General features: G+C 35.8%; 16 protein-coding genes across 16 annotated transcripts in view; 7 read left to right on the top strand and 9 right to left on the bottom strand.

Annotated features, from left to right (window-relative positions):
• LOC122007308 overlaps nt 1–9,428 on the bottom strand; it is a 20,733-nt gene extending 11,305 nt beyond the window's left edge. Inside the window, exons 1-7 of the mRNA XM_042563150.1 lie at nt 9,029–9,428; nt 8,803–8,862; nt 8,620–8,712; nt 7,241–7,469; nt 5,890–5,996; nt 5,497–5,559; nt 5,100–5,200 (exon numbers count right to left, since the gene is read on the bottom strand). Coding sequence (XP_042419084.1) covers nt 5,100–5,200; nt 5,497–5,559; nt 5,890–5,996; nt 7,241–7,469; nt 8,620–8,712; nt 8,803–8,862; nt 9,029–9,277 — 902 coding nt within the window. The 5' untranslated portion in view covers nt 9,278–9,428. The remainder of the gene's footprint in view (nt 1–5,099; nt 5,201–5,496; nt 5,560–5,889; nt 5,997–7,240; nt 7,470–8,619; nt 8,713–8,802; nt 8,863–9,028) is intronic.
• A 1,232-nt stretch (nt 9,429–10,660) lies between these two features.
• LOC122007307 (protein NRT1/ PTR FAMILY 8.2-like) lies at nt 10,661–14,883 on the bottom strand. The gene is made up of 6 exons (XM_042563149.1): nt 14,686–14,883; nt 13,736–14,149; nt 12,754–12,887; nt 12,446–12,663; nt 11,821–12,371; nt 10,661–11,675 (listed from the first exon to the last, which is right to left on the bottom strand). The coding sequence occupies exons 3-6, from the start codon at nt 12,860–12,862 to the stop codon at nt 10,838–10,840; spliced, it is 1,716 nt and encodes a 571-aa protein (XP_042419083.1). The 5' UTR covers nt 12,863–12,887; nt 13,736–14,149; nt 14,686–14,883; the 3' UTR covers nt 10,661–10,837.
• Nucleotides 14,884–15,822: 939 nt separating this feature from the next.
• Nucleotides 15,823–18,284, bottom strand: LOC122007306 (monothiol glutaredoxin-S7, chloroplastic-like). The gene is made up of 3 exons (XM_042563148.1): nt 17,996–18,284; nt 17,572–17,841; nt 15,823–16,102 (listed from the first exon to the last, which is right to left on the bottom strand). Exons 1-3 carry the CDS (start codon nt 18,222–18,224, stop codon nt 16,047–16,049), a joined length of 555 nt encoding a protein of 184 aa, XP_042419082.1. The 5' UTR covers nt 18,225–18,284; the 3' UTR covers nt 15,823–16,046.
• A 2,268-nt stretch (nt 18,285–20,552) lies between these two features.
• LOC122007304 (probable protein phosphatase 2C 68) lies at nt 20,553–22,197 on the bottom strand. Its single transcript, XM_042563146.1, has 4 exons — nt 21,655–22,197; nt 21,218–21,565; nt 21,017–21,122; nt 20,553–20,935 (listed from the first exon to the last, which is right to left on the bottom strand). The coding sequence occupies exons 1-4, from the start codon at nt 22,180–22,182 to the stop codon at nt 20,625–20,627; spliced, it is 1,293 nt and encodes a 430-aa protein (XP_042419080.1). The 5' UTR covers nt 22,183–22,197; the 3' UTR covers nt 20,553–20,624.
• A 1,352-nt stretch (nt 22,198–23,549) lies between these two features.
• Nucleotides 23,550–26,593, bottom strand: LOC122007305 (tropinone reductase homolog At5g06060-like). Its single transcript, XM_042563147.1, has 6 exons — nt 26,418–26,593; nt 26,128–26,335; nt 25,221–25,437; nt 24,991–25,097; nt 23,790–23,970; nt 23,550–23,702 (listed from the first exon to the last, which is right to left on the bottom strand). Exons 1-6 carry the CDS (start codon nt 26,516–26,518, stop codon nt 23,632–23,634), a joined length of 885 nt encoding a protein of 294 aa, XP_042419081.1. The 5' UTR covers nt 26,519–26,593; the 3' UTR covers nt 23,550–23,631.
• A 6,096-nt stretch (nt 26,594–32,689) lies between these two features.
• Nucleotides 32,690–34,425, top strand: LOC122007301 (aspartic proteinase PCS1-like). Its single transcript, XM_042563145.1, has one exon. It carries the CDS (start codon nt 32,884–32,886, stop codon nt 34,201–34,203), a length of 1,320 nt encoding a protein of 439 aa, XP_042419079.1. The 5' UTR covers nt 32,690–32,883; the 3' UTR covers nt 34,204–34,425.
• Nucleotides 34,426–38,514: 4,089 nt separating this feature from the next.
• LOC122007299 (uncharacterized protein At5g02240-like) lies at nt 38,515–43,673 on the top strand. Its single transcript, XM_042563143.1, has 7 exons — nt 38,515–38,772; nt 40,721–40,992; nt 41,069–41,105; nt 41,318–41,415; nt 42,147–42,208; nt 43,127–43,250; nt 43,414–43,673. Exons 1-7 carry the CDS (start codon nt 38,568–38,570, stop codon nt 43,531–43,533), a joined length of 918 nt encoding a protein of 305 aa, XP_042419077.1. The 5' UTR covers nt 38,515–38,567; the 3' UTR covers nt 43,534–43,673.
• Nucleotides 43,674–48,512: 4,839 nt separating this feature from the next.
• LOC122004763 (protein spotted leaf 11-like) lies at nt 48,513–49,522 on the top strand. The gene is made up of 2 exons (XM_042559600.1): nt 48,513–48,668; nt 48,983–49,522. The coding sequence occupies exons 1-2, from the start codon at nt 48,513–48,515 to the stop codon at nt 49,520–49,522; spliced, it is 696 nt and encodes a 231-aa protein (XP_042415534.1).
• Nucleotides 49,523–51,951: 2,429 nt separating this feature from the next.
• Nucleotides 51,952–54,777, bottom strand: LOC122007300 (THO complex subunit 4B-like). The gene is made up of 5 exons (XM_042563144.1): nt 54,535–54,777; nt 54,303–54,452; nt 53,435–53,503; nt 53,165–53,349; nt 51,952–52,342 (listed from the first exon to the last, which is right to left on the bottom strand). The coding sequence occupies exons 1-5, from the start codon at nt 54,688–54,690 to the stop codon at nt 52,183–52,185; spliced, it is 720 nt and encodes a 239-aa protein (XP_042419078.1). The 5' UTR covers nt 54,691–54,777; the 3' UTR covers nt 51,952–52,182.
• A 940-nt stretch (nt 54,778–55,717) lies between these two features.
• Nucleotides 55,718–57,884, bottom strand: LOC122007298 (actin-depolymerizing factor 7-like). Its single transcript, XM_042563142.1, has 3 exons — nt 57,724–57,884; nt 56,188–56,453; nt 55,718–56,105 (listed from the first exon to the last, which is right to left on the bottom strand). Exons 1-3 carry the CDS (start codon nt 57,724–57,726, stop codon nt 55,955–55,957), a joined length of 420 nt encoding a protein of 139 aa, XP_042419076.1. The 5' UTR covers nt 57,727–57,884; the 3' UTR covers nt 55,718–55,954.
• An 834-nt stretch (nt 57,885–58,718) lies between these two features.
• On the bottom strand, nt 58,719–60,201 carry LOC122007297 (organelle RRM domain-containing protein 2, mitochondrial-like). The gene is made up of 3 exons (XM_042563141.1): nt 59,955–60,201; nt 59,295–59,363; nt 58,719–59,214 (listed from the first exon to the last, which is right to left on the bottom strand). Exons 1-3 carry the CDS (start codon nt 60,172–60,174, stop codon nt 58,979–58,981), a joined length of 525 nt encoding a protein of 174 aa, XP_042419075.1. The 5' UTR covers nt 60,175–60,201; the 3' UTR covers nt 58,719–58,978.
• A 150-nt stretch (nt 60,202–60,351) lies between these two features.
• Nucleotides 60,352–67,066, top strand: LOC122007296 (arginine biosynthesis bifunctional protein ArgJ, chloroplastic-like). The gene is made up of 17 exons (XM_042563140.1): nt 60,352–60,547; nt 60,624–60,734; nt 61,402–61,525; nt 61,671–61,744; nt 61,863–61,907; nt 62,020–62,070; nt 62,161–62,229; nt 62,366–62,424; nt 63,095–63,164; nt 63,284–63,364; nt 63,462–63,548; nt 63,707–63,829; nt 65,257–65,319; nt 65,542–65,619; nt 65,715–65,860; nt 66,314–66,384; nt 66,696–67,066. Exons 1-17 carry the CDS (start codon nt 60,485–60,487, stop codon nt 66,776–66,778), a joined length of 1,398 nt encoding a protein of 465 aa, XP_042419074.1. The 5' UTR covers nt 60,352–60,484; the 3' UTR covers nt 66,779–67,066.
• Nucleotides 67,067–69,309: 2,243 nt separating this feature from the next.
• Nucleotides 69,310–76,666, top strand: LOC122007293 (carotene epsilon-monooxygenase, chloroplastic-like). Its single transcript, XM_042563137.1, has 10 exons — nt 69,310–69,938; nt 70,532–70,828; nt 72,506–72,703; nt 73,258–73,359; nt 74,239–74,379; nt 74,448–74,555; nt 75,477–75,559; nt 75,699–75,861; nt 76,038–76,096; nt 76,479–76,666. The coding sequence occupies exons 1-10, from the start codon at nt 69,405–69,407 to the stop codon at nt 76,492–76,494; spliced, it is 1,701 nt and encodes a 566-aa protein (XP_042419071.1). The 5' UTR covers nt 69,310–69,404; the 3' UTR covers nt 76,495–76,666.
• Nucleotides 76,667–76,989: 323 nt separating this feature from the next.
• LOC122007294 (acyl-acyl carrier protein thioesterase ATL3, chloroplastic-like) lies at nt 76,990–80,265 on the top strand. The gene is made up of 5 exons (XM_042563138.1): nt 76,990–77,426; nt 78,542–78,642; nt 79,531–79,640; nt 79,777–79,872; nt 79,957–80,265. The coding sequence occupies exons 1-5, from the start codon at nt 77,191–77,193 to the stop codon at nt 80,068–80,070; spliced, it is 657 nt and encodes a 218-aa protein (XP_042419072.1). The 5' UTR covers nt 76,990–77,190; the 3' UTR covers nt 80,071–80,265.
• A 2,197-nt stretch (nt 80,266–82,462) lies between these two features.
• On the top strand, nt 82,463–83,714 carry LOC122007295 (acyl-acyl carrier protein thioesterase ATL4, chloroplastic-like). The gene is made up of 5 exons (XM_042563139.1): nt 82,463–82,755; nt 82,844–82,944; nt 83,045–83,154; nt 83,244–83,339; nt 83,423–83,714. Exons 1-5 carry the CDS (start codon nt 82,544–82,546, stop codon nt 83,531–83,533), a joined length of 630 nt encoding a protein of 209 aa, XP_042419073.1. The 5' UTR covers nt 82,463–82,543; the 3' UTR covers nt 83,534–83,714.
• Nucleotides 83,626–116,315, bottom strand: LOC122007292 (CCR4-NOT transcription complex subunit 1-like). The gene is made up of 51 exons (XM_042563136.1): nt 116,089–116,315; nt 115,308–115,602; nt 114,964–115,192; nt 114,532–114,871; nt 114,334–114,447; nt 114,137–114,265; nt 113,877–114,053; nt 113,600–113,791; nt 106,515–106,652; nt 106,309–106,434; nt 105,967–106,211; nt 103,760–103,863; nt 102,574–102,668; nt 102,266–102,502; nt 101,766–101,978; nt 101,503–101,587; nt 101,247–101,344; nt 100,928–101,073; nt 100,719–100,827; nt 100,492–100,638; nt 98,381–98,428; nt 98,158–98,286; nt 97,819–98,055; nt 97,546–97,728; nt 97,032–97,117; nt 96,837–96,942; nt 96,660–96,755; nt 96,270–96,422; nt 95,387–95,569; nt 95,065–95,303; nt 94,864–94,984; nt 94,664–94,786; nt 92,893–92,937; nt 92,709–92,786; nt 92,521–92,637; nt 91,878–92,004; nt 90,800–90,903; nt 90,602–90,724; nt 90,400–90,486; nt 88,979–89,125; nt 88,803–88,904; nt 88,632–88,679; nt 88,396–88,539; nt 88,214–88,275; nt 87,319–87,472; nt 87,033–87,224; nt 86,819–86,923; nt 86,513–86,644; nt 85,398–85,637; nt 84,106–84,210; nt 83,626–83,981 (listed from the first exon to the last, which is right to left on the bottom strand). Exons 1-51 carry the CDS (start codon nt 116,182–116,184, stop codon nt 83,847–83,849), a joined length of 7,266 nt encoding a protein of 2,421 aa, XP_042419070.1. The 5' UTR covers nt 116,185–116,315; the 3' UTR covers nt 83,626–83,846.
• Nucleotides 116,316–118,284: the final 1,969 nt, after the last annotated feature.

The following is a 118,284-nucleotide window of genomic DNA, read 5'->3' as shown; positions in this document are numbered from 1 at the left end:
CACATTTGACAGTAGATAACTTTCTGAATTAATCAATATACTATCACCTACATCCTAGTTTAATATTAGTCATTTGGATTGAATAAAAAAAATCAGATACGCCACAGTTAGGAATAGTCTCCACCAGTTTGATACTTGGAATTAACTCTCAATAACCTGAACAAAGGCAGACACAATTTAACTGAGTCTATGGAACTTAACTATTCTCATCGTTATTAAATGTTAATAATGGAGTATTATTGCAGGTTTAATCCTGAGTAGCTGAAACATAAGTCAGATAGTAGTGATTACTATCTTCCAAAATGCAAGTATAAGGGTGGTGTGTAGTTTAAGTGTAATAACCTTTCTTCAAGTTAGCCATGTGTTAAATCTACTTTTGATAACAAGTACTTATCATAACAAACAAAAACAAATGATCACATGCCATTTTGTAACATCTAAAACACTCATGCAGACAAATTAAATGGAATCTCATATGCCTTTATAAGCTAAAACCCCAATCAGTTGAAAGTAAGAATCATATTAATGTTGAATGCAAAAGACTAATTCTTATGAGCCATAACACGAACATACTTTCCAGAGAAGTTGCAGAACATCAGCATCAATTTTCCCAGGTACTTTGGTTGCAAAAATTCTAGCAATTTCAAGGAGTGTGACTGCCATATCTGGAGTTGCCTGGTAGGTCAAACCAAAATCAAGGTAAAAAGCTAGCATCTCATAATATAACACAAGAAGATCAGATATTCAACATCAGATTATGTTGAAGCATGCCAAAACATTGTGAGACAACATATGAGGATGATTTTGGAGCTGGCTTATGGATCTTTTCCCATCCTTGAGTTTTGTGTAGGGTGGTTAAACACTTAAACTAAGGTCCTCTTAACCTCTTATCATTTTAAGGAAATTTAGGATTGTAGTGCTAGTTTTCTGAAATTCTAATTTCGAAAATCATAACATAACATCACTTTCTGTTGTAACGTCCTACAATCTTAATGTCATGAAGTCATGAATTGGCCTGTTAAAAAGGACAATGACATTCAAAGAAATATTATGCCTGAGGAATATGGATTTCCAGAGAGAATCATGTTGAATAACCCAACTCAATATGCCTGAGGAAATTAACTACCACCAGTGAGTTGTCCTGTCTTGAGAATGTAGACACAGTTGCACTGACTTTCTCAACTACTAGCTAGGTTGACGGTTGGCACTTGGTGTGTGTGCCATGATGGAAGCATTGGGGAAGGATAGCAATGGGGTAAGCTGGGTTGGGAAATCAATTATCCACCTTTGTCATCATGAGAAGCAGAGACATGGTGATTTACAGCGGATACATATCCTATTCTTATCCATCGCGGCACAATAGAATGCAGCAGGATCAAGACGGGTGAGATGAATATGTAATGACACTAAATTACTAAAGACAACAAAGTGTTGAATAATCAACTTCTGTGCAAGTGAAGCAAAACAAGCCTAGGCAATATGGCGCATAAAGAACTGGCATTTTATCAAACTAATAAAAATTTTCAGGTATTGCATAGTGAAATTTCATTGTAAGGTTACTATTATATTGTGAAACTTAAAGCTTGCAAATGAAGTGTACAATGTAAGTGATTCCCAAAAAAACGCAAACAAGCACAAGTAATGGAGAGAAGAAAAAAGTACCTTAAACCGAGCATGTAAAGTAAGCAAGATATCATTTAATAATGCAGAAGGCCAGGCTGGGTCAGACAGCTCACATGCAATGATAGATTGCAATTCCTCCAGAGATTCGTGTGGGTTTTGCATCCATATTAGAGCTTTAATTACCATGGCACGAACATAAACACATTCGCATGCCACAGTTGTACGCACAACTTCCATTAGTGATGCTAACAAACTTGCAATAGTATCTACACTGCCTGCACCATTTGACACGGGTGTTGCCTTACGGGTCCCTGGAAGACAAGATTGTTAGCAATTTTTTGACAATGATGAATTGGTGGGCAAATGTTTAAATAAAATTTTAATTTGGAGATTTTAGGCTGACAAAAATTACCAGATGTAATGAAGGTTAGAGTTAATAATACGCACGTGTTGAGATATTATGACAGTACATAGTATGTAAGAGTTGACATTCAGATGTATAGAGAAGTTTCACTGGATCTAACACCTAATAGACTGGCCTTTATGAGCATACAAAGTTCATAGATGTCTTCTCCTGACCAGACAACCTTAATATCCATAATATCCTGAAAATACATAAACTCTCCAATCTCCTTTTTTAAGAAAGTGTTGATGAAGATAAATTTTCAAACATATGATTCTTGTGGTATCATCAACTGTAATAATAATATCACATACTTAAACAAGGAGAATTCACTTTGTAGACTAAGAGGCAACATGTAACACTAAATGAATGATGCAATTCTGCCAAGTTGAATAAGAACAAAACTAAATACAACAAAGTATGGTCTAAGAGACTACTTTGGTCCATACATAAACAATTAACATTTTCAATTAACATGCAAGAAAAGTACACCTTCTGCATGATCCCCATGGAAATCATGATATCTAGCTAATTCAAAGATTATTAAGGTATTGCTTATATGGTAAAAAAGGGGCAATTCTCCTCTCTTTCCTCATCCTCTGCATCTTCTCCCTCTTCTCTTCCCCTCTCTCACCACCCAACTGTGTCCTAGTCCATCAACAGTAAACTCGTAAACCCACTAATAGAATTGCCATCGTCCAATATGTGACCCTTTCCTTTCCCTAATTCTCCTCCTAGCCTCTTCAAAAGCAAAAGATGGAAGACTTAAGGCCTAACATAAAGTGAAGTGAGCACAATCCTTCTTATAAGTTTCATTCTTATCTCTTTTAGTTCCTCATCCTCAAGATTTATATGCTATAATATATGCAGAGATATGGTTGTCTTCTGAGAATAGTCATTGTCAGAGTTTATTATTCTTAATCTTTATATAGTCATAAAGTAGCCTTGGCACGAGTAAAAAATAAAAGAAATAAAGAATCAACATTCTGGAACAGTAATTCATCTTTGACAAAAATGTATGATTCAAGGAATAAAATAAATATTCTTCATCTATTTGATGTGTGAACAATTATATATAAACTACCCTCAGAGTGTGAACCACTATTAAGCTCTGAATCAACTGGATCAAGCCTCATTCCTTCATCAACATCATATACACCCAATGCAAATGCTGCTGCTCTGCTTTTTCCCATTTCCTGAACCACTCTTGCAGCAGCATGAAGCACTGGTCGAGAGAAACTCCGGAAAGAACTTTCTAATCTGAGTATCTTAACAAGAGAATGTTAGAATTCCATACCTGTAGCTTTCAAAATAACAGGAAAAATATAGAGATGAAAAAAGAAAAAACATGTAGACCTCCTCATGGAAAGTTTTATAAGAGGTTGAGGACGCTTTGCTTTAGAAGGTTTCTCAATATTTGCTTTTGCTGTAGGATTGTCTGAATCTTTTAGTTTAACTGAAGGTGCATCAGGCAACTTAAGAACTTCTCTGGTCAATCGAATCCATCCCGCTGCACGCTCTTCAGTTCTATAACATAAAAAGTATGAAGGGAACTTATGATTATACAAGAGAACGATAACTCAACAATGATAGATTTCACTATCCATTTTATTACAAGTTTAACTGTCACCTCTCTGTATTGTCAAATTTTCCCAAAACACATAGTATTGCCTCAAAACAAACTCTATCGCTGGGATCCAGAAGCAATTGATAAAGAAGTGAGCTGAATTGAGACGTTATATCAGGCCTCTCTGGATACAGATGATTAAACAAGGCATTTAACTGGAGTAAACAAATAAGAAAGAAAAATATTGCATATAGTGTTGATGAATATGCATACCATGAAGTGCACGGGCTCTAGATATTGTATGACACAACCTAGCAAGGGAAACCCGAGCAAGAACGTCATGCAAATGAAGTATGTCATGCAAGGCACCTACTCATCCAACAACAGATTCTTATTAGATAACATGAAAAACTAAATAGACAATCCCAATAACATCTTTCATCCATACGATTGCACAATGCATCACAAGAAGGTGCTGGATAAATGAATTCAAGTAAGAAAGAAATCTACATTTTTTTAGAAGCCCAATTTCAAGTTCCACACTCAACTATCTAAAAGGAAAAAAGAATACCAAAACATGGGCAACACTAGTGTTTACTGATACATCATAATTAATGGAATTGAAAATGATGCGATGGCATAATTTAGAAATACATAGCAAAGATAAGAAAGAGATAGAAGTGCACCTCCATGCTCAATGTGTTTTTCTGCACAAAAAGAGAAAATAAGTTAGTAGATAAATATTGTACTTACCGGTCTATATATTGGAACTATAAACATGGAAAAAGTCAATTAAAGTTAATAGACATATCACACTAGTTAACCTTTTCAAAGAACTGCACGAGAAAAAAAGCTATATTTTGTGAAATCACCAACGTAGATGTTATAGATCATATAAGACATAAACTGACCAAGAGCCATAGCAACAGAGTAAGGATCTTTTGTAGCGATATCAGAAATAAGCCCCAAGGCATGCCTTACAGCAACTGGATCAGAAAATTGAATCCTAAAAATCATTAGAGTAGAAAATGTTAAGAACCAGTGAACAACCAGTGTAGTGATAAATCTGTATACAATGTAAATTATTTAATGCAAGCTGACTGCCATTCATAACATTGTATCTGAGAAGCCAAGAAGGAGAAGAAAATCTCACTAGTTTCTGTAAATTTAGTTTTAATAAAACAAAATGGGAAAAAGAATAAAATTTGGCAACCACCAGGTTTGCACAACTAAACAAAGACTAAGGTAGAGGTTTAATATGCGAATGCCTAGAAGAAAGATGATTGACCAACCCATACTTCTGTAATAAGGAAATAACTAATTATAATTCAGATTACTGTGTGCGAAACAGTCAACAAGGCATAATATATTTTTTAAAAGAATTGTTTCTCAAATTGTAGGCGTTGCAATTTTTATTCTCCAAGGACTGATAAAAAAAAGTTAGGCAGTAATAGAATCATTGTATTCAAAAGATGATACACGTTCATAAGAGTTTGAACAACAGACCCTTGTATGGCACGATGGAGAAATGCTGGATTCCCAGGATCAAGAGGAAGTCTTCTTAGAGCACTAAGAGAAGCATATTGGAGATTGCTCCTAATATTAGACTGCAGATATAAGAAAAACATATTAATGTACACGCTAATCTCATTATCATGCCAAACTGAATCATGGTTTCGATCTAACTTTAAAACAATCTTGGTTTCAAGATGCAACTGAACTAACTTAATGATAGATAATAAAGGACTATACAAAGGAAAAAAGAGTTTCTAGTCTGAAAGGTAAAATTGGATTGTCATGACATCATAATCAACAAGTCATGGGTCATAGGCAGGCATTTGAGATTCAAGTGTTTAATGTAAATAGATTAAAGCATAGTACACATTTGTAAATGGGAAAGTACCTCCTTATCACCACCTTGCTTGCCAAATATGCCTCTTCGGCGCTTTTGCTTTGCATCTCCAACCTGAAATGTAGGGACATGTAAAATCCAATTTAATGTTGAAATAAATGTTCGATGAGATGATTCAACATAACAATGGATGGAGAAATAAAATTAGATATGAGAATGTTTAAGGATCAAGAGACAAAAGACTAAGAAGTCCGATGACTGGCATAGAAAAAAGAAATTCAACAGGGGGGAGCTGAAGAGAGGGACACACACACACACAAATAAAGATTAAAGCTTCTTTAGTGTTTGTGAGGGAGGTGCATAATTTTTCTCAGCAATTGAGGTGGCATTATCATTTCCAATGAATAGGTAATCAATTAGGGAAACAGGATAAACATCACAAACCTTTTCTAGAATGCCAAAAACAATCTCATATAACTTCTCCAAGATCTCAGAATTGCCTGTTGAAGCAGAAGTCAGAGCCTTCAGAGCTGCAAGCCTCCGAGAATGGACTGCAAAGCACCATTTAGTCAATCAAAAGTGTTTTGAATACACTATAGTGGCTATGATGTTAAATTTAATCTGTTGAAACTTAAATTTGATACACTAAAATAAACACTATAAGCTTCATGTGAAGTTTTTTGCACAATTAATTTGACAAGAAAAAATATAATATCACGCAAATTTGTCTTGCTATGGTGGAGATAATGTGTTGTTAAAGACGCTCTTCACCAAATTATCTAGACCACTTATGTTAGTAAGCTCTCATTAGTTTCAATTTCCATTTTCTGGAGTTAATGGGGAATCCTAGTTTAGTCCAAGATACTGAGCTAGGAGCTAAGGAAGAGGTTTATAAGCTTAGATGAGTGAGCAATTGTCAAATGGATAAGTCTTAAGTCAAAGAGATTGTGACACCCTAGTTTAATTCCATGTGGCCTAGTAAAGGGATTTAAAAATTTTGATATGGGTGGACTACTGTTAACTTGAACTCAAGCATTTTGGACAAGACAAATTCATGGGTTAGTTCTCATATTTAAGTGGACCGTGATAATTGTTAAAGCACCTTCAAGGTAATTGTCACAGTGAAGCCAAAATGTAAAATAACAGCTCTTTTAAAACTTCACACTGACCTTTGGTTCTTGAATTACTGCAGGAGAAAAAGCAAAACTCTTGATAAATTAATCAGCTTCACCTGATGACTCATTTGTGAAAATCCAATTCTCTTCACATAAAAATTAAGGATAGCACGTATGTTTATATTAATCTAAATATATGTTATATTTCTTCATATGTTTTCATAATTTTTCAGTTCAATAAAAAATAAACAGTTTACTCTTCCATAAATTATAAATGTGAAAATAAGACTGCTTTTTCTATATTTTCATACTTTGCATACAAGAAAATGTTTTCATATCAAATAATTTTTGGAGCAAGTAGAATATGTTAGAACAAGTAAAAAAATTTACAGAATCAGAAAGGAGAAAGAGAGAATTCACTGTGTTAAGGTAAACAGTACTGCTGGTGGTTTAAATATGTTACATGACTAAATAAAATAACCACTAATATTCAAAGATAATCATTTTCTAAAGCAAAAATTTTATCAATAAGAAGTTGTTTGAGTGAAGTAGGCAATGACAAATAATCATAAAAAAATGGCAAGAAACGAACCCAAGGAAATACAAGAAATAATTGCCTTAAACAATGACATGGAAAAATGGCATAATCTAACAGATAAACAAACTAAGACAATAGTTACATTCAACATCATCACTTGTGGCCTCAGCAGTAAGTTGATGGACTATTCGAGGTATCACATCTGCTCTTGTGACCCCTCCAACAGCATCAATATCAGCAAGTGCATCCCAATTGGGGGTCGGAATCCCTCCACCTGGACTTAAACCTTGTGCACCACTGTCAGACAAAATTCTGGCCAAATAATAGTACACGTAGCGTAGCACATTCCTATCTTCACACTGTTGATGAAGCTGAAAAAAGATAAAACAACATTAGTTAATTTGATATTGTCATTAGACTTTCACGTTGCACCTATCTATTAGCACCCCATGTACTATTCGATGAATAATTCTGATGTTCATATAGGAAACATAAGAACAGATGAAACATGAGAGCTTTGCTATAAGTAGATAGGTGTTCATATCGTTGCTTTTCCACCAAATTTTGATAGCCTTCTCTCCTTTTTTTGCAGTTAGCTTGTTCATTTTGCAAGCCAATATAACAGAAACGATGTGTTCCCTGTGCAAAAAACATTGCAGAAGGAAAAGGCGTGGAGAGAAAATCCTTTATATGAGGAAATTACTCCATCACTTACTTCTTCCCTATTTCCAGCCTTCCTATTTCTCTATCTGTCTTAGTTTATGAACCTCATAAGAAACATGGCCTAAGTGTCCTTTTCATGCACTTTATTTTAACTGTTATTCTTAACAATAAGGTCCATAAGATAGATACAAAAACTCAGGATACTTGATTGCAAAGAATATAACAGAATTTTTGGCGGGTATTTTGTAACCAACTACTAAAAGAAAACCAATGTGGTTTCTCTAAAAACTCAGAGTTATGTCATTTTTGTGAAAATCCTGGATCTTTATGCAACAATCAGCAGAAAGCAAGAAGAACCAACCAGTTCTGATTCTATGAGATTAAATAGAAGCCAAATAATTAAAATTTAGCTAGTAACTTAACAACTGGTTCAGTTTTGAAATGTTGAATAAAATCAATAATGATACAGCTGTTAAGGACTCTCCAACTTAGTCCCAACAACATTAAGCTATTGGTGTATATAATCCATGTTGCAAGCCACAACAGGTGAAAATGTCCAGCTAATTATGACGTTATTGCAGAAACTATTCTTCCTAAAATTTGCATTAACTAAAATACCACTATAAGAAGTATTTGTATCTTACAATCACTGGAAGAATATATAAAATGCAACGAAATTTTCCATGATAACAACCTTATTTTCACAGATCTTGGTTTTCATGTGTTGCATAATTAACTTGAGCATATTAGCAGGTTACAAAGAACCAAACAGAAGAAATGTGAACTTTGTGATCATATCTTCAAAGTTAGCAGAAAGTTATTGCTTCTACAACAAAATTCGCAGGCAAAGTGAAATACCATAAGAAGTGATGGAGCAACGGAAGGATCCACCGAGTTATAGACTGCAAGTTTTGGGAACACATGAAGCACGAGCTGCTTCTGGGAGCTTTTCTGCAACAAAAGAAAGGAGGCATGATTAGTCATTGCTCCACTTCCCAAGTAGTTTAAGGAGGATCATAATGCAATAAAGTTAACAGACACCTGATCCGATGTGGCAGCGAGTTCATGAATACTCCTCACCAACTGTGCATATGAGACTGACTGCTCAAATTCGAGTACGTCACCGAATTAGGCAATTTCAGACATTATACGAAGAGATCGAGAAAGATAAACGACGTAACGCGATTGACCAGGCAGGGTCGAGATTCGACTGCCAAAATAGGCAAACGTAAGGAAAGTGGGTAGATTCAAGGGGAAAGGGTCGGACCTTCTTCCTCTGCCGCTGCGGTATGACTTTGACGGGGTTGAGAGCCTTGGCGGCGGCGGCGATGGTATCGGTCTGGATCTGGGCCAGAGCGCCTCTCCTGGACTTCCGATCCGTGGTGGCCGGCTTGCCGAGAGTTGAGGGGGCAGCCGCAGGGGCGGGAATGGGGGCCGAGGGAGCCGCCGTCGCCGGATCGGAGGTGATGAGATCCATGAGCGTGGTCCCGGACGACTCGTGGCCAGGGGCGGCCATGGCGTTGGAGTAACAGTTAGGGTTCGATCCGGCGAACGGAGACGCCGAAGATCGCCAAAACCTTAGCTCAGTCGCCGAAGAGGAGAACGCGAGCAACCGGACGGCCGACGCGCGGCGATCTGCTCCCTTCTAAATTAAATAGAAGGCCCAAATCCAACAACCCTGTAGTTATTATTTTTATTTTTATTTTCAAAATCTCATTTCAAATTTGTCAAATTTCTAATACCCCCTATAATTCCCCCAAAATTTTCAGTATTCTTTTTTTAACCCTTGTAATTTATTTTTTAAAATAAAATATCATTTCAAAATAATGGAAACATCCTATCATTTTTTAAAACTCCTTTAACTAGTCAAACATGTCTATCAGCTCTTCAGTCCAACTAGTTTGGGAAGTGAACACTTGACCTCACGAGATAAATATTGGGGTTGTAAGATTATAAATATAGTTTCACATTAAAAATATATAGGAAAGATCATAAATTTATAAGAAAAAAATATTTTCATTGGCAAGAGACCTTTTGAATAGAGCTCAAGAGCAAAATCAGGAGGGCTTAGGCTCAAAGTGGACAATATCATACCTTTTATAGGAGTCATAGCTATGATCCAAGATTGAATCATGTGGGTGACAACCTTAAACAAAATAGGGGAAGTCCTGAGTAGATCAAGAGTAACCCGATGCTTGAGTTTTTGGAATCATCCCTAGAACAAAATTATTAATAGGGTTGTAAATGAACCAAGCGTTCGTGAACAAATTTGGGAGCTTGTTTATGTTCGTTCAATATACATAAGATTAATTAAACAAACAAGCTTGAATAGTTCGTTAAGCTAAACAAACAAGCTTGAACACATATGAGTTCAACTCGTTAACGTTCGTGAACAACGTTCGTGAACAACGTTCGTGAACAACGTTCACGAACCATATTTATTAATAAAACTCTTTTTAATATGCTAAATAAATAATAAAAGCTCCGGTAGAAGTGCAACAGTCGTCGGTAGAGGTCGTAGGATAATTTTATCAATTTATAATAATACGAATTACATTGCTTATAAAAAGAATGGGCATCAAACAAAAAAATATAATCACCTTTGTAATCAAAGATTTCATACATTACATTACCAAACGTAGTAATGTAATCAAAATTATATTACATAGTGCTAGTCACTATTCTAAAGACTAGTAACTACTATAATTTATCTCTTTTGTGTTGGCTTGGCTTGTTTACCGCCCTAACCATGCATTAGGGCGTGGAGATATCTAGTTCGACAAATGAAGCCACCGAGTGAACTCTTGAGCATGCAACATATCGAATAGATCTTCACCCAAAATGCCACTGCAAAAATAAAAGATCAAGATCTTTCATTCTCGCAATGATCCAGCAACAACAAGATTCAGGTACCGAAATTGCTTATCTAACTTCAGCTAGCAACTTGAACAAATTTACACAAGCTTAAGAAAATAGAAAGAAGTAGTCTCCAGAATAAGAAAACATGGAAAGAAATGAACACGCACTTCGATCTCGTTTACTCCAGCTCAAGTTCCTAGGCATTATTATAATTGAATCAAACTAGCACGACCTCGTCATCTGTTGTCTTCTTGTAGGTGTACCACTTTGCGATAAGGAGGTATACCGCAAAATTCACCAAGGAGAGGATTGCCAACAGCCAGAAGAAGTAATCGAGGTGGCCTCTGTTGAGATTCTCCGGAATCCATCCAAATTTCCCATCCTTGGTCGTGATTTTTGTGACTAATATGACAAGCACGGTACTCAAGTAATTGCCGAGCGCCACGGTGGTGAGCGCAAGCGCGGAGCACAAGCTCCTCATGGCGTCAGGTGCCTGATCATAGAAGAACTCCAGTTGTCCGACCGATTTGAAAACCTCAGCTGCGCCCACGATGAAGTACTGAGGGACCTGCCAGAATATCGATATCGGAATGTAGCCATCAGAGTCATACATGTCATGACTTGCAACAACGCGGAGTCTCACAACTTCGAGAATGCCTGCAGCGATCATGGAGAAGACGGAGATGAGGAGCCCTATGCCCATCCGAGTTAAGTGAGTGAAGCCCCGCTGGTTGCCGGTGAACTCGCGAGCAACTGGCACGATGATGCGGTCGTAGACGGGAACCCAGATGATCACGCTGATACAATCAAAAATGGAGAGCGACGCTGCAGGGAGCTTGAAGTTGGGGCCGATGTGGGGGTCTAGAGTGTTGCCTTGGAGTACAAACATAGTTCCCATCTGGCTATAGACCGCCGAGAACACTATGCCGCTTGCCCATATCGGAAGAAGCCTCAGTATACTCTTCAACTCCTCGACTTGGGTGACAGTGCAGAGTCTCCAGGAGCTGAAACGGTCCTTGTCGTCTTGAGTGAGGACTGCAGCCTTATCTAAGAACCTAAACGAAACTAAAGTAAAATTATCGTTGAATAAAGTTTGCAACCAATTCATGAGTAGACTTGTTCATAATCTGTTCAGGGATTGATTACTATCGTGTCTGTTTAGTTATTCACAGCATTAACAAAGAGTTGGTGTGAACTTACTTAAATCCATCGGTAGATTCAAGCTTACGGCTACCTTGTATCACAGATTCCTTTTCAGGGACTTCGAATAGAAGAGACTTGTCAGCAGCTACCTTTGATCCAGATTTTCTCAAGGATGCAACAACAACCTGAAGAATCCGAGTGATCGGGCTTCCTCCAGGTTTCTGATGCCTGTACAATTGAGTGCCTGAGAAGAAGGTCACAACTGCGATCGCCATTGCCACCGTCGGTACGCCAAAGCCCCAACCCCATCCTACATTGTTTTGTATGTAGACTAGCACAGAAGAAGCAATTAAAGCACCAACGTTGATGGAGAAGTAAAACCAATTGAAGAAGGAGGTCTTGTTTTTCTTTTCTGATCCATCCGATTCATCAAATTGGTCGGCCCCGAAAGAAGAAACGCAAGGCTTGATTCCTCCGGTGCCCAAAGCGATGAGGTAAAGCGATAGAAAGACCATTCCTTTTTGAAAATTTGTTGGATGACAAACACCGTCATGGCAAGTAGGTTTGAGACCTTCCACAGATGCTGTCATGGTTAAAAGAGTCATGCCCTGTGAACACAAACAACATTAGTCCAAAAACATAATTAGAATATGAATGAGACAGGTGACAAAAAGGATCTTACGGTGATGTAAACTATCATGAAAGTAAAGATTGTCCAATATCTTCCCAAATAGGCATCGGCCAGGAAAGCCCCAAGCAGTGGTGTAGCATAGCATGTGCCGGACCAGTTAGTGATATTATTTGCAGCTTCAGCATTCCCTTGGTTGAGACGATCTTTCATAAAGTTAACTAAATTTGTGCTCATCCCATAATAGGCTAACCTTTCGCAGCATTCATTCACTGTGAAGAGAAGTTCAATTTAAATGGATGCATAAAACCAGAAAAAAAAAAACATGATATGCAGCTAACTATTAGGTCCCTCGAGCGTACCAAGAATATAAGGGCAAGCTTTCCAGTTGCCGGTGTTCTTTTTCAAAGCCGGCTTGCCATGGATATCAGTCGTCCCATCTTTTGTGTACCTATCATCAGTTCCATCCATATCTCCAGCAATCTCAAGATGCAAGCTGAAGTGTTAAAATGATAGTAAATAGATGGCACAAACAATTCTCACTTACTTTTGATCATTGAAGGAAAGTATAAATAAAGAAGATTGCAAATGACATCAAGAGAATAGTGCATAAGCTCATAAAAACAGGGAAATTTATTAGGAAGATATGTTCAAGGTTTCTATCAATGCTCATCAAACAAATCAGGTCATCACAGACCTGAAAAGAGCCAGGAAAAGGTTGTGAGCTCAAAAAGCATGTCTAATCAAACAGTTAAAGCTTGCCATTCTTGCAAAGTTCCCTGGCTCTCCTCAATTGATTCACTTGGACTCATTTCACTGCTCACACTAAACCCTAAACTCCAAATCCTAAACCCCAAACATTTTCATTCATTAATCAAGGGCTGCTATAGAGCAGGACATGCAGGTTGAATTGTTAGCTGTTCATGGGTAAAGATGGTATAAACAACATATCAAAAAATAGGAAATTTTCACTGCAAATCTATCACCAAATGCAGAAGCCTTCCTCTAAGGTATACACTACAGGATATCTCAAAAAGCAATGCGGAATTTTCAAGGACTGCAAGAAGATTGTATAAATAAGGACTGCAAGAAGATGAAAGGGCAGGACATGCAGGTTGAATTGTTAGCTGTTCATGCTAAAGATTGTATAAACAACACAAGTTCTTGATAAAAAATAGGGAACTTTCACTGCAAATCTATCCCTAAATGTAGAAGCTTTCCTCTTGGGTATACACTACCGAACATCTCAAAAGCAATGCGGAATAAAAACTCCAGATCTTCGACGACAAATCGAATAACAAAGAGATCAGAAAGAGATAAAGGAAGCCTCGATTGGTGGCTTACCAGGCGAAGATTCAGAAGCCTCCCACTGCGCTCTGAATCGGGCGGGATGATATAGAAGGATAGAGTTTCGCCAGTGGGTTGGAGGAGGCGATCGAGAGCGCATTAGCTGTCAAGATACCAAGTTTATCCTCCGGAAATAAATCGACGAACCAGGAGTAGCAAAATGCACCCGCAGCAACAGCTCAGATTCTATAACGAGGTCGTTTCGCGCGCTTCCGCCGCCGAATCTGGAGATTTTGGCAGTAAATAAAGAGCCAAAGGGGGAAGATCCTTTGGCGAGCATGTAGCGGGAGCGATTGCAGAGCCAGCTTGAATATTTCTTCGAATCCGGACGAATTCCTGGAATGCGAGGATTTAAAGCGGTATAAATTCTCCAATTGAATCGGGAATCGGGTTTCTCAACGAAGATGATTCCTACAAAATAAGAAATGTTTTTGTTTCTTGATAAAATAGATTTAAAAGATTCGACAATAAATTCCAAGATTCAAAACTAATCATGGACCAAAAATTTTTTTTAAAAAAATATATAGTAAAAAAGAACAGTTTGTTTTTTTTTTAAAATATATATAAATATAAAAGGACCCTCAATTATTTTAAATTAAATTTTAAAAAATTAATTTAATCACAATCACTGTTATAAAATATAGCAACCGATTTAGTTTGTATTAACTATAACAATGCTAAAATAATAATATATTTGTGATAAAAAATATAATAGGATATTCTTTTGTTATTTTTTTCAAATTATTATAATGAAAATAAAAAGTCATTTATATTTTTCCAAATAATTATTGTTAAAATAGAAATCTGAATTAGAGAGTTTTCTGTAGCATGTTGGATATTTGCTAAATTTAATTTATTTTACTCCAAAGGATTCAAAATGCCTTTCTATTTTATGGACATCCATTCATCCTGCTAAGTGATTAATCTTAGAAGTCATATCAAAATACCTTGCCATTATGCAAAGGTCACATGCTGACCACACGATTGACCTCACATAGGGTAAAAGAAGATTTGTTTGTCCATAACGTCCTTGTCAATCTGTTCATAAGTCAACACAGAAGAGATAAATTACGGATAACTACTAACCATTAATACAGATGACTAAGGTACAAAGGAAGACAGCTTGGAAGCATCGAGTTTTGACCCCAAAACTTCATATAGTAACACTTCATATCTCAAATAAGTTACCTCAACTATATGTAAATAGATAAATTAAAAAATCAAATAAGTTACCAAATAAAAAGATATTTTCATTGACAATCGAATTCTACTAATATCATTGCTCATTATGTTTTGGTCCTGTAGAACGTCTTTATAAAAAAAATAATAATCTCAATTAATTTTATTGACTATTTCTAGGATGACCGATCATGTTCCATGAAAATTTTTTACTGTCCACCAGGATAAATCGAAAAGCGCACGTGACGACTAGTCCAAAAATCTAGTATTCTTTAATTACACCATCCATTTAAAGAAATAAATTCCTATAAATATACTCTACTGAAAATTTAAATTGTAAATATCTAAAAAATAATATGAATATCCTATCATAGTATAATCCTAGGGATAATAAAATGCCTCTCTAGAGTTTTATGATCGTTGTAATTTCATAAATTTATTGACTTTAAAAATTTGCATGCGATTAATTTTTTAAATCAGGAAATAGCACATTTCAAATATTTTAAAATTTCAAACAAAATATTTCTAGAAAGTGAATAAAATTTAGAGGTAAACTAAAATTTTCTATTTAAAATCACACGACTCGAAGAACCTATGTTTATAACATCATCTCAAATATCGAAGAACTTATCTTCGTAAGATCGTATCAAATATCGAGTCCTTAATCTCGCAGTCATGGCTAACTTGATAAAGCACTTGCCCAAACACAACTCATAGAAGCATAAGACGATGATAAATTCATTTTTCACCTTTCGAAATGACTATACCATGTCGACCTATTTAGAGTCTATGGATGAGTAAATACCTTGCTAGGAGACCAAACTTGTCGAAAGCAAATTGACATATCGCTATCTTTTGAGTCTGTATCGAACAGATTCACCATATCCTGCAGAACAAATATCTCATACAAACCAAATATAGTGTTTTTCGTATAGCTCACTGCTTTATGATTGTCACATAGAACACACAATTGTAATAGATACAAACATAAAATGATCCGGTAAACTGATGTTACATTAAGACAAGTAATACTCGACGATGACAAAGAAATATTCATTTTTTAGAGACAAAACCTAAACTCAAGCGCAAAACAGGGTATGATATGTATCTTTAACTTGATAGACAGACATCAAGATTGCAAAGCTTTCTCTAATACCTCTTGAAGTTGCCCGACCTTGTAAGATTCTGTTACAGGAGGTGCCAAAATATTAGCAACTAAAAGAGAGAGAGAGAGCCTATAAAAGTTTGAAGATGAATTCAGTATGTTGAAGTGGGGTTGAAATTTAATTTAACGCACCCCGAAATGGCGATTCACTTGTGACGACACTCGGGCGAACCACCGAATGTCTAATGATGCGACTATCCTTAGGAGCTTTCTAGTTTTAATACACTCTCTTGTCCTTAACTAGGGTAAAGTCAACTAATGTTCATTTTGTTCTACAATGATTACTAACATATGAAGACATATAAATTTAATGTAGCAAAGACGAGAATTCTAAGATGGAGATATATGGAGTTGCCAGAAATGATAAAACAAAAAAGGTTCTAGTATTTGAAAATTATCATGTGCAACTTTAATAGATAATAAAATGAAGGAAAAAAACAAAGATGGTATGAACATCTTCAAAATAAGAGAAGAGTTGAATTGCCATGTTTAGAACTACATAAGATAAAATTCTTTCAATCGCAAATAGGAGAGGCAAACCATCAGTATAAAACTATGATATCGGTTCCACAAAAAGGATCCATTGTTTCAAATTGTGTAGCTCAGCCAGTCTTCACTATGAAATTCTAAAACAATTACTAACATATAACAACATATAAATTTAATGCACCAAAGACAAGAATTCTAAGATGGAGATATATGGAATTGCAAAAAATGATAAAACTTTAGGTTCTAGTATTTGAAAATTATCATGTGCAACTTCAATAGATAATAAAATGAAAAAAACAAATGGTATGAACATGTTTAAAATAAGAGAAGAGTTGAATTACCTTGTTTAGAACTAGATAAGATAAAATTCTTCCAATCCCAAATAGGAGAGACAAACCATAAGCACAAAACTATGATATTGGTTCCACAACAAGGATCCATTGTTTCAAATTGTGTGGCACAACCAGTCTTCACTACTACATTCTTAAATGATTACTAACATATGATAACATATAAATTTAATGTAGCAAAGACGAGAATTATAAAATGGAGATAAATGTAGTCGCAAAAAATGATAAAACAAAAAGGTTCTAGTATTAGAAAATTATCATGTGCAACTTTAATAGATAATAAAATGAAAAAAAATGGTATGAACATCTACAAAATAAGAGAAGAATTGAATTGCCATGTTTAGAACTAGATAAGATAAAATTCTTTCAATCCCAAATAAGAGAGACAAACCATCAGTACAAAGCTCTAATCTCGGTTCCACGACAAGGATACATTGTCTCAAATTGTGTAGCTCAACCAGTCATCACTACTAAATTCTAAAAGAATGTAACTTCCTAATTCTTTGTTTATAATGAATGATCTCTTAATTGATTAGTGTGATCACTAAACTGTCTGACTATCCCTTAAATGTGTTTATAATACGATCATGGTAAGAATTTTATTCACTCTGAAATCAACAAGTTCTCAAGTTCATTGAATCGAGTCTTACCGACGACGATCTCGCAGCCACCAAAGAACTCTCCGTCGATGTAGAGTTGGGGAAAAGTAGGCCAATTTGAGTACTCCTTCATTCCCTGGCGTAGCACTTCGTTCTCAAGTATGTTCAGCGCCTCAAAAGGCACGTTTAGGGAGTTCAACACCTGCACCACAGTGTCGGAGAAGCCACACTGAGGGAATTCTTTGGTTCCCTTCATAAAGAGCACCACCTTTTGCGATTGCACAACCTTATCGATTGTCGATTTCAGCTCCGGACTCAAAGCTGAGGCAGAATCAATCGGAAAAAAAATGTAATCTCAAAAATAGGAACAGAACATACTCGAACCCTAATTCGATCTGAAAAAAAAAACGGGGGAGAATGAAGAAGAAGATGTACGATCGGCGGAGAAGAGGAGATCGTAGGAGAGGGATCTTACCGGAGGAGCACCTAACGGAGAGAGACGGACCCGGGGCCTTCGGCCTCATCCACCGCCGCTGGGCGATCAGAGTGAAGTCGCTCCGATTGTGCGGGAGACGGCGAGTGACCGAGAGGGAACTCGTGACTGCGTAGGATGACTGGAAAGGAAGAGAGCCGAGGAAGGAATTGGGAGGAGTAGGAGGGAATACGGCGGCGGAAGCGACGGCAGCGGCGGTCAGCGAGGCCATCGTCGTTGAAACGGCGTAGGAGAGACGTAGTCGAGGGAAGACTGGAGCAACACATGGTAGTTAAATAAACAGTAAATTACATTGTGAACCTCAGAATTTGCTTGCTCGTGTAATTTACCAGCCAAAATTTAAATAAATTACAGATTTTTTTTTTATTAAGCCTCTGTCAGAGTATCTTTTTATCCCTCGTTACTTCCCACAGAAATTTTTTTATTAACTATCAAATAAATCTGAAAAATAAACGAGACCAGACCACTTAATACATTCAGAGGATGATCCTCTCATACTTAAATTACGGATCAAAAGATAATATATTTTGTTTTTCATTAATGAACCTTATCTCACCCCATCCAAACAGAGGGTAAGTGCCAGAGTATCTTTTTATCCCTCGTTACTTCCCACAGAAATTTTTTTATTAACTATCAAATAAATCTGAAAAATAAACGAGACCAGACCACTTAATACATTCAGAGGATGATCCTCTCATACGTAAATTACGGATCAAAAGATGATATATTTTGTTTAGATTTTTAATTTAGATAGATTCTATCTATTCAAAAATAAAATTTATCCAAATCAAGAGTCTTCATGTAAGGAGTCATCCTTTTATCCACAATTTATGAATCAGCCACCCTGATGATTCAAATGGCATAAGTATTTAGGACATCTTGGAGGTTTTTAAAGAGTTTTATAAAAACAAAGGCTTAAGAAAAATTTTTTAATCATTATTATAGATGTAAAATTTGAAATTTATAATTTAACAATTATAGTGAATTTTCAAACCTGTTATTTAATTCAAAATTAATAATAATATGGATGATGTCTGTAATTAATGATGTAAAAAAATTGATAAGGTAGGGTAAAAAAAATATCAATAGATTTTTTTTAATATGATATTAAAAAGACATATTAAAGTCTATAAATTCTGATAAAGTTCAGAGGATCTCCAAGGTGAAATTTGTAAAAAGATTAGTGAAATGAAGAAGTTTTTTTTTTAAAAAAAAAACTCTAATAGGTAAAATTTGAGATTTATAATTTAACGGTGATAATTTTCAAATATGTTCTTTTAACCCAATTAACAGTAAGACCAATAATTAATGATTATTAAAAAAATAATAATAATAAATCTAAAAAAAATTATAGGAATTTTTTTAATTATAAAAAATAATAAATTTTTGTTTTTTGTTTTTTTTATGTGAAGGGGTATATTAAACGCTATAAAAGATAAACACCTTTAACGGAGATTCCCTAACCGAGTGTGAGAATCAAACGTTCAAATTCAAGTCCGTTAATTTCCATCGCATCCAACAGCAGGTAAATTACGGATTGAACCTCCTAACTCGCGTGACAGGACACGTGCCAACTCGCAAATCGCGTCTCAGCTCGCGTGCTCGTGTGGCTAACGCAATGGCCGGCGCCTTCCACTCGATCACCACCAATGCCTTCGCCTTCCCGTCTCCGGTGAGGACTTGGAGGAATCCCAACAGCTCCCTCCACATCCTCTTGCCAATCACCCTTCCCACACCGCCTTCGAGGAATCCCACCTCCGCCTTCAGTGCCTCGCTCATCGCCAACGCCGGATTCCGGAAACGGAGCCGCCGATCGACACCGACGCCCCCCGACCCACACCCCACTCTCCGAGGCCAGAGAAAGAAATCCGCTGAAACCACCAACGCTCCAGCCCCCAACCACGATAACGCGGAGGCGTGCCCCAAAGAAAAACACGAGGGGAAGAACACACAGCCGCCAGGGAGGAAGACGAAGAGGCGTACTATGACGACAATATCGACTTCCCCTACGAGTCTCCGCCGCTGATCTGCGGCTTCGGCGCGGCGAGGAGAGAGAGTTCGTGCCGACGGTGCTCGTCTCGGAGCGCCAGATGCACCCGGCCCAGTACTCTACCTGGAAGCAGCACCAGTGGGATCCGCCCGAATTCGCCAGGGTGCCGGGCGCCCCGCTCTCCAACGTCGCCATCTCACCCGTGCGCCTCCGCGGCCTTTAACTTCAGCGACGATCGGGTCCACCGCAGGAACTTGGAGAAGGTTCCGACGCGCCCTGAACCCTGAACGCGAGATACGATCCAGGAGGCGTGTAGTCAAAGTTGACCTCATCGAGGCGTCGAGATCGGAGACAATTCCTCCTTGGACGAAGAACACTTTGAGAAGAAGGGAAACGTGGAGCTGATGATAATTTTTGTCGAGGAAACAATCGAAAAGGGATTACAGTTATGCTGCTGCCATTACAAGAAGTTGGCAGGCAGAATCGGATTCTTGGCAGAAAAAAGGGAAAGAAATTACAGAAAATATGATCGAAAAATCGAGATCGAGCAAAGAAAATCTCATATCACATGATCTTCATTTGGATATTTAGGCAGTTAAATGATACATAAAGAGAAGAAATCTAGTTACATGTTGATTCTTGTAGCGATTTCGCTGGCTTTCTCAGGTCGACGACGACGACAGTGACGTTGTCAGCGCTGTGCCTTGCGAGCGCCAGCTTTGCCAGCAGCGTTGCCGCATCTGAGCACGCTTTGTCGCTGTTCAGCGCCTTCGCCCGGTCGAAGCACGTGCGGACCACGTCGCAGGCCATCTCGTTGGTCATCACGTCCCACAGTCCGTCGCTGCCGAGGAGGAGGAACTCGTCCGCTTCGCTCCGCTCCGTCACCGTCACCTCCGGCTCCGACGTCACGTAGGGCTTTAAATAGCCGTCGCCTGTCCACATCGAAGAAAAAGGTTTAATTTTTGAGGATGGGTGAGAAGATTGAGGTTCGCCGGACAGCTGGCGAAGCTTACCTATGGCTCGAGACATGGCGAGCACGCCGAGAACTCGAGCGCCTTGCCAGTAGATAACGCGGCCGCCGGCAGCCTCGATCCGGCTGAGCTCATCCGGCCTGTCTGGCTGCAAGAACCAGAAAGAAGGGAAAAAGATTCAGTCGCCGATACAGAGAATTTAATCTGCAGAGGATGCTACGATTTCCTGTGGCTTATCGTTACCTTGTGATCGGAGGAGAGCGGGATAGGTGCGCCGCCGCGGCAAAGAACGGCGCGCGAGTCACCGCAGTTGGCCACAACGATATTTGAAAGCCCCACGACAGCGACGACGGCAGTAGACCCGACAGTGTCGCATTTCAAGGTCTGGAGCTCGCAGCGGCAGCGAGGGTTCGCCCGGCTGGAGCCGACGCCAGCGGCTTCGAGTCGCCGCGCGACCGCCAACGAATCCATAAGCGAGAAGCTCCGCTTCATCAACCCCGCCCACGCTTCCGGGGGTGGCGATCCGGGTCCCAGCCTCAACATCTCCTCTTCCACCAGTTCGTGCATCCGATCTCGGCACAGACCGGCCACCTTCGAACAGAAACATCAGATCGGTAAGCCCTAAATTTCTCAGACGGAAAAGAAAAACACAAGCACATAGAATAAGCGATGGATCTCACATGGGAGCAGCCATGGCCATCGTAGACGCCGAAGAAATGGTGAGTCGGCCCCGTCCGATCAAAATCAGGGCGGACGGAGAAGGCGTCCTCCATATCTCTACTCCGTCCGCAAATCGACACCACCCCGAACGCCGGCCGCTCGATCCCCATGCGCGGTGGCTCTAAACTCAGTCTCGTCTCCCCCACCGCCACCTCCCCAGAGCAACTCAACCGCCGCCTCTTTCGCCCCGCTTCCGCAGCCTGATCCCCGGCATCGGCGACGAGCCTGAACCGTCGAATCCCCATCCGGCGCCGCCTCTCAAGGCGCGATACGGCCTCGCGGGAGGCCACCGACGCCTCCTTCGCCACCTCGGCCACCGCCACGTCGCAGCAGATCTCCGCCATCTCCAGATCCAGAGCTACAGAGGAGCCGGGAGAAAACTGGACACGGCGACGCCTCATAAATGGAGAGGGAGGGGCAAGGCGGGCAACAGAAAGACCCTGCCGCGGGCAGATGACTCGACGATGCCCCTGCCCGCGCGTCGCCATCGCCCGCCCGGGGACCGCCATGACTCGACGAGGTACAGTTGTTGTCGACGTCAGCAGAGGCGCCGCTCATCGTGACCGTCCACCACTCAGGACGCGTGGCGCCCGCCACGAAAATCGTATCTTATCGTATCTCCCGTACAAAATTTCATTCTGCCCCACATTCTATCACCGATTTCTAGTTACTCCACAAAATTTCTGAATACACAGCTTAGTCCTGGATCTGCCACGCAAAATATCACGTTTCGACCAGTAATACTATAATATTTGAAACAAACAGGGCGAGTAGAAAAAAGTCACTAAAATCCTAGGAGGGCCCAAGTGAAGTTTTGTCAATCATTCCCCTTTATCTATGCGATTAATTCCCGTGTTCTCCACGACGGCCACGTGCCGGAGAAAACAGGCGACACCGGAAGCAGTCGCCGTAGAGTGGTTTTCTTAGCGTTGGAGGCTTCCAATCAGGGATACCTTACGTGTTCCACCGCAGGCATTTTAAAATATCTTAAATAATATCGAAATATTTTAATAATAATATTTTAACAAAAATTAAATTGTTAAGGAAATATATTTTTAAAATGTGCTATGAGGCGTGCGTGGAAAGGAAGCTGCGAAGAAGGTTTGGAGCCACGTGTCTGACATGGCGGTCACTCAGACGTGATTAGTGAGCTTGGAATGGTACGTGTTTAGCTGGCACAGCATTTAATTAATCGATTGATTAATCAAACTCCTAAAGCCGTGGGCGTGTCAGCATGGATGACTGGTTGACTGGCTAAAAGTCCAGTATGGGCTTAGTGCGGGGTATGTGTCATTAATGCAGGTCAACAAACCTTAAATATTGACTAGATGACATAATTAAAAAGGGGCACCTGTCGTTAAGCTGACTACACAAAATGGATACATAAATTTAAAATATTATTTTACAATATAATATAATAAACATTATACACAAAATAATAATTTTAAATAGATAAAAATTAAGAGGGCGTTTGATTTAGGGGAATAGGAGTGGGGATTGAGAATGGGAATCATTGATTGTCATTGTTAATGTTTGGATTATAGGAATAGGAATACAAATAAGGAAATGAATCCTTGAAATTGGGTAATAAATCATATAAAAATTAAAACTAAAATCCGTTTAAAATATATATTTATTTATTTATTTATTTATACAAATTATCACATCATCAATCATTCATCGAGTTAATCCTCACCCGTCTACTTTGACCATTTCCAAGTCCAACTAAAATATTGGTTGAGCTACCGGTTCACTGGTTCTTCTGAATATGATGGTAAAAAATAAATATTCTCATTCCACACTACAATGATTCTCATTCCGATTCCTATTCCTAGGAAAGAACCAAAACGCTCCCTAAAACAAGATCCGTTTAAAATATATATATGTGTACGAATTATGACATCATCAATCATGCATCGAGTTAATCATGAACCCGTCTACTTTGACCGGTTCAAGTCCAACCAAAATATTGGTTGAGCTACCGGTTCACTGATTCTTCTTAACAGGCCTGACGAATGGAAGAGTTAAATAGTTCGATTCAAATAAGAAAGGAACTGAGACGCAATTAAAAAGATCGAAGTCAATCGTCAGTGACCTGTGTACAAAGCGCCGTTCACGGTCATGCCTCCGTCGACGGATATTATCTGCCCAGTTATGAATGAAGCGGCAGGCAGGCAGAGGTAAGCCACCAGGGATGAAACTTCCTCCGGCTCTCCGACTCGTCCCAGTGGCGTTCGATCGACTATCCTTTGGACGAAATCTTTGTCGGCGAGAAGCTGCAAAGAAAAGAAGAAGAGGTCAGGTTGTCAGTGGTGCCCTGGCGAGAATATCGTTACAAACTTCAAAATGAATACCAAATGATAGGCAAACGTATTCACTGCACTGGTGAATAACTTATCGTGTCTACCAAACTGTATATAAGGCAGTAAATGAAGTTGAGGTCACTAACAAAGATTGTGAACTATTATTGAACAATATTATAAACTCACAAAATCAAATTCACTAACCAACTAAACGAGTTTAAAAATATATATGTTTCAAACAATGAAGCAAATTTGAATTAGGAGATTGATAATATTTAAATGAACAATACTTAAACTTGAACAACCATTTCAATGACTTGATTCATTTCAGATACGATTTGACTTAGCTCAATTACCTTATCAAATAAACTTGAATAATATAGTAATAGAATGGGCAAGAGCAGAATACTAAGTAGGAATAACGGGTAAAGAATAAACATTATTTGGATGTAGCATCCAGGGTATGAATAGGTAAAACAAAAAATTCACGGATACCCTACTAATTGCCTCTTACTAATCAGGATTCAATGCATTTAGTACATGTCTCCCTTGCCCTCTAACCCATTGCATGCACAAGGAGCACAGTAATAACTGATCCATTATAACATCGATTATCCCAAAGGGGAACATGGAAGGGGTTAAAAACGGATATCTTAACAATCACACAACTTAAATAGAAAATGTATCCCTCATTTTTCTTTTCTTTGGGGAGCCTTGTGTACTCATGAAGTGAACGAGCCATTCATGAGAATACAGTGGCAATAGTGTCTTTCATACTCTAGTACTCTTTACTTTGAAAACAATACAGTTAAACAAGCTACAACACTGATGAGGTACGTAAAGGAAGAGCAAGGAACTCGAGGTTTTCATATGCATCCAATTATACTAATTCTGACTAGTGCTCAAAATCAAATGTAGTAGAAGTATCAACGAAGCTAATTTGGAACATCTTCAAAGCACAATAACTGGAAATATGATAAGATAAGAACTTACATGTTCCACCATTGAAGTCTTGATGTACCATGGTGCAACAGCATTGACTCTAATGTTATCTTTTGCCCACTCACAGGCCAAGTTTTTTGTAATTTGATTTATTGCACCTAACAGAAACATAGAAACATAGTGATACAAAAATCCTCTAAGATATAAAAATAAACTTTGTTCTGTCACAGATGGGAATAATGGATCCATAGAAGTATCCACCATTGTTAACAAAGCATTACCTTTGGTTGCTGCATAAATGGAGCCAGTATTTATCGCTACCACCCCACCAACAGAGGAAATGAACACTATACTTCCTACTCCAGATGCTTTAAGAAGAGGATGTGCAATTTGGCAAAGATGGTAAGCTGAGTCAAGGTTTGTAGCCATGATCAATGAGAATTCCTCTGCACTATAGTCAACCGTTGGATTCCTTACATTTGTTCCAGCATTGTTTACCTTTATATTTAAAAATCAAGCTCTAAATTTCCGGTTTAGAGAATGCAGTAAGAGTATAACAAAACTAGGATGAAGCCTGACACATCCAAATTATCAAGAATACTCCTGTTTTATATTTCGGATATCACATCTCAGTATTATCACGTGACATGGTATGTTTCAGTAGTTATTTTCCCAATAGCAAGCATGTATCACAGTTTAATATGGTGTGGTGTTACAGTTTAGTGCGACAAAGTGTCAAAATTATTAATATGTCACGATTTTTTGTTTAGTACTTTACCAACAATGACTAGTACTACGGTTTCATGTAAATAGGTTATATAGTTCAATGTTATAGGTGTCATGATTTACTGATTGGTGTTTTGATAAGAGTGACCAAATGCCAAAGTTTTATATAACCGAGTGTGATGATTCATGATTCAGCATTACCAAATGCCACATTTTGTTGTTTAGTGTTTTACAATGTAGTTCAGTATTAAATGCATTATCAGCTCACAGCTGTTACGGTTTAGTGTAATCAAGTATCATGTCTCCCTAGATACTACAGTTTTATACAAAATCTCTATGCTTTCACCAAGGGTTTCATCCTAATTTTGTTCGCAATGAAATAGATATTATTCGTGTGTTACTGATAAACCCTAATTTCCCATTTAGGAATGCACTAGAAATTGGGACGTTACAGGCACTTACAAGAATGTTGAGCTTCCCGTCGAAGGCAGCAGAGACGTCCCGGATCAAACGCTCTCTCTGCTCCCTGACGGAGAGATCGCAGACGGAACCAGTGACGCGGAACCCTAGGGCCGCCCATTTGCTCAAGCACTGGGCGAGCTCGTTCTCCTTGCGGGAGCAAGTGTACACCGACGCCCCCAATCTCGCCAATTCCTCCACCACGGCGTGCCTTTTGGACCGAGCGTGAGTCAGGAAGTGGAAAAGAGGGAGGTATGCGACTAGGAAGAGAAGAAGGAGAGGAGGAGACGCACCCGATGCCTCTGGTTCCTCCAGTGACGAGAGCTATGGTGCCTTGGAGAGTCCATCTCGCCGCCGCAAGGCTAGCGCCGGCGCCGCCCGTCACTTCTGCCATCGCTAGGTCGACGGCTGTGGCTCTCTGCTTTCGCTTCTGTAGCGAACGGGCCGACCGCCGCCCCGGTAACAGCCACAACCCGGTCGGCCCATTTTCGTATCAGGACGAGACAGACTGGACCGGGTCCGGTTCAGCCCAAGTTCAGGCGCGCTTTATTTTTTTTCTATAAAAATATATTTTAAATGTTTAAAAATTCACAAAAATAGGAAAATAAAAACATATGATCAATTTTATAAACAAAAATATATATTTTTAGGTTGGACCATAGAAAACTTAACATCATGCCCTAGGGACCGAGTGATGCCTAGCTCAACCCACAGATTGAATCACTCTTGTTCAACTCAGCCCATGAGCTAGGTCAACTCAACATGACCTAAATTTTAATAGGTCATTCCTAGCTCGACTCAAACTACTACATTGTTTAAGATTTAGGGGACGGAATGAATATTTCCTTAGAATTATGATACTTTTAAGGAGCAAAGTGAAAAAGTTTCATGAGAAGCTACTCTTCTACTACACTCAATAATTTTGATCATGAAAGTTGCAAAGCTATCACTAGGGAAACACAAACAACACACTATACGACTCCTTAAAAATAAACTTCCTCTCCGCTTCTTTTACGAGTCCAACCACCAACAACCTACCCACCATATCACTCAAGAACCATGATTCTTGAACGATATACTTGGACATATCAACAAATATTTAACATGATTCTTATGAAACGACACCTAAATTAATCACCACGTTGATTATCAACACCATGACAATCCCATAACACGATACAATTTGACTAAAAATAATTAATTCACAAGATAAATTACTATTTACAAAAAAAGATAAAAATATATATAATATAAATCACATTGGGGGATAGTACAATGTCACATGTAAAGGAATACTCTAACTTTGTCATCACTTTGTCACGTGCACTCTTTTAAGTTTAGGGCAACTTTTATTTTAATTTAAATTATTAAAAAATAAAAATTACATCATTGAAACTTTTCACTTTACACACTTACTAATATTGTATCGAATAAAATTATGTTTATTTAATTTTTATAAACATGATTTAATAGGAAGAAGAAGCAAAGTCTAAAGTTTGGATAAAGTTCTTGTCCTTTCACTTCAAAAGCTTGAATGATTTGTATGTTTCTCTACGTGGATGCAATGCGTTCACATGTCCACCGAAATGACTTGCCTCTTCACCTACTGGCCATTCGATCCAATCGCTTGACCTAAACATCGAAAGTCAAACCGACTCCATCAAACTAACTATATATTCTCTCATTTACATTTACGTAAATTTAAAATTTTTATTCCCCTGACTATAGTGCAACCCTAACCTATCTAAATTATTATCTAGATATTCATGATTCAATTTTCAACTATATTAAATTTATAGGAATTTTTTTTTCAAATAAAATATATAACTAAAAGATACTGGACTCCTCAGCTGTTCACTCTTTTATCCTTTTATAAAATTGATCTATTTTTAGTTATAGATAACTTATCATTTTATATCTTAATAATTATCTTACTATTACATTTTCACTCTAATAAAAGGAAGGTCGATCGATGAAATTTTCGCCAATTCAGAATTGCTTTAATGAGATTAAAATTTTCAGTATCACTAAGTATAGTCATTATTGAGAATGATTAGTGTAGTTAATCTCTCTTTCGAATAGAAACAAAGGTGTAATAATTGACATCACTTGGCGTTTTCCTTGTGGTCTTAATCCCCATTTAATTGGATGTTTCCACAAAGAGACAGCTGCAATACATTTGGTGTATCTATCTCTCAATTTAGAGAGCTTCCATTCTACTGTTTTAAATGAGGGACGTAGGGTGAGTAAACACCGAACGATACGCGGAGAGGAAACGAAAGGAGGACACATTCTTTCGTTACTAGAGGCCCGATTTCGATGTTTGTTCCGAATCTTTTCAGTTATCCAATGATCTATCATCTGGAATAAACAATATCTTAAGAGTTTTCAAAAACAAGGTTGAGCTAAGGTGTAGATAAAAATCAAACATAAGGTGAGATAGTAGAGGAATCTCGAATCGACTTCAATTGTCATAAGGTGGCCTTTCTTTCTTCACAAGATGTCGATGATGATAATTTAACATACTCAAACATTGCATGTGGACCCAACTAGGGTTTAGCACGAGTCATGCTAGTTTCACTCCTCGAAATCCATTAAAGACAAAGGCACACTTACTCTTCTTGTTGTTCTTTAGTGCTGGACTGCACTCGATTTGACTAGTTCAAATTGATTAAACCGATTAAATTACGAATTAAAGGTCGACCTAATCCAACAAAAGTATCCTTTATAGAAAATCATAGCTAAGGGGCAACTAATGATGTTCCTAACTCGAAATTTGAACATTAAATTTTCATTTAATTTGGGCACAATAAATAAATTAATAGGTGCCATATTCAAATACGGGTCTCTATGTTCATACTATGATGTTACATGATGATTTAAATTCTATTAAATGATTACTATTTGAACACGATTGAATATTCTCTTCTAATTTTTATTCTTTATCGTATACAATAAATTGACTTTAAAGTAGATGATCATGTCTGAAATATATGAGTCAAATGAAGATCGGATGAATTATTATTGGTATTAATGGAGAGGCGATTAGGATACTTTTCACGTATGCATCTACAGGAACGAACCCCCACATGGTACTGACGGACGACGATGATTGAACTTGTGGTATCTGAGTTCTGCGCATATTCAGACAAACACACAGAACGCCAGCAACTAAGGAAAAAGTCCCCGAAGCAAGTCTTCCGACGCTTAAGTTGGGTATTTTTTTCCAGAAGAATAATGTACGAAGAAGAAAGAAGAGTAGAAGACAAGTGCGAATGTGTGAGAGAGCGTACTTACGCAAGGGAGAGGACCTCACTTTTTATATGGCAGTCCTTTGGAGTCTGACTGGTACAGGGAATATCGGGTGTCAGGACCTGTCTGGTGATGGAGGACATGTGGCAACCTTTTGTAAGCTGGAAGAAGGTTCTATTCGCAGATGACCGCAGACCGTTGGAATATTTCTTGGCATACAACAGTTATTCTCTAATAGGTGGTTATGATTCCCTGACCTTGTTGTTGTGTAACACCTTCTGTCTTGACCGGGTATGAATAGGGGAAGTTTGAGATGGTCGAGAATTGCCCTACTGGGAGGACCATGCCTGAATATAACCGAGCTATGGAAACCCAACCAGCCGGAGCAGGTCAGGCATCCCCCGGCTGCCCACCATGTCTCAGACCTGGGTGTCTCAGATCTGGGTCCTGGTCTGTAAGAACCCGATCGGGAATCATGTCGCTTATGCCGTTAGACGATTCTATACCGCTTCTTTCCCTGTCGACTGTCAATTCACACTGACTTCTAACTGTCACATCCTTTAACTTCTGATTGTCATGTCCCCTTGACTTCTGATTGTCACGTTCTATTGACTTCTGACTGTCACGTCCCCTTGAGTTTTGACTGTCTGACTTTATCAAATCCTACTATTATACACCGTATTCGTAGATAAAAATATCAAATTTAAATAAATAAAATACGTGGATACACGTGAATACCTAATATATAACAATTCAAAACTTATCCAAATTCAATTATCAAATTTTAAAACAGAAAATTAACATTTTTACTAAAATACTTAAGTTCTGCCCGGTAGATGAATTGGGAGAAGACCGTCTACTTTCAAAATTAATTGGGCAAAGGATAGTGTTAGCTTAACTAGACTTTAGTCGAAGATTTTTTTAATTTATTTTATTTTTATATGTAATTGTTTAGAGTTTCATCTGATCAATTCTAAATCGCCAAATCAAATTCCGATCAGTTCAAAATCTTTTTTTATGTGTAATTTCTATCACTGTTCTATCCCTCCTAAAGTCTTCAAACCAAATTTTATGAAATACCTGATTAGATTATAATTCCCGGCTCCACTATTGTTTGAGGTAAAATAATTTTGATCAAGATTATTTTAGGATAGTGTACAATAGTATAATTTAATCCAATCTATTCTAAAGTGGTATAACTTTAGTTAAATTAAATTATGATCGGAATGTTGTTTTTATATTTTTTTTACAAGAATAATGCCTATTTAACTATATAATAATTAAGGGGTGATTTAAAAATATATATATATTTTTATAATATTTAAATCTGAATTAAAAATAGAATAAATACAAAAAATTGTATAAAATACAAACTACAGGTTTTCAACTCAATGAAGTCTAATTTGGACACCAGCTATTATTAGAATATACTCTTCATGCTCCCTGACCTAACACAGAATCTGATTCTATCGAAATGATAATATTAATAATAAAATAAGAATTTATTTTGTCTCTCAAAAAATAGATATACAATTTATAAAAAATATTTAGCACGTGAAAAACCATAATAAATAGTTTTCTTTTATCGTCCAACAATTTCTAAAGTATCTCCTTCGTTCGCAAAGCTTTTATTCACAAGCAATTTTTATCTATTGTATTATCCGCTTCAACTTTAAGTCCTTTTCCTTTATGTTTGACATATTTTTCTTTTCTTTTCCTTTTTCAAAATGTCTCTTTTTATTTGACTGATCCTCTCACATTTGTTTCTCTCAGGAACGTATGAAATTATTGAGTATTCTACTTTCAAGTATAATTTACTGGATTAATAGGTAAATCATATTTTATTATTCAAAATATATTATTTTGTAATTATAGTGAGTAATGATGTCTCTTTTCTTTCATTCTTCTTTTTGGTTACCGGGTATGATTAATATTACCTGTATGAGAATCAAGATGGTAAAAGGTGAATATGTTTATCTTAGTATCCTTGCTAATTCATCCCAGAATCAACACAGAGAAGATAAATCATGGATAATTACTAACCTTTGGAATAGTGACTAACACATAAGAAAGACATTTACTTTGACTTTGTTAAGATTTAAATCCTAGACTTCATGATGATAACACCTCAGATGTTAACCATTAGATTATCTAAGAGGACATCCTTTTGAGGATCAAGGTAAGAAATAAACAAGAGTGTGGGAGTTTAAATAAAAGAGGAAGATAAAAATAAAGTAGTGTTTATAAATGTCTATGAACAAGAGTGTGGGAGTTTAAATAAAAGAGGAAGATAAAAATAAAGTAGTGTTTATAAATGTTTATAAAATTATACCTTCATTGACCGCCAAAGAGGATCCATATTGGTGGCCATGTTAGCCCGAGTCAGGCCATTTGGACAGTTCAACAAGTGAGGTATAACCCTCGATCCACCGCATGAATGAATCTCTCCATTTGCTTGTGAGTCTATAGTGAGTAAATAATATTTTTTTACATCAGGTATTCTAACTTAAGTCATTTAATCCTGGGATCACCGGTCTAATTTTATAATTTTTTTATCTATTAATTTACTAAAAATTAGAACTTGAGATCCATATACGTTTAAAAAAACGGAGAAGATATAAAAAAAAAACTAACAAGTTCAGGGGCGGATCTAAGGGGGGTGGCATCGATAGTCGCTCCTCCTTACTAACGGTGCAACTTATAATATTATGGGATTCCATTGATAAAGATGAATAATATCATCTCTTGTTTTGTGTAAAAATTAATTACGCTTAGCTCATATCGTGATCATCCTTCCATACTTAAATTTCTGGATCCGTCACTGAAAACGATCTCACCGCTTTACCATCGTCCAGACATTTTGAAGACATTTATAGTTAAAGGTTAGTGTTATTTGTAACAGCGATAATTAAAAACAGTAAAAGGAAATTTATATTTTATGGTTTTTTTGTAATACTATCCCATATCAATTTTTATAATAGTGATCATTATTTCGCTGCTATATCTTATTGAAAAAAAAAATGCAGAATTCATTTCATAGTATAACGGGAAAGTACTCGGATCGTTTTCAATAAATCAAAACTCATTTCTAATCGGATTTGATAGGGGCCCGATATTGAATTTTCACCCTTATTTTTCATCAAAAATCTATTTATTTATTTTTTCCTCTAAAATTGTAAGAACTGAAGAGCAACACAACACAACACTAAACTAAACTCTCGATTTACTCCTGTAATTATTATTATTATTTTTTATGGAAGCAAAATGGACCATTAATTCCTGCGGTGGAAAGATCATATTTATCGCCACAGAAATCAGAACGCAATAATTCCACAAACGATGGAAAGCCAATCACATCGCCACTGTCTCTGATCATCACACGGAAACTTCACAACTGCTTCTTCGTCCTCGCCCTCTTACTCTCCACCAACTTCGACCTCCTCCTCCTCCTCCTTCTTCCGATTCCGTCACAATCCGAAGTTTTTGATCCGAATTTAAGCAATCGCCATGGACGCCTCTGTTTCGAGCTCCCCTCTTCCTGTTCTATTACTGCTGCTGCTGCTTCTTCTTCTTCATGGCTTCTCTGTCGGGGGAGCTTCCGTTAATGGCGGAAATGCGGCGCCTTTTTCGCTCGTGCTGCCGCTTAGAGCCCAAAAGGCGTTGCCTTTATCGTCGGCGAACAAGCTCCTGTTCCGCCACAACGTCAGCCTCACGGTGGCGCTAGCCGTCGGGACGCCTTCGCAGAACGTGACCATGGTGCTCGACACCGGCAGCGAGCTCTCGTGGATTCTCTGCAACGCCAGTGAGGGGGCGAGGTTCGAGCCCAGCCGCTCAGCCTCGTACTCCGCCGTTCGCTGCGAGTCCTCCACTTGCCGCGACCGCGGGCGCGACCTCCCGATGCCGCCCGTGTGCGACGCCGGCGCCTGCCGCGTGTACCTCTCCTATGCCGACGCGTCCACCGCTGAGGGCGCGCTCGCCACCGACGTCTTCCGGGTGGGCCGCTCCGGCCCGACGCCCACCGTGTTCGGTTGCGTAAGCTCCGCTTACTCCTCCGCGGCCGCCGGCGATTCGGACGCCGCCGGGATCCTCGGCATGAACAGGGGATCCCTCTCCTTCGTGACCCAGAGCGCGATTCGCCGGTTCTCCTACTGCATCCCCGACCGCGAAACCGCCGGCGTGCTCCTCCTCGGCGCGGCGGCGCCGCCTCCCTTCTTCCTCCCGCAGCTCAACTACACTCCCCTGGTCCAAATCTCCCTCCCCCTGCCGTACTTCGACCGCGTCGCCTACTCCGTCCAACTCGACGGCATCCGCGTCGGCGGCGCGCTGCTCCCGATCCCCAAATCGGTCCTGGTGCCGGACCACACCGGCGCCGGGCAGACGGTGGTGGACTCCGGCAGCCAGTTCACGTTCCTGCTCGCCCCGGCCTACGAGGCGCTGAAGGCGGAGTTCTTGCGGCAGACGCGGGGGAGGCTGACGCCGCTCGGTGAGCCGGACTTCGTGTTCCAAGGGGCGATGGACACGTGCTTCCGGCTGAAGTCGATGGCGCCGCCGCCACGAGGGCTTCCAGGCGTGGCGCTGCTGCTGCAGGGCGGGGCGGAGGTGACGGTGGAAGGGGAGCGGATGTTGTACCGCGCGGAGGGGGAGACACGCGGCGGCGACGCCGTCTGGTGCCTCTCGTTCGGCAACTCCGACCTGGTGCCGATGTCCGCTTACGTCATCGGGCACCACCATCAACAGAACGTTTGGGTCGAGTACGACCTGGAGAACCGCCGGGTCGGGTTCGCGCCCGCCCAGTGCGACCAGGCGAGCCGAATCCTCGGCGTCTGATGAGCAATTCAGTCTGTTGGATTCGAATCAATTTGATGAGACCGTAGTCGAATTGACTCGATGTCCCAACCTCCTTCTTGATGTTGTCAATAGTGTACAGGTCAAAGTGGACTTATCGTTTTGTATAGGTCGATGAAAATCCAAGGACCAAACGGATGTTAAAATAGGTTCTATGTTTTGTCACAAGGAAGATCGTATGAATCATTATATGTCATGCTCAAATGATACTTATACTTAGTTTAGAATGGATTAATCTCACTTCCAGATTTATCCTATCGATGGAAAATTTTCATGAGATTGACCTATTTCAATAATAATAATAATAATAATCAAATTTTATTAGGTTGAATACTATAGATTATTCATTGAACAATTTTACAAAGTCTGCGAACCTCAATTTTGTTTTCATTCGGATTTGGATCAACATCGGCACCTTTAAATAAAAATTTAAATTGGTTGCAATATCATGATGATAGAATTTGACAATACAATAATATAATTTCTTTAATATTTTTTATTTATTTATATTATTTGATTAAAAAAAAGTTTGGTCAAGTTCGGGTCCACCCCTCTCACCAACCTCAATTGTCATGGACCATCCCGATTCATGTCCCGCTCTCCGTGCATAATATATATATATATATATATAATTTTAAAATTTTAAAATAATAGATAAATCTCAATTGTAGAGTAATAGACAACTCAACTATTGCTTAAGGAAAAGTTAGATCCTTTCTCGATATTTTTCAGGGCTGCAACAACAACAACAATAATAATTAAGTCTTTTCTCATTAGGTGGGGTCGGTTATATAAATTTTTTTACGTCATTGACCTCTATCTCCTATTATATCATCATTTATATTTAAATAAATTTTATCTTATTTTATTGTTACTAACCAAGTCTTTTTTGGTCTTCCTCTTCCTCGTTTGATATGCATGTTTATCGTATTTTCACATCGCCTAACTGGAGCATTTATTGGTCGTCTAAGTATATATCTGTACCATCTTAAACGTGTCTCTCGGAGTTTTTCCTCAATAGATACAACTCCGACTTTCTCTCTAATACTCTCATTTCTTATTTTGTCCATCCTCATATGTCCACACATCCATCTTAACATCCTCATCTCCGCAACTCTCATCTTCTGCTCATTTGCTTGAGTCATAGCCCAACATTCAGCTCTATATAACATAGCAAGTCTAACTACGATTTTATAGAACTTACTTTTAAGTTTAAGAGGTACTTTACGATCACATAAAACACTCGATGCTCCCCTCCATTTCATCTATCCTGCTTGTATTCTATGTAAGACATCTCTCTCAATCACTCTATCGTTTTGCAAAAATAATCCTAAATATTTAAATCTCTTGATTCAGGGCAACTTGTCCTCTCCTATCTTAACAATAGTTTCATTACTTTTAATATTACTAAACTTAAATTCCATAAGCTTAAACCTTTCCCTTCTAGTATTTTCCTCCAAGATTCTAATTTAGCATTTACTTTTTCACGTGTATTATCTACTAAAATAATATCATCTGTAAACAACATGTACCACGATACTGTATCTTGAATGTGCGTAGTGAGTTTGCCCATAATTAGTGTAAAAATATAGGGACTTAGAGCTGATCCTTGATGTAACTCTATCTTTATTGGAAATATTTCAGTTACTCCGCCTGAAATCTTTACTCTGATCGTTACATCCTCATACATATCCTTAATTAGTTTAATATATGTTATGCTAACACCTCTGTTTTATAAAATTCTCCATATAATTTCTCTTGCGACTATATTATAAGCTTTTTCTAAGTCATTGAATACCATGTGTAGATCTTGTTTTTGCTCCCGATATTTTTCAATTAATTATCTAAGAAGATGTATAGCTTGTATTGTTGACTTTCCAAGCATGAATCCAAATTGATTTTCTGTGATTTTCTTCCTTAATCTTTTTTTTATTACTTTTTCCTAAAGTTTCATAGTATGACTCATTAGTTTAATACCCCTATAGTTTGCACAATTTTGTACGTCTCCCTTATTCTTATATAAGGGAACTATAGTGCTTATCCTCCATTGATTAGGCATTTTTTTCGTTTTCAATATCATGTTAAATAATTTTGTAAGTCATTCAATACCTTGTTTCTCTAAGCACTTCTATACTTCTATCGGAATATCGTCTGGTTCAACGACTTTTCTATTGTGCATCTTATTCAAAGTTTGTTTTACTTTTGAAGTTTGAATTCTACGATAAAAATTAAAATTTCTATGCTCATTTGACCTACTTAAATTACCTAAGTTAAGTTGATCACTTAAACCTTCATTAAAAAGTTGATGAAGATACCTCTTCCACCGCTCTTTTATTTCTCCATCATTTATTAATATCCTATTACATTCATCTTTAATACATTTTATTTGGCTAAGGTCTCTTGTTTTTCTTTCTACCACTTTAGCTATTATATAGATGTTTCTTTTCCCTTTTTTTTAATCCAATTTTTGATATAATCGTTCAAAATTTTCATTTTTTGTTTCACTCACTATTTTCTTAGCTATTGTATATTTTTTCTAAGTTTTCATTGTTCTTACAAATATATAATTCCTTATAAGCTATTCGTTTTCCCTTCACTTTCTCATTCCACCATCAAGATTCTTTACTTAATGGTACAAGTCCCTTTGACTCATCGAGTACACTATTTTCAACTTTGATACCATCTTATCCTATGTTGTATTAGAGTTATCGTATATTTCACCTAATGCTTGTACTTCTACCTTTTTCTTAAATATATGTTGCTTTCCATCTTTTAACTTCCACCACTTAATTTTAGAAATTGTATATATTTTCATTCTATTGATACTATGTTTGAGGCGTATATCCAATACTACTACCTTATGTTGGGTAGTTAAACTTTCTCCAGAGATGACTTTGCAATCTTTATAAATCTTTTTATCTTTCTTCCTAACCATAAGAAAGTCAATTTGCGATTTATTATTCCCACTTTTGAATGTGAGTAAATGTTCTTCTCTTTTTTTTTTTTAAAAACGTATTAGTTAATATAAGGTCATATGCTATCGCAAAATATAATATAGTTTTTTCCTTTCTCATTCTCGTTCCAAACTCATAACTACTATATACTCTCTCATATTCCTTATTTTTCACTACGACATGCCCATTTAGATCACCTCCTATTAAAATAATTTTATTTGGTGAAATCTTTTGTAATATTTCATCTAAATCCTCCCAAAATCTTAATTTGGTAGCTTCATATAATCCTACCTGTGGTGCATATACGCTAATTATGTTCATAATTTTTTCGCACTATTATCTTAAGGGCTATAATTCTATCCCCTTTTCTAACTAGTCCTACAATTTCATCCTTTAACAAACTATCTACAATAATACTCACTCAATTTCTTGTTTTACTCTTTTCAGTGTACCATAATTTAAAACCTGAGTTCTCTATTATCTTTGCCTTCTCGCTTGTTCATTTCGTCTTTTGTATATACAAAATATTAATTATTCTCTTAATCATCATATCTACTACCTTCATTGATCTATCCGTAAGAATTCCTATGTTCCAAATCTTAGATTATTAGTGTTTTTATCATATTTGTTCTTATTCAATCTATGGTGTGAGAATTCTTGCCTATTATATTTAACACTACACCTAAGTTTTCATGGAGATGTAGCGGTCCTTGCTGAGATATTACAGTCGGACCCTGTAACGCGAACTCTTGTATATTTAGCACTACACCCGAATTTTGGAGATGTAGCGGTCCTTGTCGAGACGTTACAGTCGGACCCTGCAACGCGTTCTTTTCGGGAAACAATCTAACATTTACACAATAATGAATCCATTCATTGAATATTTGTTATAGTTTTGACACTGACGGACAACTTAATACAACTCTCCTCTTTTATCTGAATTTAGGACCGACCATATTTAGCATTACATCCGATATCTTTCAAGGCGATGCGATATTTAAATATAACATATTACTACATGAAATCTTCCTCGTATTGGTTAACAGGATTTAATTTTTAAATGAGCTATTTCCAAATCAAGTTTGAGCTGTTTTATTATTTAATTTGATTACGAAAAAAAGCTCGAACATAAGAATTCAAACTGGAATTGAACTCGAGCCTTGGGAAAAAAATCAATTGGACGGAACCTCTTATTAATGATTATTCTTTTTAAATAAAAATGTGTATAAAGTCGAAGACAAAAAATAAAATTAATAATAATTTTAAAACCTTTTAAAAAATCGCACTAAATTCAATTGTGATTTTTTTATAAAAAAAATCGTGTATAAATTCGGACTCATTTCGCGCCTGTCGCAGTACAAGCAGATAAGGTGGGGTTGCGGCCGCTCTCTCATGGCGATGGCGATGGCGATGCCGATGCGCGTCTCCTTCCCTGCCAGCGCATCTTCCGGCTTTGCCAAGATCTCTCAAGATCCAGCTTCCTTCTCGCTCTCCCGCTTCCCCAGAGCTTCGACCGCGAGGAGGCGAACCTGGATCGTGGCAGTGGCCGACGGGTCCATCCTCTCCGTCCTCGTCACCGGCGCCGGTGGAAGAACAGGTGCCTCGAAAATCACTTAGTCCACTCGCGCCACCCTACTTGAGCTCCGATTTCACCTTAATTTTGCTCCGTCGTGTTTCAATCGATCGTAATGAAGGCGGGAATACGACTGATCTATCACTAGGGTTTGGGGACCTTGGTTAGAGAGTAATGATGGGCGTCACTATTGGATCAGACTTGTCAGTGGCTTTCGTAAGGAACTGTCTTGCTTGCTAGGTGTGCATACGAGAGAAGACGGGAATGTAGCTGGGTTGGACACGTACACTGGATCTGGGAAGAAGTATTAAACGAAATTGACCCATCTGAAGCCTTATCTTTGTTATTGGCACCGCAGATAGTAATTAGGGGAGGACATGGATTGAGACTGGCAATGCAATTTGCGCTTGACTTGTGTCAGTCAACAAGGGATTGAACGAGTGGCTAATGGAGTTTCCCAAGTATACGAGTTTGTAAAAAGGGAATTTAATATTACAATCTGTTTTAGGTGCTATACAACTTCAATTGGTGGGTTTTAAAGTTCCGATTCCATTGGTGCTGAATTGTTTCTCTTTTCTTTCCCCGTTATTATTCTAGCTAGTGATTCAGTGACAAATGGTCTTTCTGGGAAGCTCTCTATGCCTTCCACTGGTTGCTCTGCACGTATATTATAGGTCCCGTTATACTACCTAAAGCAGTTAGTATGTGGTCACATCTCTTATTTGTTTTACAATCTTACATATTCCTCCGTGACACCAATTTTCAGGATTGAATATCGACTTATATACCAAATGTTTACTATGGCTCTCTGTGCGTTGTTGAATACATAAGATAGAAGCAGCCCCTGATCATTCAAGGATGAACAGTGGAACTCAAAATTACTTGATAATAGCTTTTCTAGGATATCTAATTACCCAAAATAGCTTTAGTTTACTCATATGGTCTTGTTCCTCAAAATTTTTTGGTAACCCTTCACTTTGGCCTCAACTCATGTCTTGCACTACTGATGTGAACCCAACGAGAAAGATATCTCAAGAACCCACAACGAATTGAAGACAGAAAGAAGGAAGGTCTAAGATGATAAGATGGATGAAAAGAAACCTTGACCCAATGCTTAGGAAAGCACGAACCTTGGTATAGAAGATGGAAGACACCACAACCTTGGGATTGAGGTTGATAAGTCTTTGAACGCCACAAGGAGATGCCTTGATAAGTTCTAGTTCAATGAAGAACCAACAAGCGAAAGCCTCACCGTGCTTTAGATTGAAAAATATGTCAAAGATACATATGTGGCCGTCACCCCCCTTATTTATATCTATAGGGTGACCAAAAAACCCTAAAAGGTCAAAAGAAAACCCATTTAATAAAGGCCTATATAGACTACTTAGCCATTTTAAATTTATGGCATTATTACAACCCAAATAAAGGTAGAAATTGAGTCCAAATTGAGTCTACATATCCATACTGCATAGATATGAGACTTAAATGCTAATTCATCTCATCTAAGGCTTGAATTAAGTTGACTAAGCCGGATGACTTGCTCTTGGTCAAACCTTTTTCAATGATAGCTTTGGCCTTCACATCTTCAATTAGCACATTAAGTGCTTCCTTCCTCTTTTTAGCCTTAGCCCTTGTAATTGGGCCTCCATTGATGCATAATGGATCATCATTAATATCTAGAGTGGGTTGAGCATGATCCATATCATAAGCTTGTTGCACAACTTGTTGTTCTCCTTCTTTTACTCCATCAACTACTTACCATACAACTCGCTTTGCAAAGTTCAATGAACTGGAACTAACAAGAGTGTCCATGCGTTGGCTGGATGTAAATATGTTACGTAAGATAGGAATTTTTGCTAGTGCATCATATATGAGTATGCAGACATACTGGCGTCTTTTATATTGCAACATTAAGTATTATAAACCTATTCTAACACCACATATTTTGTTTTTTGTTTATTGAAAAACTTAGGCCAAATTCTTTACAAGAAGCTGAAGGAAAGACCAGAACAGTTTGTTGCTAGAGGCTTAGTTAGGACAGCAGAGAGCAAAGAGAAAATAGGCGGTGCTGATGATGTTTTTATAGGTGATATAAGGAATGTAGATAGCATCCTTCCTGCTGTTGAAGGTATAGATGCACTCATCATTCTCACGAGTGCTGTGCCAAAGATGAAACCAGGATTTGACCCAACCAAAGGTGAACCACCTGAGTTTTATTTCGAAGACGGATTAAATCCTGAGCAGGTAGCAATTAAGTCGTAACATATATTTCCAATTTCATCTTTGCTTTCCTTACCTAATGATGTATATCGCTATTTAGGTTGATTGGATTGGTCAAAAGAATCAAATTGATGCTGGTAAATCACTGTGTTCCCTCCTCTCTCAATACTCACATGTATTTGTCCTGTGTGCATTACTCTTGGTCATTTTGATCATGTTCCTCTCCCTTGAGCTACATCATTCTTTATTAAGGACATTTTGCTGAATAGAGGATGACTTGGTTTCTGAATGTTGCTCATTTGTTGCTATCCCATTTTGTCTTGATTATCTAAACCTTGTAATTCTGCAGCTAAAGCTGTCGGTGTTAAGCAAATAGTTTTGGTTGGTTCCATGGGTGGAACAAACATCAATAATCCACTGAACAACATTGGGAATGGAAACATACTAGTAAGCAGTTCTATCCGGTGGCAGTTGTTCTTTTCTATAGTTCCTCAGCATTGACCATGTAAGATTATTCTAGAAGGAATTTTATTTGGTGGCTTTATAAATCATCTCACTTCTGGACTAGAAAAAGCAGATATAATAGATCTCATATGAAAGTAAAGGATTGATCTAGTGGATAATTAGTGATGTTTTATCTATCTGGCTAATATACTGCCAATCTATAGTTTTAGATCCAAGGATAGAAACTGTTATCAGGTTGTTCCTATTGCTCCAATGCTACTTAAATTATGATTTATAAACACTCGAAATATTGTTCTCATTAAAATTGATCCTTTTTTTAGCAGACTCCTATATTGCCTCATTCCATATTGACTTGTTAGAGCATCCACACCAGCTTCCCTATCCAAAATGCATAATTTAGGGTAAAAAAGTTACTTTATTAAATTTGGATATCCATTTTTCAAAATATCATATATCAGCTTCCCTATTTCTTCTCTCTCCTCTATAATGTTTAGGGAATGGAATCAATTCCCTAAATTTAGAGAAGTACTGTTCATAAATGCATAATTTAGGGAATGGATAGGGTAGCTGATGCAAAGATTTTTTACCTACCCTATCTAAAATTTAAGATAAAATATTTAAATAGGGTATCTGATGCAGATGCTCTTACAATTTCTTGCCACTTTACAGGAAAAAAGCTTTTTTTTAATCAATTTTCACTTTTAACCTTCCAGGTATGGAAGCGGAAAGCTGAACAATATTTAGCAGATTCCGGGATACCATATACAATTATAAGGTATGATCTCTGAATCTGCAGCAAAAAACATATACATGTGTTGCATCTTTTCTAGCATAAAAGAATGTCTTTGTCATGCTTGACGGTCGGACCTCATCAATATGCTCAATAATTAGCACTCTCTTTTAGAATCACATTCTAGGCTACGCTATAGGATTGCATGACCTTAGGGTTCAGTACATCTGTAGCTATTTAGATCATTGAGGCTGTGTTTTGTTAGAGCGATATAAAATAAGATTGAAAATGAAGAGAAGATAAAAGGAAAGAGAGCACCTTCAGGGACAAAGAGGATCAGAGGGAGATGATTGCAACAATAGTGCAAAGATTCACAAAGCCTTGACTGGAGGTGGAGATGCTCCATTGAGTTAGGGGGTCATTAATGTGCACTATGCTACTCAGACTTGGAAACCATTTCTAAAATTCTTTACACCATCTATAAAACATCAAATGTCTATTCGGAGTTTTAGTGTTCGAGTGTCGGCATATCGGGAGTCCATGTATCAGTGTATAAACAAGGTTGTTTTCTGGTTAATTTTGCTGGATTGCTTAGGGAGAAATGACAAAAGTTTAGTTTTCCTCTTCTTTTCTTCACTAGTTTTTTCCCCCTTCTTTTTTCCTTTTCTCCTATGAAAGATAACCTCGGATGGAATGAGTGATCAGGGTAACTCATGCTTATCCAAGCTGTAAGATTGATGGGATCATAAATCCGACCCAATTGCAATGCAAACCATGTAGAGAGGCTTATATGGATTGACTTGTACCATTCCTAAATAGGATCTATATTCTGTGATTCCAAGAGCATTCTGTGATAAGTTTTACAAGCAAGATCTTTCACTTAAAGATCTTTCCAAGAGCATTCAGCAAGATCTCAAAGTATACTAGTGTATTTCTTCCAAATAATATCTTAATCTGAAACAGGGCTGGAGGTTTACAGGACAAAGACGGGGGCCTGAGAGAACTGCTCGTCGGAAAGGATGATGAGCTTCTCAAGACAGAAACTAGGACAATCGCAAGAGCTGATGTAGCAGAGGTTTGCATCCAGGTATGTATAACTGAAATCATGGAGGAAAATATAGACGTGTAATGTGTTTGCCATGATGCATATTTACAAATATTTATACAATCTAACCTGATTACATATTCACAAAGTAGTTTAACAGACACTTATAAAATGTAAACCTGAAGATTTCCTTTTTCATGCACAGGCTCTTCAGTTTGAAGAGTCCAAGTTTAAGGCACTTGATCTGGCATCAAAACCAGAGGGCACAGGTTCGCCCACTACTGATTTCAAGGCACTATTCTCGCAAATTACATCTCGTTTCTGATGTCACATCTAGGGCAAGTTGCTAAATTTTTTTGCTTTTGCTTGAGTTCACATTGACAATAGCTTGACGATACCATTTACTTTCCGTGTTGTTATGTGGCCATCTAATTTGCATAAGTGCTGCTAAATTTGCTTTCTTCATGTTGTGATCATCGCATTTGCTATATCTTCATGAATATATATATATATTTTTTTTGTAGTACTGTGTGACCATAGTATTTGTTAAGCTCCACCATCATCCCATTGTTTGGCACTAACCTAATATGTTGACCTACAATTGTGCTAAATTTTTAGCTTATGGATATTCTTAAGCATTGTTTGATGGGGATGGCAATAGATGCCCTTATCAATGGATACAATAAGGTATCCATTGATAAGGTTGAATTCATATATTTGTATACCATTTCGGTTAAGTATTTGGATGATGCCCTTTGATTAGTTGATAAATTTTTCTCATCACTCTTCTAAAACAAGTCTCTTATTTATGTTATGATAAGTTAAGCTTTGTTAGTTGCTGACTAATACGGTTATGATGTTTTTTTGGTACTCATCTGGTATTTGTTCAGCCAAACATGTGAAAAGAACGCGGACTTTTAAAATTTATGTGGATATTTAGTGGACAAAGTACTTGCTTACCAATTCTGATAAATCACAAGAGTCTAGCAATATATTGCAATCTATTTGGCCTCTGACCTGTTCTTCCAATCTATTGTTGGCGCCACTTGTTGCTCCATGATGTTCTACATCAAATAAAACTGCCCTACTTTCCAAATAATGTCATCCATGATTTATTATTATCATTGCTGATATTGTTTTTGTATTTTATCAAATGCATTATTAAGATGGGTTTATCTCAAGGGATAGAAAATAAATCAGTAATTGGCCAAAGGGCTCATTTAAAATTGTGGAATTATTAGAAGGCTTTAGAAGGCGCGCGTAATGTTTAGATTTCTCAAAGGATGTATTTATTTTTCATTTTACCTCTCCCGCCAATTACACTAATGTAGTATTGCATTTCAAAATACAACATTACAGTAGAGTTGATTTTAAGATTTATGCAGTGTCAAAGTGGTGTTGTATTTTGAAAATCCATACTATAATGATATTGATTTTTAAAAATCATCTCCACGATGTTGTTGATTTTTGAAAACAAACACTACAATGATGTTGATTCTTAAAATGCAATATCATAGTGGTGTTGTGGTCGATGGAAAGAGTAAAATGAAAAATAAGTATGTTATTTGAGAAATTTGAAAATTAGGTGCGCCTTGTGGAAAATATGCAAATGTGTGCTCTATTAGAAATACAATCAAAATTCAATATAGAAAAGATTATGAGTTTAAGAGGGATGAAAATATCTCTATTGTTATGAGACTTTTTGAGTATAATCCAAAAATAAAATCACGAGAGTTTAGATTCAAAGTTAATAATATCATACCATTATAGAGATATGTGAATTCTTTTAATCTCAACACGTCCTTTAGTTAAATACCTAAAATAAATTGAATACCTTTCCATCAAACTAATCAATGAAAATTATTATCATTCCTCCTTCTTACCACTGGCACTCTGTTAGCTTTTTTTTTTCTAATCATATAGTTAAATTAAAAGAGATTTTTAAATTTTATTTATCATATTTTTTTCTTCAAGTTTTAGTCTAATCAATATAGCCAAAGATGATTATCCCTCACAATTGTCCTTAAGTTTTAGTCTAACCATCATGATTGCCATCATTGTGGCGGTTCATTTGTCATTATTTAGCTAGCATTTGTTTTTTATTTTCCCCTTCACTAAATCAAGAATTTGACTATTATTTTTTGTTTTTTTTCCCTCCCTCATGTTTTCCATTCTCCATGTCTCCATTCAAATCATGCTTGCATTATTGAACATTCTCGTCTTACAACTAAACGCACGACTACCTGTGGGAAAAATAAATAAGTAAAAACATCATGTTGATTTATTTTAATTTAATCAAATTAAAATGTCATACTCTTGACACCGACCTTGCTCAGTGCTCACCTCTGAGTCAAAATGCGAGAACCCGAGTCAATGTCAAAGATAGCCAACTCTAATTATAATTTCTAAATATAAAATTTTCATGTATTTATTTTTCTTAGATAAGTATTTTCGAGGTCATAAACATGTAAATTATATTTTTAATTTATTCGATAGATGAATTTTTTATTCGATAAATAAATAAATATGGAAATAAATACAAGAAGCAAAATAGAAGGTACGGCCCACTGTTACGCGAGCAGCTGTCTTAAAGCTTCTGTTGAGTAGACTTTCCGATCCTTCAGCAGATGAGTCGGTGGGGAGCCTGCTGATCTGCGGATCGGTCGAGGGATTCCGCGAATAGGAGGAGGTCCATGAAGGTAGGCGAGGCCGCCATGGAGGAGGGAAGGAAGCTGGTGGAGAGAATGGCGGAGGCGGAGGGCCAGATCACCGCCATCTCCGACTACCGGAACGCCTACACAAAGCGGTTCTGCGACCTCTCCCGGCGGATAAAAGCTTCTAGCCGCAATGTTCGAGGAGCTCAGGGGGAGCGACGACCCGGTCACCGATCGCGCGGCGCCGTCCCTTGCCCTGCTCCAGCGGGCCGTTGATTCCGCCAAGGAACTTCTTCGTCTGGGGAACGAGGGAAGCAAGATTTTCCTGGTACGCCTATTGATCCGACACTTTCCCCCTTTCCGAAATGTTGCTTCTTCTTCCTCTAGCCTACCTATTAAATCCATTTCTTCGACAAACAGTAGAGTTTTTTTTTTTCTCGATCTAGGTTTCATGTGATGCGATTCCCTTTTGCAAAGATTATTGTTTACAGTCTCGTGGCTTAGAGATTAATTTAAATCCCAAACCCAAAGTTGATTGTTGGGATCATACACCATTTGATAGAATATAGCGTCTCAAACTGCACACTTTGTAGATCCAAATTTGGCTAGAATTAACAACCTCTCCAAGTTCACAAGGTCAATCTTCATCTTCCTTTGTAGAACAATGCAAACACACACAAATAAAGGCAAAATCTATTTATGTGGTTCGATATAAGCCTAGAATCCAAGTCTATATAGTGTGAGAGTACAAGTAGGATAAGAACAAATCGATATCACTTCTCAATCCTTTTTAGGTTCCTTTCTATGGAGAAAAGTGAAAAAAATCTTACCTCAAGTGCACCTAGGATATCAAAAAACTCTTCTAAGAAGAGAAGACTATGGAATTGCTTTGACGATGAGAAACTATCTAAAAAAAACTCTAAAATAGGGCCTTTGGGCAACAATGATACCTTGGAGGAGCTTGTTACTTTAACCTTACCTTTCACTAATGTTATGTTAATCTTCTTTTATCTCATTGAAAAGATGGAAATCTCGAATGGTCATCCTAAGACCTTTTCTATACTTTTGTTCGTCGTGATCCAAAAATGTAATTCACAATCGTATCAACGCATTCTACTATCTTAATTTACAAGTGTGAGGTTACATTTGTATGGCTAATTCCTCCAATATGATACTAAAGGTACTTATTGCCTTGCAAGAGAGTTCTGAGAGATTTCTAAGCTGCCCTATTTTCTTCCTTTGTTTTCAAATGTCTACTTTTTATTCAAATTGTCGTGCGGTTTAGGTGCTGGAAAGCGATAAAATCACAAACAGATTCCAAGAGGTCACCATTCAATTGGAGAAGGCCTAAGGTGAAATTCCATTCGATGTTCTTAGTCTCTCCGATGAAGTTAGAGAACAGGTAAACTATTTGCTGTATGTCAACTTTATTCTTTATTTCACAATCCAAAATCTTATGGACTGTAGCATTGAATCCAAGGTCGATCTTGTTCATTCCCAACTCAAGCGGTTGATAAGGCTGATGTCGATCTGCACAGAGATCTTTTAACTGCTTACAAATCGAGCCCCAACTCCAACATAGACCTGGTGATACTACAAAGATTAGCTAAAAAGTTGGAGCTACTGACCATATCTGATCCCAAACAAGAATCACTGGCACTGCACGAGATGGTAGTCGCAAGCGATGGTGATCCTGAAGAGATCATTGAGAAGATGCCATCGTTACTAAAGAAGATAAAAGACTTCTTCATGCTAATTCAGCATCTCCAAATGGGCAAACCTACATATAAAATCCCCTCAAATGAGAGGTCTAAGCCTCCCATCCTCCCAGATGATTTCAGATGTCATGTATCCCTGGAGCTGATGAAAGCCTAGAATCCAAGTCTATATAGTGGGAGAGTAGAAGTAGGATAAGAACAAATCGATATCACTTCTCAATCCTTTTTAGATTCCTTTCTATAGAGAAGTAAAAAATATCTCACCTAGGATATCAAAAAACTTTTCTAAGAAGAGAAGACTATGGAATGCTTTGACGATGAGAAACTATCTAAAAAAAACTCTAAAATAGGGCCTTTGGGCAACAATGATACCTTGGAGGAGCTTGTTACTTTAACATTACCTTTCACTAATGTTATGTTAATCTTCTTTTATGTCATTGAAAAGATGGAGATGGAAATCTCGAATGGTCATCCTAAGACCTTTTCTATACTTTTGTTCGTCGTGATCCAAAAATGTAATTCAAAATCGTATCAATGCATTCTACTATCTTAATTTACAAGTGTGAGGTTACATTTGTATGGCTAATTCCTCCAATATGATACTAAAGGTACTTATTGCCTTGCAAGAGAGTTCTGAGAGATTTCTAAGCTGCCCTATTTTCTTCCTTTGTTTTCAAATGTCTACTTTTTATTCAAATTGTCGTGTGGTTTAGGTGCTGGAAAGCGATAAAATCACAAACTGATTCCATGGGGTCACCATTCAATTGGAGAAGGCCTTAGGTGAAATTCCATTCGATGTTCTTAGTCTCTCCGATGAAGTTAGAGAACAGGTAAACTATTTGCTGTATGTCAACTTTATTCTTTATTTCACGATCCAAAATTAGCATTGAATCCAAGGTCGATCTTGTTCATTTCCAACTCAAGCGGTCGACATGGCTGATGTCGATCTGCACAGAGATCTTTTAACTGCTTACAAATCGAGCCCCAACTCCAACATAGACCCGGCGATACTACAAAGATTGGCTAAAAAGTTGCAGCTACTGACCATATCTGATCTCAAACAAGAATCACTTGCACTGCACGAGATGGTAGTCGCAAGCGAGTGATCCTGAAGAGATCATCGAGAAGATGCCATCGTTACTAAAGAAGGAAAAAGACTTCTTCATGCTAACTCAGCATCTCCAAATGGGCAAACCTACATATAAAATCCCCTCTAATGAGAGGTCTAAGCCTCCCATCCTCCCAGTTGATTTCAGATGTCCTGTATCCCTGGAGCTGATGAAAGACCCAGCGATAGTGTCTACTAGACAGGTCTTTATTTTTCCAGTTTTAGGTTTCAACTAATTTCGATCTTTTATCTTAGAATTTGTGGGGTTTTTTCCATCTGTTTCTAACCACGCAGACTTACGATCGGGAGTCAATTGAGCAATGGCTTGAGGGACACGACACACGCCCAAAGACTCAACAAAAGTTATCCAACAAATCCTTGACCCCGAACTATGTTTTACACAGTCATAGCACAATGGTGTTAGGCCAATGGTATCGATCGCCCAGACACCCTGCACAACTTAACCAGACTAAGCCAGACTGTTCTTCACCTCAACATGCTAAAGTTATAGAACTTGTCTGCAAGCTGTCTTCCCGGAGCATTGAGGACAAAAGGTCTACTACTGTTGAGCTCCATCTCCTTGCCCGGCTCAGTGCTGAAAACCGTACTGTCGAGCTCCGTCTCCTTGCCCGGCTCAGTGCTGAAAACCATTGCTGCATAGCTGAGGCAGGTGCTATACCCTTCCTTGCGAATCTATTTTCTACCCTCGACGTACACACGCAGGAGAATGCAGTCACAGCTGTTCTAAACCTCTCCATTCTTGAAGAGAACAAGGAAAATATCGTAGCCACAGGAGCAGTGCCTGCGATACTCAAATGTGCTGAGGAGGGGTAGCATGGAAGCCTGAGAAAATGCTGCGGCCACGCTATTCAGCCTGTCGGTGGTGGATGATTGCAAAGTTCAAATTGGAAACTCAGGGGCAATCCCTCCACTCGTTTCTCTCCTCCCTAACCTCTGCATTTAGCAGGGCAACAAGGTAAAAGCCGCAAGGGCTGGACTGGTTCCAATTCTAGTTGGACTGCTGATGGATCCTAAATCCACCGTGCTGGATGAGACCCTTGCCATAGTGTCAGTGCTGTCTAGCCACCCTGAAGGAAAGGAAGCGATCAAAGCTACAGAGGCATTGCCTGTGCTAATTGACGTGATCGAAAGTGGTTCTCCTAGGACGAAGGAGAATGCATCTGCTACTTTAGTGCACCTCTTCAGCGGAGATCGGTGGCCCCAGTATCTTGCCAAGGCACAAGAGAAAGGACTGGTCAGTCTGTTGCAAGAAATGACCGAGAATGGAACAAACTGAGGCCGATGGAAAGCTGCACAGTTGCTCCAACGGTTGAACTGGCTACTGAGACAGAAAAAGGAGGCTCAAGCTCAAGCAGAAAAACATACATTACTCAACCAATTGAGTCTAACTGCCCTAATGATTAGTTAGTTCTTCGATCCATGTAAATTACAATTTACAAGAGTTCGATTGGTTTGTTTATTGAGATAAATGCTGATGGAAGATCATCAATGCTCACTATTTACAAGCAGAAATGATTCGATATCCCGGATTTATCAAGTTGTCATTAAGCAGTATAGAAGAAGACTTAAGGATTATCACATTTTATAACAATATATCATTATTTCTTCCTTCTATCTCATCTCCTCCAATATGGTTTCTTAAGCTTAGATTAATTGATTTCCAAAGCTTACCTTTTGCCCCTCAAAGTTAGCTTTTTAAATGCCCCCTTCAAAATTATAAAATCATCAAAATAGGCATACACTGTCCTCCTTTCACCCCTAATATAAATGTTTGTTAAATTTAATATATTCTTCATAAATGAAAATCAAATATTTAAACCACAATATACTTTTATTAATAGATAATTTCTTTGATCCCCATAAAATTTCTACAACAATAATAATAACACTCAAATCTATATATGATTTATATTTAAATAAATTTTATTTTATCAACTAAGTCTTCTTTCTTTTTAAATTAATACACATATTTATTGTAATGTCTTATCAATAAGTCAAGTGGTATGTGACTTCTTTCCTAATGGAACAAACGCTCTAAAATTAACAGCCTACAATTGTTAAAATATAGAGCTCAATGTTTTTTTCTCGTTTATCAACGCTACATATACAAACATTTAATTTTATTTAGCCATCTTTATTCAGTTTTCAAAATTACAAATATAAATATAAAATTGAATATGCATAATTATAAATTATTAACATTTTTCAATATAAGTATTTGCATTGCTCCAAAAAGATATAAGATTGCACAAGTCAAGTCAATAAACCAATCAATCAATGCAAACGATAATAATTCTAATGGATTTAATTTTACAAGATCGCAATCTGATGAATAATATAAGTTTAGATGGCAAAAATTAAAAAACAGAAGAAACTAAAGATTTTTTATTTTTAAAAAGGAAATTCCTAATAAACTAAAAGCTTAGGAAGGAAACAAGTACCTGTTAACCTCAACAAGGAGTTCGAATGTGCTTTTCCAGAGGCTAATATGCAAACTAATTGAATGAAACATATAGACATCCACCACTGTTCTAACTGGCTGAAACTCAAGTCAATAGCTTATACTCTTATCGATTCCAATAGGTTCAGTTCGAGGATGAAATGTCATGCACGACATACTGACATATGGACATTGTAGTTGGTCGAACCACATCAACACCACTGCACATATAGGCAATTAGCTGGCCATGTTTGATAACCCCTGTGAACAAACCTTGCAGCTTTTCTTTTGGGCATACAGATGTTCTGAGTGTTAAGATAGACAAAAAAAAATCCATAAGCAACAACACACACTTAACCACTTTGCATCACTTAACCACTTTCAATCGCATTTCCGAGCCAAAAAGTGCCAATGAAAGAACACCATTATCTGCCATCAACATGATTTGCCCTGGCAACCTAATATGCTTATTTCAGGCAGCAGCATGATTTTTGAGAGTGGTATCTCCTAAAGAGCTCCGTGAAACATCATACTGACAATAATAGGCAGGAATCTCAGGCAGAAAATGGCGGGATAGCTTAAAATGAACGAACTCCGAGATTAGAAACCGAAAATGCATAAGCCAACCTGTGCAGAAATCAAAAGATAATTGTTTGCTTTAACCTTATAATGACAATAAAAGCTGGACATATAATTTAATGCATACCTTAGTCCGATGCCAGTATGCACTTGTGATGCTCTCACAAACGAGTCCCAACCATACAAGCATCTTAGCCGCAACAATAAGGAAAGAGAAATGGGGTTGATCAACCGAATGAAATGACGACTAAGGCCAGACACCAGGTTTTCACTTTAACCACAGTAGGAAATTCAAACCGAAGGAAAACAACAAGCGAAAATGAAAAGCCCAGAACCCCACACAGTATGGTGATGATACATTAGCTAGATTATGCATGTTTGCAAAACAAAATACAAATATGGAGCGGCATCAGGCAAGCAATGGTAATAGGGTGAAAGAGACAAATGACACCATTCAGTTGGTTTGCATCGCTTCTGTATGATACTTGTCCAAATCTGCATCAAGTGCTTCAGCAGAAACAGGTTCACTACGTCCTTTACCTCTACCACGGCTCCGCCCTCTTCCACGGCCACCAGCTCGTGGCCATCCTGGAGAAACTCTTGCTGGTCCCGTGCTGCCATACCAAAGCAAGTACAAGAAAATCTTAGCTACTTTAAATGGAAAATAAGGTAACAAAACATGGTTTAGGTTTGTGTTATTCAATAAGAGTTCAATGGAGTGGATAGACATTAAATTGGGACAGAACATATATAGATCAATATTTATATTGCAAAACCAATATGCACAATATCCATTTCATAATGGGCACAAGAATATTTCAACTATTAGTTTACACTTTACCAGGGAGCTGACAGTGTCTGACATATGGATATTTACTAGAATAAACATGATAATCGACGTGTCGACACAAAATCAAGGGATTATTTACATAAAAAGGTACACCTTAATTACAATCAGCTTCAACATCCATGATATTCGATTATTCAGTGTACTCCTGAAACCTACCAATTCGCTCTATGAATCATTTAAGTGGAAAATATATTATTAATTACACCTAAGAAAAGGGAAGAGAAGAAATTATATAATCACACCAGGCAACTGACAACCAGAAGCTAATCAGAAATAACTACTGTTAATGGATCATAACAAGATAACAAATGAAACAAATCTAAAACAGATACTAAGTAGTAAATGGAATCTGACAGCTTCATGTTCATACCATCCTGTAGAAGTATAAGTTAGATGCTCGGATATATGAAATGTAAGAAACTACAAATAGTATAACAACACACTTTACGGCAACAAAATATCAACTGAACTCCTTCATTACCACACTCCACACACATTAGAAAAAAAAGATTCAACTCATGCAAAAAGTAGAATTCAATAATTAAACAGTCATTATCATGAATTTTCAGAAGAGAGTAAAATAAACCTTTTTGAAGTGCCATTAGGCTTTCCAAAGGCACCATCTGTAGCTTGAGGTACAACAGCTGGTGTTGAAATATTTGTGCCGATAATTTCTATTTTCATGGGTTTTCCATCGAGTAGGACATTATTGTACCTCTTCACAGCTGCTATAGCATCAGTTCTCCTTGCAAAGACCACTTCAGCCGATCCCTTTGATTTTTTTTTTAATAAAATAAGGCAAGAAGCTAAAGTATGAGACTGGCATCAAATAACAACACTCCAGCTAAGTAACTACCTTAGACCTTCCGCTTCTATCGTAATTTATAGAATAACGCTTGAGATCCCCAACCTCTGAAAACAGTTCCTGCAGCAAACAATAATATCATCAATAATAATAAAACAAACAAACAAAAGGCAGGTACCCCAAAGCCAACAAAAGAAAACAATCAAATTGAGATACGGAGATATTAAAATACTATTTCATAAACATATCCAATTATTTTTTCCAACCAAAGAGGATCATAGAAAAACACAGGAAAACACAATAAAAACTACCCAAAATGTATTCGTAAATAAAAAAAAATACATTCAGTTAGGATGGATTGTAAATCATTTTTAAAGAATAGAAACTATCAATATTATGGTTATTACATTGGCACATGAATCTGTTTCCAAATTAAGATAACCAATATTTATCTAAAATCAAAACAAGATGCAATATGATCATATGAGGATGACGAGTGCAAGAAAGAAATCAGTTGTTGGTGCAAATATGAGCAGCACATCACAAGTTCATTGTAAAAGAAATCAAAATTAATTTATAAGAATTTCCCAAAATGGTTAAATGACAATGAAAAAACAAGGTATTTATCATCAACTTTAAAAGCAACTACTCATTTTGATTGTAAGGTGTCTATCAAGTTTACATCCCAAAATTTTAGAAAAAGTAGTTGAATTCCAAAACGAGCAAAATATAAAAGCATAATCTCTGTAATATATCCCCATCTATGTAAGATAGAAAGTGGAGATACAGCATCAAACCTGCTGAAATAAAAAGAAGGCTCAAGATAGCCAAAAAACTAATACTTTGCACAAAATCAACAGATGCGAAATTTCCAGGTGAAGCCGCTACAAATCGAATGCTAAAAAGTGAAAAAGAGCACCTTGATGTCCTCGTTCGACACTCCGAATTCCAAATTCGAGATATACAGCTTGGTGCCGGTCTCTATGGAGGAAGCCCTCGCCGTCGCAGCAGGAAAACCGCCCGCCTGCGCCGTCGAGTACATGCCGTGCTGCCACACCGAGTCGGGAGCCTGGGATCGCAGATCAAATCAGATCGGGTGGTAGGGAGGAAGCCCGGATCCGGCAGCCGCAGGAAATCCCCAAAGCGCGTACCTTCCCGGCGGAGTAAGGGGCGGATCGGTTAGCCGTTCGGTTGGGCGCGCGACGGGACGGCCCGCCGCCCTCACGGCCCCGCCCGCGTCCGCCGCCGGCAGTCTTCTTGCTGGATTTGATTATGTCGTCGAGGGACATGTCAAGGGCGCCCGACATCTGCGATGCAGATCTGAGAAGAGGAATCGAGCGACGAAGAGAAGGGACGCGGATAGGGTTCTCGCGGAAAGGGGCGGTCAATGATACACAATCGTGAACATATAGAACGGCAAATTCCCTTTTCACCCTAAAATGTATTGGTTATTTCTAAACTGCCCATAATTCTGGAAGGCAGCCCCAGGAGATAAATTAGGAAATTTTATTTAAAGTTTAAGGTTTAATTTGATTAAACTAAAATAGCTAACGATAGCTGCTATAGGTTTATAACTAAATCTTGAATTTTAAAATTTAAACTCTAAACATTATAATATCAAGAAACTTTTTATCAACTTCATTAAAATTATTTAAATTTTATTAAAATTAATTTAAAATAGTTATAAAAAATATTATCTTACAATATTATTTTAAGTGCTACAATAACTTTTATAACAACTAATTATAGTGATTTAAGGGAACCGCTAAGGTAGCACTAGCAGATCTCATATATCACTAAGCAAAAATATCAATACTTTTTAAATAAATTCTTTATAAAGAAACTAATTCATATCGGTTGGTAAACTCACGGACCCTGTGACTCTGTGAGGCTCAGTGACCTATACATTTGGCAACGCGTGTACAGAGAATGCAAGCATAAAACATACATAAACGTGTGCGTGCATAAATATACCTCAGCGACACTCACTGGCTGCCAATGCACATACATCACTGAGAATAGCTTGTGCAAATGGTGTATGTGTCTGAAGAAAGTCTACAAAACTTGAAAATGTAATCCAAAGTAGTGCGCGACGACATACAAGAACATCTAATACATCTGTAAAAAGGCTATGAGATAAGAGTAATTTTGATGACACACATAAACAGAGATGATTTGGAAGTTGTAAAAAAGTGTGAGTGACGCGAAGCGAGGGAGCCTCACACTCAAATCAGACTCCCATCTGGTTGGACTTTTAAACAATGGTAAGAATCTACATATACTTAAAGTGAGAAGGAAAATTGAAATAAAAACAGAGGAAGCATTTAGGTCAAATATCGATAAAGAAGAGAACAATTAGATACTAATGCCCACAAGTAGCAAATTTGAAATACATCACCAAGTTAAAATGGAGGATAATTCAAAAAAAGTTACTATTAAGTAATCCCAACCACAAGCCCAAATGATATCTAAGGGAACCAACCTTCCCTTTGGAATTATGAAGATTCCATCAGAAGCACACGAATAATAGAACAAGTTTGGCGGCACGAATAAGAGGCATAAGCCACATACTCAATTTGCACGGCTTCTTATGACATCAAGATCCATCTCGGTAGGATCGGTTGCTTGCAGTTCCACCTGGATGCCGTCCAGCTCTCTCTTGAACCTCTCTTTCGAGCTCGCATAAAGCATCTTGCTTCTCACCCTTGATGTGTCAGGGGACCTTTGTTTCAAACAAAGACGAACAAGGGGAAGTTAATGCATCAGTTAAATAAACTCAATTAGAAACAAAATATAAAATTTACCATGCGATAAAAAAGATCTTGCTCTTCTGACAGTTCTCTTCAGTCACAAAGTCAAAATCATATATTGCATATCGGCATTCATTTGCAGGGAGGCTGGCAGTAAAATCATCATATGTTTGGTTGGGTTCACCAAACTTCTCCACAAGGATCTGCTTCAGCTTCTCATCAATCTTATAGATTATGAAGCGGTAGGTGCGTTTTGCCTTCAATTCCAAGAACTTCAGTTTGCAGTCGTCATTCACTGCCATTCCTGAAACTGCGTTGGCCTGCCATATAACAATGCAACAACTTGTGATCACAACTTTGTTGACTTGTCAAGAAGCATATATAGTCCTCAGGCACCAACAAGGAACAACATACATTGGCCGATTGAATACAATACACACAGATCAGTGCAGCTTAGTATCTAGAGATTAACCAAACTACTGTAATCTCCTTAAATAAAAGGCACTGCCATTGCAAACAGGAGTTCCAGTTTAGTACATCCTACCATTTTATTCATTAGATCAACTAGATCTGATAAAAAATTTCACTTTATGGAATCTAATTGATGTATAAGGTAAGATCATACAAAATTTTCACAACAGGGAATCTAATTTATCTATGAGTCCACTTAAATAGGCTTAAATTGTTTGGTTGAAAGAGGTATAAGAAATAGAAGTGATCAGAGCTTAAACAAACCACTCAATACAAGCAATTGTGGAGAGAGCAACGAAGGAATGGCACTGACATTAGAGTTCCACGAGTAGAATAATAATCAACACGTAATACCAACGATCAGAAATCAGATCCGCATCAACTTGCAGCATGCTTCTGATCCAAACCATGGGCAAATGAACCCGCAGGTACTAGCTGATTCTCCAAATGGGACTCACCATCAGCAATCTAACCAACCCAAGCTACTTCAGAAAGAGTGGCAAGGGATCAATAGTACAATTTAACGAGCAATCTACATGCAAATACCAATGGCCAGAGATCAGACTCCAACCCTACCTAAACCAAATCACGCACAAGCTGACCCTCCAAATGGGATTTCACGTTGAAAGTCTAATCAACTCTTGCTACAGCAGAGAGAGCCATGAGGGATCGACGCTACAATTCCAACAGAACAATCTACATGCAACTGCCAACGATCAGAAGAGGCCAGACCTCAACCATCAAACTATTCAGAGTAACACAGCATGCTTCGGATCCAAACCCTAGACAAATGAACTCACACTAGCTGATCCTCTAACGGGATTCCACGCTAACAATATTCAACCCAAGCAACAGCGGAATGAGCGGCGACGGATCGACACTATAATTCCACCAACAGAACAACAATCCACATCCGAGTACCAACGATCAGAGATCGGAACCCAAGCATCACACTGTAGCATGCTTCGGATCCAAACCCTAGCCAACCTCCAAATTGGATTCCACTCCACAAATTTCAGGGGACGCATGGAACCAGAAAACCGAAATGCTCAGACGATAAAACGCAGAAAAGATACCTGGAAACGGAGCAAATCCGAAAGAAAAAAACAGAGCACGTACCATTTTGCTGGCAGCAGCGGCAGCGGCTGCGGCTGCGGCGACGAGACGAGGATCGGAGGGGCGAGTTTCGGGATCGAGGCGAAGGAAATTTAAGATCGGAGATCAAAGATCGGCGATGAGAAGGATATATAAAGAAGGGAAGGAAAGCGGCGAGGTGGAGGCGATGATAATATTTACGACTGCCTTTTCGTCTGCAGACCGTCAACTAAGGCCAATAGAAAGGCGCCACGTGTTATCTAAACAAGCGCCGTCAGGCCAATTGGAAAAGCTGCTTAGTTTCCACGCTGAGACCCGATCACGTATATAAATAATATAATACAATATAACAATATATAACTAATTATTAAAAAAATAACGGTAAAATAGAAAAAAAATTCTAATCATAATCATAATTTTACATCATTTCAATTTTCTCATGTAAATATTATTATCTATATATTTCCGATTAAATTCAGTATTTTACATTAGAATCTAGTACTTTATGTTAAAATCGAATATATTTCCTATCAAAATATTTTTTTCGTACAAATAATCTAAAATTGAATATATTTCTTATTAAATTCAACCCATTAAACTAGAATTAAATATATTTTTTATTAAATTGAATACGACTTTTTTTTCTGCTTAATATAATTCCTTATAAATTCAATAACAATTACTATTTTAAAAAAATCTAATATATTTTTCATCCAATTTAGTATTATTTTAAAAAAATCTAATATATTTTCTTAAAAAAAATCTTACTCAATTTGATAAAAAATATACTAGATTCTAAAAATTTTTATGGATAGAGACTGCATACAAAAATTTATTTGTACATGCAAATTTTCCCAAACGACAATTTGTGTTCGTAAATATATATGTGATGGAAGAAATATCTATTTTGTCCCCTATGTCCTTTAATTCTCCTCCTTCAAACCGGTCTCTCGTCTTCTCCTTGATATAAAATAAACAATATTCTCTTTAAAAATAAAGAAATCAAGTTCACATCGAGATAATGAACGAGGCATAGTGACAGTTGAAGCAACTAACAAGAACAGATTCAACAAAGCACCGTCATCATTTACCATCGATAAATATACGAACTACAACAGCAAGTGTAGCATACAGTGTGTTTTTTTTTTTGTAAGAACTGAGCTAACTTGAGATCTAAATAAAGGGTATGACGAATGAGAATGACTCCCTCACAGATTGTATCGTTCAAATTATTTCAATCGTTGAAATAAAGGGTATGACGAATGGGGTGTATAAATGATCAACCACACCAACCAATAGTTTTGTTAGTTCTGATACCATCTTCAGAAGTTTGAGACTGTGGAGGGTTGTATGATCTTGGCTCTCTTGGTTTTGCAGGATCCACGAAGATAACCCATCCATCGAGAAACTTCGCGTTCATCCCGGCGCGCGCCTTCTCCGCCTCTTCTATGGTTGCATATTTAACGAAACCAAACCCCTTGGACCTTCCTGAGATTCTATCGGTAATGACTTTCGCTGCATATTTGGAAATTGGGGTTCAGTATCCTGAGATCTTTCTTTTTTCTTTTTTCTTTTTTCAAAAGATGTTAGAGTACCTTCAAGCAGCTGGCCAAAGGGAGAGAATGCTTCTTGAAGCTTGTCATTAGTGGTTAACCTTGAAAGTCCTGGAGCACATCGATGACAAAGAAAACTTGAATCGAGGGTAATATTAGAGTATAGAATACAAACAATAGCAACCATAAATATGTTGATTGCTTTGAAATAGTTGAATTCTAATCTTCACAACGATATTGGAAGAATTCTTAGATATATAACATCAATATATGTAATGCTATTTAGCCACCAATATATTACAACCACCACTCTGACTCTTCGATTCTTCGAATCCAAATGTTCTAATATTCAAGCGTATCCTCAAAAATACCCTAGTTCTACTCCAAACAATTTCACCGGACATTCCTAAAGAAGGGAGAACCTCTTTTGTGTCTTCCCTAGGGCATGTTCAAGGTATACGTCGTACAAACTAGGCATCGTCTGTATGCGAAGAATAAATCAATTTAGTTGAACAAACAATCAAACGACTACTCTGTGATAATGTTCCTAAACATAATCCTCAAAATACACTTTTTCATCATTATCACTAAAAAACGGTGCCAAATCTAAGATTAAGTGTCAAAAAGTTTCTAACTTGACTCCATTTGATTAAAAAGCATGGTAGATACGAACATAAAACAAGGGATGTTCAGAGTACTTACCGCTGACAAACAGATTAGACGTGGTGAGGGGAGGAAGGTCGGCGGGGGTGTCATCGAAGGGAAAGATGGGCGGAGTGGGGGAGGAGGAGGAAGACGACGAAGAGCAGTAGGCAGCGAACGGCGACAAGCTCCGCCGAGGCAGCGAGGAGGAGGAGGAAGAGAAGGGAGAAGCAGCAGCCCTGAGCAGGCGGCGGAAAGCAAGCGAGGAAGAGAGAGCCATTCGTTCGGAGAAATTGCTAAAACCCTAAAAATGAGAGTCGGCCGATCCAGGGACATTATAAAACGAAGGAATAATTTTAGTTTGCCCCCTGAATCTACTTCTTATTTCATATGCTTTCTGGCGCTTTGAACTAATAGTTCGATGTGCAGGGTCTCTTTACAAATATAAGAAAAGTTTTTGGGCTAATTTCACGGGAGGCGGGCGCAGAGGATCTGGACTCCTTTTTTAGGGTTTTAGCCGTCAACTTCGGTGTCTCGTCAGTCTCCCGGCGATCGAGGCCGAAGAGAGAGACGTCAAACTTGAGGCCGTCATGGCTCTTGTCCCGCTAAACCACCTCCTTTCGTCGCCGGCTGCTCTCGTCCACCGCATCAGGGTCGCCCCCATCTCTCTAAATTCCTCCACCAACCCTCATAATGCCGACCTCTTATTTCCGTTCTTTTATCTCCCAGGTTTCGGAATTCGGCGGAATTCGTACGCGTCGAGTTTCGATTCCCATGGCCGTGGCGTCGACCTACATCCCCGCCGCTCCGATTCTGCTACCCGAAGGACCGTGGACGGAGGTACCGTTTCATTTTTGCGCTATTGAATTGCATTGATTGATAAGCTCTGATTCTTCTATAGATGTCTGGTGATGTTTGTGCGAGTGATGTAGTTGATAAACAATGTGTTCCCATTCAATCATCATACCATAATGTATATGTATGATAAGGTTGATCTAACTATAAGTCAATACTGAGCACAAGTAAAAAGGCAACAGAAGCTAGAATTCTTGTGGTTTGAAATAGATTAAGAATGAGAGTTTACAAATGCTAGTTCTCTGAAGTTCTTCGGATCAATTTACTGATCAATGATGGGATTTGATTTTTTGCTGTTCAGATTAAGCGGACTTTCAAATAGTGAAATGTGATTTTATTTTTTTTTTCTTTTTATTTTTTCATGGAAATAATCAAACTGTTGCGGACTGTGAATTGCTCAATCTTGCTGATATTAATGCTCAATAAATAGCAATCCACTGTCTGCCACTTACACATTTGCAGGTAACATGTTGAACCTGCCTAGCAAGTGAACGTCAAAATTTTTTTTTTTTCATCAAAAACACTATTTGATGGCAGCTGCAGGGTTGCTGTTGCTTTATTAGTTATTCTATTAAGCTTGGTTACCATGCAAGCTATGTTTTTGATACACTATCATAAGCATTTTCTTACTGCCAGTGACACTCTCTTACAGATACCAGGTGGTGTGACAGCACCAAAAGGGTTCAAAGCTGCAGGCATATATGGAGGTCTGAGGGCAAAAGGAAATAAACCTGATTTGTCTTTGGTGACATGTGAAGTTGATGCAGCTGTTGCTGGTGAATGCATATGTTTTTTACCTTAGATTTCAGACCACTATATTTTACTCGTTATCCTCTTATTGTGTTCTGCATGATCCTATGTACCTAAACAAGTGGTATACTCTTAGTTAAGATAAGAAATTTGATCTTTTCCCCTGTCCAGGATCTTTTACCACCAATCTTGTCACAGCTGCCCCTGTTATCTATTGCAAAAATGTCCTAGACGCTTCAACTACTGTATGAAAATATTTTATTCTTAGCGTCATACCTTTAAATAAATTATATATTTCTTTGTTAAGTTTGTCAACCTAGTAGTTTAAGTAGTTACTTTAACATGCAATTTTTTTGTGTTTAGGCACGTGCAATATTAATTAATGCTGGTCAAGCAAATGCTGCTACAGTGAGTTTACTTTCTTTGTTAACTAGTAACTGTTTCAAAATAAAATATAGTTATTGGATTGTTAGAGTAAAATTGGAATTTGATTTTGGTGATTCATTTTGGTACATTTTAGGGCGACTTAGGCTACCAGGATGCTGTAGAATGTGCAAATGCTCTTGCTGAGGTTTTCTTTTTTTTCATAACTTACCTTGATATTTTATCTTAACTATTTGAATATTTATATTATTTTTAAATTTTTATTTACCAATTTTAGCTCCTTAATATGAGGCCAGAGGATGTACTGCTTCAGTCAACCGGTGTAATTGGCCAGCGGATAAAGAAGGCAAGCATAAGCTGCAATTTCACGTCAAGATGATGTTTAGAATAACTAATGAAGATTTTTTTTTATATTTCATATCTTCTAATTATATTCTGCAACTTTTATCCATCTCAGTTGATGTTTCTTTACTTCTATTCAGGATGCCCTTTTTAGTTCACTTCCAAGACTTGTTGCTTCATTATCATCAACTGTTGATGGGTATTTTTTTAGAAATACTTTTTTGAATAATGATATTTCTTTTATCAATTTGATTGATTTTATTTTTCTCTCTTTGTACTCTTTGTTTTCCTGTCTCATTGATTTCTTCTTTCTCATATTTTCCCTTGGAAGATGTATTTACATGCACTTTCTTACAGGTTCAAAAAATCATAGAGTTAAAAGAATTGTGTTCAACAAACTTTGATGGACTGTATGAACCACAATGGCACTTGATAACATCTTTGTGTAAAGCTTATTGCTTCAGCAGTTAAGATAAACAAACAGAAATCAGATCCTATCTCATGCCCAGGGTTTTTAGGAAAAAAGATCCTTTTATATAATTGAATTTTCGTGCTAATTCATTTGAATGTTGTAGAAGTGTATACAAAATCATACAGATAGTACAAAAGGATTCAGTGATACTGTTATTCCTAGTAAATACAAGTATGAATCAATTTTCTTGTAAATAGACATTGTGGTAAATGTAAATTATATGTATGTTCCTCTTTTTTATCAGACATGTTAATATTTCAAGAAAGCATGTAGGACAACAATCCTATGAATCAATTTCTTTTTCCATGTGGTAAAACTGTTCCAGGTCGTTACTTATTTGTCATCAGAAATTCCTGGTGTTTACCATACGTGCTTCTTCCATTTTTTGATTTTTTAGGGCCGATTCTGCAGCTATTGCCATTACTACAACTGACCTTGTAAGCAAATCTGTAGCTGTTGAAACAGAGGTTAGGACTTTATTTTTTCATTTTGGCTTTTTTTTCACTATTGGGAAATTACTTTGATGATTAGATTAGTTATTCATCTTTATTTTTTTATGATTTTCTTTTTTGTTTGGATGGGTAAGGTTGGAGGTGTTCCTGTGAGAGTTGGTGGAATGGCAAAAGGTTCTGGAATGATCAATCCAAACATGGCTACAATGCTTGGTGTATGTAAAATTTCCTCACTTGTGTACTTGTAGAAACTCCTTACAATCAGATTTCACAGGGCCTTATCTTCTTGTTGTTTGTCTTCTGACATTTCAGGTTGTAACAACTGATGCTGGAATTTCTAGTGACGTTTGGAAAAGTATGGTGCGCATGTCAGTTGATAGAAGCTTTAACCAAATCACAGTAAGTTGATGACACCTTAGTTTTTTTCCCCCTTGAAATGAAGTGAACAAGTAATATCACAATTAATAGGTAATTTATCTACATCTTTTTGTTTCATCTATTGGAAATTCAATATTCATTCAACTTATTTGAATTGCTTTATTTTACTTTTGTTGAAGGTTGATGGAGATACTAGCACAAATGACTGTGTTCTTGCTTTGGCTAGTGGATTATCTGGATCAAATTTGATTTCTTCACTTAAAAGCAATGAAGCTCTTCAACTGCAAGCATGCTTAGATGCTGTAAGTTATACAGTATATTATCATTTGTTATATAAGAGTTTCTGATTTTCAATCTATTTTTGTTTTGTTACACACACTGGATTTGCTGCCATGGGCCGTATGAGTTGGTACATATTAATTTCTTCTTCAATTTGCTCTGTTTGAGGAGTTGGAGAGCTATTTGATAAAAAGATTTGAGTAATGCAGTTACTAGAACCACTATGCTCCTAGATTGTAGGCGTGCATTAAGGGTTAACTATAAATTCTTATATTGTGTTACTAGATAACCTTACTAATTATGTTTAACAAAAAAATTTAGAGATATTATTTCACATTTGATTTTGTGGTAGTTGAATGGAGTTCGGTTGGTATAACTTTGAAATTAAAATCGCAGTGAAAATTTAGAAAGCAAGGCTTTTAAAGAAGTAAAGCTAAGACTGAATACGTAAGGTGCTATTTTTGCAATATTAAGATATAAATCAATGGACTAATTGAGCTCGATGGACTAGAAATCCATGAGCAAGAGATTTAGAAGTCTCTGATTTATAATTTAACAAGGAATGATTGATAAAGATGTTATGATGAGATAAGGTGGTTAAATTTAAATAGACTTGGAGTCTCTTCTGTTCATTGTGTGCTCCTCAGATTAAATAACAACATGTTCTTGTAAGTCTGTTTCTTGCTGTTTTCTTTTCTTTTTCTTGTACTTGTACCTTATAGTTTGCATTATATATTCTACATCTTTCTAAACTTTCAAATCCCTTGTCAACTATAAGCATCCATCTTAATCTTATCGAGATTTTGATTACTTTAGTTACTATTTAAAAAAAAATATCTTAAACTCATTAAATATAGTACAGGCGTCCATACCAGACACATATTACACTTTCATGTTGCACTTGTCATTGTTTCATTCTGAACCTTGCTTATCTTATGCTGCCTTAATAGAAATGGAGAATTGAACCACAGGTTTCTTCAACCTTCCTGTTTCTACTATAAACAAGGACCACACCCAAGTTATAGTAAAATTATCTTATGGGTATAATTTTACTGGATGATGCAATTCTCAAATCTTCTGAATGTACATAAATGCAAGCTTAGTTTTTGAGATCTTCAAGGGGAAGACGAATGGTTATGTTTCCAATAAGATAAAATTGTCTGAGGAACACAATTATATGATCATGCTGTTTTGAAATGCTGAAGAAATTTACATGAAAGTTTAAACTTAAAATATGAATATGATGATCTCATTACTACATATTCATGTTATAATAATAAAGTAAAACATCAAACTGCCTAGGTATCATACAATTAACCCCCAGTATATTAGTACTTTTTTTTACGTCTGTGTATACCAGTTTTTGTGTACATGATTATGTTGTTTTGTGGTTTGTATGAACTTTGTGAATCTCTTATGACACATAATTGTAAAAGTTCTATGCTTGCAGGTCATGCAAGGTCTTGCAAAATCGATAGCATGGGATGGTGAGGGGGCGACATGCTTGATTGAGGTTTCATTCTATTGACAAATTCCTTTTTTCCTTCTCTCTCTTTTTTTCATTTGGTCAATACTTTGGATATGACTATTATCAACTCTTCAATTAAATCAAATAGCCTAGTTTGTAGCCTATCAATGCTTTGTCAGTTGTTCGAGTATGATCTCAAAAATGTAATACGACGAGGAAATTAGGTATGCAACTGGTGATACTCATGAATATTTCTGATGATTTCAGGTCTCTGTTATTGGTGCAACTGGAGAGACTGAAGCAGCAAAAATAGCTCATTCAGTAGCATCTTCTTCGCTTGTTAAGGTATGCAACTATTTGTTAAAAAGAAAAAAAAACACACACCATGATTATATTAGAGGATTGGATAACAAATCTAGCTACTTTGATAAAATTTGCAGGCGGCGATTTATGGAAGAGATCCAAACTGGGGACGTATCGCTTGTGCCGTTGGTTACGCGGGTGTTCATTTTGATCTTAATGATCTTATGATATCACTTGGAGATATTCCACTCATGAGGAATGGTCAGCCACTGCCATTTGACAGGTACAAGTGCTATCTCAATGATTGCATCTCTAATAGAAGCTTTTGTGAATATTCCTCTAACTTCAACACCGTTACTTGAGATACTACACTCGATCTCAGCTATTGTCAAATAACATAAATTGAGGAATTTCGGCCTAAGTTGTGTCTCACATAGTATGTTGTGGACTAATATAAATTAGACATAGATTTAAAAGAAAAGGAAAAATTTTTAGGCTTGAATTTGAGTTCCCATTGGACGCAAATGTTGCTTGTCTACCTAAATTGGACAAAACAGTTTAGAAGAAAATTGAAAAAAGATTTTTTTTTTTCCATTTTTTTTCTTCTCTTTAGCTTTTCTCTGCCAAAGAAAATGGAGGAAAAGTGAGTGTCATTCGAAATTTTTTCTGTCTATTTACTTGGCGGTTTCTCGCACACCGCAACGCTTGTACTAATGTTTAACATTGAATCTTACAGGGACATAGCTAGTAAATATCTCAGAGTGGCTGGAGAATCGCATGGGACTGTTCATATTTACGTTTCTGTTGGTAAGTTTGTAATTTCTTTTGGACCAGTACGAGCAAAAAATATTGTGTGTGTAATTTTGCATCTAATTTGACTTAAAATATAGTTAAAGTGATTTGGTAATTGACTTTTTTACAAAGTAAATTAATTTTAAAAACTTCTAATAACTCATATATCATTAATTAGTCTTGGCCTTAATAATTTTGCTATTAGAATTCTACAATTGATTTATTTTATTTGATAAAGTTTTATATCTTATGTATGCCATGACTCATTTACATCAATTATCATCTCTATATGTATATCTTCCTAAAGAGGTCATCTTTTGGAACAGGAAATGGCGAGGGAAGTGGGAAGGCTTGGGGTTGTGACTTGAGTTACGATTATGTGAAGATCAATGCGGAGTACACTACATGAGGTTCATCCCGATGGGACGGCAATTGCTAGCTCGCCAAGAAGAAGCATGCTCGCTTGGTAGCATCCCATTCGTAGCTCCCTTTCCAAGAAAATTATCAATAATCCGTCGTATTTATCATGTCTCGAATCCAACGTTTGTGTAAAATTATTTGTAGTGGGTAGAAGTAGAATTGTTGTAGGTTTGTTTGAATAAAAGGTTCTTGTACTATTCGGTCGGATTTTGATGGTCAGGGAATGTAATTGAAGTTATTTTTCTTTTTCTTTTCTATATGATTTCTACTCATAGGAGATCCTCCGATCCAGTCAATTAAATCTCAGCATTAGGGGTGCGTTTGGTTCGGAATTATTCTTGATAATCTTGGTTATTCATCCAAGGTTATCAACAAAAACCTTGTTTGGTTTAGGTATTCGATGATTTCCAAGTAATGTTTCATTCCCGACACGTTAGCAAAAGGGTCATGCAGCCCGGAATCGGAAAACCTTAGAAAACTAAGGTTTTTCTTGATTCCGGGGTTAACGAATTTTTTTTACCAAAAATACCCTTCAATAAGAAAAAACATGAAAAAAAAAAATGGAAAAAAATATTAAAAAAATGTTTTAAAAAATTTAAAAATTTATTTTTTAAAAAAAAATCAATAATTTTAAAAAATAAAAAAATAAAAATTTTAAAAATAAAAAATAAAAATTAAAAATTTTAAAAATTTTAAAAAAATTTAAATTTTAAAATTTCAAAAATAAAAAAATTTAAAAATAAAATAAATAAATAAAAATTAAAATAAAAAAATGTAAAAAAATTAAAAAATATAAATATAAATAATATAAAAATATAAAAACATTAAAAAAATAAAAAAACATATAAAAAAGTAAAAAAATATACAGGAAAAAAAAAAGTAAAAAACATTAAAAAATAAATAAATAAATAATAATAATAATAATAATAATAATAATAATAATATTATGTATAGTTGGTTTTGTAATTGAGGGTAATACGGTAAAATATTAAACTAAGGTATTTATTAAAACCTTCAAACAAATAAGTTTTTGTTGCATTACCTAGGTTGAACCAAACAACATTTGGTTATGTTTTATTCCCCATAACCTTGGTTATGTGATTACCTGGTAATCACATAACCAAGGTTATACATGATGACTTGAACCAAACGCACCCTAGTAGTTAATCAACAAAAAATTTGTTCTAGATTAATTATGGGTATATATATATATTATTAATTTAATAATAAATATTTATAGTAATTAAATATTATAATAATATTTTTTAATTAATATATTTTCCGATCATGAAGTATATATCCATCCAAGGAAGGGCCTTATGAAAAAACATTCTCCAGATTTATCCCTGCAAAAGATAAACCACCCCAAGAATGGCTTATGATCTAACATCCATCTAGCAGAAAACCTTTGAATAGAAAAAAAAAAAAACAGAAGTATTTCACTCCAAATTGGGGCCATTTAAACTTAAAGATTGATTTCTTGTTATCTTCTTGAACCAAAAGAACATCATCCATCAACATTTTTTAATTAAAATTCAAACATTTATTGTATTTTACCAATAATATACAATGACAAAATATTAAAGTTTGAGAAAAATCCTCAATTATAATTTTAATTTTACATACAGTCTCTAATAATAAAATATTTTATTTCCACTTTCTCTATGTAAAATTTTATTTACTTTAACTCTCTCATGCACATATTGTTGCCTAATTACCTCTTAGACTTTTTAGGCATAAAAAGGTCTAAAAATTAGTATAATTTTTTTAAAATCAGCACTTTACACTAGAATTGATTATATTTTCTATTAAATTTAGCATAACTTTTTTTCCTGCTTTAATATAATTTCTTCTAAATTCATCGTCATTTAAAGAAAATCTAGTATATTTTCTATTCAATTGAGTACCATTTAAAGAAAATCTAATATATTTTCCATCCAATTGAGGTGGAAAAAGAATCGTGCTTAATTTGATAGAGAATATATACTAAAATGAATATAATTTCTTTTAAAATCATCACTTTATATTATAATCGAGTATATTTTCTATTAAAATTACCTCTCATATTTTTTAGATACAAATAATCTAAAAACAAGTATAATTTATGTTAAATTCAACACTTTAAACTAGAATCGAGTATATTTTTTATTAAATTGAGCACGACTTTTTTCTTGCTTAATATAATTTCTCCTAAATTCAGTAACATTTAAAAAAAATTTAATATATTTTTCATCCAATTGAATACTATTTAAAGAAAATCTAATATATTTTCCATCCAATATTGAGATGGAAAAAGAATTAAGTTCAATTTAATAAAAAATATATTAAATTATAATTTATGAATTTAAGAGAAATTATACTCATTTTTAAATTTTTTATATTTAAAATATTAAAAATAATTAGATAAATATATTTAATTAAGAAGTGGAAATAAAATTTTTTTTTCTAATAGAGACTACATGTAAAATTTTATTTGCAATGGGACTGCATGCAAATATTCCCCTAACTTTAACCGTTCCAGCGACATCGGCCATCCATCGTTGCCTCATCATCTAATCCCAACTCGTCCCTTCTCTCTTCTCCTCTCTGAGAAGGCAAGCAGCGACTTCCATTCCATGGCTTCCACCGCCTCCTCCTCCCTTCGACTCCCATCTCTCCTTCCTCCGCAAGCCCCCGCATTCTGCAGATCAGGCCGCCAGCTCCGTCCCCACCGCCTCCGGCTTCACCCCGTCAGAAGAAAGCCCCTACTCGTCTCCGCATGCTCTCCCCAGGACAACCCTAACGGTGCCGGCGGAAGCACCGGAAGTAACAGGTCTTGGGTTAGCCCCGACTGGTTGACTTCCCTCTCCCGATCCCTTTCCGGCGGCGGCGGCGGCGACTCCCGGATCCCGTATGCCGACGCCAAGCTGGATGACGTGTCAGACCTCCTCGGAGGCGCCCTTTTCCTCCCCCTATTCAAGTGGATGCTAGACTACGGGCCCATCTATCGCCTCGCAGCTGGCCCTCGCAACTTCGTGGTCGTCAGCGACCCAGCCATCGCCAAGCATGTCCTTCGAAACTATGGCAAGTACGCAAAGGGGCTCGTCTCCGAGGTTTCTGAGTTCCTCTTTGGATCTGGGTTTGCCATCGCCGAAGGTGCCCTTTGGACGGTTTGTAATCTAGGCTCTTTCCTTAGATTATTACTGTCCTGTAAATGAATTAAGACTGAGGGAAACAAGAGATTATCTTTGAATCGAGTAAGGTGTAAAAAAAAAAATGAAGTAATGATGGTCATTGAATCAGAAAAGGCGGTGATGCATTTGATTTCATTCGGCATAGATTTTATCCGCTGCGGTTGGCTTTCTTCTTCGGTTTTGGTTCCATGTTGATTTGCTTTTATTATCACTCGCTTTTATGATGATTGTTCTTGTATTTTCATAGTTGACGTTATGCTAACATAGTGAAGTCTTACACCATAGAGAAGTGTTACACCTTAGCTTTTTTTTTTAATATTCTTTTAAGGGTTGATCATATTGCTTTTAAGTTTTAACCCGACTCAAACCAAAGAGAATTGGTAATGGTTCCAAATCTTTGGAGCTGTTTTTTTTAGTAAATTTAATTTCTTTGAAACAAGTTCATTTTCTTTTTGCTATTTGTACCCGTAACTGATTATAATTGGTCCGTTGATGAGTGCTATTGGTAATATCAATTTGTTTATGACTTTCTTTTTTCTGCTGTTTATATCTACCAAATAATGTTGCAGGTGAGACGTCGTGCAGTTACCCCATCTCTCCACAGGAAGTATCTCTCTGTAATGGTTGATAAAGTTTTCTGTAGGTGTGCCCAAAGACTAGTGGAGAAGCTTCAAATCCATGCCATGGATGGTACAGCAGTGAACATGGAAGAGAAGTTTTCTCAATTAACCTTAGATGTTATAGGCTTGTCTTTGTTCAACTACAATTTCGACTCACTTTCATCTGATAGCCCTGTTATCGAGGCAGTTTATACAGCACTCAAAGAAGCTGAGGCTCGTTCAACTGACATTTTGCCGTATTGGAAGGCAAGTGATTCTTATATGCCATACAAACCTATTTTTCCATCGTAGATAATAGGAATCCGAATCTTAATGAAGTAGTAAATTTAAGAAAACCAAAATCCTTTTCTCTTGCGGTATTTTATTAATTGTTGTTAAGCAAAACTTAACTGCTTTTGATGGTTGTTTTAAATTAATTACACTTTCCTACATAAGATGGGATTCTATGTTTTACTCTCATATTTCTAATTTATTGCGAATGATGTAGTTGTGAAACCAGAACCAGATTGCCTTGACTGAACATAGAACATTGGAATGCGCCCTTAAAGTCTTGTTCACTTTATAGGAATTGAAATACACTAGATTAACCTAGATCCTACCAGGTTGTAAAAGGCTAGTTATTCATATTCTTTGGTATTTTTATTTCATGTTCTTTGTAATTAGTCATTAGATGACATGAATATTTTCAAAGATGTTGGATATAATTCATACTTAGACAAACATCAAATTGAAGTAGAGTTCAAGGTGGGAAGTGCAAGAAATAGTATAGAAGGTTGTATTTAGCATAATGATTGCAAAGACCTAATTTGAGAGCTTAATAAGTTAATAACGAGGCAAGATTATGTAATCTGTGACATAATTCTCATAACACATGGGTAACCATTATTGCGTGCTGACAACATGCAACTAAGACATCAACGGCATATATGCATTATATAAGCTTGTTTGCAGTTCATCATAGAAAATATTTGAAACCACTGTGATAACGTTATGTAACGATATTTATATTTAGATATCTAAGTGTACGTTTACCACATTTCATACCAGACAAATTAAGATACACAATCTATATAGACGAAACTTTAACATCTACCACACAACATAATGAATTGATTGTAATAGATATTCATAAAAGAAATTTTACATGATTATCCAATTCTAGAGTGTTTAACTTGTACATTTTTTTTGACTATTTGCACAAAATAATTTTCAAGTATCTAAGAGAGCACCTAATTAACAAATATGATATTTATACTTATTATTAAATTCTCATCTGCATACTGATCACTCTCTTCTATCATTATATTATCATTGGGGGTTGTTTTTCATGAAAATAACGTTTGTTTTACTAGATTTGACTTAGTCATTCTATTTAGACTCATTAATGAACTCAACCGCTTATGCAGTTTGCATGTTTGCTGAGCCATGCTGCATATTCAGCTTCAATGAGTAAATTGAGGATTTAAAAAATAGGAATGAGATTGAGCTACAGAAATATGTGAGCTGATGCACTTGCTTGTCTAAGGAACCTGAAATTCACTTGCATCTCAGTAGCAACAAACTATAGTTTATTTAAATGAAGAGTAAGGAGGATTGAAATGGCTATGTGGAATTAGTAGCGATTATGAAAGGGTTGGTAGTTTATGAAATAGGTATCATAGAATTACATAGAAATTTGCACATGTTTATTATAGCTTTTTCTAAATTTTTATAGAAGCTTATTTTTATTTGTTAGACATAGGTCCTATTTGGTGCTTATGTCGGTTTTAGAGGAGGCCTTTATGATCCACTTTAACCTATTTGAAATTCCAAGACTTTCATTGTTACTTTCTCATGCTCCTGTACGATCCACTTCTGTAGAAAATCTTCTTCTTTGATTAGGAATATTAAGTTTCAAAAATTTTCATCTGGTTGATGTTGCAGCTCCCTATTCTCTGCAAGATAATTCCCAGGCAGATAAAAGCAGAGAAAGCAGTCTCTATAATACGCAACACTGTTGAAGAACTTATTATCAAATGCAAAGAGATTGTAGAAGCTGAATGTGAACAGGTTGAAGGGGAAGAGTATGTCAATGAGACAGATCCTAGCATCTTGCGTTTTCTACTAGCCAGCCGTGAAGAGGTTTTCAATTCATGCAGATTTTGTTCTCTGTTATTATGAAATTTGGTGTTCATATGGTATCGTAGTCTTTAAATTTGGAATTTTTCTCTCGCTAAATGAATCAAAGAGGAAATTTTTAAAACAATACCTCACTCCTGCCAGTGTTGTATCTTTTGAACAATTTATAAGAATGATTCAAGATCACAAAAATAAAGATAAAAGATACTTCCAAGTTTTTTAATTTCAGGATTACTTCCTCCTAGGAAAAATGGTCTGACCCAATATGAATTTGACAAGGTTTTGACTTGAATCTTTTTTAATTGATCATCTTCTGCTTAGCTGTGCAGTTTGCTGATACTAAATAGAATTGTCCATTGTGATTAATGGTCTTTGGTTTGAACATGTGATTCTAACCCTTACTATGACTTGCATCGAGATGCTCGTAAACTTAAATTGCGATTATAGCTTTGCAACTATTAAGATGTTATTTTATATGTTGTAACTTACCATCTTAATTTAGTTATATATAACCAAAAGTCTCACATTTGTTCTCGTTATATTTCCTTGAATTTCAGGTTACAAGCATACAACTTCGTGATGACCTTTTATCCATGTTAGTTGCTGGTCATGAAACAACTGGTTCAGTTTTGACGTGGACAATCTATCTTTTGAGTAAGGTAAATTTGAAGTTCCTTACATATCTGTGCTACTAATATCTGCATGGTACACCTGAAATTTCATGTGACCAGTTGCTAAAGTCGTCCATTGTGGTTTAATATATGTCTATAATATTGATGGAACCAAATTATTGGCATGTCATTCATAGTTTGCATAGTGCATGCATGACATAGCTTACCCTACATGCCTAATATGTTCCCTCTTCAATCTCCATACTACTTGAATCAATTATATTCTCAAACAAAAGCTGAAGAATTTGGAGAATGATTAGGCCTGTCAGGAAGATAATTACCCAAGTGGTTTAGACTTGTGGATCTGTTAATGTCCAAAAAATATACAAGAGCTTATTAAAAAAAAATATGCACTTTTTATAGAAGCCCATGCTTAGACACTGACCTTAGCTCAGTGAGATACACCATTCGGTATGGCTTATGTCCTATAGACCCTATAACTCAGATTGTTCTGTTGTTACAAGCCGAACTGGAATCAAGCCTCTTCTGCCGTTGCTTATTGTTCCAGCTAAATGCTTGTTTGTTCCCGAAGGGATAGTTATGTGTCATGAGGAAGCCAGGCAACGCAACTAATCCATTCAAATAAAATTAGGAGGATGTTGGCTTAAGCACTTGCAACTTTTGATTTGCTCAATGCATTTCTTTGTGAGCAGCTTGTATTCCAATGGCCTGTGTAGCTCTTGCAACATCATGTTTATCAGTATGATCTAATTTGATAGGTTCACAGATACCACTCTAGGACTTCATGAAATTTTTTTTTTTTAAACAATATTATTTTGGCTTAGATTATATATTTCCACTAGTCCAATTAAGTTGATTATATTTTTCTTCCAGATATGTTGACTGTTCAGCTTTGAATAATTGAAGGATCCATCATCTCTCAAGAGGGCAAGACATGAAGTTGATGAAGTTTTACAAGGAAGACCTCCTAGATATGAAGATGTCAAAGAGTTGAAGTACTTGATGAGATGCATACATGAATCTTTGAGACTTTACCCCCATCCTCCAGTATGTATATCTTCTTTTGATCCATATTCTGCCTTTGTCATCTCTTGTCCAAATTATCACTCTTGTAGGTATTGATAAGGCGTGCTCAATCCGATGATGTACTTCCTGGAGATTACAAGATTAATGCTGGCCAAGATATAATGATATCTGTGTATAATATACATCGGTCGCCAAAGGTTTGCATGATATTCTGATACTTTATCTAGTTGAGATATTTAGTAACATCAAGCTCTTGTGCTTCCTTCGTTTTGTTCTTCTGCATCCATTCCTGTTCATCGTTGATTCTACCAATAATGTAATTTTAAAACTGTGTTGACGATGGCTTCCTCACTTGACCTGACAAATGATGAAATGACAATATTATACATAGCAACAATGATAATATATTAATATGACAACCCTAAACAAGTAAAGTCAATTGGCACTTACAATGCATGTATGATGATGATGCATTCAACATGTTAATCAGAGAAAACAATTTTGAATATTCTTATGTTAGAAATTTACCTTTTAGGAAAGATAATCATACATAATGCAAAATATATTTTAGGCTTTTTTTAACTAAAACTGTATTGATTTATTTGATGTTAGCAAAAAGGACAGGTAATCAAGATTACGAAAAAAGTAACATAAACTGTCTGCCCTAACATACTTATTACATGTGTTATGCTGACAGTGGGATGTATAAGTTAGGTCCTAAATTGCGAAAAAAAAGAAAACTAATTGTGATTTTAATTATCTGGAATTTTGTTCTGATTCTAGTCAGATCTGCACCTCCTCTCTGGTTAATCAGACATGCACAGAGATAGATTTAGAGATGGAAACAACCCCTAAGACATCCTTGGTGCTAAGAGCACCCAAATTATTAGGTTTAGTTAATATTCTAGTAAATGGTTAGCATCTTTCCGAAGACAGGGAATCCTTTGAGATTTAGTACAACAGAAGCTTTTAGAGAAATTGCTTCATTTGGTGCTGTTTTCCACTTATCATTATCATAATTTATGTGCGTTTAGTTGTCTCAGTAAAACTGTCTTTTCTCTTTACATCAATTGGTATAAAGTAATTACCAGCTTTTCTAAACTACATTCGTCTGCTAGGTTTGGGAGAGAGCGGAAGAATTTTTTCCTGAAAGATTCAGCTTAGAAGGGCCTGTTCCAAATGAGACAAATACAGATTTCAGGTTTACAATTAGTTCATGTTATGTCATCCACAAATCCTACTAAATAGCCCTGCTGAGCCGTATTCACTTATCCAGCTTCTTGCTTAAAGAATCTTTTCAGGCATTTGATGTTTACATCATGCTGTTTTATGTTTCCTAGATTCATTCCTTTTAGTGGAGGACCTCGAAAGTGTATTGGTGATCAATTTGCTTTGCTCGAAGCAATTGTTGCTCTTGCTATCTTCCTGCAGCACATGAAGTTTGAACTTGTCGCTGATCAAAAGATAAGCATGACAACTGGAGCAACCATTCATACAACTAATGTGAGTTACCAGGATGAATTTATCACGAGAACTTTGTTGTACATATGATTTCACGCGCCCGGTAGAAATTGAGTTAACAATGTACATTAGGAAACAAGATCTATCCAAGTAGATGTTTATTCAACAATAAGTTGCCTTGATGCTTGACTTACATTTGGACCTTTATTCATGCGCAGGGGTTGTATATGACGATAAGTCGGAGGAAAACACAGCACGATCCTGTTCCATCCTTGAGGTAACTGACGTCTCTTCACTCGCTCGACATTGTTATCGTCTTCTCTGTTAGATGTGATCACTCACGCAACATTGTTGACCTCTTAGACCGGGTTCAAACCAAACTAAGGCCTTATTAACTACACTAAAATGCACTGTCAGGATGAAATTGAGTGATCATATCGAAAACCTAATCAAATGGCCAAAAGAAATGTAATGAATTGCATATAGGAGACATGCTCGATGATGGCTCTGTCAAAGACCAAACGGTGGTAGTTCAAAGGAAAAACTCTCTTAACTGAAGAAAAAATTGCTACATTTCTTTAGGTATTAGGATAATGAAATCATTATTGGGCTGTTTAAAATTAACCTTCATATCCTAACTCGTTTCTCTTCGTCTGCAGTGTATCATCGAGTTAATTGCTTCGGTATCGGTTTTACGCGAAGAGTTAGCCAAAGGTATTCATTTCTAAGTTGTCCTTGGTGCCACGCCCTTCCGACTGCATACATAGCGAGGGAGGAAGCGAGATCAATGTAATTTATATTTTAGATTAATCAAGAGGGTCGTTCATAATCTCAATTTTCAAGCTTATTAGTAGTTTTTTTCTTTCAACTTCATACAAGTTGACTAGATTAAAGTCAACCTCCACTAAATTAGCATTCATCTCTCCTTTATATTAAAATCAATTCATCAACATAAGAAATTAAAATTCTTCTCTCTAATTTATCGAATCTTATAAAATATATTTCTTTAGCATAAGTAAAATAAAATAAGGAGATAATAATTATATGCGATACATAATTATTCTTTTAAAATAAATTATATAAATTACTTTCGAAATATATAATAATAATTATTATTTTATATTTAACATGATTTTTAAAAACAAAAACATATATTTTCATCCATGATCATAAACTAGTAAAATACTAGTAACTCGTCCCTGATTCTAGTTTTTTGACTGATACTGAGTCGAAAACTTTGCTTGATAAAATGCAATTCCTTTAACTTTGAGTGGGTAAGTGAAAATGTTGATAAACTCGGGGGGCAAATAGATAAATGATCATGTAATAAATTCCCTCTGCGATTGGCGGCCTCACCAAACCAGTGAAACGATGCTGCTCCTCGTACCGATCGCCCGCGTCCCTTTCGCCTTCTCCCCGTCCCGCGCCGAGCTCGGCAAGACCTCCGGTGCCAGCCTCCGTGCCACCAGATCCTCGATTCCTGCTCTCCTTGGGTTGCGCGGAGGCAGCGAGAGGAGTTGCAGTATCTTATTCCGCCGTGAGGGACGGAGCATCCGCCACTTCTCGGCGAGGAGCGCCGAGGCTCTTTGCGCCGACCGTGAAATCAGGTTCTTTGAATTTTTTTTTCCTTCCTCGCCCTAATTCTAATTTGAGGAAAATGCCGCATCTTTAACGTGATTTTAGCGGATCGATGGAACCTATGTAGGAAAAATGCTAAATTTGGGGGTGATTCTGTCTGGTCAGCGGAGAGAAACAACTCTTCTGTCATATAGTACTGACGGCGAAGATAACGATGATCGTAGAGGGCAAGTAGCAGTTGTACTTGTAGCCTCGTTCTGCAGTCATCTGATGCAGCAGGAGGCTGATGCTTCTCTAAGGTTGGCGTGACTTCCTGGCAATGAAGGGAGAGGTAGGTAGGGTTTAGGCAATGGATGGGAGAAGGGGAGAAGATATAAGAAGGGATTTAGAGACGATGAAAAAAAAAACGCATAACTTTGTTCCTGCTGATCCCCATTTATGCCACATGATGCCCATTTATAAAGGATAGATTCTAAATTTCTCGCTTTAAGATATTTTTGTCGAATTATCTGGGTACATGCTTGTCGCATTCGTCAGTGGAGATTGGATGTCTTCCCTTTGGAAGTGCAGATTGCTGCATCCTCTTGTGTAGGCCAATTCCCTTCCTTCACTGTGGTCAAGTCCTCTCCGCGATGATCTTTCAAGAGATGGGTTGGGTCCATAACAGGGAGATTAAGCTTTCAGTTTACATCAATTATATTAAGCACGTTTACATGAGAAAACTCGCTAAAGCAATGATACTGATGAATCTGATATGTGTTTATAGTGGGAACAGAGGCTTTTGGTAGCAACATATCATAATAATTCTTTTGCTTATAAGTGTTGGATGCATTTTCTGACCACTGACATATAAAATATAGATGGATTCGTATAGTCGGACATCTTATTATTGTATTTTCAAAATGGTGAAAAAAAAGAGTCAATGCATGCTCTTCTGAGTTCCTTATATAATTTTTGGTGATGCCTATATTAGTTAAGTTGACTGCATTTCTCAACTTGAAAGGCATCTTTCTTTTAGATATTTTTGTTTGAAGTGTGACCGAGTTGTATTTTTCTGGAGAAACATGGTAGAAACATCACGATACGATCGCATATTTTTCCTAATTTTTTCGGTTGGTTCTCATCCTGCTCACTTTCTATACAGGAATGATAAATTTTTTGAAGTTGAGCTCACTGTTAGAGATTATGAACTGGATCAGTTTGGGGTAGTCAACAATGCTGTCTATGCAAGATATTGTCAGCACGGTAAGCTTTTCTCTCTTAAATTTTTGTATAACATATTGCATCTATCGGTAGGTTGGTACCCTATGCCCAAGTGGGATTATCTTCCAAAGAGAACAAACAACTGACAACCTACCAAAGATTGTCATATTTTCGGTTGAGCAAGGAAAAAATTTACCATTGACTGGTATTTTTCACCTCATCAAACATCGGAAAATTTGGAAATGTTTTTTATTTGCGTGAAACAAATGAACCCCCTTCAAGTCATTCGGATTTTGGTAGTTATGGTGTAGCTGCATTTAATTATGGGTCATTTAGTAGTTGTTATGCGAGTTGCATTTGTTATGCACCTTATCTATGTATTGCTTGGATGGAAATGAGCAATAAAGTTTCAGTTTTGGAAGACATTTTGCTAAACTGATGACTGATATTCGATGCTTAATTTCATTACACTCGAACGAAGTCCTTGTTTTCTTTTATTGTGGTTCATACCATCTAGTAAATTTGGAATAACAGCTGAACACCTTTAGGAGTTATTGTATACGTAGTGACCTAATACTTTATTTCTACTGAAAAATGTTTCCAAGACTACGATGAAGATGACCATCCTTGTCCTCTTTACAGTAAATCCATTTTGCTATCCAGTGTGATTTTTTTTCTAGTTACTGACAGCGGCAGTTGAAAACTTAGAAAATGCTCAACAAATGTCACTGTAACATACATAGAAGTGTTGATACGCTGCATTTCATATGTTTTAAAAGACAACTAACTACATGTTATAAGGTCTTTTGTTTTGCTCAAATGTTACGTTTCTCAAAGGAAAGGCTGCGTGGTTAGACCTTGACCGATTTTTCTTGTTCGCAAGTCGTTCTTCCATTGGTCTGACAAGTTTCTGGTTTCTTGAATGACCAGGGCGCCATGAATTACTTGAGACTATCGGAGTTAGTCCAGATGCAGTTGCTCGCACTGGAAACTCATTTGCTCTTTCTGATCTGCATCTCAAGTACATTTCTCCACTACAAGTATGTTCCTCGCTTTCTATTATTCATCAAGTGTTTCTGAAACTCATCCATGAGAAGCAATCAGTTGAGAACTGTCATATTCTTTTGACAATGGATCATCATTGTCGATATCCAACATCATTTCTTGTATTGACAGAGTCGAGACAAATTTGTCATGAGGGTAAAACTTGCCGGGATCTCAGCAGCTCGAATCTATATCGAACATTTCATCTATAAGCTTCCCGATATGGAGGTAAGTGACAAATACAAAGTTTCTATGTCTCATCCTACTGTGACGAAATACAAACTATTTGGCGCCGCGTATATTTCTTTTCAGCCTATTATGGAAGCTTCTGCAACTGTTGTTTGTCTCAACGAAAAGAATCACCCTACTCGTTTGCCGAGCGAATTGTCATCGAAACTACTACAATTTTTCTCCGAAGTGGATTAAGCATCGAACTAGCACTGAAACCGACCGATAGAGGAGCTCCACAACACATTTGAAATTGAGTTTATTGATGGCTTGTATTTGAAATTGAGCTACTTTATGAATTTGTAACCTTGCCTCACTATCATTGGAACTTCGACATCAACGTGAAATACATTACATTGTGCAATTTTTCGCATAATAGAGATTTCAGAATAACGCATGTTTGTTTAGCTCCTACAACTTTAAGAATCCAGTACACTTAGAGCTGGAAATGAGCTCTCAATTCAAACCGTTTAGATGTTATCGAACTCTCAATTCAAGTTTATTTGATTGTTTAAAATTTTTAGTTATTTGATTAGTATATTGATAAGAATTTTATTAATAAATATATTATTTATGAATATTATTCATAAATATTATTCATGAACATTAACGAGTTGAATATATGCATCATTTTTATCAAGTAATGGGAATATGAATGGAAATGAAACCCATCAAATTATATGGGTTTGGTTGATTCTCATAAATCTAATAATCATTCTTAAAATGTCATTTTCAAACCCACAATCCAAACACTATCTTTTACTATCATTCCATTTCCTCATTGCCAAATCCATCAACCAAACACCCCCTAAATGTTTATGAGAAAATTTGGTATTCTAATTTATTTGTCTGTTAATACATACAAAGTCAGTTATATATATATATATATATATATATATATATATATATATGAATTGTTTGTGAAAATAAATAATTTTATATAATCAAATTTAATAATTAATCAAATAAGTTTAAAATTTTCAAACAATAAGCAAAATTCTAAGTCAAGTCAAGTTTAAATTATGCTCATCAATTTTCTTATTTGGAAAATTATTGTAGGGTCTGTAGTCTTAACTACTGTAAAATTAAATAAAATAACATAACTTAATTTATCAAAATTATAAGATATATAAAAGTATTATATCAAAAATATTTTTTTATAATTTACTTCAAAATTAATTAAATATTTCAACTTTATTTTTTTAAAAAAATCACGATAATATATTTTAATTATATTCAACCCTACAATTTACTATTATAATAGTTATGTCCATAGATATTAAAGTGTTAAAGTTCAAATAATTTTAATTAAATTTAGAAAAAATATTTTGATATATATATATAGTAATTTTAATTAAATTAGACTAAAAAAAAATTGAGCTAATTTATTTCAGTAAGTATATATGTCCAGCTAAGTAGCTATAATAATGTTAAAATAATTTCTTTAAAAAATAATATATAATATGATTTCATTTTAATATTTAAAAAAATAATGCTTTTAAAAAATCATTTTAAAATTTTGCCTACAATTTATATCATGTGAAAACATCACCACAGTGAATTTTGAACGTGAGAATTGTGCCTGTGAAAAATAATTACATAATAATGTTGCCAATTTTTTTTGAGCACGTTGAACATTACATCTGGACGAGGAATGTATCCATTTTCAGGGGCAGAGAGGATATCGTCTATTGTTTCATGTAAAAATCGTTTCTCCATGCTTAAATTTCCGGATCCACCAGTTCACATGCTTAAAAATCGTTTCTCCATGCTTAAAATCGTTTCTCCATGAATGTAAAAATCATTTCTCCATGCTTAAAAATGTTTCGGACTTTTAGTTTTCTGGTTCCATCAGTTCACATGAATTTATTTCTTTAATCTCGGTTCATTACATTTAACCCGCGTGCAAATCGTTTATTGTAAGTATCAACTGTACAAAGACATTAACTATTATTAGGCTCAAATAAACAGAAAAGATATTCTAGAAATTATGTGTGTTCTTGATTTAAAAAGATATTTTGGAAATTAATCGTGCATGAATAAAGACATTAACTATTATATGTAAGTATCAACTGTGCCTTATTTTATATGTAAGTATCACATGTTCATGGATAAAGACATTAACTATTATTAAGCTCAAATAAACAGAAAAGATATTCTAAAAATTAGGTGTGTTCTTGATTTAAAAAGATATTTTGGAAATTAATTGTGCATGGATAAAGACATTAACTATTATATGTAAGCATCAACTGTACGCTTGGCTTAATATGTAAGCATCAACTGTACGCTTGGCTTAATATGTAAGTATCAGCTGTGCATGAATAAAGACATTAACTATTATTAATCTCAAATAAACAGACAAAATATTCTAGAAATTAGGTGTGTTCTTGATTTAAAAAGATATTTTGGAAATTAGATGTGACATTGAGCTCTCCAATTGTCCAATCCCCATAATTAATAATTAATGACCTTCGACTCAAATCATTCAATGCAAAAATAGAAATAATAATAATAATAAATAAAAATATGTTAGGGATCTCCGCCTTCTAGTGCAAAGTTATAATGACTCACGATAAGAGAACTTGTATATAAATAACAAACCATCCAAATAAAGCAAAGCAAAGCAAAATTTTAAGCACCAACTAAGAATTTGTAGCCCATCTATTGATCGATGGCGGCACACTTGCTCCTACTCCACGGCCTCAATCACTCTTTTGTTCCGTGTTACTCATCGTCGATCAATTGCCTCCCCCTGAGAGCATCTACTTCTTCGCACGGGCAATGTCCAATACCTAAAAGCAAGCCTTCTATGATGGTTTCTTGCTTGACGAAGAGAAGCCCTCGGAGGAGCACCAAGGCATTCGCTTCCATCCCTCACTTGAGGTCGATCGATATGTGTCTACTTTGCGCGCTTGTTGATAATTTAACGTCTTATTAGTCCTCATGTTTAACTTGATTTATTTATTCATAGGACGGAGAAATTTTTCGAGCTCGAGCTCAAAGTCAGAGACTATGAACTCGATCAATTTGGATACGTTAACAATACGGTGTATGCCAACTACTGCCAGCACGGTAAATTTTTGTTCAAAAACTTAACGAAGCTAATAGTAGCATATGTATGTATGTGTGTACGTACGTGTATATATATGTGTATGGATTTGTGTTTGGGCAGCTCAACACGAGTTGCTGGGATCCATCGGAATCAATGCAGATGCGGTAGCTCGAACAGGGAATTCTCTTGCAATCACCGAGATGGACCTCCAGTACATCGCTCCATTAAGAGTATGTGTGCATAACTATTTTCATGCAAATCATGCTACGAATTTATTCGATAGGCGAATTAATAAAAGATTTTTCCTGACCAATATCAGAGCCATGATAAATTTGTTGTGAGAGTTAAGCTCACGGGGATATCGACTACCCGAATGCTGTCGGAGCAATCCATCTATAAATTGCCTGATTTTGAGGTAAGCGATGAACCAATTTAGTTTTCAAAGCTCTTTTGTACTAGTTTTTTGATAATTCTTGTGTTCGATCGATCGTCTTTCAGCTGATAGCGAAAGGAGTTACAATTACCGTTTGCCTCAACAAAAGTAATAGACCGACTCGTGTGCCGGACCAGTTTTCATCGAAATTACTAGAGTTTTTCTCGATGGAATAAGTGGCGCATGTTCTGTTCTTCAGCATCAGTATGCTTATTATGGTGCTCTAGCCCAGGGAGTTAGTAAATTAATTTCATCTGATGGTACGATGTTTACCTTAATACAAGTTTTATTACGAGTAATTCAAATGTAGACCATAAATATTATTTACAATTTTATGGTTTTATTATTCTATACAAATGAATCTCAAAATGAACCAGAAACCCTTCAAGTGATATCGTGGGCGATAATTCTAGGATGGTTCTTCCAGCCTTCGTGGCTATCTTGATTCATATAAAAGACTTTACATGTAGATCAATGACCGCTGCCATCTCAGATACTACCCGATACCATTGCGTCGCTCATAGTTTTGGGGCCGACACAGGTCCTCGACACGGATTCAAACAACTTTTCAATCTCTGGAGAGCATCTTGTGAATGAACAATTCCAAAAGTCATACCGCTGGTTCTGAATGTATTGCATATAGGCAATAATTAGTAAATATAGATATATATGCTGAGATTTCAATGAGGTTACCTAACAGAATCGAACTGTAAATAATAATAATAATAATAATAATAATAATAAATACCCTGATCAGTTCGATGAAAGTGATGAGTAAGCCCCAGGGATGGGGACGATTAACAATCATTCGCTCCAACAGCACTCGAGTTATTTGCTCCTGTATGCTGCTGTCCTGCAATTATATGGGGGGAAAAGAGCTATCATCCCTTGGCAAAACCTATCAAAAGGGCTTGGAAAAGCATTACAGCAATAAGGAATATTAAGGTACTACTTGGTCCATAAAATGTAGCTTGATCTTGTGCGATAGTGGTGAACTGGTAATAGGCTGTAAGATAGTGGAATCTAACTAAAACATTTTTAAAAATAATTACTAGCATTTAAGATTTATCATAGCTAGTATTTTCTTGTTTGCTACGTGAAAAATCACAGGTTGTTGTTGATGATGCTTTAAGTATTTGCTAGTAATTATTTGCTAACTTTTAAAATGTAGCAAGTAATTACTAGCAAATAATTATTAGTCAGACAGGTACAATGGATCTCTGACAAAATAGAGTAAATTTAAAATGCCCCTTCCCACATGTTTGTGTACTTATCACAATTACAACTTCAAACACAATTTTCATTTTCAAGTCGCATTGAATTGTTTGAACTGTCCCTAGTGGTGTTAATGCTGTTGTAGTTTCCACATTCTCTTATCCTCCGTTCACCTCAAAATTTTGTTAACCACCCATCTTAGGCTTTTTTTACTAGTAGAAGTGTAAGAAAAGGCTATCATTGGCTAAATTTTACATGAAATGTTGAGTATTGAAATTTTCTGAGGCATCAATAATGACAATAAACATGAAGTTTTAAAGTGTTATTTGGAAGTCACTATATGGTTTTTTTTCTAGTTCTCATATTTTTGTACACCTGAAGATGCTTAATCTGCTTTACAACATTAGAGGTTGCTTACACTGAGGGAAGGATAAGAGGTGAGAGGGGTAAAGGTGAAAATAATAAAAAGGCAATGCTGCCCTCTTTGTTTGCTTGATGGAAAGGAAGTAAGAAAATGGTGCAAGATTTCAATCAGTCACTACCATCAGGCAATCAGCTTATTATCTGTCTGATGCCGAATGAACATATTGCGAGTAAAATTTCAGGTGATTTTCTACATTTTCTTTCAGGCTCCTTCCTTTTCTCTTAACGAAGTAATCAAATCTCTTAATCTTTACTAGTAGTCCTATTTTGAAATGCTAGTTTCATCAGAAGTTAACAAAAAACAAAGAAATGGTTTATCAAATAAGCATATGAAAACAATAAGAGTAATAGAAGGAAATTAAACTATTAAGAAGAAAAGAAAATGAAATAGCCAAGCCTAACCTGTTTGGACTCAGCGAATAAGTACAGCAGGACAAAAGAAAAGTAATGAGTGTGGTTGTTAGGGTATCGCAGTTGATTAGCGATTGCATTTAGTAAGAGGTAACGTCCTTCTGAGTCCAGGTTATTTATTAAACTATGAAAGATCTCCCTAGGCGTGCTAACTAGGAAAAGATCCAATGGACCATTGTGATTCACTTGTTGGGTGGATGCAGTAGACTTGTTCTGCAGTAATTGTGTAGCCTGCGCCACAAATAAAAAAAAAATATTCATAAAGATAAAGAAAAACACGCACAGACACAGTCCGACCCATCAAAATTTAAAAGAAGCGCAAGTACAAATTAAACACAAAAAATAACTCGTGACCAAGAGTTTCTGTACAAACTGATCCTTCTTCTGCACACCAAATTTTGATAAGAATCGCATGGGATGAGTAATTAACTTATAGGAAAAACTAGATATGAAGATGCCTAACATAGTGTGTGTTCAGTTTAAGCAAATAAAATAAATTGATAAAATGAGAAGGCAAGGGGTCATTTAGTAGACTGATATGATGTGTAGAGGATTGCTATTAAATGCCTTAAATAAAAATTATGCGACATTCGCTTCAGCTTGTTAAGATCCAAGTACAAAAGCCTTGATAAAAAACTAGGTAATTTAACCATGTATATTCTCCTAATATATATTATTAACGCATATTGAAAGGACAGCTAAAGTAATTTATAGGATCCATTTTTAAAAAAAAACTTTTAACGAGAATAAATAGAAAGAGCTAAGATAAAGTGTTTTTTTACTACTTGCATGTATGTAGTTAGACACAAGTCCTTAAATTTATTAATACTCCCCGATTTTGTCAATAACAGTAATGCTCAGATAAGATAGTTAACTAGAGTACATGTTGTTTAAAGTATAATGTTTTATTTAAACTAATATTATCTCCAACATTATCACAAATGGGTGCATACTAGGGAAACATAGAAAACAAATCCAACCAATGGAAGAGACAGATTTGCAAAGGAAAAGATAATTTATTATATATTTTCAAGAATTAAATAGTGGCACAAATACCCTAGACGTCAAGTATTAATTGAACTACAAGTATGCAAAGAAACAGTTACCTGCATCCCTATGTAAAGAACAAGTGAGTTGATCAATGGTACATTATAAGGAGTCCCAGCCAAGTTTGCTTCGCTTTGAGAAAGAAGTAATTTCGGAATCAGTTCGCTTATGAATGAGGATACTTCAGATGTCTGCAGCATTACATGAATAGGAGGGAAGATCAATTATACTCGCTACTAACACATGGAAGCAACTTATCAATATCAGCATTAGTATGTCAAAAAAGGAGTAACTATAATGACGTTATGAAGAACATAGATCACAATTTAGTAATTAGCAGAAGAATAAACCAGTTCACCCACTACCTTAAGGTACTCATCAATATCAGCTTTGATTTGTTTTGCTTTTAAAATACTATCTACATCAGAAAGAATACGAGGGGGTTGGCTAATTTCTGGAAGCAAATCGATCTGCAGAAACAAAACAAAAAGCATGCAGGTCAGATGCAATTTCCTCATTCTCTCCATCTATGGACCAAGGTATTTGCAAAATGATAACAACATTTCATATAACAACCACCTTTAAGTTGGGAGTTGATGGATCAGGAAGCCGCATATTTCGTGGGAAAGCACTTAGAATGACATTTCGCATTTGGATGCAACTTGAAGGAATCACATCACAGAAACTAAAGTGATAATCACAGAGGAAGTCAGGAAAATCATGGAGCAGAACAAGAAGCACTCTAAGAGTCCCTTTATATAACAGTTGCACCTGCAATAATACACACCAGCACAATGATATGAATTAGGTAGTTGCTTTCAAACGTAAATAAAGAAAATAAACAAAAACAAAAACAAAAACAAACCGGTTCCGAAAGTTCCACATTTCTTAAATATGGCTCCATGAACTTGAGTAGATCAACAAGCAAGCGCTGGAAGAATGGCCAACCCTTGGCACCATTGCACGTGAGTAGTTTTGGCATGAAGCTTCTGTGACTCACCAACTCAAGCCATGCAAAGCTAAAAGAGTATGAATCAGAGGAATATAAAAAAAAGGGCAGCCCAGTGCACGAAGTTCCCGCTATGCAGGGTCCCGGGGAAGGATCCATTGTACATAGCCTTACCCTGCTTTTTGCAAGAGACTATTTCCAGGATTTGAACCCGTGACCTTTTGATCACAAAGCAACAACTTTACCGTTGCGCCAAGGCTCCTCTTCAATCACAGGAATAGAATGATTAAATAATTGAATTATTAAATTGGCCAACTTAAGTTATGTCATGGGAATTGCAAACATGGATGAAAAAAGCCTTTCAAACATTTCCATTTACTATTAAGATAAAATGGATTCAAAAGTAATAAAATAAGAATATTTCAGAAAAAATACTACGCATAAGTCTAGATTGATGCATATCTGTCTTGTGCAACTTGTTGCATCAACATTATTTCCAAAAGCAATTCAATGGAGTATGGGTATCAAATTTAATACTATATATGCAATATAAGCGGTCACCAAAATCTTGCATTTACATCCAGACGCATGCTCTACCAATCTAGTAAGAGAAGCATCTCTAGCTTATATCAAGCCAGATCAAGGGTGTCTAGATTCCCTAGCAATTGCCATTAGATTAAACATGAAGCTGAGGTGATAACATCATTGATTCTTGAATCCAATATATGTTTTGTGATGTTACAGTATTAAGAACCAGAGAATTATATTTTCCAAATATTTGATTAATGATAAGAAATAACAAGTAACACACCTCCAACCAGGAACTTTTAAGGGCTGCAATGCATGGAAAGCATTTGCAAAAGATGTCAACACCTGCAGTAATACCTCAATTAGATCAACTGTGTCGGGGGTACAAACTCAAAATAAACCAAGATGTGGGGAGACAAACTCAAAATAAAAAGTTCAAAGGTACATTAACACAAAAGCATGAACCTGAAAGTTGACACTATCAACTGTGTCGGGGGTAATTAGATCCAAAAGCCAATTGATAAACAATCTGAAATATGGTCTTGGGTTGAAGGAAAGTTTTTTCTCTTCTGCATCCTTTTGGATGGTTCTTACAGTAACAGATAAAATCTGTCAAAATAAGTATTGGCAAAGTAGTTAACCTAAACACCTTGTTAAATGTGGAAACAAAGAGCAAGATAAACTGAAGTGTTGAAATTAACCTTCGGAAGCAGAAGAGATTTAGTTGATCCCTGATCCATAGAACAGTACTAAATATATAAAAAAAAACATCATTTTCCATACAATATGCTAGTATAAGAAAAGCAGTTGCATGATTAGACATGCTAAAGCAGAAGCAAATGAGACAACAATTTACTGGCAAGTAAGCATACCTTTAACACAAGAACCACAAACTTCGCATATGAATCAATTGAGAAAAAAGATAGCAACTGTGGTTGTTCATGCACAACTTTACAATAAGTGACAGCTAACTCCTAAAATATCTTGTGGCAATTAGCAAGGAAAACAACATATGCTAGAAGAAAACTGATAGAAATACTTGTACTACCGTGAACACGCGAAAAAAACGGTCTGTGATATCATCACCCTTTAACAAACCATTCTGCTGCAGCTGGGAAATATAATGACTGTAGGTTGATTCATTTGTTGTGGGAAGTTCACAAATTCGGCACCAATCAGTAAAGTAGGTAGCAATCTGCATTGTATTCAAAAGAATTTCAGCAACAACAAGATAATATAAAGGAAGCATCCAGAGACATTAATGATACATCTAACAAGTAGTACCTAGAATTGATAATATAAAAAACTAGTACAGTTTGGACATAAGTGTCCATATGCATTCTCAAAGAATTAATATAAAAACTTTAAATATCTGTTTGGGTGCAGATTTTGTTCCCATGACAGAACTATACTGCTATGCTGACTGATATTAGAACACAAAATGGGTCAGCTCTAAACTGATCATATGGCTTAGGTTTGAGGAGTAATTAGTTAATATTTCCTTCTAGGCACAGCCTTTTGATCATTAATCATACAAACCCAGTAACTCTCTAAAAAAATTATATATCCCAATAATTTGCTTCAATAAGGTTATAATTTTGAACTTCCGTGGTTTCATTTATTGTCAATCCTACCAAATTGCTACAATCTTTTGATAAATATTCAGTAAATATTATTGTCAATCGCTGTTAAATTTGTTGTTGAAGCTTGTATAGAGATTACAAAAAAAAGGTAATACTAGCTTAACTGAGTTTGTAATTGATGCCAACAAACTTATATTTACTTTGTCTTGACTTAACCAATGTTTCATATTTAATTTTACTGAATAATAACGAATACTTGAGAATTTTCTCATCATGAAATAGCTTCAAAAAAATTGAATTTTAACCATGAGATTATATGCTCATGTTCTTGTCATAATTTCTATAACTAAAATAGCATGCAAATTATAAGTGCTTAGGATAATAATACAATAACCTCTTTCCCAAATGTTAATCTTGTTTTATATCTGTCTAATCTAGGTATCACCACCAAGAAATATGTGTAAGAACGATCTCAGTGTATAAAACCTGATACAGCTAGAGATTTAAATATCTAATTAGTGTGTCCCCAACTAAAGAAAACATGTAAGCACCAAGACAATAAACAATGAGTCACAAATTAAATAGGAGCATATTTAGAAATTAACTGGCAACATAATGAAAACGGTGCTGCCAGATCCAAAAATTTTAAGGTGCATCAACTGAAACAATTTTAACTTAACTGGAACAGAGGAAAAGGAAACCGGTAAATGCATATGTAATTATTGTGATCATGCAAGTGGACCGGTAAATGGCAAGGTCTACAGACATAAGAAGCGCCCTCTGGGGGGCATTTAACTTTAATCTTCACTAGCTTACCAGAAAGATTCAATCTAACAAAAACACAATACTGTAAGCATAAAAATGAAACAAGATTATGATTGAATACCTGCTCATAGAAACCAGCAGGATCAGCAGGTGATGGTTCATTAGAATCAAGCTCCTCCCTGTTTGTCAAGGAAACTCCAGAAAGACCCTGCTAAAACAAAGGCTCAGGATGTTGAATGCTGCATATGATGCAAATTAATACACTGTCGAAAATGATAGCATCAAAACCAAAGCACTTGATGTCTTAATTTATGGAGAAATACCTTCTTATCCTTGAATTGCCTGATCTTCTCTTCTTTGTTCAAAGATAAAGGAGAATTTGCATTACTCTTAGCAATCTCCACTAATTGTTGCAATGACTCTGGTGACCCAGGCTTCATAGCCAACTGCAAGAACGTAAATAATATAATGAGAAGTTCCTAAATAATTGTTGAGGAAAATGATCAGAGGAAAAATAAAACCTTTGACAAAGCTTCAATGAGATTATATAGCTCTGACATGCTTACACCAGGTTCCTGAGTAGCCAAAGTTTGCACAAGGGATATGGCAAACTCAGTTGCAGGCTCTGTGAATGAACACAAAGTTAGTCCCCAGCATTCAAAGTAATAAGAGTTTTCCAGAACCAGTATCAAATTGCCAAAGGCACCAACTAGGCACTTGACCGAGAAAGGAAGACATATTTTCCAAACCACCAAGTTTTTGTTTCATTCCTAATAATGAGGAAGCTGATAAATATTAAACAACCAGATAATTAAATGCAAAATTAAAAACATAAAACTTTTTTAAGCAGGTCCTTTAATAATCAAGTTGAAAAATTCCAAAGACATGCATTATCTGCTGTGCTAAAACTGTGAGAAGTGTGACAAGTTGCATTTGAATTCCTATAAAAAGAATAAACTTGATAGAAAAAATATGTATATCAGAAACACTATGAAACTTAGTTTCACTCAAATTTCAACGTATTGTATGAATATGTTCAAAAGACAATTAGGAATCCAGCATGTCACTTAAAATAAAAGAAATGAGAGAAAGAAAAAAAACTATGTATTGGCTATAATAGCATGCAATAAGCTTTCCGGATGGATACAAAAGAATAAAAAAGAATTACAGAAATGAGAAAAAAAATCAGAGTTGGCTGTTCAAAAAAGTCAGCAAATATAAAGGTGGGATAAGGGGAGAGAGAAGACATGGTAGAAGAGTAGATGGTGACAAGACTTTGTGCAAAAGAAATAGGGGAAACAAGAGAGGGAGAGACAGAGAGAGAGATCAAAGCAATAACAATATATATATGCAGTAACAGAATTGGAAGCACCAAGTGCTTGAGAAGGTACTTACAAATTTTATTTCTTTTAATTAGAAGCATGATTCAATTTATGATCCCAATTCATGAGACAACAAAAATCTCCTTGAAGTTTCATAAAACAAACTCATCCATTATGAACATATCACAACAAAATTCAGTGCTCAGTCATAGGCTTCAACAGTAGCAAAAAAGTCATCCAACATCAAATTGAAATACTAATATTTTATTTGACATACTATTTCTCCCCCCGCCTATAAGTTTAGCCAAATGGACATTGTACTCGGCAAGGTTGAGTAACTCAGAACGAATAAGGCCCACAGTTATGTCTTTGTTGAATTTCCGTTCCTCATCAGAGTAAATTACCTGGAAAAAAATTATAGTGAAGAAAGTAAGTGCAATACTACAAATTTTTCGATTCCAATGGAATATAAATGAGAAAATAAAACAGATATGGTAGCCTCCTTAGTAAATGATTAACTAGATTGTCAAATTGACAGCAGTACTGATACAGCATTTTAATGAAAGAAACCAGATATCAGAACAATCTTTGAAGATACTGTTATTATATCAAATCATATGAATCACATTGTTAGATCCCAAGATCCATGGCGACACAAACAACACCATAGCCATTAAGAAAATTTAGAAATTAAAGTTTTGCATAAAAGGTCCTTCTAGCTTACAAAAAAAATGTGCCCTTGATTATGCATAAAAAGCAATGCGTTAATAGTAAATGATAGATGAAATCATGAAATATAATAATAATTTGCTATGTTCAAAATCTAACATCAAATAAGATAAGGTTAATTAAGAATCAAATTGAACTTGAAATTATAAATGATTAAATCCTCCAACAGAGATCGAACGGTAGGCGCATACCCAGCTTGTCAATTCTTTGACAACAAGTTTGCAAACATCTCGTATGGCTGCTAGAATTGCTAGATGTGAAGCAATATGGAGAGTGTTTGATGCATTTTCATACAAGCTCTTGAAAACCTGAATTACCATGATACACAATGTTACTAAACTATAAATTCTTGCAAACTATTTGCATGCAATAAATGAACCTTTTGGGCTATAGCTAATGAGGCTTCATCTCTACTTTCACATTTCAATATGATTTCTGGAATTTCAGCAACTGCTTCCTAAATACATCATGCAATAAGTTGTCACATCTAGTGAAAATTATGTAGGAAGGAAAAAAAAAGAATTAATATGTGGAGATGACAAACAATAGAGCCAAAAACTAACCTGAATTTCCGTGTCTCTGGCATCAGCAGTAATCATCGCTTCCAACTGAATGGATGTGTGAGTAAAATCATAATGGAAAAAAATTATTAATAGAAGCTTTGGAAAAATCTTGAATAAGCTCTAACTCAAACAATATGGTGACCATAAATAAGTCGACAGTGTTAAAATTCTAGAGCAAGTTTAAGGCTAAAAGGCAAATCTGATTAAAGAGAAACTAAGCTGGCATTTGTTTAGGAAATCTTTACCAAAAGAAAAAGGAAACTAAGGTTGATATAAAATTGCGAAGTAATTATCTATTTAGCATCTTACTTTAATACAGGTTAATGGCCAATCAACAACCCATGATTATCAGTCTTCACACCAGTAACATAACAAAGAAAAGCACAAGCATACAAGAAAGGTTTTATATTGGAAAATTGAAATTTCCAATTGTCCATTCCATTTGAATATGAAAAAAAAAACATATGCGCTAAATGATTGATTTCATAAAAAAGCATGATTAGAAATCTTATTAGAGGTAATCCTAAAAGTGTGAACTGTGACATTATTATAATCCTTGGAAAACAGTTCCACACTTCCACACCGTAGAAATATTTCCAATGAAACATTAATGCAGATTAGAAATAAAATTAAAGAAAAACTTGAGATTGACTGTGTGCAACAAATTTCAAATATAATTTTATTGTTTGAAAATTTCAAGTCAAATGGTATTTTCATTTTTGATAATAAATAGAGAATAATTATAATCCCAATTAGAGTTTACCCTTTTTTCTATTTAGAAAAATTATTTCTATGTTTATTTTGAGCAAGACCATAATCATAAGGATGAAGTACCCAACTTTTCAGCTTTGAGTAATGACGAAGAAATTAAGTCTCTTTGACAAGCACCACAAGACTAAGGACATCACGTAATAAGTCTCTTCAACAAGTAGAGCTACATGAACCTAGTTTTCATACAATCCCTTTTTATTATTCAAGCCAAACCTAGCCTGAATTCAAGCCCCTACACAGTAATCTAGGTAAGTCAAAAAAAAAATCCGGCTATCTAGAGTTATTCAACTCTTATAGGGATGGGTTCATATAACGACACGAAGATTTTCCCATTAGTGGCACATGACATTCTTAGTTGACCCAAACTTTACAATCTCTCCATTACTATAACTACTGACAAGAAAACTACTCTTTTGAGCACAGTGGTAAAAATGTCACGTCGTACACAGCAAAGCTTAGTGAATCCATGTAGGAATCATTTAGTCTCAATTTGTAGAAGTCATTTGAAAAGAGCCTTCCCCCTGTTCAGGAAGATTTTAGTGGAGTTCCAGAACAAATCATTTGAAAATTTAGAGTCAATTTTATTTTTCTCTTTTGTTAATAATTAGGAAACAATTATAATCCCAATCAAAGTCTACCATATTTTCTCTATTTAAAATATTTATTTCAAAACAATCCCACTTTAGTGGGATAAAGGCTTACTCATTATTGTTGTTAAAATATTTGTCTCCATGTCTACTGTGAATTGAATCTGTAAAGGAAGTCGTCCAAAGTTGTATAATTTTAATCTAGGAACTAATAACAACTGTCAATGTCTTTATTTGTCCAAAAGTTTGCCTTTGTGAGGTTTGTTTTCTTGTCCATTTGCTATACTACATCAAATATTAAATGGAATCTAGTAGATGACTCAACATGCACATAATTAATGAACATTTTGAGGGAATCATTTTCAGTAGAAATACTGCATTAGTATATGACCATGGGAAAAAATCAAATGAACCTTTTGAGCAACTTGCAGGTATTTCTCCAAAGCCTCCCCAGTGCTCAGCAATGATTCAGGTAAAACAGCTCCAAGACGGTCCATACCAGGTGAAGAAGATGATGCTAAGACATTTGTCGAATCCTGATATAAAAAGAAAAGGAAAATACAATGAGCGTATTTAAATTCAGAGAAAAACTACCATAGGTTTTAACACCGACTTTGGTTGCAACTGCTGGATCAACCATGTGTAGATCAGCAGAAGTAACAGAAGCTACCATAGAACTAACTTCAACCCCATGTTGCATGAGACTATCATCAGCACCATAAATTGGGGAGACACTGCAAGAAAATTAAAGAGTTATCACAACAATCTGAAGGTCTGGTTTACTAACTGTAAAATAAAACACTATTTAATATACCTAGGAAGTTGTACCGAACCACGATCTGACTCTTCCAAGGTAAGGTCGAAGGGTTGTGTCATGCTAACAGGAGCTACTTGCGAAGTGACATAGACATTGGAACTAATGTTACCAGAACTTGCACCATACACACGTGACAGTGAAGAATTACCCACAGAACTGCCTAAACTAGAAAGGCCAAGAGATGAAGTAGTTGAATTCTGACCAGACTGATTTTGCCAAATATTCTTGATAAAATCCTACGAGGAAATGGGGAAAAAATTTAGAAGCCAAGAAAAAAAATTATTAACCACACAAACATTAAGGGTTTTGTTTTTTTTACATCATAGACTCGCTGTTGTGGAATGGAAAGGCGACCAGGTTTTGGACGAAGTGCCTCTGGGATTCGTGAAAGTGGCCCTTGTGCATAAGAAAGGGTATCAAAATATGCAGATCCAGATGCTTCCCTCTGTTTCCTCGAGGCAGCAAATGCAGGGGCCATCTCTCCATCAATCAATTCAACAGCCTAACAAAAGACAATTCCATAGCAAAAAGATGTTCTAATAGATGTAGCTTGTAAGAAGACATAATAACACGATGATTATTTAGGAAACAACAGCAAGAAATCATAGCTAAAAACCTTTACGCATCTCAGAAATATTTAGGTCAAAATAAGTATGGTTAATATTCACCTTAATAGTTATACTTCCACAACAAAAATACAATTAATATATTTTAACATCTTAAATCTGGCTATATAAAGATTCATTTGCAGATTAAGATGCCAATATCCCACTATTCATAATTTATATCGATTGAAAAGACTATATTAAGAAATGGTGATCCGCCTGATAAGAGAACCAAAATAAATTTGCACAAACAAAGATTTTAGTTGATAAAAAACTGTAAGTCTAACTCAACTGATTCAGTATTCTACTAATTTATTCAGACATAAAATTGTGTCTATATCCAATACTTCAATCACAAAATTTATTCTGAAAACCAGTGTTTGTTTAACCTAAATAATCATGCAAAATTAGCCTAGCATGGGCAGGTATTGAGCTTTAGACAATTTTCAGATGACTGAAGGCTCCGCTGCAGCTCATCCACCTTTATTTAATTTTGAGAGAATATACTAAGAAATTGGAAATATGTTTAGGCCCAATTCTGCATATCTAAAAAATAGAATAATATTTGAGAAAAAAGGAAGAAGAGTAATTGCGTACCTTCTCTGATGCTACATTCTCAATTACAGCGCAACCAAGATCAAGATGATCAGTTGTGAGGATCTGAACTATTTGTTCAACATGATCATTTGCCACGTTCAAAGCTTGAAGAAGACCTCTTAAATTGCTTGAAAGGGCTACACGAAGGGGTTCCTGGTAATCCAACAATTATAAAACAAAATTCTAAAAATCCAAAAATTAGGCACACAATATCAAATTCTAGAAAACAGACATTCAGACAACTCTGAGCAACACTACAAATCTATCATCGTATCCTAATAAAATCAATCCTCCAAATAATATACAAATTCAATCAAGAAAAGAAAGCTAGGTAGAAAACATGCTCTGAAGATGCAAGATTCATAAACCTAACAATAAAAAAATAGGAACCTTGCACGTCACATGAGCCAAGCTTCCAGCTAGAGTTCCAACCATTAGATGGGCAGAACGAGATATGACACCATCATCAGTTTCCATGGAATAATCCTAGAAGAAAAAGAACATGGAATTGCAGAAGTGTGAAAGAAAATGCTTAGCGCATTAAATTTACTGACGAAAGAGAGTAACCTTCAAAACAAGTTCTTTTGTTGTCCTACTAGCAATTGTAACACTTCGTTGAATAACAGGAGATACAATTTCTCTTATGGCCTTATCCATTGCCAGTTGAATAATTCTGATATAACAAAAAAATTATTACAAGGCATAATATCATAAATGTGAATGGCTTATTAAAATGATAATTAAACAAATAGAAGCAAATACCTGTGGAACTGCATGTTTGACCCCATAGAACTAAGCTTTGGATTAATATTGATATATGACTCAGAATTTGGAATTATTGTCAAAAGCTGTGAAGATAAATAAATTACATATAAGCACATGATACATAAAATGTAATATAACAATTTGTCACAAGTAATCTATTAACTCAGGACTTAAATTTCTAAATCAATTTAAACAGTTGTTTTCAGAATCAACTATGAACAAAATTTTATGTAAATGAAAAGGTCAATTATCCATGCAACCTCAAATAATTATACAAGTAAACTGGTTTGCTAATTAGGCAGTACTGTTCCCACTTCAAAAAAGAATATTCACTTTTGTATGAAACATACTAGATGGAGAACCCTATCAAGTCCTGAATAGCTTACATCAAACCATCAAGAACAAATGTTACAGTTTGACAAAAGAACATTTCTGAACCATATTTCTAACAGTTGCAATAATCGGTGTCTCAAATTTTTGTTTTAAGCAAAAAGTGGATGAAAATAATAACCTGATTCAGAGAAAAAGGTGAAGGTGAAGGTGAAGGTGAAGGGGAAGGGGAAGGGGAAGGGGAAGGTGATGGAGTAACTTCAGTCAATCCCTGAACGGATGAAACTAGTTCAGGTCCGTTTACAATTCCAATTCTGTCTTCTTCCAAAATGGAACCTGAAGTGATATGTGGTGCAGAAGTATACTGCCCCATAATAACAGCACAAAAGTAAACATGGTTAGGAGAAAAATATAGAAAATTCATCCATGAGGGAGGAGAAAATGACTTAATTACTTGAGCCATTGCATTTGGATGGCCTGCCGGATGAGATGAACTATTGACTTCAGTTTGCAATTCTACATGACTCAATGGAGGCAATAATCCTGAATTAATTTCAACAAGTGGTGGATGAGCTGCAGTTATGTCCTTATTCGAAAAATCTGGATTACCCTCTACTTCACGAATCTTGTCTATCAATAGAGTTGTTGGTTTAACTTCTTTCATATCTACACTAAGATTCTTAAATAAAACCTGCAACACAAGAATAAAGTTGAGAAAAGCTCCATAAGCCTAAAAATCTCTTATATTGCTCCTCAAGTAAAGCTAGACTGCAGGAACAAAAGTGGTTATTACCTCTATATCAAATTTCAGGTTCATTTTGAGGTTTGGAAGATTATAGATCTCAGTAAGCAAACTTAGAATCCCCATAGTCCAAGGGTTGGGAGGTTGATAAGCTAAACTGGAATGGCATGGCTCCAGAATCTAAAATAGATTACAAATATATTACATGCCCCAATTAAAAGAGAAAAAGAGAGAGAGCAATTTGCTAAGCAACTAAAATCTAAAAGTAAACTACCTTTGAGGTAAATGGGATTACAGCAATCATCAGACCTTTCTCATAAGCCTAGCAAAAGAATCATAATTCATTTTCAGTGAGGAAATTAAGATAACCAAGGAAAAATAAAATTTAAAAAAAAAAAATGCTGCCTGCTAAAGTGAAATAATAACAAGACAATTGGTAATTTTTTCCGATAAATGATGGAAATAATACATAATGGATAATGATTTCAGTGATGGTCATTGTATAACAGGTCTACACTCTCTAACAACTTTAGATGACAAGTCCCGGTGAAGACAACAAATCCCCAGTATGATTAAACTCATATATACATTGATATTGAGCTATCAAACAACTTCAAGGAATATAAACAAAATTTTTAGCTTGACATCAAATGCTTAATTTGTTTATTAAATTTTGCCAGCATACCAAGAGACAACAAGCTAAAAACTAAATTAATCTCTCAATTTACCTGTCACATATACACTAGTACAAGATTAAAAAGCAATAAAATAATAATAATAATAATAAAAAACATTAACTGGTAAAAATTCTCCAAACAAGAATGAAGAGAGAAAATTAACTCAAGCCAACAAGCATGAATGGAGAAAACTAACTCAAGCAATAGCCTAGGTGAATCCACTTCAATAAGAAGATATGCTACCACTACTAGAACAATATTATGCCTTATGATACCCATCACTCGGACCAGCATTCACTACACTATCAACAGAGTAAAATGAAATAAATATGAAACTCCCAGCTAAGGCCACTTTAGAGTAGCTTGGCAAGATAGCTTCAAGCAAGTGGTATAATAACAACAACTAGACTGATCAAGACAAAATTAACAGCCATCATCAGTAAACTACTAATAGCATATCTGCAATGACCATTCATTTACATGGAACATGATAAACTTGCCTTCTATTACCACTAACTGTGGATAAGGCAACAACAATGATCACTAAAATATGAAAAATAACTTTGTCCACTGTTTGCTTGGCAATTTAAAATTAGATAATAAAGTTGGAGGTAGTAGCTTTGCTAGCTTAGACAATTGCACTACTCAGCTTTATTAAAAGTAGTACAGAAATAATTGCTATGTTTCTTGCATTTATCCCAAACCATACTAAGTATTTGCTATTTATTACATTAATTTAGCAATTAACATACTTTTATCTTAACTGATTTATCCTGACCAGTTTGCTCCAGAGTGACAACAATACTAATTTCATGAGAGGGTCCATGTAGATAAGTTGACTTGGATCATGGCCTGGATTGTCACTCACAGGTCACTGCCACCCAATCGCTCCATGCGATTGCTCACTGCCTGCACCATCATCACTCAATCACTCACCGGCCAATTGCTCATGGTATTGACCACCAACTCACCCACTCAATCACACATTGCCAGCACCATCACTCACTTGCCCAATCTCTCACCACCTGCCCTCACTAAGGTCGTCGAAGGTGTGAAAGGAAGGAAGAAGGATATTGATGCATTCTTGCCCAATTTTGGGTGGAGCGTTTGAAGCCAAACAAGAATTTCCAAAAGGGGTTTTAACCCCTTTCAGTTTCTACCCAGGAAAATGAACGTGAAGGTCAATCCCATCACGGGTGCTATGCCTTTCTGTGAAATCTGGAAGGAGATTCTTTCCACAGTAAAGAGAATCTTAATCTCTCTTGAAATATTAAAAATCCACCAAAGATAGATTTGGTTAAATTAATATTACCAATAGTATAGCAAACTTAAAACTGTAAAAGGGAAATGAACGTGAAGGTCAATCCCATCATGGGTGCTATGCCTTTCTGTGAAATCTGGAAGGAGATTCTTTCCACAATAAAGAGAATCTTAATCTCTCTTGAAATATTAAAAATCCACCAAAGATAGATTTAGTTAAATTAATATTACCAATAGTATAGCAAACTTAAAACTGTAAAAGGGAAATGAACGTGAAGGTCAATCCCATCATGGGTGCTATGCCTTTCTGTGAAATCTGGAAGGAGATTCTTTCCACAATAAAGAGAATCTTAATCTCTCTTGAAATATTAAAAATCCACCAAAGATAGATTTGGTTAAATTAATATTACCAATAGTATAGCAAACTTAAAACTGTAAAAGGGAATACCTCTATAATCAATTCTTTGGGATCAATTTCTTTTGCACGCAATGCTTGATTCCTACCAATGGTAAATTTCCCAAGCCAACTACCAAGATTTTTAAGAAGTGATCGTTCTTCAGAACTGGATTTAATAAGATCAGATCTTAGCAACACCTAAACAAAGAAGAGGTCAGAAAAAGGAAGATAAATTAGCATTAATAAAACAATTTGAGATGAGCAACAAGACCAAGAACCTTGCAGTTCTCATACGTAGCTTTCACTATCTCCTTATTTAAGATTTTTGAGTTAACTTTCTCCAAGAATTTTAGGTACAAGTCGTGAAAATTTGGTTCAATGCTTGCCCTACAAGAGAGACCATTAATGGAAATCCAGGTAAACTTCAAACAAAAATCAAAGTAAAGGAATGGATATGAAAACTACATCAGAGAACATCCATATCAACCTTTTCATCACCATGTACTGTGCAAACCAAGGATAATATTGCTCCTTGAGAACCTCACTGAACTCTTTAGCTTTTCCTTCCATGTTTGAAGTTGAAATGTTGTTGATCATGAAAAATATCTTGTCTTGGATTTCTGATGGAGGAACCTAAACAAAAGGCATATACCCAGTAATTATAAATGGCCATTGAGATTCAAGATCACAAACTAAGAAATAGTAATGCCCCAATGATCCTAAGCTTGGTATACAGGATTTCTCAGCATTGAGGACAACAAAGTACAAAATCAATGGACTCAAACATCCAAAGATATGAGAGTAACCTCAATTGGTGTATCTCTCCTCTCAGCTGCAGCAACAAGTGTTTCAATGTTTAATGCAGCCCCAAAACCTGTGTTGTAAGAAGGTTGCCGAAGCATGCCTATAAAAGTAATATCAATCATGTTCCACAATGATATACCAAAAGGTATTAGGAAATAAAAATTAGAAATAGACATAAAGCACCTCAAGCTTGCAGTGCCTATTCCACATGGTAACAAAGGAACTAAAAATAATAACTTTAAATCTTTTTTATCTTACCAGAAGCTGTAGTGCCCCGAGCACGAAGGAAATTTGGGGATGATGTAACAGAAGCTGGTGTGGCAACAGAATGATGAGATGTGATCTGCAAATGATGTAAAATATTTGTCACCAGATTGATAAGTCCTAGAGAGCATTCGGGAAAGCAAAAAAATCAACATTAATGAAAACAGAAGTCAGCCATGAGTCTTCATAAGCATTTCAATGAATTTAGTAGAGAAAGTTTAACTTCAATATCATCATCACATAAATTAAACAAACACCTTCTGGTTAGCAACTGATTCTGACGATCCAGAAAGAAATGAAGATTGCCCAGTATGTGATGAAGGAGGCTTTGTATGAGTGGCAGACATGGCAGAAGCTTTGCTCTTTTCACCAAGAAAACCCTGATGCCTCTGCTGCAACTGCAAAGAGGAAAACTGGTGGCCCAGGTGGATAGAAGCTGAACCCATCATGTGCCATGATGACTCAGATGCCTGTGTTAAAAAAAAAAGAATTGAAAGCCATTTTACTCAGATAAATGGAAGTCTAATATTATCCTATCTGAAAGTTAATGTAAGAATGAGATGGTGTACAAAACCAAAGCAAGTAACAAATACTCAAAATTCAAAATGGAGATTTCTCAAAAGCATCCAAACTCTATCTAGAGTTCTAAGAACTAAGCCAGCAGAAAATTATATATAAATCCAATCTAAGCTTTTTATGAAGACATGAAAGAATTGATAGGCATACAATTGATATAACGGATTTTACCAATACATACCTCCATGGTTTCAGTAGAAGGTGCTCCAGAGCTTTGTTGATCAATGCTAATTGGGTTACCACTATTTGACTCTGACTGGCTAGAGGAAATCCTCGTGAGCGCTCGTTCAATGAATGAAACCAATTCAGCATGTGTACCACGCAAATGAGATATCTGTAATATGTGATTGCAATAGGCGGGCCACTCAACTAGACGATCTGTAAACTGCTCTAATGCATTGGCACCAAACATAAACATCTGAATCAAACAGAACTATAGTTATCATCTAGAATTAGAAAATATAAAGGAAGAAGAAGATATATACAAACTTTGGAATCAACAGATTTACGCAACGCATGGATAACCCCACGTAAAGCGATACCAAGCGCAATATCTGTCACCAGTTGGTGCTTTATTAAAGAACCTATGCAAATAGGAATATAGTCAAAAAAAAATGTTCTAAGAGAAAAATAAAACTAAAATATTTGACAATTAAAACTAGGATGAAAATGACAACCAGATACAAAATCTTACTGCAAAATTTTAAGGCGGTGATTATTGGAGAACACATTGAAGTTAATTTTATCAACATGTTGGTTGTTGAAGTGTCAGGCTGGATTCGTATTAGGACACAAAAATTTTAACATAAGCTGCAGCCGGTTTTGGTGGAGAAATACCCAAATTGAGTTATGCTAGATCTTGAGTTTTGCATCAAAACAACAAGAACACTATCTCCTAGGGAAATGGTAACTTGTAAACTTTATGGACATAATTATGTAACATGACCTTATATAGGGACTAGACGAGAATAAAATTCTACCCATAAAATCTACTAAAGAGACTAAACTGAATAATTTACTAAAATAATGGTTACATGATTTGCAATGAAGCCCAGGATCGGCTTCAGTTTCAAATAGTGACTTCTGCATAGCCCTACCTTTCTCACTTCATGTATGTTGAAATACCAATTAATATGTTTGTCAAAATATTGCAAGGTTTAATTTCGCATTTTCATCTAAAAAGTTAAATTAGCACAATAAGTTACCTCAGAAATAACTCTAGTAAATACAAAAAGATTATAACTCAAGAGTGCACACGTGAAGGGATCTGTGTATCAGATACCCTTTATAGACAATAATATTGAATCAGCACAAGAAGGAAAAACAAGTACCAACTTAACACACTATGAACAGAAATACAAATATGCTTTTTGTGGTATTCCTTCAAAAGGAGAATCATGAGAACAAAACATAAGAGAGCAAAATTTATCAAAAACAATTTTTAATTTGAGTGTACATCTAAAAGGAAATAAAAGGTAGAACAGATATCTAGCAGAAAAACAAAAGATATTAAAAGGAAAAGAGCATGATAAAGATAAATAATGACTTGGTTTCTTTGGGAAACACATCCCAAAAGGAAAGAAAATGTACAAAAGATAAAGAAGAAACAAATACATAAAAAAAGAAAAGGACATAACAGATTGATAAATAACTAGAACCAAATTATGACTCTCACCGAAGAGCACTGCAACTATCTTTAGTTGCCTGTCGGGATACTTGGGGAAGAACTTGTACTCATCAAATAGATTGTGAATGATACAGTCCAAGATCTTCTGCTGCCTGAAATTAATTGAACAAAATTAAAAAAAAAAACCTCTACAATTAACAACTAAAAGAGAAACAAAATGAATAGATTCTTCAATAGTGTAACTATTAGCAAAATAAAAACAAAGAGAGTACTTGGAACTTCTATGAGTTTCTTTGTGAATGGTTATAGACTAAGTGGATAAAGGAATTAATACAATTGAAGGATTTGAATTTTCAAGGAATGGATGCAGCAAGAACAACTTCCCATATATATATACATGATAGTTGAGTTTCCAAGTATTATTTTTTTGCATATCCTAGAAAATATGAAAAAAAAAAAACAGAAACTCTCAGAACAATTGCTGAAGATGGAGGTTCGGACACAGAAAAGAAATAATATGGACAAGCCAACATAATCATTACTACTTAAAATGAAAAATGTGAAGCGGAGTAACTTGATAAACAGCGATACAACCTTTTGGTTGGATATCAAAAGTAAACATTTCTTTCTTGAAAAACTTGAGTACTCAAGTGTATTAGAATACCTACTTTTTAGCATAATCCATCGAGCATATTTCAACTCCTCACTACTGTAAAATGAAATTGTGAAGCACAGTGACGTCATAAATAATGCCACATCAAGAGGCATTAAATGGGCCAGACTGTGAGAGTTGGGCCATGCCAGGCTGGGCCAAACTTTCCCCATGAGTCACACTAGGGCAGAGTTTCTCAAAATTCCTATTCTCAATTGTCATTCTCTTAATGTCGTTAATTTCTCTACTAACCTCTCAAATTTATTATTATTATTTTTATAAATTTTAATTTTATTTTTATTAGCATTATTATTTACTTTATAAAATCCTATCTAATCCACACAGGGTCATCGTCTTAGCCACAACTTCACCATTACTGGACGAACTGCACATGACACAATAAAAGGGTCGAAACAGGCCTAGGCACATGCAAGGTGTATCAACACCTCTAGCTACATCCTTTTGATTTGGCATCAACATTAGCATTTCTTTCTTGAAAAGCATTAGTACATGTAGACAAAATAACAAGTGTGTTAAAATCAATAATCTTAGGCAAATAGTACTTTAAGCATGTTTCAACTCCTCAAAAACAATTGCTGAACTTTTAACTAAAATTTGAATTTATCATTTCCAAATTGAAAACAAGCATTGCTAAATACACATAAAAACTAGCAACACATGAACGCATATTAATGGGCATGTTCATGGATATTTTTTACACAGATTCATATAAGCAAAAGATATGTTCCACAGCAAACATCCTAGTCTCACAATAATAGGTAAAAAAGGGTTTATAAATTTAGATGAGCCATCTTACTTCAGTTTAAACATTCTAACTTAGTAGTTGATTTCTAACATTGTTAACTAAGGTTTAAGTATTCGAACTTAGTCGTTGGTTGTAACAAATTTAATGGGTTAATTTCCTCATCTCAGGCTGTGGTAGGTAGTACCAGCATTCTAACCTAGTGGCTGGTTCTAACAAATTTAATGGGTTGGTTTCCTCATCTCAAGTTGTGGTAGGTAGTAGCATAGCAAACTTATGCATACTGAGGTATTCAAAGATAGATGAGATGGCAGAGCTATTTTATCATATCTTGCTTGCCTAATTAGCTATCCTCTAATTAAATGTTTTTGCTTACTGTATTTCCCTTTTTCCTACCCTGCAATTTCAACATGGTTTTTAGTTCAAATTTCCAACCTGCCCTCTTGAACAACAAAGCATATCATGCCAATAAGCAGGAATGTCAAGAGAGAGTGTATCATCACAAGCAAGATGCCAGAGTGTGGTTTGTTCAAATGGTATCATCTTGCTGAAAGAGTCCACATCTAAGCAGTCACCTGCAATTGATGGCAAATAGGCAAACTACAAGCACATATTGATTCCAACTGCTAGATGAACCACGCCATGAGATGTCACCCATAAAGTCTATAATCAAAGTTCTCTGACTATAGAACAGAAACGTAACCATAATAAATCATAATATTTGACCCATACTCAAAAGTTAAACAATCGCTCAGTCTGACAATGCAGAGAAGTAGAATGGAAAAGGAATGCTCCTGAATTACAATGGAAATTCAACTAAGAATCACTAACTCAACAGACCTTGGATCAGAAGATTCTTTGAAACGTGCAAGCATCTGAATCATAGCATCAATGGTCAACTGTCCAGAGAACATCTGATGGAAATAGGTATTCACCTCTGCATCTATATCATCTGAAACACCCTCTGAAACTGTCGGAACCAATGGTTCAACAGTTGGAATCCTTGGATTAGATGATACATGCAGTTTCTTTATTTCCTCAAAATGCTGGTTAGAAATAAACTGTCCAGAATGTGCCTGGAGAACCTGAACATTGGAATTTTATATTTGTGATGTTACGCAATGTCATGAATAAATGGATTATATGCATCAACACTAATAGAAACAGGAACTATGAAATGACCTTTAAGAATATTGAACATGTTTCATGATATTCATTCAAAATAGCTGATCGAGACTCTGGAAGAGAGACATCTGGGATATCAGCTATTGCATCACCGAGTGCTTCTTTTAGAAACGTCAGACAATCCTGGGGTCATAGAACTTCTTGAACCAAGAAAAGCAAGGGAACTAATTATTCAAAGTATACTCATATTATCATAACATTACCTCAAAAAAAACATCTTTATATGCAGTCAAATATTCATTCAACCAATTCTCGAGATTAATGTGATCTTTCCTGGAAGCAACAGCAGCCAATCTAATGCTAAAAGGAAAAGGAGTTGCGACCAGAACAGATGATAAAATCTGCAAAAAAAAAAAAAAGTTGGGTATGTAAATAAGCACATCTAAATGAGAGCTACACATCCATCAACGAAAACTATTACAAATGAAATGTTTACTTGCTTGTATCAAGTACAAGAATAGTGATACATAAAGATTGTGGATTTGTTAGTCTTTAGCAATTAGCAATTTATAGATTAAGAATAGGTCATCCTATTGCAGATTTACTGACACAAGATTTAAAGTTTACCAAAGCAGAATGTTGTTTGTGCAATTATGGAGGGGTAAACCTATCTCAACCTATTTTCCTTCAGCCTGCGGTTGACTTTTTTGAGCATGATAAAGATTTTACAGCCTGAATCACACTAGGCAACAGACCATGCCCGGCATAAAAATAGGAGATTATTTAAACAATTGCCTTGTAGATAAAAATCATCTTTCTCTATCCCATGAACACCTTACACGTTCCTCAATTCAACTCTTCCATTACCTCTCTTTATCAAAAGACTGTCCTAATCAAATCCAACTCAAACATTATTGCTCATATTGCCTCATTTCCATCCAAATTGAGACCCTTCTGTTAATGTCATTTTTAAAGGTGATGCTGTCAGAAAAGCAAGCAGGTTCAAGCAGAACTACTTTCAGTAACACACTTCATATTTGCAATCCTACCAAGAAATCCGAGAAACATTATTGCTCAAATTGTCTCATTTCCATCCAAATTGAGACCCTTCTGTTAATGTCATTTTTAAAGGTGATGCTGTCAGAAAAGCAAGCAGGTTCAAGCAGAAACTACTTTCAGTAACACACTTCATATTTACAATCCTACCAAGAAATCCGAGTCTCAGAACTCTCAGTCACTGGTTCCACAGTCAGAAATCCAACTGGGACCTACATGTCTCATCAATGATCTCCAATAGTTACATCCATAAAAAAAAAAAAACTCATGGCGCATTAGGTTTATATACTAACAAAAATATGGAACTGCAGAACGGGCAAGTGAATCTTAACCTGAGAATTTTACATCTGGCTCATATATGCAATTAAATTACCATGTTTATGAATATCACGTATTTTATTTCAATATTTTTCAATTCCCAAAATCATCCCATCTTTCATGACATCATCTAATGTATTTTAAAATTACTAAGTATCAGCTGTTAGATCCCATCAAAGCTGTGTGCGAAGGCAATGAATATTGTATTTGCTAGCATATGACTCAATTATTGAACCTACCAGATCTTCAATTAAGCTCTATGACAAGAGAAATAAATGCAGAATCATTCAAGCATATGAACCTATTATTGAACCACCCCTTGTCAACAATGTTGCCTAGAAAACGCAATGCATCTGCATTAACAATCAAAGCAAGCCTCCTATACACCAACCTTCTAAGATTCAAATGGTAGATCATAGATCAAAGACTAATTCAGGTAGCAAGAACTTTCAAATATTAACCATGCAACATTATGGATAATGTTCCACTTGACAAATAATTAGAATCAGATGTTTGGCATTCGGCCTTGGCACAATAGTAAAATTATTGCCGTGTGACCTTGTGGTTATGGGTTCGAGTAGTGGAATCAGCCTCTTATAATGCAAGCTAAGGCTACATACAATAGACCCAACCAATGTGGCTCGACCATTCTCAAGACCTCGCATTGGCAAGAACTTCATACGCCTTTTTTTTAGATGTTTGGCATACAAAAAGGTTATATTCGTAAGCCTATCAAAATAAAATATAAAACCTTTTTAAAAAATTGCATTGCATCAATTGAAGTAGTTTTTTCTACAAGCTTATCAGTTATTTATAAATCTTACATAATTATTCAAAAGTTTCCCATTATTATTCAACAACCAAACTTTCTCCCACTAAGTGGGGTCGGCTATATGAATATTTTTACGTCATTAAGCTCTATCTCCTACTAAATCATAATCTCTATTTAAATAAATTTTATCTTGTTTTAATATTGCTAACCAAGTCTTTTTTTTTTATCTTCCTCTTCCTCGTTTGATATGCGTGTTTGTCATAGTTTCACATCGTCTAAATGAAAAATTTATTAGTCATCTAAGTACATGCTCATACCATCTTAAACATGTCTTACGAAGTTCTCCCTCGATAGATGCAACTCCGACTCTCTCTAATGCTCTCATTTCTTATATTATTCATCTCGTATGTCAACACATCCACCTTAACATCCGCATCTCTATAACTCTCATGTGCTCGAGTCATAGCCCAACATTCAATTCCATATAACATAATAGGTATAACCGCAGTTTTATATAACTTTCCTTAAAGTTTTAGAGGTATTTTAAGTCACATAAAACACCCGACACTCTCCTTTCTTTCAACCATCCTGCTTGTATTTTATGTAGAACCGTCAATTTAGGTTGGGCCCGTCGGGTTGACCCACCCCGCCAAACAATTTAAGTTGGGTTGAAATTTTATCAACCTAAGCCCGTCACGGGCCGACCCACCTGGGCCCGCGACTCGTGCGGGTTGGCCCGCAACAGGCTTGGGTTGGCCCGTGGATTGAAAAACACATGTAAGCTAAGTTTTATGTCAATTTATTATTTTTTTTATAATTTTAAAATAAAAATACTACTTTTTATTAAACATAATAACTCGTTTATGTCCATTTATATTTAAAATATTCGTTTCTGGATACATTTAATTGATGAAACCTTTCCGAAATAAAACGTTGAAGATATGAAATATTTTTTTAATTTTTTTTTAATTTTTGATAGGCCCGCGGGTTAGCATGCCTAATCCGCAACCCGCCTTGGATTGAGTCGAGTTGGGAATTTCCCAATCCGCCAAGATGACGGGTTCCTTCCTTGCCCCGCCAAATGGTTGGCCCGCCATGAGTTAACCCACCCCGCCATGGGTTGGTCTGTCTAACAACTCTAATTTTAAGTAAAACATCTCTCCCAATCCCTCCATCGTTTTGTAAAAATGATCCTAAATATTTAAAACTCTCGATTCCGAACAACTTGTCATCTCCTATCTTAACAATTGGCTCATTACATCTAATATTACTAAACTTAAATTCCATATATTCTGTTTTTAATCTACTAAGCCTAAAACATATCTCTTCTAGTGTTTCCCGCTAAGATTCTAGTTTAGCATTTACTCTTTCACGTGTTTCATCTACCAAAATAATATCATCTGAAAATAACATGCACCATGATACTGTGTCTTGAATGTGCGCCGTGAGTTCGTTCATAATTAGTGTAAAAAAATAGGGGCTTAGAGTTGATCCTTGATGTGACTTTATTATTCCGACTGAAGTCTTTACTCTAGTTGTTACATCCTCATACATATCATTAATTAGTTCAATATATGTTACGCTAACAACGCTCTTATCTAGAATTCTCCATATAATTTCTCTTAAGATTCTATCATAAGTTTTTTAGCTTCTATTGTCGACTTTTCATATATGAACCCAAATTAATTTTCGATCACTATGGTCTCCTTAATCTTTTTTCTATTACTTTTTTCCAAAATTTCATAGTATGACTTATTAGTTTAATACTCCTATAGTTTGTACAATTTTGTATGTCTTCCTTGTTCTTATGCAAGGGAACTAGAGTAATTATCCTCCATTGATCAGGTATTTTTTTCGTTTTCAATATCATATTAAATAATTTTGTAAGTCATTCAATACTTTATTTCCCTAGGCACTTCCATACATCTATCGAAATATCATCTGGTCCAACGACTTTTACATACAACAACAACAATCACCAAGCCTTTTCCCACTAGGTGGGGTCGGCTGTATGAATCTTTTTACGCCATTGAGCTCTATCTCCTATTATATCATCATCTATATTTAAATAAATTTTATCTTGTTTTATTGTTGCTAACCAAGTCTTTTTTGGTCTTCCTCTTCCTCGTTTGATATGTATATTTATCATAATTTCGTATCGCCTAACTGGAGCATTTATTGGTCATCTAAGTACATATCTGTACCATCTTAAACGTGTCTCTCGGAGTTTTTCCTCAATAGATGCAACTCCGACTTTCTCTCTAATGCTCTCATTTCTTATTTTGTTCATCCTCGTACGTCCACACATCCACCTTAACATCCTCATCTCTGCAACTCTCATTTTCTGCTCATGTGCTCGAGTCATAGCTCAACATTCAGCTCCATTTACGATAAAAATTTAAATTTCTATGCTCATTTGACTTCTTAAATTACCTAAATTAAGTTGGTCACCTAAACCTTCATAAAAAAATTGATGAAAATACCTCTTCCATCGCTCTTTTATTTCTCCATCGTTTACTAGTACTTTATTATATTCATCTTTAATACATTTTATTTGGATAAGATCTCTTTTCTTCCTTCCTTTCTCTCACTTTAGTTATTTTGTAAATGTCTCTTTCCCCTTCTTTTATATCCAATTTTTTATATAATCGTTCAAAAGTTTATATTTTTTTAAGTTTTACTAGTTTTTATAAATATATAATTCATTATAAGATATTTATTTTTTCCGTCATTTCTCTTATACTTTCTCATTCCACCACCAACATTTTTTACTTAGTGGTGCATGTCCCTTTAACTAGTACACTCTTAGCTACTATTTTCAACTTTGATATCATCTTATCCCATGTCGTATTAGAATCACCGTATTTTCACTTAATACTTTACTTCTACCTTCTCCTTAAATATATTTTGTTTTCCATCATTTAATTTTCACCACTTAATTTTATGAGTTGTATATAGTTTCTTTAACTAAATATTCTTTTCTTTTCTTAAAAAAATATATTAGTTAATATAAGATCATATGCTATCGTAAAATCTAATATAGTTTTTCCTTCCTCATTTCTCGTTCCAAACCCATAACTCCCATGTATCCTCTCATATTTCTTATGTTTCACTCCGACATGCACATTTAAATTACCTCGTATTAAAATCATTTCATTTGGCGGAATGTTTTATAATATTTCATTTAAATCATCCCAAAACCTTGATTTGGTTGTTTCATCTAATCCTACTTGTGGTACACATACGCTAATTATGTTCATAGTTTCTTTTGCCACTATTATCTTAAGAGTTATAATTCTATCCCCTTTTCTAACTAGTTCTACAACTTCATCCTTTAATGAACTATTTACAATAATACTCACTCCATTTCTTGCTTTACTCTTTCCAGTGTACCATAACTTAAAACCCGAATTCTCTATCATCCTTGCCTTCTCACTTAGTACAAAAAAAATACTAATTCTTCTCCTAATCATCGTATATACGACCTCCATTGATTTACTAGTGAGGGTTCCTATGTTTCATGTTCCAAATCTTAAATTATTAGTTTTCCTATTATATTTGTTCTTATCCAACTTATGGTGTGAGAGTTCTTATCTATTTAACAATACACCCAAGTATATAGCGATCTTTGCATATACGTTTCAGTCGGGCCTATAACGTGAACTCTTTCATATTTAGCACTACACCTGAGTTCTGGAGATATAGCGATCTTTGCCGAGACGTTACAATCGGAACCTGCAACGCATTCCTTCCGGAGAACAAACTAACATTAGCACAATAGTTTAATTGATCCATTCATTGAATATTTGGTATAGTTTTAACGCTGGCTGGCAACCTAACGCAACCCTCCTCTATCCAGGCTTAGGACCGGCCATGACCAGTCGTCATAGGCAGAGTTTAACTGGTGTCGCCATGACTGGTCCTTTCCCATTATTATTCATACAACATCTAATTACATTAGCAATTATGTGAAGATAAAGATAATAAAGGTTTAGAAGTCTTCTGTACCATAAGGAATATAATTAGAAATCAAATCCAGCGAATATTAATAGTTAAATGAAAACTGGAATTGGAATCAGGAAAGTCCAGTCATAAAACAATGATAACAGTTGACTGATTGGATCAGACAAATTGAAATTGTATAAAATCATAATTCAAATAAAAATGCAGGAACCAAAACAGAAGAAAACATCTAATAATAGAGAAGATACAAGAAGATACGCAGGAATCCTAAAAAATATAGGTAATTTCTCTATTTTTTGGCAATTACTTGGATTATTAACCCCAAACAATATGCATCATTTAGCAGTTAGCGTAAAACAAAAGTATAATAATAAAACACCCAATTTGACCGGGTTCTAGTTGTTTCAATATTTCAAAAGCATTGTTAATCAATTTAAGTTGAAGTTTAAAAATGATTTCTATTCCCTTCGTAGTAGAGAAAATAATTGTTTGCCCCTTTATTGAATAAAGCCCCTCTTTGCAGAAGAGAAAAAGTAAAATGTATGCATAAATCATCTTACTAAATTGACAGGCAAGTAGCAACATGAAAATAAAACTACAGGCAAGTTACACTCCCAGCAAGTTGTTCTTTAGTAAATGCATGAGAAATCACAATCATCATTGACAGATGGAGTGCTAATGTGTGTCTATATGTTTGGTGCACTTATAAAATAGAGAATTACGGTGAACATAAAGTACTGATCTATTGCCAGCAATTGCAAAAGCAAACCACTCCATTGGTCGGGCAAGCTTTCTAAGAATCCTCGAAGAACTAGGTTGGGATTTATGTTCCATAGATGAGCAAATGTGCAGCTTCTTGAGGGATCTTTTAGAATCACAAAAAATAATGTAGAAGATACTTCATAATGGATGAGATTGTACGTAAGAACAATAAAAAACGCTCCATTGGTCAATGAAAATGAAGATATTTAAGCGAGATCAAAATAAAATTCTATAGAACAGGAGAATAAGCATGACATGTTAAAGTCCCACCAAAAAATCACGTAGTCAGTAGCCGTATATTTTGCTTATTGTTTGGAATATCAATATAATAGTAGGTAGTTTAATAGGTAATGGAAAAAAAAAAATGTTCAGGATAATATTTAATACCTTGGCTGCAAAAGCTAAGAAAATTGCATAATACAAAAGGTAAATATCATGCCTGGAACAATATAATATTGCTAAATCAACAGCAATTACCTTCAGATCATCACATAGATCCACAATCCTAAATAAAATCTTGGGATCAATCAAGCTTTCTATGAATCCTCGAAGAACTAGGTTGGGATTTATTTTCCATAGATGAGCAAGTATGCTGCTTTTTGAGGGATCTTGTAGAATCACATGAAATAATGTAGAAGATACTTCATACTGGATGAGATTGTAAGTAGTCTGTTTGGAACAATAAAAATAATCAATTTGATTATTCAGTAAAAAAACACCTTCCAGAAACTCAGGAAGTGAAAGAATATCATACACTGATGTGAGCAACTCCAATAAGTAAAACCTCAGGATACTGACTAAGAGGGTAATCTAATATGACCCTGACCAAACTAGCATGGCCACTTTCGGCAAGCTGGCATAAAATCTCCAACAGATCTAGACAAAACCATGCCTGATTTCCATTCTTGAGATGCTCTAGATCAGCAATTGTCTGAAAAAATATCAGAACAACAGTTTTGCATGAAGAAACTAATGAATATGCAAATACAGAACCACAATAGCAATAGCAAATACCAGCTGCCTTGAACAGTGTTTGAATGTGAAAACTTCAGGAGGAGCTGACACAGCATATCTCAAAAAAGAAAGCTGCCCTTCAGCATTCTTCCAAGCAGAGCCGCAAATAGCATGGAGTGGGAAAGGATCCTATCAAGCAAACTTAGCCTTTAGCATGCTAGTGACAAATTTATTTTACATCCGCAAGCAAAGAGTACCTGACATGCACTTTTATATATGGACATTAAAAGTGAAAATGCAGTTTCATCCGGAATCACAAAGCCCTCATGGTCAAGGTTTTCCATGACAAGTGCCCAATTTGTCTTTGGAGCCTGCATACAAGTTAGGATTAAGAAAATGTTTCTTATATAAGATAAATTTTTACCTTTGCAGCACTAGACAAAAATTAAACTCACAATTTCCTTAATTGTTTCAACAAGAACATTAACATTCCACGTGTTCAATAGTGAAGAATCACTAGCAAAGCAGCTACCGAGAGCTGAACAGAAAGTTGCATGAACATTTAGAGGATCTTCAAGATTGGAATGATTGCAGGCAATTATCCCTATTAACTTTGAAATTGTCTCTTCGTTGAGTGGTTGGAATTGAGACAGTATCTCTTTACAATGAGAAATGTCAATTGTGCATCCATAGCCCAATTCTGCCACTATGTCAGCCATGCTAATCTCCTTTTCAATTTCAGCTAATGCAGCATCAAAATCATTGTCAAAACATCCAGAGAATAATTCCAAATGCCTGTGATATAACAAAGTATGGATGAAAAACTTGAAATTTGAGTTGCTCAGGATGCTCAAACTTACAATTTTCACTAGATACATTCAAACAACCTGAAATTGTTGACGACATTGCTCTCATTTGTCAGCAACGGGGCTGACAAGAAAAAAGATCTCCCTTTCAGTTGAAGAAGAGATAGAATTCTAGTAAAAGAATCCATGTGCTTTGAAAGCCCTTCAGTTCGATAGAGAAACATGACAATATCATGAATTTGGTCTGTGTGCAAAGTGGAGGAAGGATTTGCACATAATTCCTCAATTTGAGCAATACAAAAATTTTGACCTAACAATCAAAGACGTTGTTCAATCACGTAATATAAAATTGAGAAAATGCACTTTTGAAATATATGAGAGAAGAAGAAAAGGTAGTATTCTTGGATCCAAGTAAACAAACTAACCTCTCATCTTTAAATCTGGATTATTAGAGTCCAATAAAGCAAGCCCAACGCCTATTTTCTCAGCCACTGACATACCCAGTGTGTTTGAAATATCTTCAAGGAGACTTTCATTTATCGAAATGCTACTCAAAGCTTCAGAAAGGTTTGTACTGAAATGTGGTTTGTCTAGCAAATATCTCACAACAGAAGAAACCAAATCTTTTTTCAGCGGAGGAATATCTCCATCTTTAACTAAAATTTGATCCAAACACATCTGAAGCAAGAAGGTGCTGCCATCACTTCCACACTCCACGAGCTGAAAGAAAATTGATAAGGTTATATGAGATAAGAGATCATTTGAGTTGGACGACAAAAACATTTTCAATATTCTTTTTTAGTAGATAACAGCGGCCAAGATTGATAAGAATAAAGAGCAGCAAATATATACATATAAGACTCTAGCAAGGTATTCCATTTCAAATCTTCCATCAGGACCTTACTGTCCAGGAAAAAAAAAACAAAGAACAAACCGGCATAGTTTTATTTGCCAGGTACAAAGAATGGACATTTGCGAAGCAGAAATCAAGAAGGCTAGTCAAGAAGTTTAATTTTAACAGGGTTTTCGAGTGACACCCACCCCCAATCGAAAACACACCAAAGCCTAATCTCTGTAACACCGAACAATTCGCCATCCATATAGAATGAACCGTCGCCCTCTCGAGGGAGGCGCTACTCGCTGTCTATGACGTTCAAAAAATCGAGAAATCAATGCGACAAATGAGTAGGATACGGGTCCAGTTACCTGGAAGAGTTCCCGGAGGGTGGAGTCGAAGTTGAACTCGTTCACGCTGTGCAGCAGGAACCGGATCTGACCGGCGAAGACGAAGGAGGAAAGCATCGCGGCAGCGGCGGCAACGGTGGAAGCGGAGGATGGCCGAGCAGCGCTAGGGTTTCCAAGCTGATGGAAGAACCGAGCGAGAGACAGAGGGGAATCGCGGTTTTGGAACGAACAGCAGGAAAAGGCTTTGCCTAAAGATGACCAGATTTATCATTTATAGCCATGGGATATGGATATCATTAAAATCAATAAAGGTTATTTTCTAAAAACAACCCCAAGGTACACTATTTCATACCACACCACAATAGTTTGTTAATATTAACATAGTCCTTGCATTTACTGATAATTTAAGGAAAGAAATAAAGTTAAATATTTTTTATTTAAAATAGGTATTTTATTAAATAAGAATTTTCATAACATAGTATGATGATATAAATAAGGCAAATAATAATGTATTTGAAATCTAATCATGTTAAAATATGATAGGGAACTTTTTAAAATATTAAAATAACATCTTATTCGTCGTATTTTAATATCTAAAGTTTTTTTTAGAACAAATTTAATTAAACCAATATTATCTTAGAGTAATTTGATTAAAATTTATTATTTCCAATAATTTTATTAAAAAATATTCCAAAAGAAGTACACAAATTACATTATCTTACATTCCAAAAATTGAATTAGTATGTTTTCTGATTTATCTTAGTAACTAATAAAAAATTTTACGGAGTCAATCATTTCCATAATTAGTCATATAAGTTAAATATATAATGTAAAAAAAATCATCAAAATATAGTCCCAATCTCGTGCAACCATAAGATGTTTGAGACAAATTAAAGCAATGACAAGTTTTATGGTGGAATTTCAATTATGGAGATCAATTGTTGGACAAATTATCAAGAATAACTTAATTTTGATTTATTCTAAAGATAGTTGATAGTAAAAGGTGATTATATTTAATGTTAGATGTCCTTTATATTTTGATATTTAAAGTATATAAAAAGAGATAAATCATGCTACAACTTATAACCAACCATTAAATTAACTAGAGGTGAAATTAAGAGGGTAGACGGTATTAGTTAAGGAGATCAAATCTTCTGTCCCTAAATTTTTCTGTCCCCGTGTCCCCTTATCGATCGGATGGACCATATTACATCTCAAGGATGTCTTGCAGATCACGAGGATACTGCACACATCTTAAAGATGTCATGATGTCTTAAGATGTAATCTGGTCCGTCCGATCGACAGGGGACACGGGGACAAAAAAATTTAGGGACAGAAGATTTGATCTGTTAGTTAAGGTCAGTCTTAGAATAGTTATCGCTATATAGTTTAAAATCATTAGAGCAATATTTAACTATGTCAAAATCTTAACTAAAATTACATTATTTTAAAGTAATAATATTGATTAAAAAATATGCCATTTAAGATTAATTTTATCCAAACTATTTCATCTCAAATATGGAAGAGTATTTTAGACATAAAATTATTAGTTAAGTTTTTTAAAGTTTCCAAAAAGAATATTATTTTGAAAATATAAATAATTAATTACTTCCTTTTAATATTCTACTAAATACAGTTACACTTAATTATAGTTTTTATATAATGTAATTCACATCTTTTATATTGTCCAGATTAAAACGGTTGGTTGGTATTAAGGTGACGTCTAGTTTTTTCTAGGAATTAGAATAGAAATGGAATAATAATATTATAGAATGGTAATGAAAATAATAATATTATGGAATGTAAATAGAAATAATAGTATTATAAAATGAGTATAAGTATGGATATCAATTTTAAAAATATTGTTTTGTTAGTTGAATATTTTTTATCTAAATAAGCTATATTTTTTTCTACTCTTAGAGAAAAATAAGAAGAAAAAATTAAATATGAGAGGAAGTTGAATGTGAATACAAAATTAAATATGAGAGGAAGTTGAATGTGAGAAAGAAAAAGATAAGGAAATGGGAGAGAACGAAGAAAGAGAAAGTGTAATGAGAGAGATTAAGAAGAGAAAATTTATGATGAGAGAGACTGAGAGTAGAGAAAATGAAGGGGGGAAGTGTGATAAGAGAAAAATGAGAAGAAAATGTAAGTACTCCGTGATGATTTTGATGTGATCAACCAAATCAAGTTAGGTCATGTTATTATTTTGATGGC

The sequence above is a fragment of the Zingiber officinale genome, chromosome 7B (genome assembly GCF_018446385.1).
Source record: "Zingiber officinale cultivar Zhangliang chromosome 7B, Zo_v1.1, whole genome shotgun sequence".
Lineage (NCBI taxonomy): Eukaryota > Viridiplantae > Streptophyta > Magnoliopsida > Zingiberales > Zingiberaceae > Zingiber > Zingiber officinale.
This window is presented reverse-complemented; position numbering and strand designations above follow the sequence as displayed.

What these genes read in the sequence shown, in the direction of transcription:
- LOC122007307 (XM_042563149.1), bottom strand. Translation starts at nt 12,862, where the DNA reads ATGGATGGAACTGATGATAGGTACACAAAAGATGGGACGACTGATATC. An exon ending in AGCTTGCCCTTATATTCTTG is followed by an intron (nt 12,664 to 12,753) that starts GTACGCTCGAGG and finishes TTCTCTTCACAG; the next exon opens with TGAATGAATGCTGCGAAAGG. An exon ending in TCATGATAGTTTACATCACC is followed by an intron (nt 12,372 to 12,445) that starts GTAAGATCCTTT and finishes TTGTGTTCACAG; the next exon opens with GGCATGACTCTTTTAACCAT.
- LOC122007306 (XM_042563148.1), bottom strand. Translation starts at nt 18,224, where the DNA reads ATGGCCTCGCTGACCGCCGCTGCCGTCGCTTCCGCCGCCGTATTCCCT. An exon ending in CTCCGTTAGGTGCTCCTCCG is followed by an intron (nt 17,842 to 17,995) that starts GTAAGATCCCTC and finishes ATTCTGCCTCAG; the next exon opens with CTTTGAGTCCGGAGCTGAAA. An exon ending in TGGCTGCGAGATCGTCGTCG is followed by an intron (nt 16,103 to 17,571) that starts GTAAGACTCGAT and finishes CTCCTGTAACAG; the next exon opens with AATCTTACAAGGTCGGGCAA.
- LOC122007304 (XM_042563146.1), bottom strand. Translation starts at nt 22,182, where the DNA reads ATGGCGACGCGCGGGCAGGGGCATCGTCGAGTCATCTGCCCGCGGCAG. An exon ending in ATGGCCATGGCTGCTCCCAT is followed by an intron (nt 21,566 to 21,654) that starts GTGAGATCCATC and finishes TTCTGTTCGAAG; the next exon opens with GTGGCCGGTCTGTGCCGAGA. An exon ending in CGCTCTCCTCCGATCACAAG is followed by an intron (nt 21,123 to 21,217) that starts GTAACGATAAGC and finishes TGGTTCTTGCAG; the next exon opens with CCAGACAGGCCGGATGAGCT.
- LOC122007305 (XM_042563147.1), bottom strand. Translation starts at nt 26,518, where the DNA reads ATGGCAGAAGTGACGGGCGGCGCCGGCGCTAGCCTTGCGGCGGCGAGA. An exon ending in ACGGGAAGCTCAACATTCTT is followed by an intron (nt 25,438 to 26,127) that starts GTAAGTGCCTGT and finishes TTAAATATAAAG; the next exon opens with GTAAACAATGCTGGAACAAA. An exon ending in AGACTTCAATGGTGGAACAT is followed by an intron (nt 23,971 to 24,990) that starts GTAAGTTCTTAT and finishes TTTTCTTTGCAG; the next exon opens with CTTCTCGCCGACAAAGATTT.
- LOC122007301 (XM_042563145.1), top strand. Translation starts at nt 32,884, where the DNA reads ATGGACGCCTCTGTTTCGAGCTCCCCTCTTCCTGTTCTATTACTGCTG.
- LOC122007299 (XM_042563143.1), top strand. Translation starts at nt 38,568, where the DNA reads ATGGCGATGGCGATGGCGATGCCGATGCGCGTCTCCTTCCCTGCCAGC. An exon ending in CGGCGCCGGTGGAAGAACAG is followed by an intron (nt 38,773 to 40,720) that starts GTGCCTCGAAAA and finishes TGAAAAACTTAG; the next exon opens with GCCAAATTCTTTACAAGAAG. An exon ending in TAGCAGAGGTTTGCATCCAG is followed by an intron (nt 43,251 to 43,413) that starts GTATGTATAACT and finishes TTTCATGCACAG; the next exon opens with GCTCTTCAGTTTGAAGAGTC.
- LOC122004763 (XM_042559600.1), top strand. Translation starts at nt 48,513, where the DNA reads ATGGCTGATGTCGATCTGCACAGAGATCTTTTAACTGCTTACAAATCG. An exon ending in CACTTGCACTGCACGAGATG is followed by an intron (nt 48,669 to 48,982) that starts GTAGTCGCAAGC and finishes CTAACCACGCAG; the next exon opens with ACTTACGATCGGGAGTCAAT.
- LOC122007300 (XM_042563144.1), bottom strand. Translation starts at nt 54,690, where the DNA reads ATGTCGGGCGCCCTTGACATGTCCCTCGACGACATAATCAAATCCAGC. An exon ending in CCCCTTACTCCGCCGGGAAG is followed by an intron (nt 54,453 to 54,534) that starts GTACGCGCTTTG and finishes CTGCGATCCCAG; the next exon opens with GCTCCCGACTCGGTGTGGCA. An exon ending in TGTCGAACGAGGACATCAAG is followed by an intron (nt 53,504 to 54,302) that starts GTGCTCTTTTTC and finishes TGTTTGCTGCAG; the next exon opens with GAACTGTTTTCAGAGGTTGG.
- LOC122007298 (XM_042563142.1), bottom strand. An exon ending in AAGATCTTTTTTATCGCATG is followed by an intron (nt 56,106 to 56,187) that starts GTAAATTTTATA and finishes TTTGAAACAAAG; the next exon opens with GTCCCCTGACACATCAAGGG.
- LOC122007297 (XM_042563141.1), bottom strand. Translation starts at nt 60,174, where the DNA reads ATGGCTCTCTCTTCCTCGCTTGCTTTCCGCCGCCTGCTCAGGGCTGCT. An exon ending in GTCTAATCTGTTTGTCAGCG is followed by an intron (nt 59,364 to 59,954) that starts GTAAGTACTCTG and finishes GATGTGCTCCAG; the next exon opens with GACTTTCAAGGTTAACCACT. An exon ending in CTTTGGCCAGCTGCTTGAAG is followed by an intron (nt 59,215 to 59,294) that starts GTACTCTAACAT and finishes CCAAATATGCAG; the next exon opens with CGAAAGTCATTACCGATAGA.
- LOC122007296 (XM_042563140.1), top strand. Translation starts at nt 60,485, where the DNA reads ATGGCTCTTGTCCCGCTAAACCACCTCCTTTCGTCGCCGGCTGCTCTC. An exon ending in CTCTCGTCCACCGCATCAGG is followed by an intron (nt 60,548 to 60,623) that starts GTCGCCCCCATC and finishes TTTATCTCCCAG; the next exon opens with GTTTCGGAATTCGGCGGAAT. An exon ending in CATCTTCTTCGCTTGTTAAG is followed by an intron (nt 65,620 to 65,714) that starts GTATGCAACTAT and finishes TAAAATTTGCAG; the next exon opens with GCGGCGATTTATGGAAGAGA.
- LOC122007293 (XM_042563137.1), top strand. Translation starts at nt 69,405, where the DNA reads ATGGCTTCCACCGCCTCCTCCTCCCTTCGACTCCCATCTCTCCTTCCT. An exon ending in CCGAAGGTGCCCTTTGGACG is followed by an intron (nt 69,939 to 70,531) that starts GTTTGTAATCTA and finishes ATAATGTTGCAG; the next exon opens with GTGAGACGTCGTGCAGTTAC. An exon ending in CAACCATTCATACAACTAAT is followed by an intron (nt 75,862 to 76,037) that starts GTGAGTTACCAG and finishes ATTCATGCGCAG; the next exon opens with GGGTTGTATATGACGATAAG.
- LOC122007294 (XM_042563138.1), top strand. Translation starts at nt 77,191, where the DNA reads ATGCTGCTCCTCGTACCGATCGCCCGCGTCCCTTTCGCCTTCTCCCCG. An exon ending in TGCAAGATATTGTCAGCACG is followed by an intron (nt 78,643 to 79,530) that starts GTAAGCTTTTCT and finishes TTGAATGACCAG; the next exon opens with GGCGCCATGAATTACTTGAG. An exon ending in AGTACATTTCTCCACTACAA is followed by an intron (nt 79,641 to 79,776) that starts GTATGTTCCTCG and finishes TTGTATTGACAG; the next exon opens with AGTCGAGACAAATTTGTCAT.
- LOC122007295 (XM_042563139.1), top strand. Translation starts at nt 82,544, where the DNA reads ATGGCGGCACACTTGCTCCTACTCCACGGCCTCAATCACTCTTTTGTT. An exon ending in TGCCAACTACTGCCAGCACG is followed by an intron (nt 82,945 to 83,044) that starts GTAAATTTTTGT and finishes GTGTTTGGGCAG; the next exon opens with CTCAACACGAGTTGCTGGGA. An exon ending in ATAAATTGCCTGATTTTGAG is followed by an intron (nt 83,340 to 83,422) that starts GTAAGCGATGAA and finishes ATCGTCTTTCAG; the next exon opens with CTGATAGCGAAAGGAGTTAC.
- LOC122007292 (XM_042563136.1), bottom strand. Translation starts at nt 116,184, where the DNA reads ATGCTTTCCTCCTTCGTCTTCGCCGGTCAGATCCGGTTCCTGCTGCAC. An exon ending in AAAGAATCTTCTGATCCAAG is followed by an intron (nt 103,864 to 105,966) that starts GTCTGTTGAGTT and finishes AATTAATTTCAG; the next exon opens with GCAGCAGAAGATCTTGGACT. An exon ending in TTCTTTACATAGGGATGCAG is followed by an intron (nt 85,638 to 86,512) that starts GTAACTGTTTCT and finishes TTTGTGGCGCAG; the next exon opens with GCTACACAATTACTGCAGAA.